Source organism: Bos indicus, chromosome 21 (genome assembly GCF_029378745.1).
Source record: "Bos indicus isolate NIAB-ARS_2022 breed Sahiwal x Tharparkar chromosome 21, NIAB-ARS_B.indTharparkar_mat_pri_1.0, whole genome shotgun sequence".
Taxonomy (NCBI): Eukaryota; Metazoa; Chordata; class Mammalia; order Artiodactyla; family Bovidae; genus Bos; species Bos indicus.
The window spans coordinates 35,625,470-35,769,648 of NC_091780.1; positions in this window are offsets into that span (position 1 = coordinate 35,625,470).

Here is a 144,179-nt window from a genome sequence, read left to right on the forward strand (position 1 = left end):
ATATGATATTTGAAAGAGGAATTAAGGAATCAATTCCATTACCATAGCAACAAAATTAATAAAATACCTAATAATAAGCCTACCTAAGGAGACAAAAGAGCTGTATACAGAAAACTAAAAGACTCTGATGAAAGAAGTCAAAGACAACATTAATAGATGTTCCTGCTTTGGAAGAATCAATATTGTGAAACTGACTATACTACCAAATGCAATCTACAGATTCAGTGCAATCCCTATCAAATTACCATTGCCTTTTTTCACAGAACTAGAACAAAAAAATTCACAGTTTGTGTGGGAACACAAAAGACCCCAAATAGCCAAAGCAAGCTTGAGAAAGATGAATGGAGCTGGAGGAATCAATCTTCCTGATTTCAGACTATACTACAAAACTATAGTCATCAAGACAGTATGGTACTGGCACAAAAACAAATATAAACCAATGGAATGAGATAGGAATCCCAGAGATAAACCCACACACCTTTGGGCAGCTTATCTCTGACAAAGGAGGCAAGAATATACAATGAAGCAAAGACAGTCTCTTCAATAAGTGGTGCTGGGAAAACTGGACAGCTATGTGTAAAAGAATGAACTTAGAATACTCGCTAACACTATACACAAAGATAAACTCAAAATGGATTTAAAATGTAAATGTAAGATCAGAAAATATAAACATTTTAGAGGAAAACATAGGCAGGGCACTCTGTGACTTAAATCACAGCAAGATCCTCTATGACCCACCTCCTAAAGTAATGGAAATAAAAATAAATGGGGCCTAATTAAACTGAAAAGCTTTTGCACAGCAAAGGGAACTATTAACAAGGTTTATAGTTTTATAGAAAAGACCACTCTCAGAATGGGAGAAAATAATAGCAAATGAAACAACTGACAAAGGATTAATTTCCAAAATACACAAGCAACTCATGCAACTCAATACCAGAAAAACAACCCAATCAAAAGGTGGGCAAAAAACCTACACTTTATAATTTTTTTTAATTTGCCTTATACACATGCCTTGTTCCACATGGAGAGGTTTTAGTATATTGGATCTATTTTTTGTAGTATATTGTGCTTGTTTTTGGATATACTGTCTCTTTATTAATATATCTAAAATGTATTTACAGTGGTGATACACAGAATTGAAAAAACTGTGGGGAGGAGGGTGTTATTACAAACAGAGGATAGAATGAGAATAAGGTGGGGGCATAACTAACTCTTTTTAAGAGTTTAGAGGTTTTGGTTCTGGTGTTGAATAGATACACTATATGCTTTTTATTTAGGCCCAACTCTAAAACATGGCCAATTATACTCTATTTTTTGTCTCATGGGAGATACATACTTGGTTTTTAGAAAGTATTGGAAAAAAAATCAGTGGATCAGTGAAAATTTTGTCAGACTAAAATTATTGTATGAGTAAATAGTTCTGTTTTAATAGACTTGGTGTAGGTACAGGGGTCATTATTTTAAAGACAGAGCATTGTTGCAGTTGTTCTGAGAATTACACTTTAATGCTTTTACAATGTATTACATGATACTTATAAATCTGGGGCCAAGATTTTCCTTTTTGGAGTCACGCCAAAATTACCTTTTGAGGAGGATCTCTAATTCACAACCAGTGGAAACAGTCTTTCGTAGCCTTCCCAATTGTCGCAAGAAGCTCTTAGCCTCCACCTCTCCTCACAGCTCTGCCAGTTGTTAAAGCATTTGGTGTCAATAATTATGAAGTATCTGTTTGAGATTTTATGCTATTTTTTTAGCCTGCCATAGTTTCGTAGGTGTTGGCAGAAGACATGAGACTTTTGTTAGAGACAAAGAACTTGATGACTCTCAGCACAGCAAGCACCACAAGCTTCATGTTTGTATGGGTTCCTTGGCCCATTAAGTTCTTTAGAGACAACGAAGAACAAGGAAGGCAGATGCTGTGCACACAGTAGACTGGTTAGAGACACTCTGAACCTAGGAAGCCCTTAATTGTATGAAAGAGCTGCTCACAAGTTGTCAAACCTGCACTCTGGAGGAAGTTATTATGTTTATTATCCTGCTCAGCAAACAAATATGCCCTTTGGCTTAGAGGGAGAAAAACCTCTGTCTTCCAAGGTTGTTTGCTTTGTAGACATCCTTAAAGAGACTGTCCATAACAAAGCTGTCAATGCCTTTTTCTTGGAAGACAGGGTGAAACACAAGAGACCAATCTAGTATGTCTGCCAGTACATCACTCTGCATGTCATATACAATTATCTAATCATCTACTTACCTTGGATACCTAGACTCTAATACTCATTCTATTTATTCACATAGTTACCCCATTTTTTTATTCAAGTATTTTGATGCTTATGATGTCCCAGGCACTGTGCCTGGTGCTATGCTAGATAAGAAATATAGCAGTGAGTAGAGAGGGGCAGTTCTTTACCTTATGAAGCTTACAGTCATTGGGGTAGAGAGATTTTCAAGAACTTAATTACACAAATAACGAATTATAATGTGACAAGTGCAAATAAAGTACTATGAAAGGGATTAATTGGAGCCTTCAAAGTTCTGATGGAGGAGAGTATAAAGCACTGAAACTTCTGAAGACCTGTGTACCTACAGTAGAGAGTGAGGAGGAGAGCAGCCGTGAAAAAGGTTGGGGAGAGTCAGGGTCCAGACAATGCAAGACCTGGCCTGCCGAGTTAAGCAGGGATTGGAATTTTATGCTGAGGGCACCAGGGGAATCCTGACAGGTTTTAAGCAGGAGAGTGATGCCATTGGAGTTGTCATTGGAAAGGTCACAGGGTCTCTGTAGGGACCATGAGTAGAAGGGTGTAAGATTAGACGCAGAAAATTCGGCAGTAGATGAAATATTGGCACATTGGTGTAGAAATTCGCCAATGGATGTAGATGGAGGGAATTGGTTGATTCTCAGATGTTTAGGAGGCAAATGACTACAACTTGTTCACTGATATGGTGGGAGCCACCAAGGAATGCCCTTGGATCTTGTTTGAACATGGAGTGGATGAGCAGAAGGCCCATGCTGAGAGAGAATGGAGTAAAGAGGGTGCAGGTTAAGTATTGACAGATCAACACTCAACATCCATTACAATTATGTTTGAGAAAAATGTTATTTATTGGTCCTTGCCTTAGGGATATATAGTCCATCTTTTCCTGTCTGTTCTCCAGATTCTATCCCTGTATTGAACTATGTGTCTGAAACATCTTGGTCCTCCAGAGAATGCCTTTTATTGAACTCCTCTTTGGTGTGGTGCCTCATTTTACATGGGGAGATGTTATCATGAACCATGTGACCCTGTAGCCTTTCTGTGATGCCCAGGGTTTTCCCTATGAGAATGTATGGGAGAAACTGTTCTCTGATCTTGGTACAGGCTTAATAATTTTCCAGGCAACTGGGCCTTAATTTACAGACACCAAACTATGAAACAGATTGAGACTCTTTCTCTGTATTATTGACTCTTAGAAAGCTTGGAACCCATTTTGTTGCCCGCTTCTAACCAAAATGTAAGACTTTATGGTGTACTGACCTCACTCTTACCTCCTCGTGCATGAGTACTCAGGCACGTCCAACTTAGACTCCATGGGATCCTGTCCACAGGATTTTACAGACAAGAATACTGGAGTGGGTTGCCATTTCCTTCTCCAGGGGATCTTCCCGACCCAGGGATCAGAGCTATGTCTCCCACATCTCCTGCATCGCAGATGAATTCTTTACTGCTGAGCAACTCGGAAAGTCCCTCTTACCTCCTCATTCCTCTTTAAGCTTATTTAATATTTATTTTCTCTTGTTGAACTGTATTCTTCTTCTTTTTTTTTTTTTGACTCAGCTGCCTTAAATATTTTCTGAAACAAGTTGGAGTGTGAATAAATAAATACAATGTTAAGATAAAGCCACTAGTGACTTTGGACAAATTAATCTTCTAGGCTTTGATACTTTGATACCTCTGTAAAATGAGAGGTTTGAACCAGATCAACTCTTAATATTGTTTTCGGTTCCCTCAGTTTCTCTTCCTACAGAAAACTGAGTGTTTTCAAGTTTGAGTCATCATAGATAATAGATAGTTCATTGACAGGCCGTTGTCTCTTGGCTCATGGAATTGATTACGCAGAACATCCTTATTCTTGAGAATGACCTGAGAGCTGCTGTTGTCAGATACATTATTTCTCAACATTCACTATAATACTCTATGCAGGGCTGTACTATAGTGAAGCCGGCAAACATCTCTTGCTTCCCTTTCTCACTCTTAACTGAAGTTTGGCTCATTGCGACAACTTCAAAGGAGTTTCCTTTTTGCTTAGTTAGTGTACATACACCTGCTGGTCTGGACTTGCCCCAAGAGCTACTCTTTGATAAGTGGGTCTGAACTGTGTCACTGCCTAGGGTCCTCAGAGAAGAAGCTGTTCCTCTGAGGGATGATCCAGGGTGCATGGTTGCATGGGAATAAAGCCAGAGGATCCTGCCCCAGGTGAGAGCAGAGGGTAATCTGAATTGGCCTGCCTGAAAACAGGCAAGGTACTCTATTGCCAGTTCTTACAGGCCCTACAGAATCCCTACTGTGGCCTGTTTGCTGGTTGGCATCACCACCTTCCATGACTCAAAGGCCTTTCTTTGACTCCCTTTCTCGGTCTGTTGTCAGATTGGATGGCAATCCATTTGATGCATGAGTAGTACAGTTACACCAATTTATAAACTGTCTCTGTTCATATTTTCTGCCTATGTGGTTTCATTGTACATGAAAATAGACAAATGTTTTAGGTGCATTCTTTAATCAGACACATTGCTTACCTTAGATGGGCCATGCTATATGCTCCATCAGTTTACAGAAGCAAATGAGCCAGCCCTACTGAGCATCTGATTGGTGTCTCTGTGGTGAGATAGGTGAGCAGGTACAAGGCAGGAGTGTAAAATGTTCATCAAGCTGCACATAAAGAGGGTTGGGATGTTATTCATGTCTTGGGGTAGAGGATAAAGCAGGAATGTTGCAGGATTATCTGGTAATTAGTTCCTGGAAGAAGACAAGAAAATAACCGTGGGTTCCTTTTAGACTCTATTGTCTTACCTATTGCAGCAAGAATCCACTGCAGTAGAAAGATGTGACAGATCATGGGAATTTTTTCTGGGACAAAAGTTTGCCTGTATTTGTGAGTCTGCTAAATCAACTCAGTGCTTCAGTGAAGGGTGGAAGGAGGACAAACCTGGAGGAGGATGAAACTCTTTGAGGAGCTGACCACACAGGATAGCAAACACATTGGCTTTGAGAGGCTGACTTTGATTGCTCTGGGTCAAAACCTGTAAAAAGTTATAGTTCTATATCATCTCACAAATATGTTACAAAGATCAAAACAGAAAAAAAGAGTAAATTCCCAAGGAGTGAAGGAGGTAAACCATCAGATAATTTCATGTGAAGTCAGCAAGGGTACAGAAGGTCTAAGGACAGTCCTGTTGGCTTGTCTAAAGCCCCAGATCCAAGGTACCTGTTCCTGGGTTGGTATTGATTTAGTTGGGTGTCTACCAAGGTCTGGGCTTCCCTGGTAGGAAGACAGCCCTGGTGGCTCAGACAGTCAAGAATCTGTCTGTAATGCAGGGAATCCGGGTTTGATCCATGGGTCAGGAAGATCCCTTGGAGAAAGGGATGGCTACCCACTCCAGTATTCTTGCCTGGAGAATCTGATGAAATGAGGAGCCTGGCAGGCAACAGTTCATGGGGTCACAAAGAGTCAGGCATGACTGAGCAACTAGCACTTTCACTTACCACCAAGGTCTAGGCATAATAGTGAGTATAAACCTGATATTTAATACTTAAAATTCTCATTCTGGAAAGTCCCAGGACAAGGGAAAGTCAGAGTCTACTTGAGATGCTGGACTTTATTTTCCCTAGGAACCAAGTGACTCCCTGGAAATGAGTAAAATGCTCAGATGATCTAAGGGAGTGATACTCAGGGAAGTGAATTAATTGGTGCAAGAGTGCACATATGTTAACCACAGCATACAGGGGGTCAAGGAATCTTTAGGAATATGAAAACTTGTGAGACTTTACTGCAGAGTAACAATAGCTGCCATCGTGGAGCACTTTCTGCGTGCCAGGCACATAGACGCTAATGTATTATTTGGTGTTTATTTTATGTATATCCTTAAAGATGAGGAAATCAAGGCTCTGAGATACTAAATAATTTTCCATAGAGTTAAGAGTGTTTAAGAAATGAATGTGAGCTAATCTCTGTTACAGTGTCAAATATAGAAGGCAGCAGGAAGCTAATGCTTATAGATCACTTATTTTGGGGGGGATCAAAAAGATTACTGGGAAGTAAATGTAATTATTTCCATTCAAGTGAGGAGGAAATTGATACTTAAAGAAGGGAATGACTTCCTATGTGCTGCTTAGCTAATTAAATGGTAGAGCTGGGATTCACACCAAGCCTTCCTTACTCCAAAGTCCATAGACTCTGTTTGCCACAATGAATTCAGGTGGAATTTGAGGACAGTTGGGTTTTGTCTTGATCATCTTCTCCTTGATCCCCTTCCTTCCACCCTGGGACTGTGTACAAATCCAGAGCCTAATTTGAACCTAATTCTTGTTCTCTGCTGTCCAGTTGTTACATAGTCTGTCAAGTATAAAATGATAATATGATGAAAAACAATTGTTAATGTGATGACGGGTATGCATGAAATTTAGAAGGGTATTTCTGATTTTGACAAGGAGAGGCTGGCTGCTTTGGGTATTGGAGAAAGGTCAGAAAAGACTCAATAATGGATTCTCCAAGTTTCTGGAGAGAGTCCTGAATTCTTCCCTCCAAGGGCAGGCCCTTGGGGGACAGTGGATGACTTTAAGTCTAACAAAGAAAAATATGCATTTGTCTCTCACTCTTGAAAGCTGGCTACCATGAGCTATTTAACGCTTTGTGATGTTTCAGGGTTTCTCAATCTTAATGTTTTGACATTGGGGCTGGATCATGCTTTGTTGTGGGAGGCTGCCCTCAGCATTCGTGGGGGCATCCTTGGCCTCCACCCACTAGAAGCCAGGGAGACCACCTCAGTTATGATCATGAAAATATCTCTTTGGGGGCAGAATTTTTCCTGACTGAGAACCACTGATTTGAAGCAACTTGAGTTTTTCTAATGACCACTTTTACAAGTTTGTTTTCTGTGTACAATTGTTATGCAGATTGTCCTGTATGAAATGAGAACTAAGCTAGAGAGACCTCCTTGTGCCCCTATAGTTAACATGGGTCTTCTCTCCTGCTTGGTAGAAACAGTTACAAGGAAATTTCTTTTTGAAAGAGATAAGTCAAGAAACTGAAAATACAGACAGGTAGAAAAATAGTCCTTTAATGAAAATCCAGACTGAAAAGACAGAATCTATAAATGATTCCTTTGGGGTTATTTTTAAGTTTCTTTGAATCATATGCATAAAATTGGTAGAGAATATTATTGGCTGAATTTTCATTTAGCAGTTGTGTTAAAGTCCCAATATAAATCACACTTTATTTTGTGCCTGCTTGAGTATTCAGAATTTTATTTCAAGGCCCCAGAAGAGCTACAATTGTTACCCACCACAGTTGGGGGCTGCCTGCCACACGGTAGCCTCCTTTAATTAACTGTCAGCTTCTGTATTCTTTCAGCCTCCTTTGCTGGGTCGTGTGGGGTTTTTCAAAACTGTCCTTGGTCATGTCCCCTAGACATTAAAGCTGAGAGAAGCACAGAGAGAGGACCAATTCCTTGTAACAGCTCAGTAAGTAGTCACATCCAGCAGCGCTCCTCAGAATGATGACAGCAGTTTTAAATACTGGGAATTCTCTTGTGAACAACTGCTTCTTTCAGACAGCTCAAGTTTTAAAAAGTTGACTCTCTTGCCTCTATTACAGAAAAACTATATGCTCATTGTGGGAGAGGTAGGAATAGTGTTACAAAAAAAAAAAATAATAGTTGACTGTAATTACATCATTAGGAGACACTTGCAATTAAATTTTTAGACCCTTTTCTTTTAGGATTTTTTTACTATGCATTTTACATTGATGATATCACACTATAAAACATAATTTAGGAGTCTGCTTGTTAAAACTTTAAAGCCTAGCTTTATATCATGGGCTCATTTCCCTGACATTTACAATCATTAAAACTTAGTTTTTAGAAAGCAGTGTTGAATTAATCATCACAGAAATTCTTCAGCTGTAGGTTAAGAAATTGAGCATGATTCCTTTTTACAGAAAGAGTTAAAGCACAGAAGTGATTTTTATCCCATCTTGTACCCATGCTGATTACTGATGCTAAGGATGGAATCTGAATCTAATCTAAATCTGGTTAGATTTGTGTTTCTGAAGAGTCATTCCGGCAGTGATGCAGAGTGGGGCCAGGCTGGACAGGGACACCAGTTGAGAAACTGGTACAAAAAACACAGATGGGAAAAGTCAAAGACCTGAAAAACTGTTTGGGGAAGAAAGAGAGATGAAGGATGAAGCGATATCCAGGGGTTACAAGTCGCATTCACATTGGGTTAGTGGTCTTTATGGCAACTGAGGAAAAGGGAGGAATCCAGGCCATCCTCAGGTGTTTAGTGTAAGCACTATTCATAGAGAACGTAGGAGGGGGAACTCTCAGGGAGGAGGTGATCAATTCCATTGTGGATGCAGTGAAATGGAGATTCCCATAGGACAAGCAGGTGGAAATAGCAGATAGAGGGACTGTCTGTGCATGGGCGACAGACTGGGGAGATCATCATAGGAGGTCACTGAAATGGATGGACTCGCCTGCAGAGAGCCTGCAGGGTAGGAGAAGTAAGCCTTAGATGGAGCCCTTCTCTGACTCTCGTAAACTTCCATTTTGAGGTTTCTCTTTTGGTTAATCTGTGATATTACTTGGTCTCATTTCTTCACTGAGATGGCTTTTTGCCACCAACCAGAGTTGTGTCTCCTGATCTCACTGGACCTTGCTGAGGCATTGGACATGGATAGTCATTTTCTCTGTCTCCCTGAATTTCCATTCTCTTTCCACATATTGCTGTTCCTCTCTCTCCCTGCGTTTGTGAGAGTTCCTTTGTTGTTCCACCCTATAGAAGCAGGTTAGCAGTCTCACACTAATCCCAGCAGACAAATGAGTTCTCAGCTTCCTCAGCTCCCTCCTCTCTTGCCACTTGTCTAACCTCTAAGCATCTCTCTGTGTTATCTTAATCTGGTTTCTCCTCTTCCCCAAATTCCAGCTGAATTGAGAAAACAAGTTGGCATTCCAAGAACTGTATTGTTGTTCATTGTTCACTTGCTCACTCATATCCGACTCTTTGTGACCCCATGGACTGCAGCACACCAGGCTTCCCTGTCCATCACCAACTCCTGGAGTTTACTCAAACCCATGTCCATTGAGTCGGTGATGCCATTCAACCATCTCATCCTCTGTTATCCCCTTCTCCTCCTGCATGTGATCTTTCCCAATATCAAGGTCTTTTCCAATGAGTTGGCTCTTCCTATCACATGGCCAAAGTATCGGAGCTTCAGCATCAGTCCTATGTTTAAGTATTTGTTCATCTATTTCATAGAGGGTGGAGTGAAACTTCTTTTCTATTAATACAAGTGTAGTATGCCTTTATATATTTATAATGAATTATTTAGCCTCTTTTCTTTTCAAATTCCCTTAAAATAAAAATATACTTGTTTAAGTGCATTAATGAGCAGTGTTGAATTTAATAAAAGTTCCATGAGAGAGATGAGGGAGAATGTTTGCATCTTGATGTGCATAACATTTCCAGAAATTCCCATGGGGTATCTTAGTTCTTTGGAGAAGGCAGTGGCACCCCACTCCAGTACTCTTGCCTGGAAAATCCCGTGGATGGAGGAGCCTGGTGGGCTGAGGTCCATGGGGTCGTTAAGAGTCAGACACGACTGAGCGACTTCACTTTCACTTTTCACTTTCATGCATTGGAGAAGGAAATGGCAACCCACTCCTGTATTCATTCTCTTCTCTACCCCACAGCTTTATATATTCTTCTTTCTCTTTCTCCTCACCTTTGGAAATTAGTAATTCTGATGTACTTTTTTCTAAATCCACCCCTGTCCCTTCTGTCTTTTTATTCAGACCATTTTTTTCTCTAGCGTCTATCTCCCAGCTTTTAAGCCACCATGCACAACTTAATACTGTCTTCAAGTCTAATGCCTTGATAGCCATTAAAAGAAAGATGAAGATTTTAATTGTTTTCTGGGAAAAAAAAAAAAGGGTCCTCTGCTACCCAATCCCATCCCCCTGTGAAGATTCCAGGAGATTGCATATAACAAATAGTGACCTGTGCTTACTCAGTCATGTCCAACTCTTTGTGACCCCATGGACTGGAGCCTGCTAGGCTCCTCTGTCCTTGGGATTCTCCAGGCAAGAATACTGGAGTGAGTTGTCACTCCTTCCTCCAGATAACAAATACTATTGAACTATTACTATTAAAATTAAAAATGCATGCATATTTGAATGCACATGTGAGTTAGAGCCATTTAGATTTTGCCAACTGAGTATAGAATTAAGTCCCAAGTTTTCCTAGACGTATTTCAGCCTTCAGAGTTCTTCGTCTGGTGCAGCTGAGCAGATGGTCTGCTGTGTAATCTGATCCTATTTTGCCTTCTTTTAATGAAGAGAGAAGGTGTAGCTGCTGCAGGGCTTGGGGGCTTGGGACTGAGGGGCATTAAAAGGGGTGGAGATACTTGGTGTACCTCATTTCCACGCAGCTTGTTATGTGATCACTTCATTGAACATTATTGCATTAATAACCACCCTGTGAGTTAAGTAGTATTATTCCCATTTTATTCATGAAGAAAGCAAGGATCAGAATGGCTAACTCTGTTGAGAAGAGGTGGCTGCGGCTTGCCAGGGCATGCTACTGCCAGCATGCCACACAACGTCTACCACAGAACACCACCAAACACTGGTTTAGCAAAGGGCCATTTGCTGTTTTTCAGCCTCAAAAAAAAATTGCCTTAGTGTTCTTTTTGAGTTGCTTATTTTAGACTGTCTTCACTGGGTATGTCAGGGGAAGCACACTGACAGACATGGCCCACCCTGGCCAGGTACCATAGTAACCATCTGCATGAGTTGTTTTACAAAAGGAGGTCCAGGTAAGGCGCATGGAACCAGTGAGCCACCACCAACCAGAAGAGTTCAGGAAAGGTCAAAAGGAGATACCACATGTCCGACCATCTCCCAGAATTATTCTCACTGGTATCCATCTTGGCTGAACAGGGCATGCCCCACCAGGAAGGACTCTGAGTCAGAATGATTGGTTAAAGACAACCCAGAAACTAATCCCATCACCATAAAACCTGAGACTATGAGCCACGCAGCAGAGCAGTTCTCCTGGGTTCCCTTACCTTGCTGCTCTCTACCCAGGTGCCCTTTCCCAATAAAATCTCTTGCTTTGTCAGCACATGTGTCTCCTCAGACAATTCATTTCCAAGTGTTAGACAAGAGCCCAGTTTCAGGCCCTGGAAGGGATCCCCCTTCCTGCAACAGGTAGGAGAATTAAATTTCCCATGTCAAGAGACTAAAGGTCTGCCTGAAATACAGGTAGCCAAATAGGGGTGAGGGTTCTAGGTGTGTTTGTACAGACTGGGAGTCTGCTTTAGTTGAGCACACAGTAGCTTCCCAGAACTGCCATTTGGGGAATTTGCCAAGGTGTGCTTATGCCATTTGGGACAAGCCTGTCTTATCCCTAACCTATCTTATCCCTAATATGTCAGTAGCTAACATATTTTTACCAGCAAGATGGTAGGCACTGGAGCTGTGGCTGTGCAGTGCTGGAGCGACTTTGAGGAGATACCCCATGTCCAAGGGCAAAGGAGAAGCTGGAGCAAGATGGTATGAGGGGCGAAATAGTATTTAGAATCAGACCCCATACCCACCAGAGGGCCATACAAATCTTATGCACACGTGAGGGCCCAGAGACCCCACAGAGACTAAGACAGAACTGTGTTTGAGTGTCTCCTGTGGAGGTATGGGTCAGCAGTGGATTGCCACAGGGGCGGGGGCTCTGGGTGCAGCAGACCTGGGTATGGCATACGCCCTCTTGGAGGAGGTCGCCATTAACCCCACCATAGAGCCACCAGAACTTACACACGACTGGGAAACAGACTCTTGGAGGGCACAAACAGAACCTTGTGCACCAGGACCCAGGAGAATGGAGCAGTGACCCCACAAGAGACTGACCCAGACTTGCCCGTGAGTGTCCAGAAGTCTCTGGTGGAGGCGTAGTTTGGTGGTGGCCTGCTGCAGGGTTGGGGGCACTGAGTGTAGCAGTGCATGCATGGGAACTTTTGAAGGAAGTCACCATTATCTTCATTACCTCCATCATAGTTTGCTACTGCTAAGTCACTTCAGTTGTGTCCGACCCCATGCAACCCCATAGACAGCAGCCCACCAGGCTCCGCCATCCCTGGGATTCTCCAGGAAAGAACACTGGAGTGGGTTGCCATTTCCTTCTCCAATGCATGAAAGTGAAAAGTGAAAGTGAAGTTGCTCAGTTGTGTCTGACTCTTAGCGACCCCATGGACTGCAGCCTACCAGGCTCTTCCACCCATGGGATTTTCCAGGCAAGAGTACTAAAGTGGGGTGCCATTGCCTTCTCCACCATAGTTTGGCCCCAGGTAAATAATAGAGGGAACACAGCCCCGCCCATCAACAAAATTGGATTAAAGATTTACTGAGCATGGCCCTGCCCATCAGAACAAGAGCCAGTTTCCCCCTCAGTCAGTCTCTCCCATCAGGAAGCTTCCATAAGCCTCTTATCCTTCTCCATTAGAGGGCAGACAGACTGAAAACCATAGTCACAGAAAACTAACCAATGTGATCACATGGACCACAGCCTTTTCTAACTCAATGAAACTATGAACCATGCCATGTAGGGCCACCCAAGATGGATGGGTTGTGGTGGAGAGTTCTGACAAAATGTGGTCCACTGGAGAAGGGAATGGAAAACCACTTCAGTGTTCTTGCCTTGAGAACCCCATGAGCAGTATGAAAAGGCAAAAAGATAGGACATTGAAAGATGAACTCCCCAGGTCGGTAGGTGCCTAATGTGCTACTGGAGATCAGTGAAGTAACTCCAGAAAGAATGAAGAGACAGAGACAAAGCAAAAACAACACCCAGTTGTGGATGTGACTGGTGATGGAAATGAAGTCTGATGCTATAAGGAACAATATTGCATAGGAACATGGAATGTCAGGTCCATGAATCAAGGCAAATTGGAAGTGGTAAAACGAGATGGCAAGAGTGACATCGACATTTTAGGAATCAGTGAACTAAAATGGACTGAAATGGGTGAATTTAACTCAGATGACCATTATATCTACTATTGTGGGCAAGAACCCCTTAGAAGAAATGGAGTGGCCATCATAGTCAGCAAGAGAGTCCGAAATGCAGTACTCAGATGCAATCTCAAAAACAACAGAATGGTCTCTGTTTCCAAGGCAAACCATTCAATATCATGGTAATCCAAGTCTATGCCTTGACCAGTAATGCTGAAGAATCTGAAGATGAACAGTTCTATGAAGACCTACAAGAACTCATTAGAACTAACACCCCCAAAAGATGTCCTTTTCATTATAGGGGACTGGAATGCAAAAGTAGGAAGTCAAGAAACACCTGGAGTAACAGGCAGTTTTGGCCATGGAATATGGAATGAAGCAGCGTAAAGACTGATAGAGTTTTGCCAAGAAAATGCACTGGTCATAGCAAACACCCTCTTCCAACAACATAAGAGAAGACTCTACACATGGATGTCACCAGATGGCCAATACTGAAATCAGATTGGTTATATTCTTTGCAGCCAAAGATGGAGAAGCTCTATAGAGTCAGCAAAAACAAGACCGGGAGCTGACTGTGGCTCAAATCATGAACTCCTTATTGCCAAATTCAGACTTAAATTGAAGAAAGTAGGGAAAATCACTAGACCATCCAGCTATGACCTAAATCAAATCCCTTAAGATTATACAGTGGAAGTGACAAATAGATTCAAGGGATTAGATCTGATAGACAGAGTGCCTGAACTATGGACGGAGGTTCATGACATTGTACAGGAGGCAGGGATCAAGACTATCCCCAAGAAATAGAAACACTAAAAGGCAAAATGGTTGTCTGACTGGGGGCCTTACAAATAGCTGTGAATAGAAGAGATCAGATCAGATCAGTCACTCAGTTGTGTCTGACTCTGTGCGACGCCATGAATTGCAGCACACTAGACCTCCCTGTCCATCACCAACTCCCGGAGTTCACTCAGACCCACGTCCATTGAGTCAGTGATGCCATCCAGCCATCTCATCCTCTGTCGTCCCCTTCTCCTCCTGCCCCCAATCCCTCCCAGCATCAGAGTCTTTTCCAATGAGTCAACTCCTCTCATGAGGTGGCCAAAATACTGGAGTTTCAGCTTTAGCATCATTCCTTCCTAAGAACACCCAGGACTGACCTCCTTTAGAATGGACTGGTTGGATCTCCTTGCAGTCCAAGGGACTCTCAAGAGTCTTCTCCAACACCACAGTTCAAATGCATCAATTCTTCAGCGCTCAGCTTTCTTCACAGTCCAACTCTCACATCCATACATGACCACTGGAAAAACCATAGCCTTGACTAGATGAACCTTTGTTGGCAAAATAACGTCTCTGCTTTTGAATATACTATCTAGGTTGGTCATAACTTTCCTTCCAAGGAGTAAGCATCTTTTAATTTCATGGCTGCAGTCACCATCTGTAGTGATTTTGGAGCCCAGAAAAATAAAGTCTGACACTGTTTCCACTGTTTTCCCATCTATTTCCCATGAAGTGGTGGGACCGGATGCCATGATCTTCGTTTTCTGAATGTTGAGCTTTAAGCCAACTTTTTCACTCTCCACTTTCACTTTCATCAAGAGGCTTTTGAGTTCCTCTTCACTTTCTGCCATAAGGGTAGTGTCATCTACATATCTGAGGTTATTGATATTTCTCCCGGCAATCTTGATTCCAGCTTGTGTTTCTTCCAGTCCAGCGTTTCTCATGATGTACTCTGCATATAAGTTAAATAAGCAGGGTGACAATATACAGCCTTGATGAACTCCTTTTCCTATTTGGAACCAGTCTGTTGTTCCATGTCCAGTTCTAACTGTTGCCTCCTGACCTGCATACAAATTTCTCAAGAGGCAGATCAGGTGTTCTGGTATTCCCATCTCTTTCAGAATTTTCCACAGTTTATTGTGATCCACACAGTCAAAGGCTTTGGCATAGTTAATAAAGCAGAAATAGATGTTTTTCTGGAACTCTTGCTTTTTCTATGATCCAATGGATGTTGGCAATTTGATCTCTGGTTCCTCTGCCTTTTCTAAAACCAGCTTGAACATCAGGAAGTTCACGGTTCACATATTGCTGAAGCCTGGCTTGGAGAATTTTGAGCATTACTTTACTAGCGTGTGAGATGAGTGCAATTGTGCGGTAGTTTGAGCATTCTTTGGCATTGCCTTTCTTTGGGATTGGAATGAAAATTGACCTTTTCCAGTCCTGTGTCCACTGCTGAGTATTCCAAATTTGCTGGCATATCGAGTGCAGCACTTTCACAGCACATCTTTCAGGATTTGGAATAGCTCCACTGGAATTCCATCACCTCCACTAGCTTTGTTCGTAGTGATGCTTTCTAAGGCCCACTTCACATTCCAGGATGTCTGGCTCTAGGTGAGTGATCACACCATTGTGATTATCTGGGTCGTGAAGATCTTTTTTGTACAATTCTTCTGTGTATTCTTGTCATCTCTTCTTAATATCTTCTGCTTCTGTTAGGTCCATACCATTTCTGTCCTTTATCGAGCTCATCTGTGCATGAAATGTTCCTTTGGTATCTCTGATTTTCTTGAAAAGATCCCTAGTCTTTCCCATTCTGTTGTTTTCCTCTGTTTTTTTTGCATTGATCACTGAAGAAGGCTTTCTTATCTCTTCTTGCTATTCTTTGGAACTCTGCATTCAGATGTTTGTATCTTTCATTTTCACCTGTGCTTTTCACTTCTCTTCTTTTCAAAGCTATTTGTAAGGCCTCCCCAGACAGCCATTTTGCTTTTTTTGCATTTCTTTTCTATGGGGATGGTCTTGATCCCTGTCTCCTGTACAGTGTCACAAACCTCATTCCATAGCTCATCAGGCACTCTATCTATCAGATCTAGGCCCTTAAATCTATTTCTCACTTCCACTGTATAATCATAAGGGATTTGATTTAGGTCATACCTGAATGGTCTTGTGGTTTTCCCTACTTTCTTCAATTTAAGTCTGAATTTGGCAATAAGGAGTTCATGATTTGAGCCACAGTCAGCTCCCGGTCTTGTTTTTGCTGACTCTATAGAGCTTCTCCATCTTTGGCTGCAAAGAATATAATCAATCTGATTTCAGTGTAGACCATCTGGTGATATCCATGTGTAGAGTCTTCTCTTGTGTTGTTGGAAGAGGGTGTTTGCTATGACCAGTGCATTTTCTTGGCAAAACTCTATCAGTCTTTGCGCTGCTTCATTCCGTATTCCATGGCCAAAATTGCCTGTTACTCCAGGTGTTTCTTGACTTCCTACTTTTGCATTCCAGTCCCCTATAATGAAAAGGACATCTTTTGGGGGTGTTAGTTCTAAAAGGTCTTGTAGGTCTTCATAGAACCGTTCAACTTCAGCTTCTTCAGCGTTACTGGTTGGGGCATAGACTTGGATTACTGTGATATTGAATGGTTTGCCTTGGAAATGAACAGAGATCATTCTGTCATTTTTGAGATTGCATCCAAGTACTGCATTTTGGACTCTTTTGTTGACCATGATGGCCACTCCATTTCTTCTGAGGGATTCCTGCCCACAGTAGTAGATATAATGGTCATCTGAGTTAAATTCACCCATTCCAGTCCATTTCAGTTCGCTGATTCCTAGAATGTCAACATTCACTCTTGCCATCTCCTGTTTGACCACTTCCAATTTGCTTTGATTCATGGACCTGACATTCCAGGTTCCTATGCAATATTGCTCTTTACAGCATTGGACCTTGCTTCTATCACCAGTCACATCCACAGCTGGGTATTCTTTTTGCTTTGGCTCCATCCCTTCGTTCTTTCTGGAGTTATTTCTCCACTGATCTCCAGTAGCATACTGGGCACCTACTGACCTGGGGAGTTTCTCTTTCAGTATCCTATCATTTTGCCTTTTCATACTGTTCATGGTGTTCTCAAGGCAAGAATACTGAAGTGGTTTGCCATCCCCTTCTCCAGTGGACCACACTCTGTCAGATCTCTCCACCATGACCCGCCCATCTTGGGTTGCCCCACGGGCATGGCTTAAGTTTCATTGAGTTAGACAAGGCTGTGGTCCTAGTGTGATTAGATTGACTAGTTTTCTGTGAGTATGGTGTCAGTGTGTCTGCCCTCTGATGCCCTCTTGCAACACCTACCGTCTTACTTGGGTTTCTCTTACCTTGGACGTGGGGTATCTCTTCACGGCTGCTCCAGCAAAGCGCAGCCATTGCTCCTTACCTTGGACGAGGGTTATCTCCTCACCGCCACCCTTCCTGATCTTCAACATGGGATAGCTCCTCTAGGCCCTCCTGCGCCCGTGCAGCCACGGCTCCTTGGAGGTAGGGTTGGTCTTCCCGGCCGCCGCCCTTGGCCTTGGGCTTAGGGGCATGGGGTAGCTCCTCCTGCCCGCTGCCCCTGGCCTTGGGCTTGGGGCATGGGGTATCTCCTCCCGGCCGCCAGCCCTGACCTTGGACGTGGGGTAACTCCTCTTGGCCGTTCCTGCACCATCGCAGTCTGGTACTCTTGGCTGCTGCCCCTGACCTCAGACATGGGGTAACTCCTCTTGGCCGCCACCCTTCGGGCATGGGGTCCTCACAGCTTCTGCCCCTGACCTCGGACATGGGGTGGCTCCTCTCAGCTGCACTTGGCGCGCCCATTGCGGCCGCCTGAATAGAAGAGAAGTGAAAGGCAAAGGAGAAAAGGAAAGATATAAGCATCTGAATGTAGAGTTCCAAAGAATAGCAAGGAGAAATAAGAAAGCCGTCCTCAGTGATCAATGCAAAGAAATAGAGGAAAACAATAGAATGGGAAAGACTAGAGGTCTCTTCAAGAAAATTAGAGATAGTAAGGGAACATTTCATGCAAAGATGGGCTCGATAAAGGACAGAAATGGTATGGACCTAACAGAAGCAGAAGATATTAAGAAGAGGTGGCAAGAATACACAGAAGAACGATACAGAAAAGAGCTTCATGACCCAGATAATCATAATGGTGTGATCACTCACCTAGAGCCAGACATCCTGGAATGTGAAGTCAAGTGGGCCTTAGGAAGCATCACTATGAACAAAGCTAGTGGAGGTGATGGAATTCCAGTTGAGCTATTTCAAATCCTGAAAGATGTGCTGTGAAAGTGCTGCACTCAATATGCCAGCAAATTTGGAAAACTCAGCAGTGGCTACAGGACTGGAAAAGGTCAATTTTCATTCTAATCCCAAAGAAAGGCAAAGCCAAAGAATCTTCAAACTACCGCACAATTGCAGTCATCTCACACACTAGTAAAGTAATGCTCAAAATTCACCAAGCCAGGCTTCAACAATATGTGAACTGTGAACTTCCAGCTGTTCAAGCTGGATTTAGATAAGGCAGAGGAAGCAGAGATCAAATTGCCAACATCCACTGGATCATGGAAAAAGCAAGAGAGTTCCAGAAAAACATCTATTTCTGCTTTATTGACTATGCCAAAGCCTTTGACTATGTGGATTACAATAAACTATGGAAAATTCTGAAAGAGATGGGAATATCAGACCACCTGACCTGCCTCTTGAGAAGTCTGTATGCAGGTCAGGAAGCAACAGTTAGAACTGGACATGGAACAGACTGGATCCATATAGGGAAAGGAGTATGTCAAGGCTGTATATTGTCACCTTGCTTATTTAGCTTATGTGCAGAGTACATCATGAGAAACTCTGGGCTGGATGAAGCAGAAGCTGGAATTAAGATTGCTGGGAGAAATATCAATAACCTCAGATATGCAGATGACACCACCTTTAATGGCAGAAAGCAAAGAAGAACTAAATTGCCTCTTGATGAAAGTGAAAGAGGAGAGTGAAGAAGTTGGCTTAAAGCTCAACATTGAGAAAACTAAGATCATGGCATCTGGTCCCATCACTTCATGGGAAATAGATGGGGAAACAGTGGAAATAGTGACAGACTATTTTCTTGGGCTCCAAAATCACTGACTGCAGCCATGAAATTAAAAGATGCTTGTGCCTTGGAAGAAAAGTTGTGACCAACCAAGACAGTGTATTAAAAAGCAGAGACATTACTTTGCCAACAAAGTTCTGTCTAGTTAAAGCTATGGTTTTTCCAGTAGTCATGTATGAATGTGAGAGTTGGACTACAAAGAAATCTGAGTGCCAAAAAAATGATGCTTTTGAACTGTGGTGTTGGAGAAAACTCTTGAGTCCCTTGGACAGCAAGGAGGTCCAACCAGTCCATCCTAAAGGAAACCAGTTCTGAATATTCATTGTAAGGACTGGTGTGAAGCTGAAACTCCAATACTTTGGCCACCTAATGCGAAGAATTGACTGATTGGAAAAGACCCTGATGCTGGGAAAGATTGAAGGTGGGAGGAAAAGGGTATGACAGAGGATGAGATGTTGGATGGCATTACTGACTCAGTGGACATGAATTTGAGTAAACTCTGCATGTTGGTGATGGACAGGGAGGCCTGGCATCCTGCAGTTATGGAGTCTCAAAGAGTTGGACACGACTGAGTGAACTGAAGTGAACTGAACATATTTTTTTTTGGCCTCAGGCTTTTCAGGAGAAGGCCTGTGTATAGTTCTGTGGAGACATCTCAAACAGCCACCCTGCAAGGACATGAACATCTCAGACGTGTTTGCAACATTCTGTCTGAGAGGCTGTAATCGCTGTCCTCAAGTGAACTTTGGAGACTACTGCATTATCCTCATAACTCAGAGCACATCCAGCTGCTTCTCTATGTAAGGAGGTCAATTTCTATTTCCATTCTGTATTATTTTGTCTTTTAAGCTGGGCCCTCTTCACTACTCCATGGATGCTTTCTGATTCCTAATGTTGGTATCCATGAAGCACCTCATGTGGCAAAACTTTGGCAATCACAAAAGTGAAGGAATAGAATACAAAATAGCAAAATGCTAATGAATAAGTATATTTTCCTGTTTTTAGCTAAGGATAATATCTCCATATTGTTGCCAGCCAAAATTTTGGCCTTCTCCGCCCACCGAAGCTGAATGAAAAAGACGGAGACAGAGTTGGAAGGAAATAGAAAGGTCGCTTTTATTCTCAGCTGGTGGAGAGGGGAACACAGAAGGCTCATGCCTCAGACTGTGCCCCCCTCGTCCATGAGGAGTCTAGGGGCTTATATAGAGCAAGGGTTTCTAGTCAGGAGTTGGTGATGAGCAACAGAAGTGATAGGATCTTGATTTCTTCCTCTTGCATTTTTTCAAAGACTAGACTGGCATCAGTAACTCAGTAATTGAGTCCTGCAGTTTGGTGGCTCTGCTGGATTCTCTCTTATTCATAACTGTAGGGGAAGCATCTAGTAAGGGTAAATGCTAGATAGGGGATGTATTTAGCATGGAATCAAAGGAGAAAATGTGAACTGTAGCTCCTGCAGAGTTAGGGGGCAGAAAAGCAAACTTAGTTACAGACATGCAGAGTTAGGAAGGAGCAGTTAAAGTAAAAAAAAAAAACAAAAAAAAAAACTAGGAATGTTCAGGCTGCGCAGTGTTCTGTTTATCTTCTTTGTTCTCAGGAAAGGAAACGAGAAAAGCTCATTCCTCTTTTTTCCTTTTCACTGCAACGATATTAAGGTGCCTAAGGCAGGAGTATTTTTTGCTTTCAGCTTTTTTCTCTCCTCTTTGGTACTTGGCAGTGGGTATGTTTCTGGTCAAATCAGGTCTGACACTCAAAAGATGCAAACTTTTGGAGACGATGTAGCCAGAGGCACCTTATGCTGGATGCTGAGGTAGTTGGTCCTTTCTTTTTTCCCAGAGGACTCATCGTTCAAGTCATTCGATGATGGTGACTCCCTTTTCACTTCAATTCCTTTAATAGTTTTAAAGCTGGGGATATAAAGGATGCAGACTGAATATCACATTTCCCTTAATTTTTAGGGTTTTGTAATCTAGAGAGAGTGATAATGCAGGTAACTGTAAGATAAGACTTCAATAAGGAAAGGTCCATTGATACTGTGACATAGCCCGTTTGGGAAATAAGGGGAGGAACCATCAGTGCCCCCTCTGGAAGCTCTGGGGGTGGAGAAGATGAAATCTGAGTCAGTCTTTCAAGTATGCATAAGACTTCTCGGTGTGTGGAATAGAGGAGGGAGAGGGAAACATATAGGCCAGATTCAATCAGATGATCAAAGTCAAGGGAGTGAGAATTGTACAGTCTGCAATTGTATAGTTGAAGATAAGTTAGGATAGAAATCTAGGATTTTTAAAAGAATTGCATAAACAAAAGATACTAGATTGCCATGAGACAGTTTTCAGAGTTGTATTTTCTGATTTTTGAGAATCTGGGTATTAACTTTTTACAATGGCAACCCACTCCAGTATACTCTTGCCTGGAAAATTTCATGGACAGAGGAGCCTGGCAAGCTGCAGTCTGTGGGGTGGCAAAGAGAGCACACGACTGAACACAGACACACGCACGCAGTTCTTTCAGTAGTTCTTTAGTAACCAATTTTACATCCTAACACATATCTTTTGCTTCTATTATTTTTCTACATTTGCCCTTAATTTATGCTCAGCTGAGCACTATCAGCTCCCACTTTCCCTTTTGAAATACATTGTAAGTGACTTCCTGGCTTTCATTCTTGCCCTCTTGCCTATTTTCCATACAGTAGCTTCACAGATCACTTAAAAATGTACCAGATTGTCCTTCACCACCTGCAAGACCTCTCAGAGGCTTAGCTTTCTCATCTATAAAATAGGAGTAACAATACAAACACCATATAGAACCTGCAAAAAATCAAATAGTATGTTCAGGAGAGCTTTTTCAAAATCATAAAAAATATATAAATTAAATGCAAACCAGAGCCTTCTACTCTTTGGTTTGGAACCGTTCAGTGGATCCCCAGTACTCTACCTAAAAAATAGTTTAATGAACATCTTGAATTTAAGTAGAAAATAAGCCATTTGTGATATGTAAGGAAAAAGAGTCATGGAAGCTATGAAAAAAACTTTCTTTGGACAGAGGACAGAAGAGCAAGGCTTTCTGTCAAGGGTTCAGACATATAATATGTAATAATAGCTCACTGCTCTCAGGCACTGTTCCAGTGCACATGCACACACTTAATCTTTACAACTATTATGAGCTGCTGCTGCTGCTAAGTTGCTTTAGTTGTGTCCAACTCTGTGCGACCCCATAGATGGCAGCCCACCACGCTCCCTCGTCCCTGGGATTCTCCAGGCAAGAACACTGGAGTGGGTTGCCATTTCCTTCTCCAATGCATGAAAGTGAAAAGTGAAAGTGAAGTGGCTCAGTTGTGTCCTACTCTTAGCGACCTCATGGACTGCAGCCCACCAGGCTCCTCTATCCATGGGATTTTCCAGGCAAGAGTACTGGAGTGGGGTACCATCACCTTCTCCGACTATTATGTGCAGAAGATAACAATTATCATCTCTGTATTATAGATGCGAGAACAAAGACACAGAGAATTTGTCTTTAAAAGCTCAACGCAACAAACCTCAATCATCATCTGATTTGATGGTCCTTAAATATGGGAGTGCAGATCAGTGGTGTCTGCAACACATTTTCCACCAGTCATTGTTGCTTCTTATTCTTTTCTACTAGATGCTCTTTTGTTTTTATTTAAATCTATTCACAGTGAGGATCAGTGGTTGGTAACCTTCTATGTCTAAACATGTCTTTATTTTGTCGATGTTTCTGAATGATGGTTTAATAGATTATGGAGTTCTAGACCGAGATATTTGCTTTTAGCACATTGAAATGTTACTCATTTGGATGCTAGCTTCTATGATCGCAGTTGAAAAAACCGATTGCCATTCTAATTGGTTTCCCTGTTTTTCCTCTGTTTGATTTATTTAAATTTTTTATCAATGTATAAAATCTGTAGTTAACTGTGCAAGTCATAAATACACAGCTTAGTTGCTCTTTATATAAATCTACACTCATTTAACAATCATCCAGATCAAAATTGAAAACCTTTCCTGCATCCAGAATGTTCCTGCATGCCACTTGTAAGTCAGTATTCACTCTTTTGCTCACAGGCACCTGGGACTCTCCCTTTATTCTTCCTGAGTTCAGTTTTGCATTTAGTTTTTGAAAACAAAATTGCCATTTTATCCAGTGTTTCTAGGTGTCTGTAGCTGGAAATTTTTTGTTTATCCTACTTTACACATGGCCTTAATTGGAAGTCATGGGAAAAGGTTATTCTGCAATCATACATAAAATAAAATTCAGACTCTCTAAAACTGGTCTGCATCCCTCTGTAGGAACTGGCTCTGGTATACCTTTGAACCTCGCCTGCCTCCCTCTCCAGTGGACTCCAGGCTGTTCCTCTGCTTGGAATTTTCTTTTTCTGTTGTTCTTTGTGTGGCTGGTTTATCCTTCCAGTCACAGCTCCAATGTCAGCTCCTCAGACCCCTCCTCAGAGTGGCTTCTCTGCTATTTCTCATCACTCTGTATATATTATTTCAGAGCACTTACCACAGTCATTAGATGATCTTCATTTTAAAGTTGTTTTGTTTTGCATTTTTGTTGTTATTCCTGACTAGCCTCTCCAACTCAGATGTCAGCTCTTTGAAGTCAGGAACCTTCGTTGTCTGATTTGTCACCATCGTATGCTTGAGGATTAGTGGAGTGGGTGTTTGACTAATGTTTATTAAGTAAATGAATGAAATAACTCCTGTAGCTTTGGAAATCTTTAACTCCAAAGAGCATGCGTGTCACATACCCTTGGTCAGAAGAGCTCTTTAAAAGTCTTCCATCTTCAAACCATGAGCCAGACTCTCTGGTGCTTAAAGCACTTCTCACTGGGTGAGTGAGACACACTCTGAAATCTAGGCTAGTTCTTGCAAGTTAATAATAAATCAGTTATACACTAACAAAATGACATCTCAAGAGACCTCAGAATGACAATACTTCTGTGTTGTTTCGTAGAGTCTAAGCCCCACTGATGGGTCTCAGTGACACTTCTCTCCTTGTTGTCTCATCCCCAACCTGTCTTGTCCTAAATGAAGCTCCATTTCCTCTGATCTCTCTTTTCCTCATATAAGCAACCAGCCTTTCCATTCCATATAGTCAAAGCTATGTGAGAGTTGGACCATTAAGAAGGCTGAGTGCCAGAAGATTGATGCTTTCAAACTATGCTGCTGGAGAAGACTCTTGAGAGTCCCTTGAACAGAAAGGGGATCAAACTAGTCAATCCTAAAGGATATCAACCTTGAATATTCATTGGACAGACTGATGCTGAAGCTTCAAAACTTTGGCTACCTGGTGCGAAGAACTGACTTATTGAAAAAGACGCTGATGCTGGGAAAGATTAAAGGCAGAAGGAGAAGAGAATGACAGAGGATGAGATGGTTGGATGGCATCACTGACTCAATGGGCATGAGTTTGAGTGAACTTCGAGAGAGAGTGAAGGACAGGGAAGCCTGGTGTGCTGCAGTCCATGGGGTCACAAAGAGTCGGTCCTGACTTAGTGACTTAACAACAACAACCATTTCATGATATCAAGTTTTTAAACTATTTGATTATATTCTTTGCAGCCAAAGATGGAGAAGTTCTATACAGTCAGCAAAAACAATACCGGGAGCTGAATGTGGCTCAGATCATGAATTCCTTATTGCCAAATTCAGACTAAAAGTGAAAAAGTAGGGAAAACCACTAGACCATTCAGGTATGCCCTAAATTAAATCCCTTATGGTTATACAGTGGAAGTGAGAAACAGATTCAAGGGATTGGATCTGATAGAGTGCCTGAAGAACTATGGACAAAGGTTTGTGACATTGTACAGGAGGCAGGGAACAAGACCATCCTCCAAAAAAGAAATGCAAAAAGGCAAAATGGTTGTCTGAGGAGGCCTTACAAACAGCTGTGAAAAGAAGAGAAGCGAAGGGAAAGGAGAAAAGGAAAGATATACCCATTTGAATGCAGAGTTCCAAAAAATATCAAGGAGAAATAAGAAAGCCTTCCTCAGTGATCAATGCAAAGAAATAGAGAAAAGCAATAGAATGGGAAAGACTAGAGATCTCTTCAAGAAAATGAGAGATACCAAGGGAACATTTCAAGCAAAAATGGGCTTGATAAAGGACAGAAATGGTATGGACCTAACAGAAGCAGAAGATATTAAGAAGAGCTGGCAAGAAAACACAGAAAACCATACGAAAAAGATTATCACAGCCCAGATACAATGGTGTGATCACTCACTTAGAGCCAGACATCCTGGAATGCAAAGTCAAGTGGGCCTTAGGAAGCATCACTATGAACAAAGCTAGTGAGGTGATAGAATTCCAGTTGAGCTATTTCAAATCCTGAAAGATGATGCTGTGAAAGTGCTGCACCCAGTATACCAGCAAATTTGGAAAACTCAGTAGTGGCCACAGGACTGGAAAAGGTCAGTTTTCATTCCAATCCCAAAGAAAGGCAATGCCAAAGAATGCTCAAACTACTGAACAATTGCAGTCATCTCACACACTAGCAAAGTAATGCTCAAAATTCTCCAAGCCAGGGTTCAACAGTACATGAGCCATGAACTTCCAGATGTTCAAGCTGGATTTAGAAAAGGCAGAGGAACCAGAGATCAAATTGCCAACATCTGATGGGTCATTGAAAAAGCAAGAGAGTTCCAGAAAAACATCTATTTCTGCTTTATTGACTATGCCAAAGCCTTTGACTGTGTAGATCAAAACAAACTCTGGAAAATTCTGAAAGAGATGGGAATACCAGACCACCTGACCTGCCTTTTGAGAAATCTGTATGCAGGTCAGGAAGCAACAGTTAGAACCAGACATGGAACAAAAGACTGGTTCCAAATAGGAAAAGGAATACGTCAAGGCTGTATATTGTCACCCTGCTTATTTAACTTATATGCAGAGTACATCATGAGAAATGCTGGGCTGGATGAAGGACTGGAATCAAGATTGCCAGGAGAAATGTCAATAACCTCAGATATGCAGATGACACCACCCTTATGCAGAAAGAGAAGAACTAAAAAGCCTCTTGATGAAAGTGAAAGAAGAGAGTGAAAAAGTTGGCTTAAAGCTCAACATTCAGAAAACGAAGATCATGGCATCCGGTCCCACCACTTCATGGGAAAAAGATGGGGAAACAGTGGAAACAGTGTCAGACTTTATTTTTGGGGGCTCCAAAATCACAACAGATGGTGACTGCAGCCATGAAATTAAAAGACGCTTACTCCTTGGAAAGAAAGTTATGACCAACCTAGATAGCATATTCAAAAGCAGAGACATTAGTTTGCCAATAAAGGTCCATCTAGTGAAAACTATGGTTTTTCCAGTAGTCATGTATGGATGTGAGAGTTGGACTATAAAAAAAGCTGAGCACCAAAGAATTGATGCTTTTGAACTGTGGTGTTGGAGAAGACTCTTGAGAGTCCCTTGGACTGCAAGGAGATCCAACCAGTCCATCCTAAAGGAAATCAGTCCTGAATATTCATTGGAAGGACTAGTGTGAAGCTGTAACTCCAATACTTTGGCCACCTGATGCAAAGAACTGACTCATTTGAAAAGACCTTGATGCTGGGAAAGAGTGAAGGTGAGAGGAGAAGGGGACTTAGAGGATCAAATGGTTGGATGGCATCATTGACTCAATGGACACAAGTTTGAGTAAACTCTGGGAGTTGGTGATGGACAGGGAGGCCTGGTGTGGTGCAGTCCATGGGGTCACAAAGAGTCGGACATGACTGAGTACTGAAATGAACTGAAACTATTTCTGCATTTCAGTTAGAGTCCCCCAAATTCCTTCTATAAATCAGAAGGGTTATTTGCCATTTGATAAGTAGCTGATTTATGAGAATAGGTTGTATAAATGTTCCAGACCCTTAGACAGCATATTGTATGTTAAAGGTTATATTTTATTGCTTATGATTAAAAGCAAAATCACAAATTCCAACAACATGCTGAAGTGGCTACACTGAGTGTATATATTTTCACTGTTCAGTCTCACTGTGGCAAAGCCATTTGTGAAAGCAAAAATACTATGAAAAGCTCTTGATAAATGTCTCTCCAGTGAACAGATGAATATCAAACACTATATTTTAATCCAGGTGATTTTCTTTCTTTTTTTTTCCTCTTCTCTCATATCTCTCTAGTGGGATCAGTGATTAATTGGTCAATATTTTTAATATATATTGCAGTTTTCCCTGTGTTTATCCCTCAGTTCAGTTGCTCAGTCATGTCCGACTCTTTGCGACCCCATGAACCACAGCACGCCAGGCCTCCCTGTCCATCACCATCTCCCGGAGTTCACTCAGACTCATGTCCATCGATTCGGTGATGCCATCCAGCCATCTCATCCTCTGTCATACCCTTCTCCTCCTGCCCCCAATCCCTCCCAGCATCAGAGTCTTTTTCAATGAGTCAGCTCTTCACATGAGGTGGCCAAAGTACTGGAGTTTCAGCTTCAGCATCAGGTGTTCCAAAGAAATCCCAGGGCTGATCTCCTTTAGAATGGACTGGTTGGATCTCCTTGCAGTCCAAGGGACCCTCAAGAGTCTTCTCCAACACCACAGTTCAAAAGCATCAATTCTTTAGCTCTCAGCTTTCTTCACAGTCCAACTCTCACATCCATACATGACCACTGGAAAAAACATAGCCCTAGGATAGGTCTATTCTGAGTATGGAGAAGGCAGTAGAGTTACTTAGCAGATAGAGACAAACTTTAAGACAGTTATTCTTGTTATGTAGTCAGTAAGTTTTGTCTGATACTTTCACAGCCCCATGGACTGTAGCCTGCCAGGCTCCTCTGTCTATGGGATTTTCCAGTCAAGAATACCACAGTGAGTAGCCATTTCCTTCTCCAGGGGGTCTTCCCGATCCATGGATTGAACCTCCTGCATTGCAGGCAGATTGTTTACTGCTGAGCCACCAGGGAAGCACCTTAAGACAGTGTATTAGTACATACAGATTAGGGGAAAGATAGTGGTCATTTAACAAATACTTAGTAAGCACCTATTATTTATCAGTTGCTATTTTCAATATTGACAATAAATCCTCATTTTGCATTTCCAGTACAATTTTATATTCTACTGGAACTAAGCATTAAACAAAACACATCATAAACTAGATGGTATATTAGAAATATTATGAACTAAAATAAAGGAGGGGAGTAGTAGGATGTTCAAGGGTGGAGGCCTTTAAATGGGTCTGGGAAGAGGGATGGTATGGGGAGGGAGGTAGGAGGGGGGTTCAGGATGGGGAACACGTGTACACCCGTGGCGGATGCATGTTGATGTATGGCAAAACCAATATAATATTGTAAAAAATAATATAAAAAATAAAATGGGTCTGGGAAAACTACCCTGAGAAGACCATATTAAAAAAAAGTATTGAAATATAGTTGATTTACAATGTTGTATTAGTTTTAGGTGTATAGCACAGTGATTCAGTTATTCATACATATATATATATTCTTTTTTAGATTCTTTTTCATTAGAGATTATTATAAGATATTAAATATAGTTCCCTGTGGTATGCAGTAGTACCTTATTTATCTGTTGTGTATATAGTAGTGTGTATATATTAATACTAAATTCCTGATTTATCCCTTCCCCTGCCTTTGGTAATCAGTCTATTTCTGTTTGGTAAATCAGTTCATTTGTATCACATTTTAGGTTTCACATGTAAGCAATCTCGCATGATATTTGTCCTTCTGACATACCTGAAGTTTGACAGTCTCTAGGTCCATCCATGTTGCTGCAAATGGCATTATTTTATTTTTTATGGATGAGTAATAGTCCACTGTGTGTATATACCACATCTTCTTTATCCAGAAAAGATCGTATTTGAGCAAAGGCTTTGAAAGAATATGCAAGTGATGGTAGCTATCACAAGAGTTTATGGTTTAAGGAAAAATGTAAGATTAAACATATTATTTATTTTAGATTCTAAACTCTAAATTCATTTCAAGATGAGCATGTATCATTTTAAATGAATATCCAGTCTTAAAATCGCCATCAGTATTCTAAAATCACCTGCTTAATACCACATGGGTCTGCTCTGCTTGGCTCTCCCCATCCTGTTCTCACATCCAGTTGAGGTGAATGTCTGGCTGAGCAGGCATTAATAAGCTTGAGATCTGTTTTGCCACTTGAATGCTTATCATCTAGGCAGTGTTAGATGTATCACAGGTGAGTCATGGACTGGACGAGGTCAAAGGCGCTTGTCTTTCATAATACTTGCATTAGACAGTGTCTTATGCATACATATGGAAGAGCAGAAAGTCATTGCAGGTAGCTGGGAGGAAACTAAATATCCAGAGAATTTCCACTGGTAATCTTTTCTTATGGCAGAAAACATGAAGGCTGAACACCTGTATCTCTTCCTTCTGTCTAAAGAGAATCCCCAGAGTTATACAACCTAAGAAACATGTTTGAGAAGTAAATACTTCAAACACATTTCCTTACAGAAGAAATTTTTTGTGCTTTTTGACTGGTTCAGGTGACTGTGACTTTAAAGATTTTACTGCATTCTGCTCTTCTCCTCTGTACAGAAAAAGCAGGCCTTCTTGATTGTGGGATTAGGGTACAGTTTTGTTGACTGCTACCCAAAGGTGCTCTGTCCTTCAGTACGTGGAATGTATTGTCAAGTTACAATTGGCCATCTCTTGGCCAACAAGCATGTGAAAAGATGGTCAACATCACTAATTATTAGAGAAATGCAAATCAGAACTTCAATGAAGTATCACCTCACACCAATCAGAATTGGCCGTCATCAAAAAATCTACAAACAACAAATGCTGGAGAGAGTGTTCAGAAAAGGGAACCCTCAGGCACTGTTGGTGGGAGTGTTAATTGATACAGTCACTATGGAGATTCCTTAAAAGAATTTAAAAAATAGAACTACCATATGACCCAGCAATCCCACTGCTGGGCATATACCCAGACAAAACTATAATTCAAAAAGATACATGCACTCCAGTGCTCACAGAAACACTATTTACAATAGCCAGGACATGGAAGCAACCTGAATGTCCATCAACAAATAATGGGTAAAGGTGTGGTACATATATACAATGGTATATTCCTCAGCCATAAAAAGGAATGGATTTGGGTCATTCTTAGAGACATGGACGGACCTAGAGAGTGTCATACAGGCTGAAGTAAGTCAGAAAGAGAGAAACAATTATACTGATGCTTATGTGTGGAATCCAGAAAAATAATATAGATGATCCTATTTGCAAAGCAGAAAATAAGAGACACAGATATAGAAAACAAATGTGTAGATACCAAGGGGGAAAGTAGGGGTGGGGTGGGAGGAATTGGGAGATTGGGATTGATACATTTACTGTACTGATTCTATGCATAAGATAGATAACTAATGAGAACATAAGATATAACGCAGTGAACTCTACCTAATGCACCACGGTGACCTGAGTTTGGAAGGAAGTCCAGAATGGAGGGGATACATGTACATGTATATGTATGTATACATACATATATATGTATCATATATACATATATATGATTCATTTTTCTGTACAGTAGAAACTAACAAGAATTGGAAAGCAACTATACTCCAATACAAAGTAACTTAAAAAATGGCCCTCTCTGAAGACAGGACTAAGGAAGAAAGTTAGCATTCTAAGGAGTTAGCTTTAGTGTTTTTTATTCCTGCTACATGTGTGTGATTAATGAATGAAAACATGCTCCAAATTAGTCATAAGATCCAGTGAGTCTCAATTGAGGTAGCTTGAAGTTAAGTTTCTTTCCATAAAATGTTAGGAAAGAGTGTTTTGTGACGTCTAATTAGAAACCCTTTGCCAGATGAATATATGACTTCTATGTCATTACTTGTGACTGAAATTATAGTAAGCTATCAAAAAGGATGGAGGAGAAATCAACATTTGTTGAACACCTTTTTGTACTGAGTGTTTCACACATATGGTCATTTATTTAAATTTTCTAAAAGCCTCACGAGGAAGGTGTTATTCCCAGTTGAATGTTAAGGAGTTTAAGAAATTTGCTCAAGGTTGCTCACCAAGAAAGTAGTGGAGCCTGAACTGACTCCAGGTCTGCCTGACTCAAACCTCTTTCCACCACATTATTCCCCCTCTGTGTGGATGGTGATTCCTGACTTTTGCATTCATACCATTAGTTACTTGTTTCACATATTTTGTTGTCTCTTTAGCAGACAGTAAATATTAAGTGCAATCGATTAAAACAATATAGTATAAAAAAACGTTATTAACTTGCTGTACTAGTTATCTATTGGTTTGTAAAAGTGATCCCCAAACTTAATTACCCCAAAATGTAGGACATGAAGACAATAAATATTTATCTCACACAGCTTCTATATAGAGTTGGGAATCTGAAAGTGACTTAGCTGGGTGATTCGGCTCAGGATGTCTCAGGAAGCTGGCAGTCAAGCTGTTGACTGGGGCTGCAGTCGTCTGAGGGCTTGTCTGGGGTGGGATGATGTCTCCATGATGGCTGTTAACCATCCCCAGTTCCCCACCCCCTTTTTTTTTTCTTTTAATCCATTCATCTGTTGATGGACACTTAGGTTGCCTCCATATCTTGGTTGTTGTAAGTATTTATTTCTTTAGCTGTGCTGGGTCTTAGTTGCTGCATGCAGGATCTTTGATCTTTAGTTATGGCATGTGAAATCTAGTTCCCTGACCAAGGATCGAACCTGAGCCCCCTGCATTTGGAACACAGAATCTGAGCCCCTGGGCCACCAGGGAAGTCCCCCCAGTTCCTTTTCTTAAAAGCTTCTCTCTAGGGTTTCTGATGAGATGGCAACTGACTTCTTCCAGACTGTGTGTGGGATACAAGAAAGAGAGTGAGCAAGCAGGAAGCTGTGATAACTTTTACAATCTAATGTTGGACGTGATGTGCCATCACTTCTATCTTCTGTTGGTTGATGTAGGAGGGGACTGTACAACCAGGTGAATACCAGGAGGCTGTCTGGGAGCCATCCTGGAGGCTGGCTTTCATACTTTCCACAACTTTAGGGTTTGTTTTTTGACTGAGAATTGGAAAAAGTCTTCCATGAATTGATTTGTTGATGGTGTTTACCCACTTTTTTAATGATAATATTTAAAGGTTGTATAGTTCGGCCATTCTTTCTTTAGCTTTCTATCAGACACATGTGCTGGGAAGAAATGTGATCATTACTTTTGTATAGCTATTCGGAGCTGTGTACTTATTCTCTTTATAGAAAGAGGAACAGAATTCTCAATCCTGTATCTTAAATTTAACCTGACTGCCAGTCTCAAACCTTGGCATTGTTCAGCAATGGTCTCAATAATAGCTAAAAGAATCCAATAATAGTTGATAAAATCCAGAGCCACCTTTTTAAAGTATCTTTTGTACTATTCTCTGAATATCATAATTTTTCTTTTATTTCCAAAACTGAGAAGGGAAGAGTTCATATTCCTCTCCTGTGCAAATATTTCTACTGTATGCATTTGGTTTTACGTAAATTATCAGTGAACAAACACTTGAATTTACAGTCTCTGAATTAGAGCTCTGTTTTCCCCGGGCACCCAGGGCCCAAAGGGCCATCTGTTTCATTTTGGCAGATGCTGTAGCTTATCCCTTCCCACCTGTTCAGGTTTGTACATTTCAGTTCTTTCCTTCTCAGGGTGACCCTGAAGGTGACTGTTAGCTCTCTAAGACTAAAGAACTTAATCAGGGAGTTCTGTTTTCAGCTTTTGAAAAAGTTCCCTGGTCTCTCATTCAAAGTAACCTCCTGAAGCCACATGACCAACTTTTTAGCCTATTATTATTTCTCAAAGTCCAATAGAGTTTTTGGATGGAAATACTTGTTTGAAATGCCTATTTCTGGACCCTTTGCAGATAACCTGAATCAGAAACTGGAATTGGGGCCCAAACAGTTTTTAAACTGTTTACTTTAAATGGCATATTTATTAAACAGTAATCCTCATAACATAAAATTCACCCGTTTAAAGCACACAGTTCGGTGGTTTTCAGTATGTTCACAGCGGTGGGCAACCACCACCAGTAAGTAATTCAGAACCTTTATATCACTCCCAAAGGAAACTCTGAACCCTTTAGTGGTCATTCTGCATACCTGCCTCTGTCCAGATCCTGGAAACCACTGATCCACTTTCTGTTTCTACGGCTTTGTCTATTCTGGGATAATTCATATAAATGGAATAATATGTGGCCTATTGTGACTGGCTTCTTTTACTTTCAAGGTTTATCCATGTTGTAGCATAAATCAGCACTTTATTTCTTTTTAGTGCCCTTTAATAATCCATTGTATGGCTACACTGTGCTCTACCCATTTGTCAGTTGGGGGACATTTGATTTGTGTCCTCTCTTGGCTGCTGTGGATAATGCTGCTATGAACCTTCATGTATAAGTTTTGCGTAGATATATGTTCTATCCTGATTTGTGTCCACCATATTCATATGTTGAGGTCCTAACCCTCAGAACAGTACTTCAGAATGTGACTGTATTTGTAGATCAGGCCTTTAAAAAGGTGATTAAGTTTAAATGAGGCCTTTAGGTTGGGCCCTAATCCAATCTAAGCAGTGTCCTTATAAGAAAAGGAGTTAGAACATGCAGGAGGGGTGTGTGTGCACGGAGGGACAGCCATGTGAAGGGGCAGCAAGAGGGCAGTCACCTGCAGGCTGATGACAGAGGGCTCAGGACAGTCCAGCCCTGCTGGCACCTTGGTCTTGAACTTCCAGAACTGTAAGTTAAGTTTCTGTTCTTTATGCCACCCAGTCTGAGCTTTTTGTTATGGCCCACACAGACATGTAGCTAAGAATGGACCTGCTTGGTCATATGGTACGTCTGTATTTAACATTTTGGGAAACTGCCATACCATTTTCCAATGTGGCTGCATCATTTTACAATCCAGTTTCTCTGCGTGCTTGTCAACACTTGTCCATTGTTTTGATTTTAGCCATCCTGGTGAGGATGAAGTATCTCACTTAGGCTTTGATTTGCATTTGCCTAATGCTTCTTGATGCTGAGCACTTTTTCTTGCACCCTTGAGCCTTAAAAACAATATTTGTAAGTAATGTCCATTCATACTAAAGTTTGAGAAGGGCTGTAGACATATTATAACTCAAAGCTGTTACTTAGCTTAAACCCTTGTTCTGGAACCTGTTATCCACATTAAACTTTGAAAGTGAAGTGAAGGCGCTCAGTCATGTCCGACTCTGTGCGATCTTAGGGACTGTAGCCTACCAGGCTTCTCAGTCTATCTTATTTTCCAGGCAAGAGTACTTGAGTGGGTTGCCATTTCCTTCTCCAGGGTATCTTCCCAACCCTCATTACAGGCAGACGCTTTACCGTCTGAGCCACCAGGGAAGCCCACATTAAACTCTAGCCTCTGCCAAAATATAAGAAAATAGCTTATGATTAGGTCAACAGTCTTTACAAGTATATATGACCTCAGAAACTCCCACTGGCTAATGATTTCCTTGCCTGTGAGCCTGATACATTCAACCACTGAAAGTGGCAAAGATGGCTTTGTCTTGGGAGCTAGTAGGTGAAAAGAGAAACCTTTCATCTCCTGGATGTGCCCCTCAGAATCACTAGATTTGGCCTGTTGCTCTGCTGCCCCCTCCTGGATTAGCTGAGGGATAGCTCCACCTCTGGGGAGAAGGTGAGCAGCCTCTGGTTTGGACTTAACTCTCTTATCTCAGGTCCTTCTTTATGACCTCACTCGCCCTCTGAATTTGCCTTCCTTTGGATCCATTCCTGAGAAATGTGGCAGTTTTCAGACTCACAGTTGCCAAGTATAACTGAGTGTTGACCTCATCTGGCCCTGAATCTGTCAGACAGTTGATGGAAAGTTCAGCAATCTCTGAGGACATGTTGGGAGTGAGGTTTTGTCTGTGGTTCTATAATAAAATTAGAAGTGGTCAAGAACATGCTGTTAAACACCCCATAAGGAAAGGGGCTGAGATCTGTCACATCACTTCTTAACCATTGCTGGACGCGTTAGTGCTTATCTGCATACTGGAGATTTGAAATGCTGAGAAAAGAGATCATTGTACTTCTCTCCCTGAGCTTCTGGTCAGGAGCCTGCCAGTGTTAGTGGCTGCAGTCTTAACCCCTGAGGGCGCATGATGATTGGTTGTTTGAAATTTCAAGATGCAGTTTTAGAGAGACTTAGCAAACATTGGCGATTTCTACACACTTGTGTTATTTTTCGTTCCTGCTTCTGGCAATAGATGAGGGTAGTTAGTAAAAGGAGAATGTGAAATCTTTGCAATCTTGGCTCAGCCAAGTTGGTGAAGCTTTGCAAAAGCATGGGAGGGAGGCCAGTCTGGCAGCTTTTAGCAGAACATCCCCCTTTTAGGATACAGACTTTGGTGATTACTTACAATTTCACTGTAAAGGAGTTCCTGGTGTCACCTGAAAATAGTTGAGTTTTACTTCTAGTTTGCAGCAATGAAAATAAAATCGAAAGTAGAGATCTGGTACATGGTGGAGTGGTTAAATTGCCATTTCTCACCCTCCTTTTCTCTTTGTGGGGGATTCTGTAGTCTCCCACCATTCTTTCTCTAAAGAAGCTGCAGGGGTCAATTCTACCTTCTCTCCACATCCTAGCATCCAGGATAAGCTAGGTGGTAAGACTCCATCACTACCCACCCTCCCCAGGAGCTGGCCCACAATATTTGGATCTGATAGATTTGAGTTGCTTAAAGGAACTTCAAGAGGGAGATGTCCAGCAGGTAGCTGGACATGTGGACAACACATATTTTGCAAAGTTGGACAATGAAAACAATCTACCTCCAATTCTATTTTAGTAGAAAACTATTTGTAAGCATTATGTTGTAAAATAGGATATGGAAGGAAACTTATTGCTAATTTGCACATAATGTCCTAGGAACATCTAAAGAAAGTGGTAATATCAATCCAAATTATGGAATTAGTATAATGGCTTGGTTGTATGGCAAAACTCTGTTAACATTTCATTGGTCACTACTGATGATATCTTATTAGATTTATGTTTAACAATGATTAAGTGCTGTGATGTGCTGGCAGCAGAATGGAATAAGGGCTCAGAAATTGTTTCCCCCCAGTGATCTTAGAATCTTGCCCTATGCACATGAATTTTCTTCTTTATTTCTTTAGTATAAACTGAGAAGAGTTTGCATTATTATTGCTCATAAATTCTTCCCAGATGAGATTAGTTTTATAGATGTAGGATCAATAATACTTGAACACATTTGTAGCTGTGTACTGCCCGATACTGCTCATTAATGAGTTTAAAAGAATCAGTGCATTTTGCTAGAAGCAAAGATAATGAGCCATTGATTATTCCTGCACAGCACAATTTACAGCCTATTTTATTTTTAATGCAACGTTAAATTAATTTGTAAAAGATCAGAAGCATTGCTTTATTTCCAAGCTGTGATTAAACAGTTATTGAACTTTTCATAGAGCGCATTAATCAATTCTCATCTCTTCTGATCTCCCAGAGTGCTTTGGAAATAAAGACAAATAGCTGTGATCACCTGCACTGCTTGTGAGCTAGCCGACCCAGAGGAGAAAACACCCTTATGGGACTCAGCTCTGTGAGATGGCTATGTCAGGAAGTGTCCTCATCCATGGACACGTTTCTCAAGATCAGATTGTGGATATATTCTGGATCATTGAGTAGGGATGGAAATTTTACTAGGTTGTTATTGGGAAGTACCTTGAAGAGAATAAAGATACATAGAATATAAGGTAATACCCGATTTATCTGGTTTTGCTTTTGGATGGGCATGGCATTTAATGATACCTGGCCCTATACTTTTGAACAACTTTTTGGATAAATCTTAAGATGACTTTTAAAAAATATATATTAATTTATTTTGGCTGCTCTGGGTCATTGTTGCCATGCACAGGGTTTCTCTACTTACGGCCAGTAGGGGTTACGCTCTAGTTGCAGTGCATGGGTGTCTCATTGTGATGGCTTCTCTTGTTGCGGAGCACAGACTCTAGGGCTGGTGGGCTTCAGTAGTTGTGGCACACAGGCTCCAGAGCTTGGGCTCAGTAGTTATGGCACATGGGCTTAGTTACCCTGTGGTGTGTGGCATCTTCCTGGGCCAGGGATCAAACTGGTGTCCCTTGCATTGCAAGGTAAATTCTTAACCATTGGACTGCCAGGGAAGCTCCTAAGATCACTTTTAAAAAATGAACAAATATTATCTTTACATACTTCTTCTTTACCAGTTCCTAGCACTCTATCCGGAGAAGGCAATGGCACCCGACTCCAGTACTCTTGCCTGGAAAATCCCATGGACGGAGGAACCTGGTAGGGGTGCAGTCCATGGGGTCGCTAAGAGTTGGACAGGACTGAGCGACTTCACTTTCACTTTTCATTTTCATGCATTGGAGAAGGCAATGGCAGCCCACTCCAGTGTTCTTGCCTGGAGAATCCCAGGGACGGGGGAGCCTGGTGGGCTGCCGTCTATGGGGTCGCACAGAGTTGGACACGACTGAGGCGACTTAGCAGCAGCAGCACTCTATCATTGACCAAGGCTGACTGAATTGGATATGAATTGTCCATAAGGATTAACACCATTATGACCAAGTGCCCAGGCCATTATTATAATCTTCAGACTTGCTTCAGAAAAAAGGACTGATTTCTATTCTCAGTATAGTATCCATAGTAGAGCACCTGGAAGGTCATTGGAAAATGAGATGGATGGAGTGGAGAAGATGTTATGTCATGAGCTTTGATTAGATGGTAGTGAACCCTGGTAAAGAAGATGAGACTATTCTGTCTGGAACTAGCAGGGTGTAGCGCTTCCTTAACTACAGTGAGACTGACAGATTTGCAGGGATCAAAACCACAAGCAGATTTTACCTATTAGGTGAAGGGCAAGTTCTGGAATGATTGGGGTAGGAAAAAACTACCCTGTTGGTGTTAGAAGGTCCAAACAGAACTTAGTACCCAAAGGGTAGTGCAAAGCAGGCAAACAGTTGCATTAGGGGGCTCAGAAAAGTCCAGGGGGTCCAAACAGCTGGGAAAAGTCCAAGAATTGAGACTCCAAGGGTAAGTCACTCTCGGAAATTCAGCAGGACAGTTAGGCATGGGTTGGAATCTCAAGCTCATGCTTTCTCCCCATCAGGACTTAGTAGCAGTCCTGTTTAGAGTTAGAGTGAATGTGGCAGTGACGTTCTCTGGGCATCAGATATTTTCTACACATGCCTCTGAAAGTCTGACTTGTTGAGTTAGATAACAGGGACATGGAAGGAACTAAGGACCTAGAAGTGGGCTCTGGATGATGAATGCCTTCAAATAATGCTGACAGGGAGCATTGATGTGAGTTTGCTGAGGCTGGTCCAGTAAGGAGGTGGATTGGCAGTTATCTGGAGATGTGGTTTGATAACTGATTGAAGGCTCGTGCATGCTAAGTCACTTCAGTTGTATTTGACTCTTTGAGACCCTATGGACTGTAGCCCACCAGGCTCTTCTGTCCATGGGATTCTCAAGGCAAGAATACTGGAGTGGGTTGCCAGGCCTTCCTCCAGGGGATCTTCCGCACCCAGGGATCAAACCCATGTCTCTTACCCCTCCTGCACTGGCAGGTGATTTTTTTACCACTAGTGCCTTGGTTCCAAAATGGCTTCTGATTGACCTTTGTTGTCTTGATGGGTATTATCAGACCTGTTTTTTCTTTTCTTTTTTCCCTCCCTAAGGGGTTATTTACTGCTTAGATGATTGTCTATAAACTTACAGATATTTTGCTTGGATGAAAAGTCTTAATCATTTGATGTTGACAGGTTTAGGTTGATTAGAGCCAAAGGCATAGAGGGACTAGGACACAGAACAGAAATGCTCTTTTGTAGACTAGGATGAAGACGAGGAGAGGGGACTCAGATTGATACCTTCAGGTTGCAGGCCTGGATTAAGAGCCATGACAGTGCCGACAGCTGGGGGATTGTAAAGGCTGTTTGCGCTTTGAGGGAGTGGGAAAAACTCAAATAAGGGAAAGAAGCGTTTTGAGAAAAGCCAAAACAACTGTCTCAAAACATTGCCCAAGACCAGTTCTGTGTAATAGTGATCCATCAGGTGAATGGATGACCCTCTGTTGATGTGCATGCAGGTGTGGGGTTATGGTAGATGGAAAATGCATAAATGATGAAATTAGACTGAAATCTACAAATGGCAAGGCATAAAGAATGGTGAGATGACCTAAGGGGACATGAGGACTGTTTGGGTGGGGGCATTGTGAGTCATACATTTGCAGAGTCTTACAGAAAGCAAAGGCATAGACACAAAAGGAGAAATGAGGGAATTGTAACAGGATTCATATGATAAAGGGAAGTAATGAGGTGTTCATAGCAGGTGTTCGGTTAAGTGTTACAGGCCTGCTCCACACGTGCCCCAGCTGTCCATTTTGCCCAGGAGTATACAGCAGAGCTGTCTTAAGGGCAAGTTCATTTCTGCAACTATATATCCTTTCTGAAAATATAGTTCACTTCTTTTTAACATATGTCATTCATCTAAATATTTCTGAGGGCTGTAAAGGATTCATAAAATTCTTGATGCTGACATACTTCCAGCTATCATTTTGAATCAGATTATTGTTTGAATTACTGCAGAGCTTTGCATAGGAATTTGATTTATTTGTCTTCTACCTAAACTGAAATAAACTTGATATTAGACTTCTGCTTAAGTTAGTCGACTTAATTCTTCTTTAATTCAAGTTCATCTCTGCAGTGGAAAATGACAGGCATTATTGAGTTCTATTACACATTTAATAAGGAATGTATACTTCTCATCCTTGCGGGAGCAATTTAATACACTGCAGAGCCTGTCAAAATTCAATTCAAGGTTGAATGACTAATGCATGAAAGTCAATTCTGAACCCTATCAGAGATAAAGCCAGTTATTTCTTTTTATCAAGTAGATGGGGCTGCTATTTGGATCTCTGGTTGCAAAGGCTTGAAACTTCAGGGTTTGCAAAGTTAGAGATGTGAGTGGGTGGAAAACTTGGGCGTTTGAGGGATGGAGTTTGCCTTCAGTGAGTCAACAGAGGGAGAGTTCGGTCGTTTTGTCTTCTGTGCAGGTAAAATTTCCATAGCCTTTGAAGTCAGGAGCAAACAGTGCAAAACCAAGAGCGGGAGGGAAATATGGAGGTCTTTTGAAGGCTCTTATCCTTCCATCAGTGCTTCTGTAATCCCAAGTTATATGTGTGCTTGACTATGGGTGTGTGTATGTGGGTATGTGCCGGGAGGGATTGGGGGCAGGAGGAGAAGGGGACGCCAGAGGATGAGATGGCTGGATGGCATCACTGACTCGATGGACGTGAGTCTGAGTGAACTCTGGGAGTTGGTGATGGACAGGGAGGCCTGGCATGCTGCGATTCATGGGGTCGCAAAGAGTTGGACACGACTGAGCAACTGAACCGAATCGAATGTGGGTATATATACATGAATGTGTATGCAAATACACAACCATAGTCATAGGTCCTGACACCACAGATACCATCTATTCAACTACTTTTTGAGTATCCATCAGACACTGTTCCTGATGCTGAAGGTACAGGAGTGAAGAAAACACACACAAAAATCTCTGCTCTCTGGAGCTTACATTTTAGTGGAGGAAAGCAGTAAATAATAAAAATAGTGAATGTTATGTTGCAATTCAGATGTTAGTAGGTGCTATATGGAAAAATAGGGACAGGGGATGAGGAATACTGGGGGAGGTACAACTTCATTAAATAGAACGAGCAGAGAAGGTCAGAGTCACCCAGGTTGAAGTGAGTAATTTGGGAGAAGAGCATTTTAAGCAGAGGGAACAGCGATGACAGCAGCCTGGAGTCTGGGCATACGGGTTGTGCTGGCAGAACACCCAGAGGGTCGAGGGGGTTGGAGCAGAGTGAGTGAGGGGGAGTGGTCAGAGATGAGATTAGAGAAATGACAGGGGTCCGGCTCCTGTAAGAACTAGGAGGTGATTATAAGGACTTTGTCTTGTGTCCTTACAAGTGAGAGGGAGCCATTGGGAGGTTCTGAGCAGGAATGAAGAGATCTAACTTGCATTTTGTTCCTTGGCTGCTGTGTTCACAATAGACTATAAGGGAGCAAAGGGGGTAGTGATGACAGTGCCGAGGAGTGGACTTTGGAGTGAGTGCCAGAGGCAGGTGGAGGACCAGAGAACTGGAGGAGAGGAAGCCAAGTTATCAGCAGGATTATCTCCGCGTCTGAGGCTAAGTGTTACCTACTGAGGTGACCAGCTGTGCGAGACCTGAGGTTATCCTCCTGCTGACATAGAATGCCTGCTGCTGTTGTGCCCACAGAAACCATCGAGGGCACTGGAGAAAAAGCCTAGAGCAATCTGATTGGCATTTCACCTTCTTTATCGACTTGTGCCTGCAGTCCTTCTGGTTAGCCATTTAGCCAGGTAATACCTACAGTGAAAATATTAATACAATGCCAATACATTTATTATGAGCAGTCCTCTTCCATCAATATTCTCCATCAGTGGTCTTGAGCATTCCACTCAGTAACTACATTTCTGCTTCTCTTGACACTGTGTTCTTATTTCTTTTGGTGGAAAATGGATTGTTTTAAGAGAAAGTGAGCCTTAAGTAGGCATATTTTATGTCATTTATCCAACCATGTGCCTTTTACAGTTTTTGCATTATACCAAATGTTCTTACATGATAAATATATCAACATTTCTTTCATTAGTAAGTCAAAGCATTTAATTAATTTCTCCTGTGTGGGCAGCGGCACTATTAATATGTAGAATCTCAGGAAAAGGTATAAAGGGAACAGAATATATAATTGTTTTTTCTTTATGAAACTTACAGAATGTCCTAGCACATACAGATAAATCAGTGGAACAATAATTTTCAAAGCAGCCCCCTAAACAGTCCTCTAGCTTACTTCCCAGCAGAAGTGTGAACAGAATTATCCAGGCTTACACATGGAAGCCATTGTAGAAAGATGGGCATTGATTGAGCCAGATATTTTTTAACAGTTGGGCTTTCAAAATGATTTTAGAGGTAATTTAAAGAGAGGAAGTTCCAGAAGGAGAGAATGACATGAGGTTTCCTGCAGGACATGGTAAAGCCAGTGTCCTTGGAATGGAAGGTGAATGAAAGAGAAAGTTTAGAAATTAACTGAGTTTTTATTGTACCATTGATACGGGAAATTGATATAGGGAACTAAGTTGATAGGGAGAACCAAGTCCTTGGATCAACAGTGCGATATAATGAGAACTGATGTTGCCACCTGGGTATGGACTAAGCAGGCGAGGTCTAGCACAGTGTTTGAGGAATGGGAAGGGTGTGAAATGAAGTGTGACGCTGAGGATAAAAAAAGCTATGGTGTGGACACAGATGGGGTGGGACAGGGCATGGTAGCATCGATGGGGAGGATGGGGGGGCGGGTTCACAACATGTGGTGAATGAACAAAACAAGGATTAGAGAGGACAAGTTTCAAAAGGCAGAGTAAGACTGAAAACCTCGCCCTCACCACTGGCTCCTCCCTTTCTGTTGAACCTCACATCCGTCCACTTATAAGTCATATAGAATCTATGCTCAAATCATTTAGGAACTAACCACTGCTCATAGCCTCCACCAGCTTGTTCAAGCCATACTTTGTGATCTCGTTTACATCTTTTGATCTTTTTTTTTTTTTGCCTCTTGGTCTCTCCTCTGCCTGCCCTCTGATCTGCTTAAAGTCCTGCACAGCTTTTCTCAACCTGGGCACGGATTAACATTTGGGGTCATATCAGTCTTTGTTGCAGGGAGTCGTAGGATGCTTGGCAGCATCTTTATTCACTAGTTGTCGGTAGCACACACCTCCCTCCTCCAAGTCATGCCATCAGTAATGCCCCCAGACGTTGCCAAAGTGGTGGTGGTGGGGAATTGCTCCCATTTGGGAACTGCTGAGCAGGAGTGATTCTTAAAAAATTTAGGTCATGTCAAGTTGCCTCATGGCTCAGACTTTCAATGTCTTCTCAACTAACCTAGCAAAAAAGCCCAAGGCCCTGTGATGACTTAAAAGGCCTTACCTAGCGTGGGCTTACTTCATCCAGCCAAGTATCTTTTCTCACCTCATCTGGCTGCTTCCTTACTGTTCCCCAGGTTTCCCAGCACACACTCATGGAAGGGCTTGTTGTCATCTTGTTTGCATCACCTGGAACCTCCTTCCTCTCACTTATCTTCAGGCTTGCTCCATCACCTCCTTCAGATCTTCTCTTGGAGATCACCTTTTCAGGGAGGACTTTCTTGACCATAAAACTGAACCCCTTCCCTTGTTCTATGTTCTTCACGTATTTATCACCATCAAACATGGTTTAAATGAACAATTTTTTAATTTCTTATTTTATCCATTATTTTAGTAGGGTGTCAGCTCCAGGAGGCAGGCTTTACATTGGTTTTAGTCTTTTCTAGTACCCAGAACATTATCTGCTCACAGTGTGGGCTCCCGGAACACCTGATGGATGGATGAATGGGTAGCAATGGCAGACCACCAAGGGGAAGAGAGTTAACCCATAGGTCTGGTCCGCAGCCGAACCCCTCTGAGCTTCTCAGAATCTGGGGCCTTCTCTCACCCATCTTCTGATACTGCTCTCCACCATAGAGCACACATACGCTATTGAAGGGATCAAGCAGTGCCAGTCAGCAAACACCCATGCCGGGGCACTTGCCAAACGCAGCAAATGCTATTTAGAAACAAAAGAGCCTCTAATGGAGACATCAGCCATTTGTTAAACAAACCATTAGTTTGGTGGCAGAAGCTGCACATGTGATGAATCTACTAATTTACAAATCATTATTGGACATTAGTTAATTGCCAGATGTCCTAGGAAACACTGGGGAAGACGATTCCAAAAGAGACTGGATATCACAGCCCTTAATAATTATGGAGAGTGAATGACTGAGTCCTACATCTTCCTAGTGTTCTGTTACTACTTCCAGAATTATTTCTGAGTTTTCATTTTTAAATAAAAATTAAACACACATGCTGGATGTTTAAATGGAACATAAATATAAAAAAATTAGGCTTATTGTCTCTCCCTAAAGTCACCTTCCAGATGCATTTTCAGGCATTATTTAAAAATATGACCTAATGGATATTCCAGCTATATATAGTAACCATATGTAAATATGGTCATATCTATGTATCTACTATTGATATAGACAGTGTATCTATTCATATAGTATACAGTGTGTGTATATACACTATAGATTATATTCCAACTATAATATTATGTATTATGTACAGAGTATATATACTACATAATATAGTATGTATCTGTAGTTTGTCTGGGTTTTATTTATTTTAGGTATTATACAGATAACAAGATGAATATGCCTATAAATATACCATGACATAGTTTTGTGAGTTTATCTGTAAGGCAGATTCCTAATAGAGACACATCTGGAAAAAAGAATATTAGTATCTAAAACTATGAAGCTGCCAAATTTACATTCTGAACAGAAGGGTATGAGAGTGCCTAGTTCCCTTCATTTTTCTAACCTTTTACACTTTAAAACTTTTTGATCTGTGCCAGGCTGAAGGTTAAAGAAATTATGTCTAATTTTTTTAATTTGCATTTTTAAAATTCTGAGTGAGGTTGAACATATTTTTTTCCCATATACCAGTTGGTCTTGTATTTGTGCATGTGTGTGAAGGGGAGGTTAACTTGTCATTCAAAATCTGTGCCTTTTTAAAGACTATGTTTAAATTTCCCAATAGTTATATATCTTTCGGTAGGACCTACTGCTTTCCATCCTTTTTATTCATTACCTTATGACTCCAAAATGAAAGGCCTATTCAGTATGTATCTTACTATTCCTATTATTTATCCCACAGTTTGGTAGATGGTTTTTCTTAGTTATATGGGTATTGCGAAAGCAAGTGGTGTAGTCAGGACCTGGGACAGTAAAGCTAATAGACAAAGCTAAAGTGGCAAAATATTGGATATAATAATTAAAATTTGGATAGGAAAATTATGAAGGAAATTAAGAAGCTTTAAGGATATTTGGAGCTGGTTAAAATAGGCAATTTGCTGAAAACTCAATGCAGATAAAGAATCATATTTGTATATTTTTGGATGCTGCACTGACTTTCATTTGTGACATTTATGGTAAAATAATGAAAGTTTTTTTTAAAGTAGAAAGTCAAGAAATACCTGGAACTACTCATCTCACACTCTAGTAAAGTAATGCTCAAAATTCTTCAAGCCAGGCTTCAACAGTACATGAATCATGAACTTCCAGATGTTCAAGCTGGATTTAGAAAAGGCAGGGGAAACAGAGATCAAATTGCCAACATCCATTGGATCATAGAAAAAGCAAGAGAGTTCCAGAAAAACATCTACTTCGGCTTTATTGACTATGCCAAAGCCTTTGACTGTGTGGATCACAAGAAACTGTGGAAAATTCTGAAAGAGATGGGAATACCAGACCACCTGACCTGCCTTTTGAGAAATCTGTATGCAGGTCAGGAAGCAACAGTTAGAACCAGACATGGAACAAAAGACCAGTTCCAAATTGGGGGAAAAAGGAATATGTCAAGGCTGTATATTGTCACCCTGCTTATTTAACTTCTCTGCAGAGTACATCATGAAAAACGCTGGGCTGGGTGAAGGACAAGCTGGAATCAAGATTGCTGGGAGAAATATCAATAACCTCAGATATGCAGATGACACCACCTTTAATGGCAGAAAGCAAAGAAGAACTAAATTGCCTCTTGATGAAAGTGAAAGAGCAGAGTGAAAAAGTTGGCTTAGAAGTCAACATTCAGAAAACTAAGATCATGGCATCTGGTCCCATCACTTCATGGGAAATAGATGGGGAAACAATGGAAACAGTGACAGACTATTTTACTGGAAGAAAACTTATGACCAACCTAGATAGCATATTAAAAAGTTGAGACATTACTTTGCCAACAAAGGTCCATCTAGTCAAAACTGTGGTTTTTCCAGTAGTCATGTATGGATGTGAGAGTTGGACTGTGAAGAAAGCTGAGCAGTGAAGAATTAATGCTTTTGAACTGTGGTGTTGGAGAAGGCTCTTGAGGGTCCCTTGGACAGCAAGTAGATCCAATCAAATGAATTTCCAAAGGAAATCAGTCCTGAATACTCATTGGAAGGACTGATGCTGAGGCTGAAACTTCAAAACTTTGGCCACCTGATGCGAAGAACTGACTCATTGGAAAAGACCCTGATGCTAGGAAAGATTGAAGGTGGGAGGAGAAGGGGATGACAGAGGATGAGATGGTTGGATGGCATCACCGACTCAATGGACATGAGTCTAAGAAAACTCAGGGAGTTGGTGATGGACAGGGATGCTTGGTGTGCTGCAGTCCATAGGGTCGCAAAGAGTCAGACATGACTGAGGAACTGAATTGAACTGAATGAATGTTTTTAATACCTGTTATTCATTAAAATCTGTTATTATTCTGCTTATTACTCTACCAATGTTGATATTTTCTTTGTAAAGAGTTAGCTCAAGTGTAATTTTAGAAAAATATTATGGAGCCTATTAGTTTTTTCCTCCCTTGGAGCAAATATTTTATGAAGCCATCAGAAAAATAGAAATTATATAGAAAACAGAAAAATAGAAATTATATTCTATACTTCCACTTAATTTTCTGGGGAAATATATATTTTTATATATATGATATTATACATGTTTTCATGCCATTCTCCCAAACCATCCCCCCTCACTGGGGAAATATTTTTTAAATATACAGTGACACAGTGCTTATATTGAATAAACTTAATACTTAGGATAATTTTTAAGGTCAAATATTCCTTGCAATTGAGTATATCATACATATCAGATATTAAAGTCTGCTTTTCAAGCAATGAAAACCTTTAAGCATTGCTGATATCTTTTAAATGAATATGTGTATTTCATCTTTATTTCCATCTTAAAAGTAACTGAAGAACTGTTAGGCTCCATGACCAATTGTTGTAAAATCATCATTACCCCCATTTTTGTTTGTAGTTTTAAAGTATAAATCTGTAAAGATGTTTTAATATAAAGATGACCTGTTTACAACCTACAGTTCTTAAAGGAATATACTAGAATATGAGAGAAAAAATAGTATAATGTTGAATTCTTATCTAAAGTGTTGGAGGAGAAAGTGAACTTAGGAATACGGTAATATGATATCGAAGTGTGAGGTAGGAAAAAAAAAATTAAGCATTGGGCCAAGAGAATAGATCAGAGCAGTTTCCATTATTTCCTGGCAACAATTTTTTAATTAAGGGGAAAAAAATGAAAACAGCAAACCGTGGAAGCATAGCTGCTTTAGATTGAAGGTGAAAGTTAGAGGACAGAAGCAGAATGTGCTTAGCAGACAGGCCATTGACTTGTCTCTAGTAAATCTAATTTTAAACTTCATATTCTTTCCTGAATTGATAAAATATCTTTGTATTATGAGCTAGAAAAACAAAGTGACTTTTCTTTAATAATTCAAAACATTTTATTTCTTATCTGGTATATGAAAAGTTTAACCAAAAAGATGGAAAGCTTAAAAGCCTTAGAACATTTATCTAGTGCACACCTGATTGTTAGACATAAATGCGCTTTTCTAGTCATATGGTAAGTAGTTTTATGTAGAGATTTTATTCATTTCTCGGCTCTCAGTCTAGTATCCTTTGTCCATGGTTTTGTTAGTTAATAGATCACTTCTTGCCTGAGGCTCCAGACTCTCCAGACCCCTGGGACCCCTTTCCCACATCTTTATGCCCCTCCCCTGGCCAGTCCCTGATGATTCTCTTGCCTGTACATTGGCTACTGAAAACTGCCCACAGCATCTGTGCTGATGTGTGTGTTAGGGAACGGACATACGCATACACACACACACAGCTGAAAGCACTGGGAAGTTTGTATCCTCCAGGGCAGCGCCTAGGTCATGACTGAGGGCTCTGCGAGTCCAGCTCCCTTGCCTGTAGCTGAGACAAACTCTGAGCTGTAATTCACACCCCAGAGCTTTCCTGGGGGTCAGGCTAAAAGCAAGCACTTTATCTTTCTCCTCTTTTCTGTCCTGCTTCCTGGTCTCTTCCTGGTTTCCTCTAGGAGAAGTTCCTTAGTATACCACCAGCGTGAAAATCTCATGGTTTACTTGCAAGCAACCTGATTTAAGAGATTTAGTTGAGTCAGACTTTTTCTTCCTGCTTTCCCTTTTTGGACTCCCTCAGTTAATAAACAGTGGTACCTTACCCATGAATGACTGAACTACAATGTCAGATTTTCTTGTTGGTAATTTCATTTGGAGAATTATGCAATCGATCAAAGGGGCCAGCCAGTTACCCACCCTGCTCACAGGTGGGAAACAGTGGGCCAAGTGACTTGCTCAAGCTCATGGAGCAAACAGGACTGGAATGCCCGTTTTCTGATGTTTCATTTTGTGCTCTCTCCACCATTTGGTGTCTCTAGAACTACTGTGGCCCAGACTCCTGTAGGCACAAAATAAAACAAGTTCCCCTTTTGCTTTTAGACTTGCATTGGCCAATGTTGTTGTTTAGTCTCTCAGTCATGTCCCACTCTTTGTGACCCCATACACTGCAGCACGCCAGGCCTCTGTGTCCCTCACCGTCTCCCGGAGTTTGCTCAAGTTCATGTCCATTGCACTGGTGATGCCATCCAGCCATCTCATCCTCTGACACCCTCTTCTCCTTCTGCCCTTAATTTTTCCCAGCATCAGGGACTTTTCCAGTAAGTCAGCTGTTCACATCAGACGACCAAAATACTGGAATTTCAGCTTCAGCATCAGTCCTTCCAGTGAGTATTCAGGAATGATTTCTCTTAAGATTGACTGGTTTAATCTCATTGCTGTCCAAGGGACTTTCAGGAATCTTCTCCAGCACCACAGTTTGAAGGCATCAATTCTTCTTCTCTCTGCCTTCTTTATGGCAGCTCACAACCGTATGTGACCCCTGGGAAAACCATAGCCTTGACTATATGGACCTTTGTCGGCAGAGTAATTTCAACCTTTGTTGGCAGAGTAATTTCAACACACTGTCTAGATTTGCTATAGCTTTCCTGCCAAGAGGCAATTGAGTTCTGATTTCATGGCTGCAGTCACCATCTGCAGTGATTTTAGAGCCCAAGAAGAGGATATCTGTCACTACTTCTACCTTTTCCCCCTCTATTTGCCATGAAGTAATGGGGCTGGATGCCACAGTCTTAGTTTTTTTAATATCTAGTTTTAAGTGGGCTCTTTTACTCTCCTCCTTCACTCTCATCAAGAGGCTCTTTAGTTCCTCTTGGCTTTCTTCTACTAGAGTGCTATCATCTGCGTATCTGAGGTTGTTGATATTTTCCCCACCTGTCTTGATCCAGCTTGTAACTCATCCAGCCTGGCATTTGATGTGCTCAGTGTATAGATTAAACAAACAGAGTGACAGCAGATGCCCTGTTGTACTCCTTTCTCAATCCTGAACCAATCAGTTGTTCTATACAGGGTTATAACTGTTACTTCTGGACCCACATACAGGTTTCCCAAAAGACAGGTAAGATGGTCAGGTATTCTGATCTCTTTAGGAGCTCTCCACAGTTTATTATGAACCACACAGTCAAAGTCTAAGAGATAGATGTTTTTTCTGAAATTCTCTAGCTTTCTCCATGATCAAGCAAATGTTGGCAATTTGATCTCTGATTCCTCTTCCTTTTCTAAACCCAGCTTGGACATCTGGAAGTTCTTGGTTCGCATAATGATGAAGTCTAGCATGCAAGATTTTAAGCATAACTTTACTAGCATGGGAGATGAGTGAATTGTCTGATGATTAGCATATTCTTTAGTATTGGCCAATATAGCAGCCCATATCCACATGAAAGTGAAAACGTTAGTTGCTTGGTCATGTCTGACTCTTTGTGACCCCATGAACAATAGCCTGCCAGTCTCCTCTGTCCATGGGATTCTCCATGCAAGAATACTGGAATGAGTTGCCATTCCCTTCTCCAGGGGATCTTCCTGACCCAGCGATCGAACCCGGGTCTCCTGCATTGCAGGTGGATTCTTTACCATCAGAGCCACAAGGGAAGATCCCATATTCAATGAGGCTATTTAAATTTAATTTTAAATTAATTAAAATTGAAATAAATATTCAGTTCCTCAGTTGGACTAACCACATTTCAAATACTAAATACCGCACATCATCATAGAAGGTTCTATTGGACAGCAGGACAAGATAGTTCTGGACACTTTACACATAAAAAGTTGAAAGAATTTTGCTCTTTATGTGATTGATTTATGTTCTTTCTCCATCTTCTTTGCCTTTCCTTCTCCTCTTCACTTTGCTCTGCTTGCACATACAGGCTGACATAGGATGGTTTTCTCTGTGTAAACAATCTTGGGATTGATGCCAGGGTGAATTGCTACTTTTGTATTTACCATTACTAGCATCTGAATTTTCATAAAATACGTCATGATGGTTCTTTTCATCTGTCAATTTGACTGGGCTAAGGGGATACCCTGCTAGTTGGTAAAATATTATTTCTGGGTGTGTCTGTTGAGGGTGCTTCCAGGAGAAACCAGCGTTTGAATTAGTAGATAGAGTAAAGCAGATGGCCCTCGCCAGTGCTTATGGATGTCACCCATCCCCTTGAGGGCCTGAAGAGAACAAAAAGGCATAGGAAAGAAAGGCTTGAGCTGCCTGCCGGAGCTGCAACACCCCTCTCCCCCTACTCCCAAACATCAGCGCTTCTGGTTCTCAGGCCATTGTATTTCACTAGGTCTTGGATCATTGGCTCCCATGGCCCTCCAAGCCTTGGGATTTGGAAAGGAACTACACTGCTTGCTTCCTTGGGCCTCCAAATTACAGACCTCAGATCATAGGACTTCTCAGCCTTCAGAACTGCACACACCAATCCCTAAGAATAAGTCTCTTTCCGTGTTTCAATATACATCTTGCTGGTTCTGTTTCTCTATAGAAACATGACTGTTACACACAAACTAGATGGGTTTTTAGTGACCACAAATCACATGTGATTAGAAAAGAAACTTCCCCAAGGACCTAATTTTTCTTTGTCTGGAATACTTGGGAAATAATTCCTGCTTTTTTGCCTTCCACCTAGATGTAGAATTTGAGTGAAATTACGGAAATTTCATGATTATATTCTTTGCAGACAAAGATGTAGAAGCTCTATACAGTCAGCAAAAACAAGGCTGGGAGCTGACTGTGGCTCAGATCATGAACTCATTGCCAAATTCAGACTTAAATTGAAAGAAAGTAGGGAAAACCACTAGACCATTCAGTTATGACCTAAATCAAATCCCTTAAAATTATACAGTGGAAGTGGCAAATAGATTCAAGGGATCAGATCTGATACAGTGCCTGAAGAACTATGGACGGAGGTTTGTGACATTGTACAGGAGGCAGTGATCAAGACCATCCCCAAGAAAAACAAATGCAAAAAGGCAAAATGGTTGTCTGAGGAGGCCTTACAAATAGCTGTGAATAGAAGAGAAGCTAAAGGCAAAGGAGAAAAGGAAAGATATACCCATTTTCAAGAACAACAAGGAGAGATAAGAAAGCCTTCCTCAGTATTCAATGCAAAGAAATAGAGGAAAACAATAGAATGGGAAAGACTAGAGATCTCTTCAAGAAAATTAGAGATACCAAGGGAACATTTCATGCACAGATGGGCACAATAAAGGACAGAAATGGTAGGGATGTAACAGAAGCAGAAGATATTAAGAGGTGGCAAGAATACACAGAAGAACTGTACAAAAAAGAGCTTCATGACCCAGATAACCATGATGATGTGATCCCTACCTAGAGCCAGATATTCTGGAATGTGAAGTCAAGTGGGTCTTAGGAAGTATCACTATGAACAAAGCTAGTGAGGTAATGGAATTCCAGTTGAGCTATTTCAAATCCTAAAAGATAATGCTGTGAAAGTGCTGCACCCAATATGCCAGCAAATTTCGAAAGCTCAGCAGTGGCCACAGGACTGGAAAATGTCAGTTTTCATTTCAATCCCAAAGAAGGGCAATGTCAAAGAATGTTCAGACTACCACACAATTGTACTCATCTCATATGCTAGCAAAGTAATGCTCAAAATTCTCCAAGCCAGGCTTCAACAGTACATGAACTATGAACTTTCAGATGTTCAAGCTGGATTTAGAAAAAGCAGAGGAACCAGAGGTCAAATTGCCAACATCTGTTGGATCATTGAAAAAGCAGAATTCCAGAAAAGCACATCTACTTCTGCTTTATTGACTATGCCAAAGCCTTTGACTCTGCTGATCACAAGAAACTGTGGAAAATTCTTCAAGAGATAGAAATACCAGACCACCTGACCTCCCTCTTGAGAAATCTGTATCAGGTTAAGAAGCAACAGTTAGAACTGGATATGGAACAAAAGACTGGTTCCAAATAGGGAAAGGAGTACGTCAAGGCTGTATATTGTCACCCTGATTATTTAACTTATATGCAGAGTACATCAAGCAAAATGCCGGGCTGGATGAAGCACAATCTGGAATCAAAATTGCTGGGAGAAATATCAATACCCTCAGATATGCAGATGACACCACCCTTACGGCAGAAAGTAAAGAGGAACTAAAGAGCCTCTTGATGAAAGTGAAAGAGGAGAGTGAAAAAGCTGGCTTAAAACTCAATTAAAATAACTAAGATCATGGCATCTGGCCGTATTGCTTCATGGCAAGTAGATGGGGGAAAGAATGGAAACAGTGAGAGACTTTATTATTTTTGGGCTCCAAAATCACTCAGATAGTGACTGCAGCCATGAAATTAAAAGACACTTGCTCCTTGGAAGAAAAGCTATGACCAACCTAGGCAGCGTATTAAAATGCAGAGACGTTTGCGGACAAAGGTCCATCTAGTCTTATCTATGGTTTTTCCAATAGTAATGTATGGATGTGAGAGTTGGACCATAAAGAAAGCTGAGCACCAGAGAATTGATGCTTTTGAACTGTGGTGTTGGAGAAGACTCTTGAGAGTCCCTTGGACTGCAAGGAGATCCAACCAGTCCATCCTAAAGGAAATCAGTCCTGACTCTTCATTGGAAGGACTGATACTGAAGCTGAAACTCCAATACTTTGGCCACCTGATGCAAAGAACTGACTCATTGGAAAAGACCGAGATGCTGGGAAAGATTGAAGGCAGGAGGAAAAGGGAACGATAGAGGATGAGATGGTTGGATGGCATCACCGACTCAATGCACTTGAGTCTGAGCAAAGTCTAGGAGTTGGTGATGGATAGGGAAGCCTGGCATGCTGCAGTCCATGGATTTGCAAAGAGTTGAACACAACTGAGCAACTGAACTGAACTTGTGGAAATTAATGAAAGCATGGAGACTGAATGTAAACAGTTCTAAAATGTGTCTTTGAGTTTGTTTTTTCACACACAGTATAAGCCCATGGAATCATTTTTTGATTTTAATGATATGTTGTCATTTAACAAACAGAAAACTGTCATTTCTTACAAAATCAAGAACACATTTTTTTTTCCTGAAAAAACTGAGATTTAGAAAAAATGACAAACATTTTGGTGTTAACTTTTCCATATGCATTATCAACTAAGACAGTCAATTTTTCTTTCTCTGAAGTAGAGTGAAACAAAGAGCAGCGTCAAACACGGGTGGAGTGACAGAGATCCCAAATGAAGAGGGAGGAGGGGATACTTGTTCATGAGAATTTGGAGGCTGCCTTAGAAGGCCACAGTCTTCCCATGAGGTGCAGCATTAAAGAACCTGCCTGCCAATTAAAGGATACGCAAGAGACGCAGAATTGATGCCTGTGTCAGGAAGATCCCCTGGAGAAGGAAGTACAACCCACTCCAGTATTCTTGCCTGGAGAATTCCATGGACAGAGGAGCCTTGTGGGCTAGAGTCCATGGGGTTGCAAAGAGTCACACATGACTGAGCACACACGCATAAACCCTCAGGCCCTCAGGGCTGGAAAGGTTTCAGGAGAAGGTGGGAGAATAAGAAGTTGAAAGTTGTCTCCATCTCTGCTGCTGCTAAGTCGCTTCAGTCGTGTCCGACTCTGTGCCACCCCATAGACAGCCTCCCACCAGGCTCCCCCGTCCCTGGGATTCTCAAGGCAAGAACACTGGAGTGGGTTGCCATTTCCTTCTTCAATGCATGAAAGTGAAAAGTGAAAGTGAAGTCGCTCAGTTGTGTCCGACTCTTAGTGACCCCATGGACTGCAGCCCACCAGGCTCCTCCGTCCATGGGATTTTCCAGGCAAGAGTACTGGAGTGGGGTGCCATTGCCTTCTCTGTATTTTTTGATACTGGAAGTAAATCTAGGTACTAGTTGTTGTTCAGTCACTAAGTCATAGGTACTAGTAGCTTAAAAAATTTAACGCTAAAATGAAAATGAATTGTTTGTAGTCAATTTAGATCTAAGTTCACCCTCTTCTCTCTACAAGCACTTTTAAAGTGAGATGCAGTTGAATATAGCATACAGCAATGGAGCCAACAGAAAACGTTATGTGTCTTAGAAAAAATGAAGATTTATTTATTTTTAGAAATCCTACAACACCCAGAAAAGTTACAAGTAGTTTCAACTACTGTGGTTAGAGACCTATTATTAGGATAAAATAATTTATCTTAAGGCTTGGTAAATATAACACAATAAGTTACAGAATGCTAAAATGAATAAGGGTAACTGAAATCACATTTCTCTGTTGAGAATAATGCTGCATAATGAGGACAAAGAAAAATACATTAAAAGAAAATTATTTTTCATATTTGTTTACTTTTTAGTTTAATGAGATGACTCACTTGCTTGTTTACTTTTAATTTGGTTTAATGAGATGGCTGTAAGAGCAGTCCTTACTCCACCTAAGTAAATTTGGGACTTGAAAGTGCTAGTGAGATCATTTCCAAGTCTTAATTGAAGATATTAAGAAGTAACACCTCTGTATGCAAAAGGAAAATAAACTAATGGGGAGATCACTTGATCTTATTAAGGAGAAAGGGTACTATTTCGTGTGTGTGTGTGTTTAATGTGGACCATTTTTAAAGTCTTTACTGAACTTGTTACAATACTGCTTCTGTTTTATATTTTAGTTTTTTGACTGTGAGGCATGTGGGATCTTAGTTCCCCAACCAGGGATCAAACCCTCATTCCCTGCATTATAAGGCAAAATCTTAAAACACTAGACCACCAGGGAAGTCCCAGGTACTATTTTTAAGAGAAAGGACAGCTGTATCTGCTAAGAGGGATGAGAAAGCAGGGAAAACTACATTGTTTTGAATAAAAAAGGTAGAGTTGGAGGGATGGGGTCAGGAGGAGGAGTGGTATTGCTTCTGAGAGTTCAAGAGGCAGAAAAAGGTGTTCAGGAGTCATGTGGGGAAAAGGTGCAAAGGGGGAAGGCGGTGGTAGTCAGAGGAGTTGGAGGTGGGAATGTCATGTCTTTGTTATCTAATGTTGCGTACAAACCACTCACATGTAGTATAGTGACATAATCACTTATTAGGCTCCCAGATTCTGAGAGTCAGGTTTGGTTGGACAGTTGCCACTCTGGTCTGTGTGGTTGTGGTCATCTGTAGGCTGGGGCTGTGTTCACCTGGAAGCCTGACTGTGCTGGAGGACGTGCGAGCATAGTCAGTATATCAGTGCTGGCTGTTGGCTGGAGGCCTCGTTCGCCACATGGGCCACTCTGTGGAGCTGCTTGAGTGTTTGTATGACATGAAAGTGAAAAGTGAAAGTGAAGTCGCTCAGTCGTGTCTGACTCTTTGTGACCCCATGGACGGTAGCCTACCAGGCTCCGCCAACCATGGAATTTTCCGGGCAAGACTACTGGAGTGGGCTGCCATTTCCTTCTCCAGGGGATCTTCCCAAACTAGGGATCGAACCCGGGTCTCTTGCATTGCAGACAGACGCTTTACCGTCTGAGCTACATGACATAGTAGCTGGTTTTTCCCAGGACAAGCAATCCTAGAGGCCATGGTGGAGCTAAAACGGCTTTTATGACTTAGCCTCAGAAGCAGCACACCAGTACTTTTACTACAGATAGCTCAGAAGCAGCTCCAATTCAGTGTGGGAAGGGAATACACAAGGACGGAGGTGTGCCCAGAAATATGGATCCTTGCAGGAGGCCACAGGAGGCTGTCTACCACGGGAGGGAACCACAGAGATACTTCATAGGCATTTAGAAGTCAGTTGTACCTGTAGTACCATGTAGCTGTTTCCCAGACTTCTCACCCAATTTTCAGTAAATCTAAAACACTCACGGATGGCTCATGAAGCTGGGTTTGCTTTTGAGGCTGGCTTTAAGTGGGCTGGAGACGAGAAGTGAGACTGCCCACAGTTTTGGCCACATCTCAGTTACATATATATTTTGACATTTTTCCTTACATGAAGTGGTGAGTCTGAATTATATTTGTAGAAACGCTTATAAAAGTGGTGGGAGTATCTGATTTCTTTCTTGTCCTCTTCTAAGTCACAGATCACTTTTGCTGTGTTGCCTGAAATTACAGTGAGAGCATCTAGTTGTTTTCTTTGTCCTGGGCCATGTTCACCTGAAGGTGAAGACATTTTCCTCTATATTTGACCTTTTATATTGAAATCATAAAAGCAGTCGGGGAAAATTCTCTCCAACCCCATTTTGGCCATATTGACATCCTCGGAGAGCCTCTTCTTCCATGAACACTTCCCCTCCCACATCCTTTCGCTGACATGAGGCGGAGGAGAATTAAGAGACTTGAGGAATCAGAACAAGAGATCTGAAGAGCAAAGGAGGCCGTGTCTTACTGGACAGTGCTCTGTATGGGTGGAACCTCTTTCTCCAGTTCATGTTCGTCCGCTGTTTCATGGGCAGATGATTAATTCTGGAGAATGAGCTGCTAACAAAAATAAAACTAAATAAAGGTAAACGAAGGGGAAACAAGTTTGATGCCATTGTGGAAAGGGCTGGGTGTCTGCCATGACTGTTCCAGGTTTAGTCGAGGATGATTTGTGCAGTTACGGGGCTTTGTAACTGCGCTTGGTGGCACAAAGCTCCGTGAATAGTTTCTCCCCAAACTATTATTGTGAACTGATGAAATGCTTAATAGCGTTTCCCTTTGGAATTTGTTTTAACAGAGCTATTATTGTGATGAGGAGAATGTAGTAAACACATAGTCTAATATCCGTTTGATTTTCTGCTGAGGAGAATTACTGCAAAGGTACCAGAGCAGTTTGATCATCACAGGGAGACTTATTTTCAGCTTTGTCAAGCTGTGTATTGAGTTGCTTTGCCTTCATTTAAACATTAAGTTCTGAAGTTAATTTCCAGTACATCCAGGGAAAAGACTCCTTGGTGTAAAGCAAAAAGCTACAAAAATGTGGTAAATTTAGTTCCCTCAAAGACTTTGAATTAAATTTAAATTCAATTAACACATTGACTGTCTGCAGGGAGCATGGCACTGTACTAGGTACTAGAATTTGAACTAATGCAGAGGTTCAAGAGGGTTTCCAAGTTAATGTGATGAGTTTGGATAGAGAAAAATCAATCATTTAGACTGCAATCTTTTTGGAATCTACATTTCCTTGGGTAAATTCTCAAAATACTGTTCAATTTGGGCACTCCCTGGGAATGGCGTGAGGAGAGCAGAAACCATTCTTTCTTGGGCCTTAAATTTAGAATGAAGGAATATTTCGTATTGCTTTAATAAATGGTTTAAATAATAAAAACTTGAGCAAATGATAGCATTACTTTCAGAAAGACACAAGGAGGACTCCTAGTATACACAGAAGTTAACATTTCAGATTTAGAGCATATTTACGCTTTAAAATATTATTCTAAAAAATAAGCTGAATAAAGGGTATTTCTTTTAGCATCAGGACCCAGGAATGCTTTAGGAGAAGAGCACAGAGAGTCTTAGAACTACTAAAATTTACCAAGAAACGTGCCAAATTTTAGCAAAATAGGTCCACCTAAATGCCTTCAGAGCCCTCCTTACCTGAAAATGTTTTAAACACCTGCAGGTCATTTTTTCCCTGCCAAAAATCAGACAGGCTTAAAAAGAAAGCAGATGTGATGAGTCCCTTTCTTGGGATGAAAGCCCATACTTTGCTGCTGACACCAGCATCTGTCCATAGCCGGTCCCCAGACACTACGCACTGTTTCTTTGTCTCTGTTACGTTCTCTGTCCTGTTGATCCCGTGGGATTCTTTCAAAAGGTTTTAACTTAAGTCAGTATCATTTATTGAAAAGAACTTGCTTTCCCACTATACTCTAGAGGGGCTTTTGTTGTAGATTAGCGGACTATATGTTGGGTTGGCCAAAAGTTCATTTGGGTTTTTCCATAACATCTTAATGGAAAGACCTGAACAAACTTTTTAGTCAACTCAGAGTTTGTGGGTCTGTGGTCTGTATTCTGTTTTGTTTCATTTTCTTGTTAGTCTATTCCTGCATCCATCCTATACCACCTTAATTACTGTGACTTCATTTTAATCCTTGCTACCTGAGAGACCTCTAACAATTTTTCTCAAGGTGGTTTTGAGTATTCTTAGGCCTTTTTAGGTCGATGCAAATTTTACAGCTTATCAGTCTCATCAATGACAATAAAACCCTGGTGGGATTTTAGTTGGAATTGCATTTAATCTATAGAGCAAGTAGAGGAAATCTGAAACTTAACAATAATATCTTCCAATCCACAAACAGGGTACATATTATCATTTACTTAAATAGTTTTCATTTCTCTCATAAATACTTTCTAGATAGAAGTCTTGTATAACTTAGATATATTCCTGGTATTTTGTTTTTTTTTTCCATGCTACTGTGAAGGGTAGAATTTAAAAACTTATTTTCCAGTTCTTGCTCAGAAATGGCAATGCAAAATTTTGTGTATTGACTTTTTGTCTAGAGACTTTTCTAAATTCATTTAATTTTAATATTTTGCATCTACACCCTTTTGGATTTTTCTATGTACAAAACTATGTTGCCTGCAGATAATGGCAATAAATGCTTTCACCTTCTGATCTTGATACCTTTTATTTCTTTTCCTTGCATTTTCCTTCCTGTACCAGCTAGGATCTCCAATTCAAAATTGAGCAAGTGAGGTGGTTGCAAATATGTCCTGCTACTGATTTCAAGGACAATGATTTTAATATATTGTTGTTTTAATGTATTGTTGTTGTTGACATCACTAAGTCATGTCTGACTCTCTTGGGACCCCATGGACTGTAGACCACCAGGCTCCTCTGTCCTTGGGATTTCCCAGGCAAGAATACTGGAGTGGTTTGCCATTTCCTTCTCCACGGGATCTTCCCAACCTGTGTCTCCTGCATTGCCAGATAGATTCTTTACCACTGAGCCACCAGGGAAGCCCCAGGACAATGATTTTAATATTTTACTGTAAAGTATGCTGTTTATTCTAACTTTTGTAGATAAGGGGTAATTTTTATGGTATTTATTTCAATTATAGTATCGTCATTTTTTTTCTGCAGGTAATTTTTTTTTTCTTTAGCCTATTTTTCTTCAGTGAAACACTGGGTCCTCCCACACCCTATAACAATCTTATAAAATGCTTCTCAATACAGTTTTTCACATGGTCAAATCTGTCAGTTAATTAGCTCAATCTTTTTTTTTTTTTTTTTAATCTTCCTGAGGACTGTGTTCCTGCTGGTTACTTCTGGTCCTTCCTTTTACCATCATTCTGGGGATTCTCATGCTTTCTCCTGATTTTCAGATAATGCGTCTGGTTCACTGGCTCTCTTTTTTCTTGGCTTCCTCCCTGGTTTCTGTGTAGAATAATTTTAGCAGTTGCCTCTGGGAACCCATGCTCACCAGATAGCCAGTGCCAGGGCAGGTCTGTGGGAGCCTTGCTGGAGAAAGCTGAGTTTACTCTGAGCCAAGGGGCTTTAAGACAGAAAGTGTGGGTGGTGGCGGGAGGTGGAGGGGAATCAGGAAGACACCAAAGAAAAGTGGAAGCTGCCATGCTCAAATTCATGACAGTTCTGAGGCTGTTTTGATTTGTACAAAATCTCATCAATACCATATTTGACTTTGTATTTTGTATACCATTTTCCAAAATGGCATAAGCATATTTTAAAAATGAAATTCAAGCAAAGCATTTGTGAAGTTTCTGAAAATCACTATGCTTCTTGAAAGTTTGTAAATAATGAGTTTTCATTCAACAAATAGCTAGCCAGTCTTTTGTGTGCCAGGCATCAATGAAAAACCTGGACATAAATCTCTGTCTTCATGAAGCAAGACTGACAATAAACATGATAAATTAGTTCTATAGAATGACAGATGGTACGTGAGTGATTAGGAGTTCTGGACAGGATACAAATGCAAAGTGCAATTTAAAATAAGGTGGTGAGGGTGAGCTTCACTAAGGAGGTGATATTTGAGCAGGGATTTGAAGGTGGCAGGTGAGTTAGATATGGATGTATCGTATCTATGGATGGAGAGGAGCACTGCAAGCAGGGGAAGCATGTCTGGCATGTTTGGAAACAGAGGAAGCCAGTGTGGCTGAAACTGAGTGGGCAAGAGCATGCAGTTGTCCAGGTTCCAGAACCATCCACAGATGCTCAAGTCCCTTATATAAAATGGGGTAGTACAGTCAGCCCTCTGCATCAGTGGGTTCTGCATGCAAGAGATGAGGTCAGAGAGGTGATGGGCGGTGACCCCTGTTGAGTCTCACAGGATATCATAAGTACCTGGGCTTTCATTCTGAGTCAAACAGGAACTCTTGGTAGATTTGAAGCAGAGGAATAACATGATCTGACTTGTGTTTTTGGAGGAGGAGATTTCATTTTTTAAAAGTGAAGTATAGTTAATTTACAATGTTGTGTTTTGGGTATACAGCAAAGTGATTCATATATATATATATATATATATATACACACACACACATACATACACACAAATTTATACAGATACAAATATATACAGATTCATATATATACAGATATATATATCCACAAACATACATATAGAAACACAGAGACATATGTGTGTGTGTGTGTATATATATATAATTCTCTTTCAGATTCCTGTATTTTATAGGTTATTGCAAATAGTAGTGTGTATTGTTAATCCCAAATTCCTAATTGATCCCTCCTCTCTTTTTGGGAACCATAAGTTCGTGTTCTATGTCTGTGACTCTACTTTTGTTTTGTAAATAATTTCATTTGTATCATTCTTTTTAGATTCCATGTGTGTGATATCATGATATTTGTTTTTCTCTTTCTGATTTACTTCACTCACTATGATAATCTTTAGGTTGGGTCTACTTATGTTGCTACAAATGGCAATATTTCATTCTTTTTATGGCTGAGTAATATTCCACTGTGTGTGTGTGTGTGTGTGTATAATCTTATTTATCCATTCATCTGTTCTATTGATGGACATCTGGTTTGCTTCCATGTCTTGGCTGTTGTAAATAGTGCTGCTAAGAACATAGGGGTGTGTGTGTGTATCTTTTGGGATTCCTGGATCATATGGCTACTATTTTTTGAAGCGATCACTTTGGATGCTGTGTGGATAAAAGCCAATAGGGGTCAAGGGCCAAAAGGTAGATAGGGCTGGTAAGAAGCTACTGAAATAATTCTGATTGGTGGCTCCAATAAAAATGTGTGGCAAAATCTACCACAATATTGTAAAGTAATTAGCCTCCAATGAAAATAAATTAATTTTAAAAAATGGCAGCAGTGCAGGTGATGAGAAGTGGCTGGGTCACCCCCCCAAACTTGGTGGCTTATCATTATCCTTTTCCCTGTGGGTTGGCCAGCTGGTTCCTCTGATAGTTTCTTCTGGACTTGCTCATGCGGGTGCATTCACTAGAAGACTGAGTGGTTTAAAGGTCCAAGACAGTCTTCTTCACTTGTTAAGGATCCTTGATTTTCCTCCACCCGGTTAGTTGCTCATCCTCCAGTACTAAACCAGTCCTCTTATGCAGTGAGGTGGGGGGTTTCAGGGCAGTGTTCCAGAAGAGAGAATGCGGTGCTGCAAAGTCCTCACCTAAAAAGTCTCATAATATCATTTCTGCCACATCCTGTTTTTCCAAACAAGTCCCGAGAGCAATCTGGTTATAATGGGTAGGGAAATAGATCCGTCTCTAGATGAGAAGGGCAGCAAAGTCACATTGAAAAGGGACCTGCATAGCAGGATAGAAAGAATTTGTATCCATATTTCAGTCTGCCAAAATGCATTTAGTATTTTTGAGTATAGAGGCTGGGTATGTGATGTAAGAGTAAGAAACACGAAGTGTGGCTCTAAAATTTGGGGTTTAAGCAACAGGCAAAAAGGAGTTGTCACAATGAAGATGGGGGAAGACGGGGTAGATGAAATTTGTGAGAACAGCAGGATCCAGGCAGGGAAACTGGGGGACAGGCTATGTGCATCAGCACTCAGTGTGCAGTTCCATATGAAGCCAGATTCTGTCTGAGGCAGGATCTCCTGCCCTAGGCAAGGACTAGCTTTCGAGATGGGGAGTCTGAGCAGGAAGATCATTCGTGGGTAGCGTTAGCTCAGTGAAAAGAGGGCAAGAAAAGACCTCTGCATGGAAAGTGAACCCTGATGTAGAGATGGTTTCCTGAGTGTGGACAGGAAGAAGCAAATAGGCCACAGGCAGGTTCCAGGAGGGAGTTTCGCAAGACAGCCTACGGGCCCAGTGCTGCAGAAGTGGACAGAACAGCCTTGAGGGAAAATTGAGAGGAGTGCTCAGATAACCACTCCTTGGAAATAAGAATCAATACTTGTCATGTTCACCCCACACTATTGTTCCCCTGTGGATCCAGAGTTCTTAATGAAAAGATAGAGACGAGAGTGTGATTCTTGTTGTTCAGTTGCTCAGTTGTGTCTGACTTTTAGCGACCCCATGAACTGCAGCACGCCAGGCTTCCCTGTCCTTCACCATCTCCTGGAGCTTGCTCACTGCCAAGCTAAGGTCTACAACAAAGCTGCTCTTGAATCTTTTAAATGTGGAATATGATCCACAATTTAAAGCCAACTTCTTTCTCTTTGTTTGAGTGGGGAGAAGTCTCATAGAAGAACATCCGATTCTGTCCTAGGCATAAAAGGACTATCAATTGTACCCAAGAAAGAATTTTGAGAAGATGTGCACTCTATCCGGGCTTCCTTATGAAACTTTATGGCAAACCTCTGTGTGTGTGAGGGGTGTGTAAGTTGTGCCTGTATGTATCTGTAAGTATGTTTATATATTTCGTATTGGCAACAGTTATTAGATCAATGACTCAGATGGTGAAGAGAGAGAAATGTGCTGATCCCCAGGCTGGTGCACATTTGGCTACATTTTACAGCATTCCATGCTGTAAAGCATTCCTGCTTCTCAGGTGGCGTTGGTGGTAAAGAAACGGCTTGCCAATGCAGGAGACATAAGAGACGCAGGTTCAATCCCTGGGTTGGTAAGGTCCCCTGGAGGAGGGCATGGTGACACACTCCAGTATTCTTGGTGGGAGAATCCCATGGACAGAGGAGCCTGGTAGGCTACAGTCCATGGGGTCACACAGAGTCGGCCACTACTGAAGCGACTTAGCACCCACGCACGCACGCATTCTATAAAAGATGGACTGCATCTCTAGCTTGCTTTACAGTCCACCCAAGAGTAGGGGGACAAATTCTATGACCTTTGAAAGTCAATTTTCATCCCAAGATTTTACATTCCAATTACGTCTGATAGACTATTTAAATAAATGATGGTTTTTCTATTAGAAAAGAAAATTGACTGGAATTCATTCTGTTTGAGCTGCAAAAATTCGAAAATAGGTCAACTCTTAATTATCCAGGGTAATAGGGAACATCTTGAATGGATTATCCTAAACCACAGGTAATTAACAAAATGTGCAAATTAGGCACTGATTCATAGCATTCATTAAAATTCCCATTTAAGCTACTACTTTAAGCAGCATATATTTGTAGATGAGCAAATCAACATGGTAAAAATAATTTTAAGATAGAAACAGGCTTTTTATTTTTTAAGGTAGAGTTGAAAATATATCCTGACAGACTGGATGATCTGAAATGTTTTGTCTTTTGAGATTCAAAACGTTTATCTAGAGTTCCAGAGGCCGTTTGGCAGGTTTTATGATCTCATATTTGTAAAAGTTGGGGAGAGATTGATATTTTGCAACTCCTGGAAAATCTGCCTGGTGGCCCAGTGCCCTGAAACCACACTCTGCATGTTGGTGATCAGGCCTGTGAGGCCATCTCTTCTCCTCCCCCAACACGTCCATGGATGAGCTAATAGCAGAACAAAGGCTGGAACAAGTGGGGAAATGAGGAGAAACTAGAGACATGCATACTAATAGCAGGGGTCCTCAGCCTCCAGGATCTAATGCCTGATGATCTGAGGTGGAGCTGATGTAATAATAATAGAAATAAAGTGCTCAATAAACATAATGCACTTGAATCATCCTGAAACCACCTCCCCTACCCCCAGTCCTGTAGTAGTCTTCATTTTAAACAAAACAAAACAAAAAAGCCCATCTGGTCTAGAAAGATCTGTAATTCTGCCAAATTAAATCTCTTAAATTACTGTTAAATCTCTTTAAGTACTTTTTGTTATTCTAACATTATTTACTGATCTAATCCATGATATTAGTGGTTTTGTTGATGCGGATGATAATTTATTGAAACCTAGACTGTGCCCAGTATGACACAGGGCCCCTTGCTGACGTTATCTCCTCCCTTACTTACAACAGCCCCGTGCAGTGAGATTTACTCTCATTGTACAGCTGATTGGTGGAAATGTTCATGATAGCATGTAGGAGATCTGGGCTTTAAACCAGGGCCTGACGGTCTGATGCTGAAGCCCATGCTCCTCCCATTGGGCCCGTGGATTTCAAAGCATGCTCCTCTGTCTTGGCCCCTCTCCCCTCATCTTTCAGCCCCCATTTTCCCCTGACCATCCAAGTGTGCATCTCCTGGGAACTTGTTGAAAATTTAAATTTGTAGGCCTAACCCTAGACTTTGTGAATCATAAGCTCTGTGGTGGGGGCCCAGCAATCTGTTTCATGAGTCGTCGTTCACAGGATGTTTTGAAGCCTGCTCAAATTTGAGAACCACTGTACTATGCCATGTGTCCTTATTATGAGACCTTTATTATTTTTAACTAGAGAGGTGGAATTAATTGCAACTGTTGTTAGATGAAGAGGGAGATCAACAGTCTAATTAAATTGGACGTTTTAACTGGACTTTGTTTCCAATTTCTTCCACTGTCAAGTTTTCTTACTTAAAGCAGCCGAGAAAATCTTCCAAGTCAAAATCATTCAAGGAGAATCTTGCATAGTCTAAATCCGTGGTCTTCAAAGAGGACCACATGCAATCCCAGGGGTGGGCAAGACTGTTCACTGGGCTGTAGGAAGAAACTACTAGGATTTGTATTTATATTAATTTTTCCCTAAAAATAAGAGCAAAATAAAATATACTAATATTTACTAGGGATTTTCCAGGTGGCTTAAGTAGTAAAGAATCCATCTGTCAGTGTAAGAGATGCAAGTTCAATCCTTGGTTTGGGAAAATTCCCTAGGAAAGGAGATGGCAACCCACTCCAGTATTCTTGCCTGGGAAATCCCACGGACAGATGAGCCTGGTGGGCTGCAGTCCACGGTCACAAAAGGTTGGACATGACTGAGCATGCACTCAAATACTTTCTATGGGTCCAGAGTAACACATGAATTTCTGTATGTGTGCATGTACACACAGGCCCCCTGCCTTGTGTCCTGGCTGTCACACTTTGGCTCACCTTTGTACTCTAGCTGCTGTGTGGCAACCAGCTGTGTACAGGCATCACCTGTCAACCCCATGCTTCAGTGGTATCCCTCTCTCACCTAGAGCTCTGGGCATTTTCTACCTCTGTCCAGCCATCCTGATGCATGCACAGATCTGGAAGTGTAAGCTAACTGACTCATTGTAAGCCAGGAGCCAGTGGATAAATGCTTGCCTTTTCCATGTCCCAGATGAACCATCCTGAAGTACATTTTGCGTGACTTCTCATGGAATCCCTGTGTGGCCATCCTCACTGATGTTCAATACTAACCAGCCTAGTTGTGCTTCTTTGCCTCTGATTCCTCCATCTCTTCCTTTATTTGGCTCTCACTCCTGTTCCCTTTGGTGGGATCATTTCTGGAAACAAACTCCCTACATTGTCTTACAGATGATTTTCGAGAAGAAACCATGCTAAGTAGGGTGCACGGTAAAACACCGTGATGAAGAATATAAGAAACATTTTGGAGATGACTGGTTTAAAGCTTTAATTCTCAACAACTTCTTTTCTTATTTGTAAATAAATGAGCCTGTCAGTTGATATTCTAATGCTTGTATATGTGCTACATCTTGATGCATGTTTGCTGTTTTCATGGGCATATTACCTATCATATAACTCTACCTCATCTTTTTGTACTCTAGGAAACATATTAGATAGAAATCAGTAAGGGTATATTTATTATGTAATATTCTTAATTTACTCCAGTTAATAGATAGAGCCAATCATGTGTAGGCTTTAGTACTTTGTCATTAATATCAAATTTTTTTAACACCTCAATGACTGCTTGTAATGCACAGATGTCCTGCAATCTTTTGGTTGAAATCCCTGTTGAAGGCCAAAAGACCTGGGTTTAGAACCTTTAACTTTATTCCTAAAAGTAATTTTGTATGTTTATGTAATTTAAGTCATTTATTTGTAAACTGTTACATCTTTATGCTAGAGGATAAGGTAAGACCTTTTTACCATTTTATTTCTTGCTCAAAAATAGCTCAGGGATGTTATGAGAAGGGCACCTCATTTCTTTTTTTTTCCTACAAAACTCATAACCTTAGTCTAGTCATAAAAAAAAAATCAGACAAAACATCAGACAACCCAAACTAGGGACACTCTACAAAATACCTGTCTGGTACTCTTCAAATTGTCAAGATCGTGAGCAAGAAGAGACCAAGTAATTGTCTAAATGCACTGTGGTATACTGGATTGGGTCCTAGAACAGACAAAGAATTCCAGTGGAAAAATTAGGGAAATAAAGTCTATACTTAATAGCATTCTGCCAATATTAATTTCTTAATTTTCACAAATACACCTTGGTTTTGTAAGATAACATTAGAGGGAGCTGGATGAAGGGTATATGGGAATACTCTGTACTATCTTTGTAACTTCTCTGTCAATCAAAAATTTAAAAAAAAATTCAAATTTTTATACACTTTTTAAAAGTTTCTCTGCATTTACAGCTCTTACAAAATATTCGCTATATTCCCTGTGTTGTACGGTATATCCTTGAGCCTACAGTACACACGATACTTTGTGCCTCCCACTACCCTGCCTCTGTTTTGCCCCTCCCCCTACTGATAACCACTGGTTTGTTCTCCATATCTGCTTTTTTGTTATAGTCACTAATTTATATTTTTTGGATTCCACATATAAGGATATCATACAGTATTTGTCTTTCTATGTCTGACTTACTTCACTTAACATAATGCCCTTCAAGTCCATCCATGTTGCTGAGAATGGCAAAATTTCATTCTTTTTTATCGCTAAGTGCTATTTCATTGTGTGTACGTGTGTGTGTGTGTGTGTGTGTGTACTCACACACCATGTCTTCTTTATCCATCCATGTGTTGTTGGACATTTAGATTGTTTCTTAAAGTTTATTTAAAGTAAATAGAGAAACAAAGGAGAGGGCAATGGCACCCCACTCCAGTACTCCTGCCTGGAAAATCCCACGGATGGAGGAGCCTGGTAGGCTGCAGTCCATGGGGTCAATGAGGGTCAGACTCGACTGAGCGACTTCACTTTCACTTTTCACTTTCACTCTGGTGTTCACACCACTCTGGTGTTCTTGCCTGGAGAATCCCGGGGACGGGGGAGCCTGGTGGGCTGCCGTCTATGGGGTCGCACAGAGTCGGACACGACTGAAGCGACTTAGCAGCAGCAGCAGCAGAGAAACTGGCTCATGTGGGCAGAATCTTGCCTCCAGGTCACAGTGAGGGAATCCTTAAGGAAACATGATCTGTGAAAGTGAAAGTGTTTGCACAGAGAAGTGATATCTACCCAGGCAAATGGAAGTGTTCCATAATTTGTGCTATTAAGGCCCCAAACCTCCTTTCTCCCCTCATTTAGAGACATTTTGATACCGAATTACTGAATTACATTCAAGATGCCACTTGGCATTGCCAACGAATCTAGTCCTGTTTCTTCAGGGCATTAAATGGTGGGGTGATTGTCTTTTTAATTATCTTTCTATTAGTAACTCTCAGTAAGTATACTTCTGCTGTTGCCTTTGGGGTGCCAAGCATTGGAGAAATGTAGCCCTAACTCTAAAAAAGGAAGCCCTATTTTTGGATCAAGCATTTAATAAGTAAGAATTCAGCAAAGCTGCAGAATCTGCCCTTGAGAACCCCTGACAACTAAATATTCTGTTTTCAACTGATAATCATGCTGTCAGTTAAGCATTTTGCATTTTAAAAACAGCTGGATGTATTTTTTTTCCTCTATGAGAGTTGGATTCAGAAACTTTTTAAAAGTTGGCTTGCCACATACCAGGAGGCATGAACAGTCACCAAACTGTTGTTTGGTAACTACCTCTTCTGCCTGAATTAAAGGGTATATGTATCTCATGTGAATCATTGCACCTCTCATGAGCTCTGCCAGCTGTATTTTTTGACTCATTTCATATTAAATCCAAATATAGGCTTAAAACCCTTTTGGGGTCATACTTAATAATCACAAAAGCAACATTTCTGACTCATGAAATTAGGTTAAATGGGAGATCAAACCTGGTTCAAATGAAAGGTGTTTTCCTTTTTAATCCTTCTTTTAGAAACCTGGCTGTGATGAATGCCAAGCAAGTCTTTGCCAGTTCACAGCAGTAAGAGCACAGAGGTGCCATGTTAGTATAATGTGATCATTATGTCATGGGACTAGAGGTATATAAATAAATCTCAGAGGTATGTAAATAAATCTGTCAAAATTTATCCATCCTTAGGTGACAAAATTTGGTGCCAGCTGATTTGTTTTCCCTTCTCTATCACAAAATTGATAGCAAAGTTTGAATGGAACTTGATTGTGGTCAGTTTTTTAAAGATAGAATTATGGAGAAGAAATATCTTTTAAATCAGAATTCTGATTTCTTTCAGATAGAACCGAAACTGAACTAGGAAAAAAAAGCTATGAAATCTTGCCAATGATAACTTGTCTTTTTATTTTATTTTTATTTATTTTTATTTTGGAGTGTATTTGATCCACATTGCTGTGTTAGTTTCAGATATACAGCAAAGTGATTTACTTATACATACATCTATTCTTTTTCAGATTCTTCTCCCATATAGGTTATTACAGAGTATTGAGTAGAGGTCCCTGCATTGTACAATATGTCCTTGTTGATATAAATTTTATTTTTAATATCGGGTTGGCCAAAAAGTTCATTTACAACAGCTTACAGAAAAACCTGAATGAACTTTTTGGCCAACCCAATATTCAGTGAATCTTTGAAAATAGCACAATGATGTTTGAGGTTTTGACTTATGGAAATCAAGAGTGGAGCTGCTCTGTTGCAGGATGAGATGAAAATGGCTACTGGAAATTGCCCCACACAGCCCATCATGCTAAAGCCTGTGTCTCTCACATCTCATCACTGCTGAGAGACAGATTGGAGTCATGGGTGCAGCGGTGGATGAGTGAGACTCCTTGCTCACCATCCAGGAAGCACATCTCAGATGACTTGTCATATGTATAGACACACTCAGGAAGTGATTGGACAAGTAGATATAAAAAGGAATCCAGTTGCTGGTACTAGTGATGGAAAAGCAAGTTTAGAAGTTGGAGGAAAACAACTGTGAATATGAGTAGGTGTGACGATCTCAAGTTTCAACCCTGACAAATGGTAAGAACTTCCTCTTCAGAACATGAAATGGTAGAATAGGATTTCCTTTGTTATCTGAGAAGACTACCAGTTGATTAGTAAGCATATATGGAACTGCTCATGATGGTTTTAGCAGACTCTAGATGCCAAGGAGCAAGGGAGAGAATGACCAGAGATGATACCCATCATTAAAGGTCTTTAGGCCTCTTGGGGGAGACAATTAATCTAGAGGAAATAATTCAGGTCCAGTAACTGGGCTATTGGAAGAGGCCAGCCAGGAAGATGCACTGGATTAGGGGTCAGAAGAGGTGAGTGCCACCTCTTACAATCATCCCTCTTCAGTACTTCAAGAGGTGAAAGGGCTCCAACAACATGGGCCCCAGTTTAAACACAAGCCCCTCACATATCGAGTGATGATGATGTATTGGTTAGACAAGGATACCTCTCAGAGTGATAGGGGGTTTCATGAATAATTATTCCAAGACAACTAGAATAATGGGGACTGTCCTGGGCAAACCAGGAGGCAAAGTCATCCTGATTCCAATACTTCTGGGCCCCTGGTTGATCCTTTCCATAGATTTTTTTTCCCAGTGAAAATTTTTTGTCCTTGTAGCACATGTATGGTTCTGTTTGGAATACACGAGTATACATATCCTCATGTTGAGGATGAAGGATTCTCATGTATTAAAAATAGACAATCGGGTTGCCCTGCCCTCACCCCCTTACCACATGTGTGTGCATGCACACCCACACACACTCTTCATGTAAAACCTATCTACTTTCCTGGACCAGATGGAATTCAAGTTCTCTCTCTCCTTTTCCAAGTCTTGTGGTTCTTCTTTTCTCTCACAAGCATTTAGCATATGTTACTCCATGTTACTCTTTTTTAAAGTTTCATATCTTCACTGCTCATATATAAACTATGTGCAATATAGTTTATATTCAAATATACATGAATATAGTCCTTGCTTATATGTAAGAAAATAAAGCTGAAAAGAAAACCCAGCAATCCCCAGAAAGATACTTTGATCCAAGCAAAGTCTTCTGGTTACTTTCAAATGCTCCTGCCTTCACAGCATCTGGGCAGCCCATTTTAAATAATCACTGGTGTAGATTCAAATAAAATAAATCCAAGGAACTCACTTTTTAGCTTTTATGTTGATGACAGTATCCTTATCTGTAAATACCAGTGTGCTTACTCGGCACATAGATATGTGCAGAATATGCATACAGCATTCTGTGTACAATGTGCACATAGCTTATGTATGAGCAATGAAGATATGAAACTTTAAAAAAGAGTAACGTGGAGTAGCATATGCTAAATACTTATTGGAGAAAACAAGAACCACAGGACCTGGAAAAGGAGAGAGAGCTTGCATTTCATCTGGTCCAGGAAAGCAGATAGGGTTTACATGGAGTGAGTGTGTGTGGGCTTGCACGTGTGGCAGGGGGTTGAGGGCAGGGCAACCAGGTTGTCTATTTTTCAGTTAATACATGAGGACAAGAAAAATTTTGTTCTCTAATTTTGACTTGCCAAGTTCTATAAAACTTGAATCATCTTTTCTGCTTGTATTACCTCAGAATGTGAAGGTTCAATCTGTAAGACAGATGTGATTAAAACTCCATTCACTTCAGGGGTGTGTCACTCATATAAGTAAGTGTGCTTGAAGACAGTTGAGGGGAAATGCCTTTGTCTAAATGGTGCTCGGGCATAGCACAGGGGTCTTGCTGAAGCACTTTATTTCAAGGTAAATTTGTAGAAAAGCTTCATTTGTGAATGTGTTTTGTAGTAAATCCACAGCCAACTGCAGATTTATGGGCATCATTATCCTGCTGTAAAGATAGCTCCGCCGTTGAATTTAATGAGCTGAAATAGGTGAACAGTTCATTCTAATCTGCTGGTGCCTGGGACTCCTGTAGTCCCTGGAATCGTAGAACATATGTCCTTCTCTTGTTTCAAAAACCAAAGGTGTCTTTCTGATAAACAAGTCTCTCTTGAGGGTAATAACATAAGAAGTCATTTTGAAGACGTTTCCTTTGGTGCGTGGATTGGATGCTAACCTGAAGCAGCTACCTGTTGCGAACCTGAGAGGTGATTTGTCAAACCCAAGATCCATGGCAGATTTGCTTTAAGTGATTCTTGTTCCTTTGCATGAGTTTATTACCTTGAATACCTTAGATTCTCTCATCCACATTTCCTTTACCTTTAGGAACAAACATCGGCAAGAAAATTCTGTAGTCCTAATGTGATAGCTCTGAGCTGATTCAGTTGTGTCTATTCATAATTAGATAAAATGCTCATGAAAGACATTTCTAAAACCTAACTGGAAGTTCCACCATATTTTTAAACTGCTAATAAGTGAATTCAGGTAAAGAAGTATAGAGAATAAAACTATTAAGGGCTCTATTAGAAGCTCTGAAATTGCACAAGGCTGTGTTTATACATAGAAAGCATATTAGTAAAGTAAAATAATTGGTATATTTCAACATTGGTGTTCCTGGCATTTTGACAGGGATATTGTGTATATACGTACACATACACACACCTGTCTAGCTATTGCAAGACTTTTTGAATCACTGAACTCCACATCATAGATGCCAGGAATATACCCCAATTGTTGCAGTCAGCCAAACCATCCGAACACAGTTCTCCAAATGACTCTTAAAGTATTAATCACTGTAGATGGGAAAAGAGTAAACACTAACTCACTCAGTCATGTCCGACTGCATCCCAGACTGTAGCCTGCCGGGCTCCTCTGTCCCTGGGATTTTTCAGGCAATGATACTAGGTGGATTGCCATTGGATCTTCCTGACCGAGGGATCGAACCTGCATCTTCTGCCTTGGCAGGCAGATTCTTTACCACTGAGTGACCTGGGAAGCCCCCCAAACACTGCCTACATATAACAAATTTCCTATTTGAAAAGTTTGTTTTCAAAGGTGATCTTGGTGGGTTAAAATGTGGAACCCACTTTTCTCTAATTTATGTAGAATTCTAATTATAACTCTATAGTTTATGTAATGAAAGATATAAATGATGACTATGTCCCTAGGCGGCTAATAACTTGCCTGGCTTCCTGGACTTGTATCCACAACTCCTACCCCCAAGGTCTTGGACTAAAGCCACTTAATTCCAACATTTAGATCTTTTCTTAAATTATATTCTAAAATTAGATGTTTCTTAAAGTCTCTTTGAACAAGGAAACTCTAAGGAGTTATATATTTCAGGAGTCTATTAAATTAGAACTAGATTTTGGTCTGATCAAAACTTGTTACGGGCTCCAGGGAGCTGGTTCTTCTTTCCTGCCAGTTGCTGACATGATCCCTGTCTGGCGCTTGGGTGCTTTCTCTCCTGTCTCGCTGCCCTATTTGTTGCCAGTGCTGGAAGCATGGGTTCTAGTTCCCACTGGCAGATGCGGCCATTTGTTTGCTATCAAACATCACCTGGACATCTGGTTATTCCTACTTCTAGGCTGAAGATACCACATCCACAGGCTTAATATTTCTTCCTAAAGATTGTTTGAGTGCTTCCACTTTCCTCTATTATTCTGAGAGGTCTCAGCCCCTGCCTATTCTAGGATAGGCTTGCCTGAGCACTGGGCTCCCCAGCTGTCTCATTCTACAGTTGATGTGATGCAGCCAGAATTGGGGACCAGGCTGTAAGAAACAGGGAAGCAAGGCTGTTGCTGTGCAGTAATTAAACCAAACTAAAAACAAATTGAATAAGAAATACTTGCTTAATATTTAAAGCTGGTGCTTAAAGTGAAGTAGTTTTTTTTTTTTTTTCAAAGTAATCTTGATGAAAGGAAAAGAGGACATACATGGAAATTATTTAAAAATTTTGAATTATCTGAGCCTTTAAGGCAAGTTCTTCAGAAATGATGGCAATGACTGTTATGGTTAATTTCCCTTCAGAACTTTGGAATTTACTCTTCCTTGATATGGAAATATCATTAACACTACAGTTAGGCTGATCAACTGTAATTAAGATAATTCTTTGCCTTACAAATGAAAAGATTTCCCCCGCTCTAGGATAATTTGGCAAAAAAAGAGTAGTGAATAGAATGAAGAAAAGCATTAAAAATAAATGTGTATGCATGAGTAAGCAAAACCGTAAGGACCTGATGGGAATAGCAGATCATGCACTTAAATGTTTATTATTTGGGAAGAGGAAACATTTTGTTTACTTAATATATGCTTGCATTACAGAAATCAAAATCAAAAGACAAAACATAAATAACTAAACAATTAGAAGTGACTCCTTTACGCCTATTTACTCCTGCTGAGCCAGTTGTCTTCCCCAGAACAGCAAATGTTAGACTTCTTGTATATCTTTACAGATAAATTGTATGCATATACTAGCATTTGTAGGCATGCATGAATTAACACATATACATATATAATCTATGAATTAAATATGTACATAATTTGTGCTCAATGGGTATTGATGTTGGCCTGCATGAATTAACATATACATATATAATCTATGAATTAAATATGTGGATAAATTTGTGTTTAATAGGTATTGATGTCTCTAAGGACTGGAAGGCTTTTGTCAAGATAGTAAAAGTAATGGGGTTAGGCTTAATTGTAAACCTTGTTAGACACCTTTCTTTACAGTCCATCTTTCAGTCCCATGCTATCATTATTGTAGACAACGTCAATAAAGGGATGATTCTGTTGACATTATCTATGTCTGCCTCTTCCCTCTGGAGAGACAGCTGCCTACTGATATAGAGCCTTTGCTGTCCTTGGCCACACGTTTCCTGATCAGCTTGATTTTTTTTTTTAAATTTTTTTTGCTGCACTGGGTCTTCGTTGCACCATGCGGTCTCTTTGTTGCAGTGTGTGGGGTTTCTCTAGTTGCGATGCAGGGGCTTAGTCATTCTGAAACATACAGGATCTTAATTCCCCAACTGAGGATCAAACCCACATCCCTTGCATTGGAAGGCAGATTCTTAACCACTGGACCACCAGGGAAGTTCCTTAAGAGTCTGATTTAAACCAGTTTTCCTCTGTGATTTCAGTACAGCAGTTATCCTGTGATTTCTCCTCCCCATCCCCCTCAAAATTCTCTCCACTGTTCTCTTGGGTTGGACGTATTATTTCCTATATTTGTATATTCCTCTTACTTTACTTCCTCATTTTGGTGCAATACACTGACCAGTGACTTCCCAAGAAGGGATGTGTGCCAGATGATTTTGGTAGATTTGACATCTTCTATCTCTGCATATGTCTTTAGTTTACTTTTCCACCTAACTTGTGTGAATCTGTGTTGGAAGTTATTTCCTTCAGAATTTTGAAGATGTTCTATTATCTTCTATCTTCTAGTATTTCTGATGAGTCCCTTTTTAACTCCAGGAAGCTTTTAGGATCTTCTGTATTCTTGGTGTTTTGAAAGGAAGACAGTGATGTGCCTTACTGTGGGTATTTTTCCATCTATTGTGTTGAACATTTGATGACTCCCTTCAACCTAGAAACTCAAGTCTATTAGTCCTAGGGAATTTTCATGAATGATTTCATTTATGATACCCTCCCCTATTTTTTCCTCTCTGGAACTCTTACTCAGACTATGCTAATATTTGGCTATTACATTAGCTATATTTGTTTAATATTTTTCCTCTCTCCTATTTCCATCTCTTTACTTTTCTACTCTTCCTTTGTGATTTTCTCCAGTGTGTCTTCTAATTATCCTATTGATTTAAATTTTTTTTGTTACTTTTTAATTTCCAAGAGCAGGATACTTCATGGATGTAATATCTGCTTATGGTTCTGAGGCTATTAACCATAGATTGTTATTAACTTTTTTTCTCTCTGAAAAAAATCTCTCTATTTTTTTCCAATTTGTGTTTGTCTCTCTCTTCCTTGTTAACTGATTTTTATCAAATGTTCACTGATCCTTGGTTGTCTACTCAGGATTAAAACTGAGCCTACAGCTCTTGAACAAATGGGACCTTGAGTTTCAATGTAGGCTGCTGCTGTTGCTGCTGCTAAGTCACTTCAGTCATGTCCGACTCTGTGCGACCCCATAGACGGCAGCCCACCAGGCTCCCCCGTCCCTGGGATTCTCCAGGCAAGATTTGACACTTATTTCCTCGCTATCTTGTTCTCTGATGTTACCCAGAGAAGTTGGCCCTGCTTGCCGCCTGCTTGGGGACTAGAGGTTTGGCCCCCAAAGTTGTGGGAAAGTAAAGCCTGGGGGTGAAGTTCTCAGCACCTAGGACAAAGAATTCTGTATGCTTTGGTACCTTCAGTTCAGTTTAGTTCGGTTTAGTCGCTCAGTCGTGTCCCACTCTTTGCGACCCCATGAATCACACAGCACGCCAGGCCTCCCTGTCCATCACCAACTCCTGGAGTTCACTCAGACTCACATCCATCAGGTCAGTGATGCCATCCAGCCATCTCATCCTCTGTCGTCCCCTTCTCCTCCTGCCCCCAATCCCTCCCAGCATCAGAGGCTTTTCCAATGAGGCAACTCTTCGCATGAGGTGGCCAAAGTACTGGAGTTTCAGCTTTAGCATCATTCCTTCCAAAGAAATCCCAGGGCTGATCTCCTTTAGACTGGACTGGTTGGATCTCCTTGCAGTCCAAGGGACTCTCAAGAGTCTTCTCCAACACCACAGTTCAAAAGCATCAATTCTTCGGCACTCAGCTTTCTTCACAGTCCAACTCTCACATCCATACATGACCACTGGAAAAACCAAAGCCTTGACTAGATGGACCTTTGTTATACTTTTTATATGGTTCCTAATGCCTCAACTGTGCTCCAGTCGGTCCAAGGTTCAGAAACCCCGTTTTACTCTCTTGAAGATGAAACTTGAGGATTCTTCTGGTATTAGGAAGAGATAGTTATCTGTCAGCATGCTGTGGAAAAAGGGTCTAATTGCCACTCAAACAGCTGTAATAAAATTTTCCTCATTTTAGCCTGTGTCTCCATCACTCACAGTTTGAGCTGTAGCTGGAATTTACAATGCATATTATGTTATTTATCAGCTTTCCCTACTGTTGACTTCAGATTCTCCTGCCTTGGGCCTGTAAGTTTTGTCTCATGATCTGTGTTTCATCTTCTCAAATTATGTTACTGTTTTCTACAGTACTTCCCATCCTTGTGGATTTATGTCTTTAAAAAAAAAAATCCCTTTACTGTAGTTAAATGGGGTTGGATGAGGAATTGGAATTGTATGTATGTATTAAACCTTCCATTGTATGTATGTATTAAACCTTCCATCTTCCAGGGAAGCCCATCATCAGTCGTTATTTGGGATGCTGGGTTTGTGTTAGAATTCACTTTAATTTGCATATTTTATATTCTGAAACTTCTATACTTGTTAATGTTTTAGCTTAGTATAAAACAAAACACAATACAATTAATAATTATTTTGAATATTAGAAATTTTTTCTACTCCCTAAGATAGAAATTAGGTAAAATAAACAGAGTTACATGTAATGAAAGAGTGGAATATGATCTGAGGAAGAAATGAGATAACTTGGGGGTGTGTTTGTAGCAACCACTAGATGGCGCCATTGACCAAAGTCAGCTTGGTTGTTTAGGTTTGGGTGGTGGGGGGTGGTGTCTGGGAGGGTAGAGGGAAACCAGGTATCAACAATCTTTCTGTGTATGGCCCTTATTTTTTTATTTACTTTTGTTATGTTTGGTCTGTCCATTCTTGGATATACAATGAGTTTTGGCGGGATTTCTGTTGTTGCTTGTATCAGCTACTCTGGAATTTTTGCCTTGAAGGTAAATAATAGATTTACCTTCTTAAATAATAGATTCAGGGGAACACTCTTAAATGTGGTCAGAGAGCTTTTTTTTTTTTTTTTTGATTAATCATGGTAATAGTAAATGCAGGAGAAAAAGCTGGTATAAATCTACCCACAATTCTTAAATTCTCATTGGCTAAAATCTGGTGTTTTCTTTCTTTATTTTATTTCTGCTGGGGATACCAGATAGTTCTTGAATTGCACAATAATGAAAAATACAGCAGGTATAGAGAAAAAAGGCAGTTCTAGCTGGTGCTAAATATAATCTGAGACTTATGTCCTTAAAGTGAGATGAGCACTCCAGGTTTGGGAGCCCAACTGCTCACTATCTTTTTACAGGTATCTTTTTGTTTTGTTTTGTTAAGAGCTTCTTTTTGTTAAAAAATTAAGATAGCTCCTGATGTCTGTCTATCTTTAATTCATTTTCACTTGGTTAAATGCTGGTTTAATTAAATGTAATTAATGTTAAGTTTATATAAATCCACACAGGGTCATGAAAAGGGTTCAATACCTGTATAAAAAGGCCATGACTGAGGCTGACCATTTCAGGCTCAGTTTTTATAGAAACTGATAGCAACATGCTCCACAGAATTCTCTGAATCTCAACAATTTATAGATTTCCCTTGTGATTTGTTCCCCCATCCTATTTTTTTATGGGAGAATGAGCTAATGTAGCTAGTGAGAAACAAATTAACTAAAAGGGGTGAAAAGCAGGTTGTGAGAGTGCAGGTCATACTCAGGTGCATAGAGGACAAAATGCATCTGGGATTACACAGACCAAATAACAACTGAAAGATGAAGAACTGAAACATTTGAACACAAATTGTGCAGTTTATGTTGTTTATTGAAACTGTTGTTTTATGTTATGCTTTTCCTTGCTCACCTTCTCTTTTACATTTATAATGGAAATTATATGCAAATGAAATATTGGTCTGAGGTTGCCTGAAATGAATTAAATTGAAAGGATAAGAAAGATATAGTTCCTATGTATTTCCTGATTAAAACTTAAAGGAAGTGGGAACCGAGGAGAGGAATGGGACAATATATTTGGCCTGTTCTGTTACATGAAGCTTATTTGAGATGATTGTGGTTTGAGGTACAAAATTTTATCCCCCCAAAATCACTATTTCCTTTTCTTATGTTGTCCATTTTTTAATTTTATTCTACTTTCTGGGACAATATTTAAAATCTATTTTTCAACCAGCCTATGGAAATTTTTGTTTCGGCTATCATATTTTTAATTCTTAAAAGCAGTTCCTTGACCCCTCCCACCCTCAATAACATACTCTACCTACCTCATCTGAGGATATTAAGGGTTTTTTTTTTGTAGAATTTTCTTTGGATCCCTACATTCTCTCTTTTCCACCTAAATTCCCTATGTGTGTATTGGGGGGGTGGGGGCACGATTTTATCTTTTCTCACTCGACTGATGATTCTGAATACTTTGAGTCCAGAGTCATCTTTACAACAACCTTATGAAATAGAAATCTTACCACTCTATTTAATAGACAAGAACAGAGAGCTGAAGAAAGGCTAATTAACCCGTCTGCAGTCACACACTTAGTAAACGTTGGAGTCAGGGTGTGAGACCAGGCCCGTGATCTCAAACATCTTGAGATTTGTCTGCCCATGTGTATCTAAGTATGAAGTGCCAAGACATGTGAAAACTGCATAGCTGGGCCTCTCAGCCGCTGGGCTTCTGTTGGAGTGAAGGGCAGGAACAAGATAATTTGCTGAAGGGTCCTTTCTTGGCATCTATAGCTGGATGGCGTCACCAACTTGATGGACATGGGTTTGGGTAGACTCTGGGAGTTGGAGATGGACAGGGAGGCCTGGTGTGCTGCAATTCATGGGATCGCAAAGACTGAGAGACTGAACTGAACTGAACTGGATAGCAGTCTCCTTGGAGAGAAACCTTTTGGTTGCTTGTGTTGTGGAGTTCTGAATTTAGGGAAGAGACTGGTGTCTCCACTGTTCAGGATGTAGATGGCTTTCAGACTTGTGGCCTAACCCTTCCCTGCACTGAGCCTCGTTTTCCCAAATTTGGAGCCTTCCTTGTCTTATTTTTCTGAAACATAAAATGTTGTGTTTCTGTGGTGTTGGGATGGGTTGTCATCTGGTTACACAGGGTGACAGAGGAGAACCGGTAGTACACGTCTTCCATGGACTTTCAATTAGCCCCATTTTCTGCCATATCTCACCCTATCTTTAGAGGTGTGTGCTGCTCCTAATTCCTGAGTCTACCCTAAGTTAAGAGGAGTGAATTGGTGTATTAGTTTTCTATCGCTGCTATAATGTGTGTTACTCACTCAGTCGTGTCTGACTCTTTGCAATCCCATAGTCTGTCCATGGAGTTCTCTAGGCAAGAATAGTGGAGTGAGTTGCCATTCCCTTCTCCAGGGGATCTTCCAGACCCAGGGATCGAACCAAGATCTTCTGCATTGCAGGCAGATTCTTTACCATCTGACCTACCGTAAGTAACCACAAACCAGTTCAGTTCAGTCGTGTCCAACTCTTTGTGAGCTCATGGACGGCAGTCTGCCAGGCTTCTCTGTCCATCACCAACTCCCAGAGCTTGCTCAAACTCATGTCCATTGAGTCAGTGATGCCATCCAACCCTCTCATCCTCTGTCATCCCCTTCTTCTCCTGCCTTCAATCTTTCCCAGCATCACAGTCTTTTCCAGTGAATCAGTTCTTCCCATCAGGTGGCCAAAGTATTGGAGTTTCAGCTTCAGCATCAGTCCTTCCAATGAATATTGAGGACTGATTTCCTTTAGGATGGACTGGTTGGATTTCCTTGCAGTCCAAGGACTCTCAAGAGCCTTCAACACCACAGTTCAAAAGTGTCAATTCTTTGGTGCTCAGCTTTCTTTATAGTCCAACTCTCAGATCCATACATGACTACTGGAAAAACCATAGCTTTGACTAGATGGACCTTTGTCGTCAAAGTAATGTCTCTGCTTTTTAATGTCTAGGTTGGTCATAGCTTTTCTTCCAAGGAGCAAGTGTCTTTTAATTTCATGGCTGCAGTCACCATCTGCAGTGATTTTCAGTTCAGTTCAGTCGCTCAGTCGTGTCCTACTCTTTGCGACCCCGTGAATCGCATCACGCCAGGCCTCCCTGTCCATCACCAACTCCCGGAGTTCACTCAAACTCACGTCCATTGAGTCAGTGATGCCATCCAGCCATCTCATCCTCTGTCATCCCCTTTTCCTCCTTCCCCCAATCCCTCCCAGCATCAGAGTCTTTTCCAATGAGTCAACTCTTTGCATGAGGTGGCCAAAGTAATGGAGTTTCAGCTTTAGCATCATTCCTTCCAAAGAACACCGAGGGCTGATCTCCTTTAGAATGGACTGGTTAGATCTCCTTACAGTCCAAGGGACTCTCAGGAGTCTTCTCCAACACCACAGTTCAAAAGCATCAATTCTTCAGCGCTCAGCTTTCTTCACAGTCCAACTCTCACATCCATACATGACTACTGGAGAAACCATAGCCTTGACTAGACGGACCTTTGTTGGCAAAGTAATGTCTCTGCTTTTCAATATGCTATCTAGGTTGGTCATAATTTTTCGTCCAAGGATTTTAGAGCCCCCCAAAGGAAGTCTCTCACTGTTTCCATTGTTTTCCCATCTATTTGTCATGAAGTGATGGGACTGGATACCATGATCTTAGTTTTCTGAAGTTGAGTTTTAAGCCAACTTTTTCACTCTCCTCTTTCACTTTCATCAAGAGGCTCTTTAGTTCTTCTTTACTTTTTGCCAAATTGCTGACATCCATTGGATCATCGAAAAAGCAAGATAGCTCCAGAAAAACATCTACTTCTGCTTTATTGACTATGCCAAAGCCTTTGACTGTGTGGGTAACAACAAAATGTGGAAAATTCTTAAAGGGATGGGAATACCAGACCACCTTACCTGCTTCCTGAGGAATCTATATGTAGATCAAGAAGGAACAGTTAGAACCAGACGTGGAACAACAGACTGATTTCAAATTAGGAAAGGAGTATGTCAAGGCTGTATAATGTCACCCTGCTTGTTTAACTTCTATGCAGAGTACATCCTGTGAAATGCTGGGCTGGATGAAGCACTAGCTGGAGTCAAGATTGCTGGGAGAAATACCAATAACCTCAGATATGCAGATGATACCACCCTTATGGCAGAAAGTGAAGAAGAACCCCAAATTTAGTGGCTTAAAAATGCACAAATTTATTATCTTACAGTTTTGGAGGACAGGAGTCCTACATGAGCTTTAATGGAACTGAAATCAAGGTGTTCGCAGGGCTGAATTCCTTCTGAGGGCTCCAGGGCAGAGCTCATCTCCTTGCCTTCTCTGGCATGTAGAGGCTACTTGCGTTCCTTGGCTTATGGCCCCTGGTCACTCCAACTTCTGCTTCCCTCATCACATCTTGCTCTGCCTCTCCTGTCTCCACTGGGCCCACCTGGATAATACAGGCTACTATCTCCATCTCAAGATCCTTAATTGCATCTGAAAAGTTCCTTTTGCCATGTAAGGTAACATGTTACGCTTCTGGACGTTAGAGTGTAGATGAGGGAGGGGGAATTTAGTTTCCCACAATCCACTGGTTTCTCACTGACTTTCTCCTCTGCGGTCAAGTTGGTTGCAGTTTTGCTTGCCTGCCATCAGTTACTGCTCTTTCTGCTTTTCATCCTCTGCAGTGTTGTTGACATGTCCTGTCTTCTGTCATCTCCTCCTCCATACTTTTTTTTAAAAAAAAGTTTCTTACATTTTATAGCTTCTACTATCATTTTCCATGGGTGTCACATTTCCATTTTTAATTGGAAATCCTTACTCACTTTACTGATAAGAAAGTTCAGATGCAGAGACATTACATGACTTGCCTGAAGTCATACAGATAATTAGTGGCAGAAATAAACCTTTGTGTAAGAACAGAAACAATTCCAGTAATACAAAGAACATGGGACTTCAAAGCTGAAATAGCTCGCTGGAAAGAAACCACATTAGTTCCTATTGATAGATTTATGGTGTTATATTCCTAATCAAGAGATTTTCAGAGCTGACTTTTTTGTTATCATTTCAAAGACAGGAATGTGGCCCATGTCTCACAGAACTGTTGAGAGTTAATGATAACAGTTTCTTTGAAAGACTTAGAGTGCTTCCATATGAATATAAGCAAGTACATTGCTATTTAGTGAAAGCTAGCAATATCTTTCCAATGTTTATCTGAAAAATAAATCAGACAAATGTGAGTTATATATGGGCAAGAAAAAAACTTGGAATTCAATTTAATTAATTCATAGGACATTATTCAGAGGACTGTGGTAGACATTTTCAAGCCTAGAATTGACCAATTTCTCTGTTCTATAATTCAGTAAATAAACTAAGTCTTCACTTGAGAGAAAGAAATCTGTAAATTGGAGGAAGAAGACAACAAAAAGTATTTCTAGGCATCTGTTCCCTTTGCTGTGTTGTAAAATAGAATTTCCAGGCAGATAATGCAATTATAATTAGTAATGGCATGTAGAACCTTATACTGAAACAAAAATACTAATTAGCTTTCTCCCCTGTCCAAGTGCCTTTCAGTCTTGCTAGTGAGAAAAATGAAAGACTTATGTCTCTATCTGCCTAGGGACTTGTGAAGAAGGGGAGATAAAGCCACACACAGAAGTAGTTCTCATATCTCAGGGGAGAGAGAAAGTGTAAGTGGGAAGAGGTGGAGTGGTAGCTATTGAAAGTATTTCTGTGAATGGAAAAGAGTTCATTAATTTGATCTTAAACTTTGCTTTTGAAAGTCTATAGCACTGTCTTAATAAATGATAATATTTTCTCCACAAAAGGTTCCTTCACTTTGTTTCCCTTCTCAGATGATGTTGTCACTTTCTATAGCCTGTGTTTGAGCAGCAGGAGGCCACAGTTCAGAGCACAGCTAGTCCCTCATTGTGGGGAAGGAGAAAGCCCGGGAGTCCTGGGGTGAAGCAGCGGTGACTTTGTACTTGACTTTCGTGTCTTGCTAAGCACATATTCCATGGCTCTTAGGTTATGGCTGTAGGTTACTACTAGTCACCCTACTCCTATCATATTCCAGAAGGGATTAGTACTAAAAATGACCCTAGGACTCAAACTTATTTTTAAGTTGAGACTTGACTCTGCTTCTGTTTAACTGTAGCCTACGTTTCTTGCACTAAACTAACAGATGAGGAAAAGAAAAAAGCAGCATGCTGGGAGAGGAAGGAAAATAAGTTCACCAAAATCTCCTTGTTTTTATTCCAAGTCCGTATGGCGCTCGTGGTAAAGAATCTGCCTGCCAGTGCAGGAGACATAAGAGACGCAGGTTCGATCCCTGGGTTGAGAAGAGCCCTTGGAGGCAGGCATGGCAACCCACTCCAGTATTCCTGCCTGGAAAATCCCATGGACAGAGGAGCCTGGCAGGCTATGGTCCCTAGTGTCACAAAGAGTTGGACATAATTGAAAGACTTGGCAGGCACACATGTACAGAGGAAGGTGGAAACCAGGGCTGGTTTGGGTTTCTTTGTGGAAACAGAGGTAAGTAGTGGACTGTGCTCAGCTAACTAGTGTGTGATGCAGTTGAAGACTCCCTACCCCCAAAATGTGGCACCTTGGCATATGGAATATTTTATGCTGAAGGAGTTTGAGGAAATGGCAGAAGCAGGAAGGTTACCTTGCCCTTCTCATCCTTCTCCCTTGAGACATAAAACCCTCGCGTGAGAGGCGCCCTCCCTGGAGGAAAGGAACTTCCTTTTCTAGAGAAAAGGACACTGAGAAGAATCTGAACAAATAGGCCTTTGCTAAATTCTCCCCCCACCCCCGTTTGCTACATTTCCCTCACGCTATTTGACTGATCAAGTTTCTATACAACTGTACACTCTATTGCCTAGTATACATATTCTCAGGTTTAACTGTTCCTTTAGATCTTTGTTTCTTCACAAGGACTCCCTGCCATTAAAACATAGGGAATAAATTTGTATGCTTTTCTCCTGTTAATCTATCTTTGTCAGTTTAATTTTCAGACCCAGCCAGGGATCCTAACAGGGTTAAGGAAAGCCTTTTCTGTCTCTGTAGGTGAATCTTTGAGTTGGGACACACTTGGGATTTTTGAAGAGGCAAATGCTTCTGGCTAAGGAAGAAAGCAAATAAATAAACACACATAAAGTAATTCCCAACTTTAAACACTTTGCTATGAAACTAGCTCTTTTTTGATTTGCCCTGTTGCATTAATAGAATGAGCAAGTACAATGAGTTTTTTTGCTTACAGTTGAACAGAATTATCAGAGGAGCTGTTTTATCTTATGTTTTAAGAACTTGAATGCAAGAATATCAGGTTATTTAATGGTTAGTCTTTAACTTCTGCTCTTCCACCCCTTTGTAATTTATTCCACAGGCTTTCTGTGTAATAAATTACAGAAACAGTTTGATGAAGCTGGGAGAAAAGATTAGAAAAATTTCTTTATGGTCTTCCATGTCTGCAGAGTCCCTAGATAAGAGGGATAATAACCAATAACACTGATGTTTCTCATGGGCCATGGAATCTTCTAAAGTCTCTGTTTCTTGTAACAACACTATTAAATACGTGTCCATATAATCCTCAATTTGCAGAGAAGAAATGGAGGCAAGGAAAGTACATTTGCATGCCGCAGGTCACACAGCAAGGACTTGGCAGAGAACAGATTTAGATCCAAGCATTCTGGCTCCAAGAGCTATACTTTTGAGCAGTATCCATACAGCCTTGTTGAGAGCAGGAAGAAGTAAGCAGCGTTCTTCAATAGACCTGATGCTTTAGTCATTAGCCTGAGGCTCACAGGGACTGCTCAGTTGCCCTAACTGGATTAGATGTTCTTTCTGTACACATCATATAATTTCTCAGCTCTGTATCTTTACTCATGTTTTCCTCTGTTCAAAATGCCTTTCCAAATATATTCACCCCCTCCCCCCCAGCTCAAACAATATCCAGTTTAAGAGCTTTTCTAAATCCCTTAATAGGAATTAATCTCTTATGGACTTCTAGGGCATTTTATATTTCACTTTTTTCAAAAAAATATTTTTAATTAAAGGGAAATTACAATATTGTGTTGGTTTCTGCCATACGTCAACATGGATCAGCCATAGATATACATATGTATACATATATTTTCCTCTTTAGTAGTAGTATTAATAGTAGTCTCTATTTTTTGTTTGCTTGATCCTCCCCATAAAATTGTAAATTATTTGAAAACAGAGCCACTTACTTTTGCATCCCTTTATGTTCCTGGCATAGGCTGTGCCCATGGTAGACGCTTATGAGTTTCTTTGATGTGACCAGTAAACATTTCCAAACTGTGCATAATTTGCTTTAGGGAAAATTGAAACCACAGGCAATGATTCACAAACACTCCTGTGTGTGTCTAGACATGATTGCTTCCTGTGTAGTTGTCAGTGATGTGATTTTTCAGAAGGATGTCTATGGGTGTACAGTTATAGGCCTGAAATTTACTTAATGGCCAAAAATAGATTTTCAGAGATGGTTATATAAGGCAAAAAATAGCACAAGGATTAGGGATTCCCAGTTTCCCAGTCTTCTAAAATTTCCTACAGGCAATGGCTCTTTCACAGAGCATAGAAGAGGTAATAGAGGAGGCTTGTAGGGACTCAATTGCTGTCTTTGTAGAGTGTTGCCAGTTAAAGCAAGGAAACAAATATTAGACAAATGATGAAACTCTAATAAAACAGAACCCTAGCCTCCTCAATTGTTGGCTTCATTTCATGCAACCCGTTTTTAACTGAGTAATTATTCTTTTTTGGTTTGTATTCCCTTTTCAGTTCTATTCCTCTTTATCCCGTTTCTTATACAAATTTTTATTTTCATTCTAATGACCTTTCCTCCACATCCATTGTGTTTATTCAGAGGTCTGCTGCTCTTAGGACTATTCCATCATGCCAGCATCTTGGGGATATTCTTCCTCTCTGGTTTTTCTCCTGCTTCAGTTCGTCTTCTGTTGCTCCCATTTCTTTTAGTTTATTTATTTTTAAAGATTAGAGCTTGAGTCGATAGTGGAGTAGTAGAAACATTCTCTTCTTTGCAACTTTCCTGGTTCCTTCAGAAAAATATCTCCCGGTTTGAATATGACCAAGGTCTGCAAAGAAAAGCCTGCAACTTCAAAACATTCAGGAAATGAGTAGGGGAGAGCTAGTTGGTGATCAGGAAGGCAAGTAAACAATATTCTGAAAAACCTTCAGTAATCATAGAGCAAGTGCCTATTTTGTGACAAATGACACTGGAGGGAGGAGGAGAGAGGGTACTTAAGTCTTAAAATATTGCCTTGATTCCATGCCATCAAAATAAAAAAAGACTATATATCTGGTCTATGGAAAAGAGATGATTTTGTTGCACAATGCAATATATTTTTGTCGAGTGCTCTAAACTTCTGTGGTTTTAAAATGAATTGCTGTGTTCAGGAAATTTCTTTTGAATGGTCATACTAAGAAAAGAATTCATATAATCAGTTTCTTATTTTTTAAATTTTTATTTTATATAGTAGTTAGTGGATTTGTAATGTGTTACTTTCAAGTATATAGCAAAGTGATTCACTTATGTAGATACCATATGATGTCACTTACATGTAATCAGATGATACAAATGAACTTATTTACACAACAGAAACAGACTTAGAAAACAAATTTAAGATTAACCAGTTTCTTCTTTAATCAGGTCACTTTTCTACCATGACTAAAGTAAGTTTCACCTTAGGGCAAGCATACTTCATTTTCCACTATAGTAGAATTCTTTATGACTTGATTTGGTACATGAAATTGGCTACAGTTTAGTTCAAACCACCTGCCTAAAATGAGTCCATCACAAATAATAAAAGGTTGATGTGATATAACTGACTTTTCATTATGTTTTGTATAGGTTGGTGCAAAAGTGTTTGCGGTTTAACATTGTTGAACTTCTCTGATATTGGAATAGATTCTTAAATGTGGTTGTGTTATATATCATTTAATGCATGTTTCTTGCTTTATGGTTTTTACTTAAATGACTTATTTGGTCATTTTACTTAATGACTTATTACTTGCTGTTTATTTTATATTTATATTTTAGAGTATATTATATTTATATTTTAGAGTATAGCAATGATGTTAGACAAAAAGCAAATTCAAGCGGTTTTCTTATTTGAGTTCAAAATGGGTTATAAAGCAGTGGAGAAAACTTTCAACATCAACAGCACATTTGGCCCAGAACTGATAAAGAACATAGATAGGGTGCATTGGTGGGTCAAGAAGTTTTGGAAAGGAGACGAGCCTTGACGATGAGGTGCACAGTGGCCAACCACTGGAAGTTAACAACAACCGAGACCATCTCGAAGCTGATCCTCTTACCTGAGAAGCTGCCGAAGAACTCAATCTCATCCATTCTATGGTCATTTGGCATTGGAAAGCCAACCACTGGGGTAAGCCTGGCATGAAAAAAGGAAAAGAAGCCCAACTGAGGCTGATGAAGGAAACAGGCTGTGCAGAGTTTTTAACTTCCAGGTGTCTGGCTGATTTTATAATAGAGAGCGAGAGGCTTTCAGCAAATTCTGGATTAACTAGATTTCCATAAGGCTGGCTGGAATCTTTACCAGGGTCCAGGAATTGATTGAACTCCTTTGTAATGAAAGATGTTGACAAGTTTCTTATCATTTTAATGGAAGTCAGAGATCACTTAGTGGGATACAACTCTAATGGACAAAAACACACTTAAAAAGTACTTTTAGTGAATATCTCTTATTTTTAAGGGCTTCCCTTGTGGCTCAGCTGGTAAGAATCCACCTGCAATTCAGGAGACCTGGTTCAATCCCTGGGCTGGGAAGATTCCCTGGAGAAGGGACAGGCTACCCATTCCAGTACTCTGGCCTGGAGAATTCCATTGACTATACAGTCCACGGGGTTTCAAAGAGTTGGACACAACTGAGCAACTTTAACTTTTCTTATTTAAAAAAAAATGTCCATTTTCAGGATTTTACTTTATCATGAACATTATAGAGTTTGGAGAATTTCATCATCCAGATATTTAAAATATATTCTTTCTAGTATTTGAAATTTTTTTGTGTGTGTTTATACATATGTAGGTATTATATATTTAATCAATTATTCTTTAAATTCTACTATATATAGAAATTTAGGTTGATTTTTGACTTTACTAAGCACAAGTATTAAAATACGGTGGCATGAGCAACTTTGCATAAAGCTTTGTCTTTAAAATTATTTCTTTAGGCAGGATAACTATAAATAGAAGCACTGCTCTAAAGACTAAAAGCAATTTATGGCCCTTGATGCATATAGCTGTTTTTTCTTTCCCAGAAAGGGTAAATTAATTTACACTTCTATCAGTCAAAGAGAATTGCCCACTCCACTGTTTCCTTATCAGCAGCGGGCATTATCTTCTTTTTAAATTGGTGCTAATTTGGTTATTATCCTTTTAATTTGCATCTTATGTTCTTACTTAGATTGAATATTTTCCTATGTTTATTGTCCCCTTAAATTTCTTTTTTGAAAAATTTTACTCCCTGATGAAATGTGGGAAAATTGTCCTGATAGATTTCATCTGCTCATTAAGAGTTCTTAGATTTTTTTTTTTTTTTTAAGAATAGGAAGACTAGTTCTTACAATGATTCTGCAAATCTGAAAATAGAGGGGATTTTAGCTTAATTCTGATTGATATTACCTTAACTCTCATGACAATTTAAATCTATCTCTAGGATGATCAAATGCCTGCCTTCACATGATGTTGTGTTAGGGGCAAAGTAAAAGCAGTTGATCCAGCCATGTGCCCTGCCAACTCTCAAGCTTGGGCCTTGTTGAACTAATAGCTGGTGAATTATCGCATTCATTTTGAAAATGAGTTTTTCAGAGCCCAATATCTGAAGATATTAATGAGTGCTTTGGTGACCTTGAGAGTCAAGTGACTTTACATTCTTCTCCTATCTTTCCCCCACTTTCCAGTTTTGTCACAGAACATTCTTTGTGACCTGATGGGCAGGTAGAGACTGAAAGCCATCACCAGACATCCACAATTTCCTGTCAGTCACCTTCCCACCTAAAGACATGTTACTCACCACCCAGAATGAATCAGGAACAAGAACTTTAAATAAAACAATTCTTTGTTTCAGGTTTGACAGTATTTCCCACTTAAACATTCCTCAATATCCACAGGGATGAATAAGTTTCTGGATTATGAGAACTCTAAGTTCCAGCCCCTTGACTTTGGGCTGCAAGCTTCTTCAACCTTGAACTGAAAACTTCCTCTGGGTTGTTGGCTACTGGCTGTCTTTCCAAAGCCATCCAAGCAGTGCTGCCACATGGGAGCTATTTTAAGATCTCTCACGGAGCCCAAGATGTATTTCTGTGCTCTAGCAGACACTCTCAGAACCTCTGTGTTTGTGGCCAGACAGGTCACCCTGTGCCTGGGATCCCATGTTGTTAATATAGCAAACAAAGATGCTGACTGCTCTGGAGCGTGCTTGCTGGGGCTGCTGGCCTGAGCAGGAACCCACTGAGCCAGATCACTGGGTACCCTGACCCCTGCGACTACAAGACTTCAGCCATGTTGCTTAACCTTACTTTTCTTATCTGCAAAGCAATGGAAACAGAAGCAGATGGAGCAAAGCTTTCTCCCATCTGTACAGATGAATGAATCTGACTCTCCTAGCCTTTGTAAACTTAGTTTTTTTTTTTTACTTCTAATCCTTTTACTTCAGAACATTAATCATTTTAATAAACAGTATGGACTCCCTAGTGTGTACCAACCATAAGCATCAATTAGGAATTTACTCTTTCTTCTCCAGGGGCAAATAAAATTCCCTCAAAATATAAAGAATCAAAGAGGCTCAGCAATCACATGGTGAAAGTCATCATTTTCAGCTTTGGGCTGTGAGCCTGGATGAAGCCATAGCAGTAGATACATCCAGAGAACGTTAAGGTGTTGTCACTGAAATTCAGCCTCTCTACACGGGTGCCGAATTGAATCTTTGAGACAGGAGTTTTGGGTGAAGTAGAAAAGAAAAGCTTTACTGCTTTGCCAGGCAAAGGGGGCTACTGGGCTAATGCCCTCAAAATTGTGTGTCCTGACCTGGAGAGGGTAGTGAGGAGTTTTATAGCAATGGTTCAAAGAGGAGGACATGATCAGCTTGTGGACATTCTTCTGATTGGCTGGTTTTGAGGTAGTTGGGAGTTACCATCATTCGCCTCCTGATTCCAACTGTCTTGGATCTCTGCTTGTGGGCAGTATCCAGTTAGCTTCTCCCATTTGATGGGGATGTCAGGGTCTGCAAAACAACTCAAAGATATTGCTATGTGTATCCCCGAGGGGGAACCAGGACTCTGCCCCAGGGTAGCACTGTCGTTTCTTGACTCTTCTTCCCTTGTCTCTGTATCCCTTCCCTTCCCTTCCCTAACTAGCAGCTGTTTCAACCTGCTCTGTTGGAACTCAGGAAATGTCTTGGGGGCCGAATGAAGCCTATATCCTGCCAGAAAGAAGTGGGGGACACAGAAAGGCTTTTGTGCCCAGGAGCCCCACAAAGCCCTGCTTGATTTCGGTATGAAGGTACCACAGAGCTCATAGACAAAGTGTTGGAGGAGGGCATCAAGAGGATGTTACTGCTGGTTCGCTCTTGAGTTGAGCCCAGGGAGTTAGAGACTCCTCACTCCTACCCCTGCCCTTACACTTGCATTGTACTTTCTGCCCACCAGACCCACACATGGAGCTGTGTCCTTGAGAGACTTGTTGAGATTTGTTGTTGAGACCATCTGGCTGAATGTATGACTGAACCCAGTTAAGGTCTCTATGTAAACCTTTAAGATTCTGGTGGGCGGGGATAGAGATCTACATGTCTTGTGGTCACACAAATCAAGCCTCATATGTAAGTTCCCTTATTTATTAAAACTACCACTTCCAGTCTGGAGTGGTCTGCCTCTTTCTTTGGTTTCTCCCCCCCACCCCCCGCCTCTGTTCTTGGGCACTAGTTTACAAACCAACTGTAAACCAAGTGTAAACAGGGAGGGTTTCCCTCATAGCTCAGCTGGTAAGGAATCTGCCTGCAATGCAGGAGACCCTGGTTTGATTCCTGAGTCAGGAAGATCTGCTGGAGAAGGAATAGGCTACCCACTCCATATTCTTGGGCTTCTTTGGTGGCTCAGCTGGTAAGGAATCCACCTGCAATGCGGTGTTGGGAAGATCCCCTGGAGAAGGGAAAGGCTACCCGCTCCAGTATTCTGACCTGGAGAATTCCATGGATTGTATAGTCCATGGGATTGCAAAGAGTTGGAAACAACTGAGCCACTTTCACTTTGCAAAACCAATAGCAGTTCTGTTTTTTCTCATTAAGACAAGGCAGTTTTGTATTATGAGAGGTGTTTTGCTGAAGTAAAAGACTGGCAGCCTTCCTCCCCAAAGCTATGGAGAAGGCAGACCTAGGGGTACAGATGACACACTGGAACTAGAACAGCACTGGGAAACATAGCTGAGCCCTGCTGCCAGAACTCTGCAGTTTATTCTGAATGAAGCAGGAAATGATTTGAAATGTTTGGGTGGGTAACGAATTCGTCACTAGTAGATCTAAGTTGTGGTTTGGTTTCTTTGTTTATAAACTGCCAATGATAGAGTTCTGTTTAAATACAGCTGGAGCTGAGAAATGCAAACTTAGGTAGAACCAAGCCTTTGTCTGATTTGTACTAAGTTCCAGTGGTGACCAACGGACAGTGGACATCTTGGACACTAATGTCATCCAAACCAGAGACCCTCCTTAAACTGGCATCTGCCAAGATGGTCCCATGAGTCTGTCTGAATGCACACTCTCCAGCTTTATCTTGTCAAGACAATATTTGGAAAATTAGTCAACTATGAAGAGAAATCCAAAGTGTAAATATCTGGTAGATAAGCAAATGTTTCTCTTCTCTGTACTTCTTATATATCTGTTGTTAAGATAGTGAACTAGCATGGACTGCAGTCTCTTCACATTAAAATCAACCCCTAGGAATCTATAGATGTGAAAGAAATGGAGAGTTCAGGAACTGAGAAATGAAAACAAATGTGAGAAACCCGTAGAGAGGCTGAAGTCTGTATGGAGCTGGTACAAGTGGAAAGGGTGTCTGAGGATGGAGGGCTGCAAGGGGCAGGGAGAGCGTGAGAGAGGAAGCTTTTTCAGTGCAACTTTGACTTTTCCCTGCTTTTGAGACTAGGGCTACTTCACAGAAGCCAGTGGCTGCAGTTGGACGCTGATATCCTGTGCCCCTGGTATAGTGTCCAGGCAGGCATCAGCTCTGCTCATGGAGCAGTTGCTGAGAGCAGATGCTGGGAGCTTGAATCATCTAAAGACTCATTCACTCTCACATATGATGGTTGATGCTGGCTGTCAGCTTGGACTGTTGGCTGGAATGCCAGCATGTAGCCTGAATCTTCCTCATAATATGGTGACTGAGTTCCAGTAGAGAAATCCAGGCAGAAAGTTCATTACAGTTTATGGAAGTCAGATCTTCTGCTCCATTCTGTTTGCTGAGACAGTCACAAAGTTCTGCTTAGGCTCAACAGGTTGGGAAATAGGTTGCACCTCTTGATGTTAGAGTGGCAAAATTCTAAGAGAGTATGTAGAACTGAAAATATTATTGCAGACATTTTGGGAAGATAAACCTGCCACATTCAATCACTTCTAAATAAGAATCAAAAACTAGCTAACAGTGTCACCTATGTCAGGGGGTTAGAACCAATAGAAGAATTTAAATTTAAATTCAGGGGAAGGAGCCCACCAGAAGTCTATTATAAAGATGAGGAATACAGACATCTCCTAGAAAAAGAACTCATTCCAAGGGGAGAATATCAGGCAGACAAACAACTCAGGAATACACTACTCCCCACGGTGATTAGAAACTGATTTTGAATGCAGTTTCATGGATTGTTCTTGTTGAGGGTGACTCAGGGATAAGTATCCAGAAAAAGAGTTTACTTGTTAAGATTACAAGAAAGAGCAGGCTTTAAAAGGACCAGCTCACACACTTAAAAATACAGTGAGTATTTAAAGAAAAAAATTCCCCACAAGATTATCAAAGTGACTATGTTTATGAATCAGCTCTTGTCAATATGCTGTGTACAAAGTTCTACCAGTCCCAGTGGCTTAAACCCTGTGTACGAGACAGCAAAAGAGACACTGATGTATAGAACTGTCTTTTGGACTCTGTGGGAGAGGGAGAGGGTGGGAAGATTTGGGAGAATGGCATTGAAACATGTAAAATATCATGTATGAAACGAGATGCCAGTCCAGGTTCAATGCACAATACTGGATGCTTGGGGCTAGTGCACTGGGATGACCCAGAGGGATGGTATGGGGAGGGAGGAGGGAGGAGGGTTCAAGATGGGGAGCACATGTATACCTGTGATGGATTCATTTTGATATTTGGCAAAACTAATACAATTATGTAAAGTTTAAAAAAAAAAAAAAAGAAGCATACAAGCTGGTCAGTTGGGGCTAGTTAGCGTTGGTTTGGGTCTGACTGTTGGCTCCAAGTTTTAATATGGGCTCAAGTCCCTTCCAGTTGTCTCCCATCCTGTCCTCCTTGGTCCAGTGGGCTAGCCAGACACGTTCTTCTCAGGTGATGCCAGAAGCTCGTGGGTGAGTGGATAACGGTGATGTGTCTCAAGGACTGGGATCTAAATTGGCCAACTGTCACTGGCATCTCAGTGGTCAAAACAAGCTATGTGGCCATTCCCAACATCAACAGTGCAAGAGACTGTACTCGCCTTCAGATGGTGAAACTCCAAAACCACTCACTGGTCAGAAAGCAAGGATGGAGGGAAGGATGAAGACCTGAAGACAGTAGTGTGTTCTACCACATTGACCGTTCATGGTGGAAAACAATTTTTCTGGCTTTATTACCAGACCCACAAACATTGTGGTGTGTGCAGACACATACAACATACAATTTCCAGACATCGGTATTGCAAAAGTAAGAAATAACCTTGTTTCAGTTAGTGAGTCAGCATCTTACGGACAAGACTCGAGGTTTTACTTATTTTGGAGTCTAGAACTAAACAAGGCAACCCCTTAAAATGTTTTCTTTCTGATTTATTTTGGAATCTATTACTTTTTTTTTTTCTTTTTTCTGACCACAAGATGTGATGGTCATGCTTCTTCATAAAGGTGGTAGGTACCTTCTGTTCCATGCAAAGAATGCCTGTCTAAACCTGACAAGGGAGCTAGGGGCAGTATAACATAAAAAGTCTGGAAAAAAAGGTTGGCTGGAATCAGGTTGTGATTTATATGTGTATCAGGTTAAGGAGGTCGACTTAACCTTCTGAGAAGGCATCAGAAAGCTTTAACTACATCAGACTGAGTATATGAAGTTTAAATTTTAGAAACCTGACCCTAGTGGCAATTGAAGAAAGACCAAATGTTGCTTGATACATGGTAAAATATGATTATTGTTCTCTAGAAGAGAAATATAGCAATGGGAGATCCGATAGTGATCAATCCCAACTGAGAGATTTGGGGAAGACCAGTAAATAAAACAGGAATCAGAGGACTTTGATCAATTGAGGATAAGTGATGGGAGAGGGAAGGCAAGCAAGGGAGAAGGTAGAACATTCATTTATTCAAAGTTTCTATTGAGTGCTACTACATTCTGGGTACTGTGTTAGGTATTGGGGAAAAAGGTAATGTTATATAAAACCAAAAATATTTTTTTACCATTAAGGAGTTTTACATCTAGTGGAGAGTTAGACATAAACCAGACATTAACACAAATAAATTTGAAACTGCAACTGTGACAAGCCCTGTGATGACAGATACACAGGGCTAAAGGATTCCTGACAAGGAGTTTGTCCTGGTAAGGTTGGGGAGATCAGGGGATTCTTTCCTTAGGAAGCAACACAGAAGCCAAGATCTGAAGGCTTAGTAGAGGTTAGCTAGGTGAAGAGAGAAGGGATGGCATCTGATAATATTGAAGGCTCACTATGTGCCAGATAGTTCCTAAATGCTTTAAGTGTATCAGATCTTGTCACTTTCAGGGTACCTCTGATATAGACTGTTATTTGTCCCCATATTACAGATTCTGAAACTGCGGTTCCCAGAGAGTTTAAGATCAAACAGCTAGTAAAATTGTGCACCTGGCATCCGAACCCCAATTGCTGTTGCAATACTCCGGCTCTCGTTGTTCTCATTATACCATCTCCTTAAATAAGAGAATCCAGGCAGAAGAAATGACATGCTTAAGGCCCCAAAAGAGGCATGCCTGTCTGGAGTGAGGGGCTGACACTAGACGATGCAATACAAGCAAAGGTAGCAAAGTACGGAGTGAGCTAGAAGAGCTGGATAAAATCCAGGGCTTTCGAGTGCATGCGAAGGACTTTTGTTTTATGAGCACTTGTGAAATATTGAAGCATTTTAAGCAGTGAAGTCATATTTTGGGTGTTAGTTTTTAAAATATTGCGAGAAGAGGTTGGAACAGAGTAGATCTACATGGACCAATTTGGTGGCTGCTGTTTGTCGAGTAGGATGTGATGGTAGTTTAGAAAAAGCTCCTGTTGCAAAAGATGGGCAGCTGTGGCTGGCTATTAGCATTTTAGCAGGTAGAATTGCTTGGGCTCTGAATGGACTATCAGAGGGATCAGGGAAGAGGAAGAAAAGTATTAAAAATGACTTCTTGTTTCTAGCTTGTGCAGCTGGACCCCTGACTCCAGTGAGTACAGGCTTGCTTGATGGATTATTTGGGGGGTGGGGTGAGGTCAGTGCTGGCATGTGTGGGCTGGGATTGGGGAAATGAGAATCAGTCTAGGATGACAATAGTGGGGAGTGCCCTGCTGTCTATGGCTTTTCCTCTTAACTGCTGCGGATTGGCAATCAACAGTTGCCACAAAATTATGGAAGCAACTAAAAATAGGAAAAGAAATTGCCTTCTTGTCCATCAAAGTAGATATAGAGACAAGAATCACTTTGTTAAGCTTAGATTTATTCCTAGATACATTAGCTTGTCTGGTCTTGGCAACATAATCCAAATAGTAGAAAAATCATAAAGCTGAATAATGTCAAGTAATTTTGATTCAAATGTGAGTTGTATGTTTTCGTTGTCTAGAGTTTGATGAAATATAGGGGTCTAGGATTAGATGGTATCCCAAAGGATTAAACATTCTTCTTTTTCTCCAAGTTTAAATGCCTTCATATTGCCACAGACTATCTTAATTTTTCCCTTAAAAATAGCCATGGGAAACTATCATTTATTTATAGGCAAATAGTATTTGCTTTCCAAAATTGAGAAAGTAAATTTTGCAGGCTCTTTATTTTTGTATTAAAATCATATTGATTGGAAGAAATATCTTGCCTTAAAGGGCAGACCTGCTGTTGCAAAAATTTAATTAAGCTTAAAGGTGCCATGAAATGCAATTGAACATTTCAAGCAAGTAGATTGGAAGAGAAGCTTCAGGTAATAAACAGGATGCTAAATGTATTTCAAGGTGAAACTCAGATATAAAAGAAACTGTTCTACTAGAAACTACTTTTAATTAGACTTTACTTTTGACTCACAAACGAGTTAATAAAGGTATTTAAACCCATACATTTAATTTTGTAATGGGTAACAAGGCCCTAAAGTGCCACCTTTTTTTTTTTTAAAACTTTGGGTACAGTTAAAAAAAAAGGCACAGGCTTCCCTGTGGCTCAGCTGATAAAGAATCTGCCTGCAATGTGGGGGGCCTGGGTTCGATCCCTGGATTGGGAAGATCCCCTGCAGAAGGGAAAGGCTTCCTACTGCAGTGTTCTGGCCTGGAGAATTCCATGGATTGTATACTCCATGGGGTTGCAAAGAGTCGGACAGGACTGAGTGACTTTCACTTGGGTGCGGTGGGTCCTCGCTGCAGCAAGTGATGTGCCCTGTTCTTGAGGCAGAAAATGATCATGAACTGTAAACACAGGGAAGCTTATTTTCTAACTCTTGATTGTCTTCACAGAATTTTACAGCTCTGTCAAAAATAGGGTCTGAGCAGTTTTTTTATGAATTTGGGTCACACAGACAGATAACCAAGATGATTTAGGCCCTTGGTTCTCAGAAATACCTTTATGGTTTTTTGTTTTTTTTTAATTTGAGGAAGCATTTTAGGTTGTTGCAATGACTATGGGACCTTACTGATGTTTGGTGGGTGGGGCTGAGATGTGCCCTATCCTGCCAAATATGGGACAGTTTGATAAACACATGATCCCCTCATGCATAGACTGTACTACCACTGAAGAGTCTATTGGTAGTTCACGTAAGGGTGAACCTCCTTTGTAATTACCTGTGCCTAGAATGTAACTCTGGAGAAGGACATGGCACCCCACTCCAGTACTCTTGCCTGGAAAATCCCATGAGCAGGAGGGGCCTGGCGGGCTACAGTCCATGGGGTCGTGAAGAGTCGGACACAACTGAGTGACTTCACTTTCACTTTTCACTTTCATACATTGGAGCAGGAAATGGCAACCCACTCCAGTGTTCTTGCCTGGAGAATCCCAGGGACGGGGGAGCCTGGTGGGCTGCCGTCTACAGGGTCTCACAGAGTCGGACACGACTGAAGTGACTTAGCAGCAGCAGCAGAATGTAACCGTTTCCTGTATTAACACAAAGTTTGATTTTTTTCTTTTCAGAGCTTTAATATAAACTGAAGTTTCCAGAAATGCTATTGTAATATATGTTAAAGAAAAATTGTATGCTGTCTTAATTTAATAAAGATATGATTTCTGCTTTGATAAATCATGTCATTGTGGGAATGTCTGCTGCTTGTAGTAGCTATATGAGCAACACACTTTTAACTCATCAGTATGCACTTACTACTGCTCCCATTCTTGGTGATTCTGTGTGCAGGAGCAAGAACCTGACTTCTTCATTATGTCTTCCAGGGTGGTTGCGATATTGCAGTGTAGTTGTGCCTGAGAACTTATATTTTGAAATTTGTTTTTGTTTAGTTGCTAAGACATGTCTGACTCTTTTGCAGCCCCATGGACTGTAGCTCACCAGGCTCCTCTTTCCATGGGATTTCCCAGCAAGAACACCCAAAAGAGTCAGACACAACTTAGCAATTAAACAGCAACAACAACAATATTTTCAAATACCAGTTAGTTTATTGTATGTTGTTTGGTGTGCGTGTGTATATAAAATTTGAAAATGATGGGCATATTATATTTTATTATCTATGAGAGTGTTCATAACAAAATTATGTTATATAACTTGCATATGCTCATCATTATCAAATTTTATATACACACACACACACACACACACACACACACAAGTCCCATAGGGTTCATTGAGTTTGAATATCATACAAGTATATTTGTGAATTATATTATTTTTTAAAGACCAAGAAGAGACATTTGAATTCATACTCGTCAGATATTAGGTTATAAACAAAAGGCTGAGATTTGAATATGATATTTGGTTGAAATAGCATATTCAAGTAAAAATTAGCAATGCTTTACATTACACCGTAAGTATATATTAATACATCAGAAGATTTTACAGGTGAGAATATATTTGGCAAATCATACATAAATCTTCAAGTACTCAAATTTGGACCATTAAGTAGTAGACACTACGTAAATTTGGTTTGTACACTTTGGGTTATTTTTAAAGCGGTTTATCTAAAGTTGAAATGAAACTGATTATAAAAAGTTTAGTGTTTGAAATATAATAAAAATATTAAAAATGTACATATTTACTTGAAAAATATTGAGCACAGGAAGCATTTTAATTATTATAAATATCACACTACACCAAAGACTTTGAAAGACTGGACTTTTTAGCCAAATTATCCAAGTTAAGTCCTGACTTCATGACTTAGATGTTTAATATATATTATGTGTTATATAATAATATATTTTAGGTTAGACAGTAGATTTGGAATATTTAAGACAAAATCTCCCTTCCTTGTGCCAGATTTTTCTTTATTAAATGAACCTCACTAGTAATCTCAATGTACACTTTGCTTGCCTAAAAGATTCAGGTACTGAACAACTGGGTAAGACAAATGGGCTCTGAAATTTAAGATCTGAATTACATGAAATTCTAAAACAATACTGTTATAATTATTTAAGAAAATATGTAGTTCTTAGCTCTCATATATTCAACATTCGTGTAGTCAATGTTGATATAATCTACACCCCTACACTTGCTTTCCTACACTAAATTCACATTTTCAATATGGCAGCTGAACATTCAGTTTTTCTAAATATTGCCCAGGGGTGACCGGTAATCATGCCATCTTTATAAATCGTTCATCTGCTTACTAGCTCTGAAATCATATGCAATTTACTGTACTCTTAAGCTTTGGTTTCAAATTGGATAATTATAGCATCTTACAGTATTATAGTATTAAATGGATTAATGCATACAAAGATGTTTTATTCAGTCCTAACATAAAATAAGTGTTCATAAAAATATAATATTCTAAATATTAATTATTAGCAACAGCAAATGTCACATTACTTGGAAATTTTATTTTTACCCTTTTTGAAAAACAGGAATAACAAAAATTAAAATGTTCATATTCTTACTAAAATGCTTAGTCTCTCAAACTGAAATCAGATAAAGCTGGAAATTGTTATCTGAAGGCTTAAAATGTTGGATATTTAGGCTAAAGCTCACATGCTTTGAACCCAAGCTCAAATCCACAGACACTGAATTAATATGTGATGGAAAATGACAAAATTACAGCTCATATATAAAATACTGAGGTTTATTTTTAAAATATTATTTTTGAAAGATAATATTTACCTTGTGATTTTATAAAACTTTTTAACTCTTAGAATGAAAATTTCTCCTTATAATATCACATTTTTAAACAGATTTTTCATATTTTTAAGGAATGTATAATATAAAAAAACCAGGAACAGCTTATAAACTAATTATTAATTTTCCTTTTCATTTTTAACTCATGACTGTTCCAACAATCAAATTCTGTTGCTATTAGATTTGAGATCACAAATGGACAGAGGAGCCTGGCAGGCTACAGTCCATAGGGTTACAGAGAGTTGAACATGACCTAAGGGATTTAATATACACACAAAAAGAACCAAGATAATATACATGAACAAACAAGTTCTTCATTGTAAAAATTTTTAAAACCAACTATTTATGTGACTCTCTTATTTATAGGCTTTCCATCTAGATGATGCTACATAGGAGAACCTATTTCTCATAATCCTGCAATATATTATTCCAAAATTATATTTTACATAATGTGAAGCTTTCAAAAGCCTTAAAAAATGTGATTAGCTATTTCTCAATCTGCTTTTATCTTCCTGAGGGATGAAAATGGAATTATCCTTATAATTCAAAGCAGTACATTTTCCCCTATGAATTTGTTTCTGCGTGGTTTACAGTGTGCCAGATTTTGCTTTGTATTTGCATGCACTAAGAGAGTCTATTGAAAATCTATTGAACACTCTTCCTATTATTGAAAATCTAGTGGAAACTCTTCCAGACACTGGAGATATTCTGATTCTTCAAGTCAGAATTCTTACATGGCGGTTTAAAAAATTGCTGAGAGGGATAATAAGCAATTATGTATTATCCGCTCATTCTTTAAGTAAAAGGACACAATTAATGTGACTTATGGTCCTGTTGGAAATAATGTAGTTTGACAGAGAAAGTAAACGGTCAAGGTTTAATCAGTGAACCTATTTCTAAAGGCTACAAGCAAGTAGACTGACTTAAAATATGAGAAATCTAGCAGAGATAGAACAGCAGAAGTCAGAGATGTTAGCTGTCCTTGGGGGATGAACAGCAGAGATTATACTGAAGCTGTCATTGATGATGGAGTGATCAAATGCTGGCAGATTTTCAGTGCATAGAAATGGGAAGAATCTACTTCATTGGCTCTGGTGTCAGGGAGTAATTCCTGTTTCATATTTTAAAGCATAAGTGATTGAGGCAGTGCTATAAGCATACTATTTGAAAACTTGATATTTTGGTAAGAACTAAATTTTCTTAAATAAGATCCATTCCAACTTTTATGTATTTTTCCTCCATCCCTATGTGTATAGATATTGGAAGCCAATGTGAAAATTCTGCCAAGAGCTAGACATGTCTACTTCAGTTGCATTTTTAGGAACTGGGGATAAATCATAGGTTCATCCATGGACCAATTGGGCCTATTGCAAGAAGAACTTGAGGCAAAACTCCATATATCACTGGCCAGTGTTAGCCCCAACTTCAACTGGTGGTCTAGCATGGTGCTTACTGCTGCTGCTGCTGCTAAGTTGCTTCAGTCATGTCCGACTCTGTGCAACCCCATAGACGGCAGCCCACCAGGCTCCCCCATCCCTGGGATTCTCCAGGCAAGAACACTAGAGTGGGTTGCCATTTCCTTCTCCAGTGCATGAAAGTGAAAAGTGAAAGTGAAGTCGCTCAGTTGTCCGACTCCTAGCGACCCCATGGACTGCAGCCTACCAGGCTCCTCCGTCCATGGGATTTTCCAGGCAAGAGTACTGGAGTGGGGTGCCATTGCCAAAATCCTAGAAAACAGTGTTGATTCAGAGCCTGTCTGTGTCTAAAACCCCTGAAAGGACTTGGTATTTCACTTTCTCCCAAATGTGGTCACTTTAGTAAACGGCCTGCAGTCACTCTAGGGAGAGACTTGAAGAAAGACTTCAGTACGTATCTGTGCAGCGTTGCATGGTCCTTCCTCAAGGAGACCTATAAAATTTTTTTCTCATTCAAGAGGCTTCAAGTCCATAAACTAGCTTTATTGTAGTCTGTGGACCTTCAAGTCTAGTTTCTGGTCTGAGTTTTTCTTTATACAGATCAGGTAATATTTTAGAGGTGAATTGCCCATTTGTTTTGTTCCTAGGGAAACCGAAATCAGTGAGCCACTGTTGCATCCATTAGGGTCAAAACATTCAGACTCCTGCATTATCTGCTTTCTGCTGCCCGTGACGGAGGATATATCCTTGCTTTGGTTAGTTAACCACTGCCACTTGGTCTTTGCTTCTCCAAGATCCCTCATCTCATGTAAAATCACGGAGGACATTTCAGCAGTGGCATATTCCACCTTCATCCTGACATACACAGACAAGCCCCACAGAGCTTCTAAAAGATATTCGTACTCTTGTCAGTGATGTATTTCTCGATGTCTTAATGAAGGAAGTATCTTTTGATCTTTCCAGAAAGATATAGTGGTTTGGGGACCTATTCAAGTCTCTCAAGATAAATTTACTGCACCCTCCCTATAGTTTTAACTTTTGGTTTCCTTCTTTTAACATTCTGCTGAAGAAGTTCCAGTCTCTCAACCCCAGTAAGCAAACTGCTACAGGTACTGCTAGCTACTAGAACTAGCACATAAAATCCAGAAATGTTTGGCATGTGGTAAACTCCACCTGATCCAGTGTTAAATTCCATCCTCCTGGGTTTAATACTTAGAATCCATTCACTTCTATATCCTATACCAGGTTCTTGCTGGTATAAATTGGCATAGCTTTGTAATTCCTGATCTGACTCTACTTATTCATCTAGTGGCCATGAAGAATGTTGTGAGCCTTGAGAAGAAAAGGCCTCCTTTTTTAAGGATAGGGCTGGAAAGCAAGGATCAAGACCCCATATAGAAGAAGAGCTGTTGTCTTATCCTGGAAGCCTTTTCCTTACTCTGGGCGGAGACCCTGAGCTCATTGAGGTAACTCTGGACTTTAGAAAGGGAGTCTTAGAGTCTTGAGGTTTCAGAGGATCACCTAGGTTAATAGTAACAAAAATCTCTTGAAGCAAAATCTAAAAGGCTGACTCTACTGGCATTGTCAAAGACGATTTGTTCTTACCTGCAAATAATTGGCTTTTAAATAGCTGTTGTATGTTAAATTCACAGCTCTATTACATATTCAAGATGTGCTGAATCAAGAAACTTTTAAATAATAACAATTTAAAGGATGTCATTATAGAAAGATAATATAATTATCATCAACTAATGTTCATGGCGCCCTGGGAGTTTAAAACACTGAGGCAGATTTGAAGGAATACATCAAAGTTTCCTGGCTTAAACACTGATTGTGTGTGACTTTGGGCTACTCACCTAATACAAATCTCAAGTTCCCTCTTTTTTCATGTCTGATGGATAAAATAGCACCACCTGACTACCCACAAGGCTGTTATAAAGAGAAAATAAGTAGGAAGTTTGCTTGAATGGTACACAACACCAGGGAAGAGTTTAAGGATGAAAAATGTGAACATCTACAGAGAAGACCTGTTCTTGTATTTGTTATTTTCTGGTGCAAGAGGAGAATGAGTTCATAGATGATTGCTGTAGTCATGTATGGATTTTATTTTATTGTGAAAAATATAGCTGCTTGTTGAAGCATATGGGATTTTGTTAGAATACTCTGTAGTTTAGTCTTTGTATGAGTTTTTCATGATAAAATGTTAATAATTAAAAAATAAAGATTCCTAATTTAGAAAAATTTGTATTTAGAATAGTGCTAAGGAAGAAGCCTTTTGTTACAGAGTTAGAATTATTAGAAACAAAAAAAATAAAGAAGGAAGGGGTAAAGAATGATCAAAAAGTAAGAGTTGTACTTAACGCTGGAAAGGAGTTGAGAAGAGGCATGAGAAAAGCTAGCAAATGAAATATTTTTGCTTAAGAAATAAAGGTAGAAAGTAGTGATGAGAGGGAAATAGAAGACAGGCAATGGAGAGTGGATTCACTAATTTAGTAGAAGGACAAGAAGAGATTCCTCATTCATGCCAAGACTCCTGCTACTTTCTGCATATGGATGCCTTCAAATCTATGTGACAGTAGCTTTGTGGTGTGATGTTCCAGGCCCACGTGCCCAGTGGCCTGCTTAACATGTCCTCTTGGATTCCTGCAGCCCTTCACACTCAGCATGCCCACAGCAGCAGTAATTTTCCATTCCTTTCTGCCCCCAAGCATGCACCCTTGCCTCTTCCCAAGCACTTACTTTCTTATAACTATTATTCTCCCTCTCCTGGTTAATGTCACCCAAACAGCCACCCAAGTCACACACTTCTTTCTTCTTCATCCCTCCCTACATCCAACTGGTTGCTATGTCTTTCTTTTTATTCCTTCTGAACATCGCAGCATATCCTTAATTTGTATTCTTGCCAAGAGTATTACAGACTTCTCTTGATTTTTCCACTTTTGGTATTTCCCAGCCTAAACCATGCATAGTTCTGCTGCCAGAGATTCTTCTAAAGCCCAGATCTGATAGTGCTACACCACTGCTTAAAACTTAAATAGCTTTGCTTTGCAGACTAGACCTTCTGTGATCCAGCCGTTGCCTACCTATTTGGTCTTACAGGGTGATCCCCACTTGCCACCTTTCCACTCATATCAGGCTGATTGCAGCTTCACAGAAGCAGCATGCATGTTTATGCTTCTTTGCCTTTGCACTTGTTCTTCCTTCTGCTTGGAGCATCTTTCTATCCACTTAATGGACTTTTTTGCTTATATTTTAAGAACAGATTTAAGAACCCCCTCCTCTGGGCTTCCCTGGTGGCTTAGATGGTAGAGTCTGCCTACAGTGCGGGAGGCCCTGGTTCGATCCCTGGCTTGGGAAGATCCCCTGGAGAAGGAAACCGCAACCGTCTGCAGTATTCTTGCCTGGAAAATCCCATGGATAGAGGAGCCTGGCAGGCTACAGTTCATGGGGTCATAAAGAGTCGGACACGACTGAGTGACCTCACTTTCGCTTTCCTCTGGAAAGCCTTGCTGACCCACACCCTGTGACAACATAAACATAGCATAGTTAATATCCCCTCTCAACCCACCTTTGTCCTTGTACCTGTCATTATGATCCCTGATATGATTTGTTTGCATGTGCGTCTCATCCATTAGATTGTGGACTTGCCCGGGTCAGTGATCACGTTTCATGCGCTTCTGTGTCTTCAGGAGTCAGCTCAATACTTGGCAGATAGAAGGCATTGCTGCAGGTATTTTACTGCAAGGAATGAGAGAGGACACACCTGAATATCTGGTTACAGGAGCTTGACGTTAGCAGATCCATTGGTGTTTCTATGTCCTGAACATAGTGTCATCTATGAGTCCAGTATGTTGTCTTGATGCTGAGTTCATCTGCTTCCATCACTGGCAATCCTTGGCTGCAGTTTATTCCATGGACAAAATAACATGCATGGTTTGGATAGCGAAAGTCTCACATCGAAAGCCCTCAAAGCTAAAACCCTTTCACTGCTCATCCTGCCCATCTCGATGTTCATTGATGGGTGACTGTTTCAAGTTACTTCCAGTTATGAATCTCTTGTCACTCTCATTCAGGGATTTATTGTTTTATGATTTATTGTTGATCCGGATTTTTGCTGAGATAGGGAGAACCCTCATATTTAGTTAGAGAAAAATGCAGGTTCTATAGATAGCCAAAGAGAGTTCCGGACCTAACAGTTAACACTACCCGCTTTCCAACCCTTCACTCAAAGCTGACCTCAGTTGTGGTGAAATGTTTCGCTGCGTTTCCCTAGCCCCGCTGGAAATGTTAATCTAATCATTAAACACCAGTGAGGTCGGTGTGGTAGCTCCTTTTGCCTTGGCAAACGTGCTTTTCATGTTAAGTTCTGGAATACCTTTTCAAAGGAGATGTAAAGAAACTATGAAAAGGGTTTTGTTTAGCAAGTTGGCTCTACTGCTTCCCTGTATTTCTTCTGATTTGAGCCAATCTGACTTCACAAGCAAAAGTTAGCATGCAACAGCACTTCCCTCTGTGACCTAGAATATCTGTTTTATGAGATATTCATTCAGTGAGGGTATGGTTTAAACTGAACTGTTTTCCTTCAATGGCTCTAGTGTATATGCTCATTAAAGATATTTCCCCATTGGATCAATAAACTAATGCCACCTGGTGTGGATAATCACTCTCTGTGGACAAGTTGTATGATACCCTTAGCAAGCACAGTTAGGAGAAGCTAGAGTTTTTTTTTTTTTTTTTTTAAGGAATTTGTTTTCTAGATAACTAGTTTTCAAAGCAGTTATTTGTTTAACCAAAGACTTTCTCAATAAAAACAAGACTATGGAACTTGTAGTACATGCTAATATTTCATTTCATGTATTGCTTCTTGGAAGCACCTAGCTAAAATTTACCGTGGAAAGTAATCTTGTCAAAGATTCTGAGTTGGAAAATACAAAAATGTTTGAAAGTATGTAGAGTACAAGATACTCTCTAGTCAAGACTTTAAGATCCATGAACTAAGGTGGCCTTGTATATAGACTTTCAGTTTATTTAAAGACCTTTTTAGTATTCAGTGCTTTGAGGAAGCAGAGGAAAAATGTGGAAGAAGAATTTGTTAGAAAATCTTTTCAAAAGGATGACAGTATTAATAAGAGAATGCAAAGAGGATACTACTTATGAATCTGATCCAAAGAGAAAGGCAAGAATTCACAGTGCATTGTCAGGGGATGTTCAGTGTTTTCCAAGGAGGACATCTTGACTCAGTCCTACAGAAGTTTTAATAAAAGCTCAGTTGTATTAAAATTGGTGGTGTTGAGGATGCCGTGTTGTAGTATTTATGGTCTCACATCCCTTTCCGGAGAAATAAGAGAGCAGAACACTAGCACTAAATTGAGTCAGTATGGGCTTGAATGGCTTTAAAGATGCACAGCAAGAACAGATGCCAGGGTGAAGCCTAAAGAGAAAGCACCATAGGAAGTGTATCCCAGATACTGGCCCTCGGGAATTAGGCTAATAGGAAGCCAAAGTTTGAAGTCTCTGGCAGAGGCCAGGGATTTTGGAATATAAGATAGGAATCCATTGAGAGTCCCTCAGCCCTGTGAGTAAAGTTGACAGTGATTTTTATAAGGAGTCATTGGATTTGGGTGGTATATGGTGATGTATGAGTGAAAGATCCATAGGCACTAAAGGTATTAATATTGTAGTATAGTGAGGTTCAACTGAAAATTAAATAATTGGGAGGAGAAGCGGGTGTCAGAGGATGAGATGGTTGGATGGCATCACTGACTCAATGGACATGAGTTTGTTCAAACGCTGAGACATAGTGAAAGAGAGGGAAGCCTGGCGTGCTGCAGTCCATGGGGTTGCAGAGTTGGACATGACTGAGCGACTGAACAACAGCAAATATTTCACAATGTGACATCTCACAGTGAAAAGTGTAGACTCTTAAGAATAACAGTAATAGCAGCTGGCACACGTAGATGTGGCCTCTGTGAGGTGAGAGTTGGATGTGTGTAAATCCTTCAGTCTTCATCAGGTGTACTGGTAGTAGCCCCTGTTGACAGCTGTAGCACAGATAGGTCATAAGGTCTTCAGAGGTGACAGAGAAGGGATTGAGATCCAGGCTTTAGAACCTATGCTTTCAAACATTCAATACATCACTAAATACAGAATTTCAAATCCATGACTATTATTCCAATGACTGCCAATACTGACATATATCCAGTTCCCAAGTTATTTCCCAATTATCCCTCTCCCTTTTCTCATCACACCTGAAAATATGGTTTTTAATAGTTAGTAATTATAAAATTTTATGCTTAGTCTTAGGCTTAGAGACACCCCCTGAAACCTCAGCCCCATTTCAACAGATGCTTGAAAACATACCCAGGATAGAGTTACCAATAGACTGGGAGAGTTAGCCCCAATTATAGAGAGAGATGAATGGTGGCTTCAGAACTAGATGGAATCCTCCAGAAAGTTAGAAGCAAATTCTAGCAGAGAGGTTATTCAAAGTCCCAGGATCTAATCTTACATTACTTACTAGAGTGTTCACTTCAAAAAGCTACTAAACCTCTTATCCAGTATTTCTTAAGACAGTACATTGTGGTTTGATCATACATTCAGCAAATAGTTTTTAAGCACCTGTGATGTACAGTAAACAGATCACGTCTGTGCCCTCCTTCAGCTAATTGTCTAATTGGAGGAAGACAGAAAATAAATGTCAGCAAATAAATAATTTTAGAACAAGAAATACTCTGAAAGATATAGAGCAGTGGGGTGAAGTGATAATGGAGGAAATCAGGGGTGGCTTCCTAGTTAAGTGAAACATAAATGATGTGAAGGAGCCAGGAGAAGACTAGGCAAGCAGAAGGAAGAGCCAGAAAAAAGGCACCAAGGTGAGGATGAGCTTGACACGCTCAAAGCACAAAAATAAAGCAAGTTGTCTCAGATGAAGTGAAGCAGATGGAGGCTGGAGTTGGGTGAGGTTGAAGACAAATCCAGAGGCCAGATCATATCAGGCTGGTTCAGGAGTTCTTATTTGGGTCAGTGGAAATCACTGAAGGTATTTAGTCAGAACTTAGGGTAATATATCAGAGAAGGCAATGGAAACCCATTCCAGTACTCTTGCCTGGAGAATCCCATGGATGGAGGAGCCTGGTGGGCTGCAGTCCATGGGGTCTCGAAGAGTTGGACGCGACTGAGCAACTTCACTTTCACTTTTCACTTTCATGCATTGGAGAAGGAAATGGCAACCCACTCCAGGGGAGTTGCCTGGAGTTCTTGCCTGGAGAATCCCAGGGATGGCGGAGCCTGGTGGGCTGACGTCTATGGGGTCGCACAGAGTCGGACACAACTGAAGTGACTTAGCAGCAGCAGCACGGTAATATATACTGTGAAATCATGGTATTCTTCAGGACACAGAACATGGCACATTTCTTAACAACTTTATACAAAATTTGGGCTGGAGTGTTGGAGTGAGTGCGGGGTTGCACAACCTTGCTTGTGTGTTGGGATCCTTTGCGTAACATCAGAGGTTCTTTCATCTACAGACCACATGTCTCTGCCTTTGAGCATTTATTGTTGCTGCGGCCTATACCATTATATTTATTTTGCATGGTTCCTGCTACAGTGCTTCACAAAATTCATATAATTTTAATACTGATGGGGGGAAAAAAAAAAAAAACTTTAAAGGTCAGCTAGGCTGATTTCTTTTACTTTACAGTTACGGAAAAAGAGACCCAAAAGAGAAACTTTCCAGCATTGTTTAGGCTACCTGTGCAGCTTCTTACTAGTGTGCTCAGCAGATTTTAAAGGAGTTCTGTTCTTCTGTTTATGATCTTTTTAGTCCTTCCCTGGCATTTCCATATCCCCTGGGACAAGCACGCTGAAGACTGATTCTTTCAGGTACTTTGCAAACTCAATTCCCTTTTTAAAATGGGATTACTAGAGCACTTGCTCCCTGAACAATTTACTTCCTTCTATTGCAGCTGCTTTTGCTGCAATTCAGCCAAGCCTCTTGTGATTGGTAAATTTGCAGGGCCTCAAGGCTGCCCCTTCCTTCCCCACTCTCCTCCACGATATGGCCACTAAGTGAAGGCAGAGCTCATTTTTGTAGAGGTCTGTGAGATTTATCAGCTTTCTGTAGGAAAATTTGTATTCACTTTACTTTTCCTGTCTGAGGGGTGAGCTATAAATTATTGTAAATATTTGAAGTCTCTGGCTCAGGAAGTGAAAAATAAAGCATCTCTTCGTATCTGCTCAGTCTGACTCTGGCTGTTTGCCAATTCTGAGTGAAATGTTGCTTAGCGTGTTTCTTGTTTTTGTTTGTTTACTTACTTTTGTTTTTGGCATTGCCTGAAAGGCACAGTCCAGGCGAGCTGTATTCCAGTACAGCTTTTTCCTTGGTTCCATTGTGTTGAAGGCAAGTTGACACTGACTCCAGCATAAACGGCCTGCATGTGGAACTCTTGTTTGGAAGCTATTTAGTGTCGTTGCTGGACTCATTCCACCCGATGAACTTCTCTAAACTGTGTGCTTTAGGCTTGATCCTCATGCTTGTCAAGCAGTGAGAGTACTGTTCAAATAACTCAAAAGCTGTTCCGAATGTTCAAATGTTCAAAAGCTGGTTCTGAATCCAGCTTTCAGGGATTTCTTACAAATAAGGACTAAAGACCTTGATTGTTACTTGATGTCTAGTACCCTAAATTTATCAGAAGTGAATTCTTATACAAAACTTGCAAGAAAATTGAATGACTTTGAGTAGGGGAAATAAGATGTGCCCATATAGGAAAAAAAACCTGATTTGGCTGGTCCTTCTCACATTGTATTTCAATTTCCCTTTGTTTCTTGTCTCTACATCTTTTATTTTAGTGCTCATAGGAGTTAAACAAGAAATGTTTAAATAAGGATTGAAATTTTAATTTGTCAGATAATCTTTCTTCTTTTATTTAAGTTTTGCCTGTTCTGCAAGGCCTGTGAAAAGGTCTTCTGTAGTTCTGTAGGGCTTTTCGTAACTGCTGTGGTGCATCTCCATGGTTACTGAAGTTTTTTTTTGTTTAATGCACAAGCCTTCCTCTCTAACTAAAATATAAGTTTCTGTGGGGCCCATACAGAAAGGGATCAAACTTTATGCCTTAGATGTATGAGGGCCTGTTTCAGTTGGTGCTCAGTAATGCCTGTTTTGGGCTTCCCTGGTGGCTCAGATGGTAAAGAGCCTGCCTGCAATGTGGGATACTGGGGTTCTATCCCTGGATTTGGAAGATCCCCTGGAGAAGGAAATGGCAACCCACTCCAGTATTCTTGCCTGGAGAATTCCATGGCCAGAGGAGCCTGGTGGTCTCTGGTGCATGGGGTAGCAAAGAGTTGGACATGACTGAGTGACTAACACTAGGTCATATAATGCCTATTTATGATTAAAATAAGCAAACACACTAAAAATTGTACCAAGCAAACTCTTTGGATAAAAAGGATTTGGGGACAAACATTGGGTGTCAGTGGAGTGTACTGTTACGGAAAAATTCAATTAGAAAAGGGGATGAAGAGGACTTGGACCAACTTAATCATAGTTGTGTGGGCTCTTCTACTAGGTAAAAGTGGTGAGTACTAAGATACTATAGGAATTTGGGAGCCTTAGATGTTCCCTGTGCTGGTTATTCTGTTCAAAGTATACTTACTTAGGAATGAAATCGGATGCAGTGACTCATCCTTTAAACTTCTCAGTTGTCAGTTATTTGACAGATAAACCTACCTCTATAATTTTTTTCCCTATGGGAAGTTCAGGTGTGACTTTATTTCATTTTCTTAAATTTTTAAAACAATTCTTAAAGTTTATTTTCCATTTACAGTTAATATAAGACATTGTCTTTCCCATGTTGTAGGATGTATCCTTGAGCCTATCTTACACCCAATAGTGCATACTTCCCTCTCTGTGATATTTTATATTGCACCTCTCCCCCAACTACTAGTTTGTTCTCTGTATCTGTGAGTTTTCTTCTTTTTTTTTTGGTTATATTCACTTGTTTGTTGTATTTTTTAGATTCCACAAATAAGTGATATCATACAGTATTTTTCTTTATCTAACTTATTTAATTTATCATAATACTCTCCAAGTCCATCCATGTTGTTGCAAATAGCAAAATCCCTTCTTTTTAATGGCTGAGTAGTATTCCATTGCATTTATATACAGTACTACATTCTTCTGAAGTCTGTCATGTCATGATCATCTGATATGACTTAATTTGTATTATCTAATTTATTTCAGTAGATATTATATTGCCATTTGGATGCTTTCCTTCTCCTTCCTTCTGAATATAAGACACTAAAGACAAAGGATATGGTCTGACATTGGACATGGTTGAGAGCATATAATATGAAGTTAGACAGAACTGAGTTTGAATACAGCTTCATTATCATTTACTGGTATGTTACCTAAGCAAGTTACTTAAGTTATTTGCCACCTAGTTTTCTCTTAAAATTTTTTGGGGAATTAATAACTTTATATATGTGCATATATGTAGAGAGAGTCTGTACTAAAGATGTTCAATAAAGTATTTCAAAAATATACTTTCCATTTGGTAGATGCTTAGTTGCGATTTGGCAGATGAGTCGAGCTGACTTTGTTCTGGGAGAATGTATGTCACGCATTGTGTGTATTTTTGCTGTTAGAGAGAACATGCCAGACATGAACTAGTTTTTACAAAATCAAATATAATACCAAATTGCTAAACAACTAAGACGTTTCCCTGGGCTTTAATTATCTATACCTTTCAAACTCTGAAATATTCCGTTTAGATTTATTCAAGAGAAATCAAATCTTCTCTTCCAAATCAATGAAAGGAACACAGTCAATAGATGCCTTTCTCAGGTCACCAGATCTCAAATCTATTTCCATTTGAGGAAGAAGAGAGAATGGTAATAAAGGTTAGGTGTTTGTTATTTTTTAACTTTATCCTAAGTTTATTCTCCTAACTAAAAACCTTTATTTGGAGCCTTGTTCTATTCATCTCCTTTGTTTAGCTAGGGCATCTGTTTATCTTGGTTATGATAGACTGATATTCTATTCCTGTGTTCTCTGAATTACAGAAAAACTTTGAACATGTTGCTCTCACGGACTTTTCTGTGACTCTATTTTTCTCACTCCTAAAATTCTCAAATACTTACTCTCATTCTTACCCAAAATGACTTCTATAAAAATTTTGATCAGTAAGTTTAGCAGCTATATAATGAATATCCATTGAGTATGTACTTAGTACAAGTCTTTCACTTGTAGCATATAATAGTACCATTAAACATTATAACCTGGAGGAAGTTAAAAAGCACCCTGTAAGTCACACTGATATCTCAGACATTTCTTGCAAATTCTAACAATAATTTTCTCGTGTGTGTGTGTGTTAGTCACACAGTCATGCCTGACTCTTTGCGACCCCATGGATGTAGCCCACCAGGCTCCTCTGACCATGGGATTTCCCAGGCAAGAATATTGGAGTAGGTTGCCATTTCCTCCTACAGGTGATCTTCCCAGCCCAGGGATTGAACCCAGGTCTCCTGCATTGCAGGCAGATTCCTTACTGTCTGAACCACCAGGGAAGTATTCCTCTTATGTTACAGAAATACAGTGAGGGATGTTTTTGATGTGTAATTTATACTCTGATTCCAAAATTAAGGGGGAAGGGAAACCTGGCACTCATTGATAAATTTTATTGATGTCAACAGACACTTTTAATCATTTGAAAGCTCAAAAAAATACGTCCTCTCTTGGGCTGATTTAGCTGACTGAATGATGGAAAAAAACATACTTGTTACTCATTAGAAAGCTCAACTGAGATAATCTCTAATAAAGGGTTTTGTGGCCCTCAAATTGAGTTGTTTAGAATATCACTGACGTAACTGGTAAGAGCAGTTTCCTCCTCACCTAATCCACCTTCAGAAGTGTTCCTGGAAAAGCCAAGCGGGGGGTGGAGAGGGTGCTGATACTGCTGGTGACAGCTTTGCTTTTGTCTTTTCCCCCTCGTGTTTTGGGAATATGTGTGGTCCCACTTCCAGAAAGAAGATGCAAAAGGTGAATTTTTGTCTTATATGAGTATTTCTCTTTTGTTTGTATTTTTCCAGTGGTCATGTATGGATGTGAGAGTTGGACTGTGAAGAAAGCTGAGTGCCGAAGAATTGATGCTTTTGAACCGTGGTGTTGGAGAAGACTCTTGAGAGTCCCTTGGACTGCAAGGAGATCATCCCTGGGTGTTCTTTGGAAGGAATGATGCTAAAGCTGAAACTCCAGTACTTTGGCCACCTCATGCGAAGAGGTGACTCATTGGAAAATACTCTGATGCTGGGAGGGATTGGGGGAAGGAGGAAAAGGGGACGACAGAGGATGAGAGGGCTGGATGGCATCATTGACTCGATTGATGTGAGTCTGAGTGAACTCCAGGGGTTGGTGATGGACAGGGAGGCCTGGCATGCTGTGATTCATGGGGTCACAAAGAATTGGACACGACTGAGTGACTGAACTGAACAGCTACGTGTGGCTTAATAGAGAGATACAGAGTTTGCATACTTACAAGAGACACATTTGTGTGTGCTTGTGTATTTATACACTAGACACTCATTCAAATGCTCTGTGTGTGTTCTATTATTTCCTTTCTACCAGCCATATAAAGTAGATGTTACTATATATATTGTAAAGATAAGGAAACTAAAGGATCAGTTCAGTTCAGTTGCTCAGTCATATCTGACTCTTTGCAATCCCATGGACTGCAGTACGCCAGGCTTCCCTGTACATCACCAACTCCTGGAGGTTGCTCAAACTCATGTCCATCAAGTCAGTGATGCCATCCAAGCATCTCATCCTCTGTTGTCCCCTTCTCCTCCTGCCTTCAGTCTTTCACAGCATCAGGGTATTTTCCAGTCATGTTTCTTCAGTTCTTCGAATCAGGTGGCCAGAGTTTCGGAGTTTCAGCTTCAGCATCAGTCCTTCCAAATGAGTGTCAAGAGTCTTCTCCAACACCACGGTTCAAAAGCATCAATTCTTCAGTGCTCAGCTTTCTTTATAGTCCAACTCTCACATCCATACATGACCACTGGAAAAACCATAGCTTTGACTATATGGACCTATGCCAGCAAAGTAATGTCTCTGCTTTTTAATATGCCATATAGGTTGGTCATAGCTTTTCTTCCAAGGAGCAAGCATCTTTTAATTTCATGGCTGCAGTCACCATCTGTAGTGATTTTGGAGCCCAAGAAAATAAAGTCTGTCCCTGTTTCCATTGTTTTTCCATCTATTTGCCATGAAGTGATGGAACCGCATGCCATGATGTTAGTTTTTTGAATGTTGAACTTTAAGCCAGCTTTTTCACTCTCCTCTTTCACTTTCATCAAGAGGGTCTTTAGTTCTTCTTTGCTTTCTGCCATAAGGGTGGTGTCATCTGCATATCTGAGGTTATTGATATATCTCTCGGCAATCTTGATTCCAGCTTGTGCATCATCAAGCCTGGCATTTCACATGATGTACTCTGCATGTAAGTTAAGTGAGCAGGGTGACAATATGCAGCCTTGATATACTTGTTTCCCAATTTGAAACCAGTCCATAGTTCTATGTCCAGTTCTAGCTGTTGTTTCTTGACCTGCATACAGATTTCTCAGGAGGCAGGTAAGGTGGGCTGGTATTCCCATCACTTAAAGAATTTTCCATGTTTTGTTGTGATCCACACAGTGAAAGGCTTTGCCATAGTCAATAAAGCAGAAGTAGATGTTTTTATGGAACTCTGTTGCTTTTTCAATGATCCAGCGGATGTTAACAATTTGATCTCTGGTTCCTCTGGCTTTTCTAAATCCACCTTGATCACCTGGAAGTTCATGGTTCATGTACTGTTGAAGCCTAGCTTGGAGAATTTTGAGCATTACTTTGCTAGCATGTGAGATCAGTGCAATTGTGTGGTAGTTTGAACATTCTTTGGCATTGCCTTTCTTTGTGATTGGAATGAAAACTGACCTTTTCCGGTACTGTAGCACAGCTGAGTTTTCCAAATTTGCTGGCATATTGAGTGCAGCACTTGAACAGCATCATCCTTGAGGACTTGTAATAGCTCAGCTGGAATTCTATCACCTCCACTATCTTTGTTTGTAGTGATGCTTCCTAGGCCCACTTGACTTCACATTCCAGGATGTCTGGCTCTAGGTGAGTAATCACACCATCATGGTTATCTGGGTCATGAAGCTCTTTTTTGTATAGTTCTTCTGTGTATTCTTGCCACCTCTTCTTAATCTCTTCTGCCTCTGTTAGGTCCATACTGTTTCTGTTTCCTTGATAACTCTAATTTTCTCAAAGACATCTCTAGTCTTTTCGATTCTGTTGTTTTCCTCTATTTCTTTGCATTGTTCACTGAGGAAGGCTTTCTTATCTCTCCTTGCTCTTTTTTGGAACTCTGAATTCAAATTGGTATATCTTTCCTTTTCTCCTTTGCGTTTTGCTTCTCTTCTTTTCTCAGCTATTTGAAAGGCCTCCTCAGACAACCATTTTACCTTTTTGCATTTCTTTTTCTTGGGGATGGTCTTGATCACTGCCTTCTGTACAATATCACGAACCTCTGTCCATAGTTCTTCAGTACTCTGTCTGAAGCATGGATTGATTAAATAGCTTTCCTGAGATTACATATCTCAGGTTGGCTGGGTAGCTTTAATGCCTGTGCTCTGAATTTTAGATGCTTTTCCGGACTCTAATGTTTGTTATCTTAAATGCCTGTTAGGCTGCTCATATGCAGATTAAGAGTTCTACCTGATCTCCATATCTCACCTTTGTGCCAGCCATTTACCTGTTCACACAATTTTGGTATAAATTTGACCTTAATGTCATTCTAAGATCAGAGGTAGAATTGGAATCACTTCTTTCCCATAAGGGAATCTGAAGCAAGAAAATTAGTGTATTTCAGACATGTCCATTGTTCTGTCTGTCTTAGGCAACATGTCTGAAGCTGGAGTTGTTTTCTTTTGCTGAAGAATTTACCTTTCTAGTATTTGCTCATCACTGAGCTGACTGACATACCCAGCTACAGTGACAAACTCAAAACCCACTACATGCATTTGACAAATGTCAGTGGACTTCATTGTCTCTTCTAGGGTTAGGAAAATGTAACATATTTAAGTATTTAAGAATTTTTATTGCAACTTCAAAAATTCTGAGCCACAACAGTAGACCTGGGTAGCTGCCAGAGAAAGCTGCTCTGTCTTATCAAATTTCTTCATTTATCTGAAATTTAGCAGCATATTGCTACATCAGGTTCAAGCTAGGATCAGAGGTTATAATTGAAAACAATATGCCTAACATTTCTGAAATTGAAATTCCATATAAGACAACCTGATTTATCAATAGTTTATTATTTACTAAGACAGCCCTACCATCAATCTCATCTAAGAGTTTATGGAACCAATTTACTTGTCAGAGATTGTCACTTGTTTTTTTTTTAAAACTGTGTGTTTTGCAGTAACATTTGGGTGAGAATAACTTGTAAGTCAATATAAATGTAGTAGCATGGGTAAATTAGGGAAAGTTTAGCAATAATGTGAGAAAACATAGTCTAAGATAAAGGGCTGCAATATAAAATTTAAAGAAAGGTTCACCAAATGAGTAACGTATAGAATAAGGTATAGAAATATCTAGAAAATTATGAATATAGGAAGGTAGGGATCAAACAGGAAATCTTTGGAAAAATATAGAGTCATAGAAATAAGAAAGCAATCAAAGAATAAGAAAATAAATTAGTGTATTGCAACCCTGGCTACATGTTAGTATCACTTGAGAAGCTTTAAAAAATAATAATTAATCTGAGGTGAGCTCTGAGCACAGTCTTTGAAATCTCCCAGATGATTCAAATGTTCATCTAGGGTCAAAAAATAAACAATGCTTTGACGGCTATTTATAGATATATTTTGAAGATATGGGCTATATCAGATATGGGCTATAAACAGATATTTATATTAAATTATATCTTAGTAATGTGTCAAAATCTTTGTTTTTTGTGGAAGATGTCAAAATCTTTCTTTCCTTAAGAAATCTAACTTATAATAATATGAACCTCCCAGTGGTTCATATTTGGCTAATACGTTCAGATACTTCAATATTTTTATTGGGGTGATATGTAAAATTCTTGATGAACCTTACTTATAGTAGCTATGAGAGATTAAAGAAAAATATCATTTTTATTTTAAGAAGAACTCTTAAAAGGCTGTAGTTATATTTCAACATGTTAATTTAAATTACAGCTGCCTTGCCTTTTATTTTCCTTTGTAAAGGAGTAAAAAAAAAAAAATCCTCTTTAGTATTTATATGATATGAAAACATCTATTTTGTGTAGATAAAAATCACTTCCATTTTTTTCCCTCGGGAATATTTCAATCTGCCACAGATGCCAGGTGAAAAAATAATCAACCTTAGGAAATTTTACTTTTGATGTCTCTGAGGTCAGAACACACTAGCATCCTTCCATGACCCTGGAACATAGGCTGGCAGATCTGTAGTTGATCTCTTCTTATCCCCTGTCTGAGCTCGTCTCACTTTTGTCCAATGTGTGGAGCTCTCAATGTGTCCTCTGCCCTTGTACACTTACAACTCTTGGCACCCCACTCCAGTATTCTTGCCTGGAAAATCCCATGGACAGAGGAGCCTGAAGGCTGCAGTCCATGGGGTCGCTGAGGGTCGGACACGACTGAGCGACTTCACTTTCACTTTCATGCATTGGAAAAGGAAATGGCAACCCACTCCAGTGTTCTTGCCTGGAGAATCCCAGGGATGGGGGAGCCTTGTGGGCTGCCGTCTCTGGGGTCTCACAGAGTCGGACACGACTGAAGTGACTTAGCAGTAGCAGCAGGGAAGCTATATTTCATACGTGCTTATCTTTCAATGTTTCCTATTGTTCACTTCAGTTCAGTTGCTCAGTAGTGTCAGATTCTTTGTGACCCCATGGACTGCAGCACACCAGGCTTCCCTGTACATCACCAACTCCCAGAGCTTGCTCAAACTCATGTCCATCAAGTCGGTGATGCCATCCAACCATCTCATCCTCTGTCATCCCCTTCTCCTCCTGTCTTCAGTATTTCCCAGCATCAGGGTCTTTTCAAATGAATCAGTTCTTCCCATCAGGTGGCCAAAGTATTGGAGTTTCAGCTTCAGCATCAGTCCTTCCAATGAATATTCAGGACTGATTTCCTTTAGGACGGACTGGTTAGATGTCCTTGCAGTCCAAGGGACTCTCAAGAGTCTTCTCCAACACCACAGTTCAAAAGCATCAATTCTTTAGCACTCAGCTTTCTTTATAGTCCATCTCTCACATCCATACATGACCACTGGAAAAACCATAGCTTTGACTATACAAACCTTTGTCAGCAAAGTAATGTCTCTGCTTTTTAATATGCCATCTAGGTTTTCATAGCTTTTCTTCCAAGGAGCAAGCATCTTTTAATTTCATGGCTGCAGTCACCATCTGCAGTGATTTTGGAGCCCAGAAAAATAAAGTCAGCCACTGTTTCCACTCTTTCCCCATCTATTTGCCATGAAGTGATGGGACCAGTTGCCATGATCTTAGTTTTTTGAATGTTGAGCTTTAAACCAGCTTTTTCACTGTCCTCTTTCACTTTAATCAAGAGGCTATTTAGTTCCTCTTCATTTTCTGCCGTAAGGGTGGTATCATCTGCATATCTGAGGTTATTGATATATCTCTCAGCAGTCTTGATTCCAGCTTGTGCTTCATCAAGCCTGGCATTTCACATGATTTACTCATGATAACATATAAGTTAAGTGAGCAGGGTGACAATATGCAGCCTTGCTGTACTTGTTTCCCAATTTGGAACCAGTCTGTACTTCCATGTCTGGTTCTAACTGTTGTGTCTTTGACCTGCGTACAGATTTCTCAGGAGGCAGGTAAGGTGGGCTGGTATTCCCATCACTTTAAGAATTTTGCTTGGTTTGTTGTGATCACACAGTCACAGGCTTTGGTGTAGTCAATAAAGCAGAAGTAGAAGTTTTTCGGGAACGCTCTCGCTTTTTCGATGATCCAACAGATATTGGCAATTTGATCTCTGGTTCCTCTGGCTTTCCTAAATCCAGCTTGATCATCTGGAAGTTCACAGTTCACATACTATAAAGCCTGGCTTGGGGAATTTTGAGGATTACTTTGCTAGTATTGTAGTAATGGAATAAATATCTGTTATATTAATTAACCTTCCCACCGTGTCCCCCCACCTTTTTTTTAAATGAAAGGGTTGTATGTGTGATAGCCAACATTCTATGGAAGATCCCAGAGTTTAAGAAAAAGAATATATCCATTTTAGAGTAGTGATTGATAGAATTTAGTGCACATTCAAAGGAGCCAGCCAGTCATAGGAGCTGCTGCTTGGCCAGTTGGGGTCAGTCCATTGCTTGTATAATGTAACCAATGCAATTAATTGAAATGAGGTTGACTCTCAACAGAAGTCCTGAGAGAACTAAATACAATGAGGCAATGGCCACTGAGCCTCAGGCTTCTGAAGCATCATCTGGAAAAGTATGAACCCAAGGAAATTGAGTGACTTTAGACCTAGAACTTTTCTGCAGTATTAATAAGAGCCTGACCCGTGGTTTCAGAAGATCTATTTCCAGTTCGTCAGAGACGTGTGGGTGGACTGAGTCATTCTAATCCGCTTCCAGTGCACTCCTCAGTTCCAACCTCCTCCAGCACCCATGAGCAATCTGCTACTTTGTGCCCTGCAGAGTACTTCTGAAGACAAAGTTGAAAATCGAACCAGGCATATGAATTCACCTCAAATGAGATTTTGTTAATTTGCCTAAAGTTTGAGTCTGTTAACTCTGCTTTCTTTTACTACTTTAAGCTGGAATATCTAGGAAGGTTTAGACATAGCAATAACAATAACGCTGGGCTATTTTTTAGGGTTAAATTCTGCTGTAAGGTAAGGAGAATGAATAATGAAACAGATCATCCTCGGTGCTGGCTGCTCCTTTTTTATCGGCGCTGATGGTGTTCCCTTTTGTGTTATTAGGAATGGGATGTAATTCTGAAAGAAAATCTGACAGTCTGTACATCTGCAATTCATACTGCCTTCGCAACCCAGAAAGCCCCAGGGTCCTTCCAAAAATACTTGTAGGATGCCCCCAGGAAATTCTCTAGATTGATAAGGCCATGGTTAGGGACCACACTTTGCCATCACCATTCTGCCTTCTCTGCATCTGGAAGTTAGGCTTCTTGGGTAGTCTTTGTGTCAATTAATTAGATATTAACCCACTCCAGTATTCTTGCCTGGAGAATCCCCATGAACAGAGAAGCCTGGCAGGTTACAGTCCTGACGGGTCGCAGAATGTACACGCCACTCTCTGCTACTGCCTCTTGGCTTTCCACCAGGTTGCTGAAGGTCAGGGAGGGAGATGAGCTGCTGATACACATGTGTGACAACCTCCAGGAGAGGGGAAGCGCACCATACTTCCAATCTGGGGTCTTGCTGCTTGTTCGCAACTCCTCCTACTCTGCTGTGTCAGATGAAGGCCTCCTCCTGACCCTGCCTCTCATCATTTTTGTCCTTGAAAGTTTTCCAAGAATAGCTCATTGAATTAGAGCATGGCTTCCCACAGGCCTGCCTCTTATGACCTCCTTGAAGATAAATGTTTAGGGAAAACCAGAAAGAAGGCCATTAAGACCTTGTTTGCAGGTATCGTGCTGAGGAAGCTACAGCCTTCATATGTGACAGACAGATGGACAATGAATCCATACTCCATTCCTGTGTCTCTCTTGTACCTGCGTGTCAGGTATGGTACCTTGAATGCTGTATCCTAGGCAGTTTTGAAGTGGAGGGCTTTTTAGAAAGACCTAAATGCCACTTCTCATTTGTTCCCTTGGCAATCCCAATCCTGCTTATCTTGAAGTCCAATTACAGTCAGACCAATCACTGTTCGCTTCCTGTGTTGTACCTTGCCTCTTTCCAAAGGACAAATTCTCAGGATGAGACCCTGTAGGAGAAAAGAGCTTCTTTATCAAATATTAAGATACTAAGTCAACTACTCATAGAGATCCAGAATTCTCCCTTTCATCACAAAAATACAATGGCACCCCACTCCGGTACTCTTGCCTGGAAAATCCCATGGATGGAGGAGCCTGGTAGGCTGCAGTCCATGCTAAGGGTCAGACATGACTGATCAACTTCACTTTCACTTTTCAGTTTCATGCATTGGAGAAGGAAATGGCAACCCACTCCAGTGTTCTTGCTTGGAGAATCCCAGGGACGTGGGAGCCTGGTGAGCTGCCGTCTATGGGGTCTCGCAGAGTCGGACACGACTGAAGTGACTTAGCAGCAGCAGCAGCAGTATCTTTGCCTTGAACAAAAGCTGCCTCAGCCTGTTCTGGGTGGTACAGGGACCAGAGCCCAGGTCAGGAGCAGTGTTGGCTGCTTCTGTTTCTGCACTGCCTTCATATTGGGCAAGTCAGTTTTGAGCTCAGTCTTATGACTGAGTAGATAACTGGGTTGGACCAGATGACGTCTCAAGTCCCTTCTAGCTTGGCTATCTTTGTGAACCTTCCACAGTGCAAAAGGCACTCAAAACCTCATTGTCCAGGAAAGAAACCTCTGTTTAAAGAACTAAAATAACTTGTAAGGCTTTAGCTTCTTGAGTTACTTTGTACATTCTCAATAACTGTTCACTGTTTTTGTTATATGGCAGGTTCTTTTTTTATTGAATGAAAGATTCTTTAACTTCTATAATGCTTTATAATTTTCAGAAGTTTCACACAGGTGATTTCATATAATTCTATAATGACCTTTTTTTCTCTTCCTCTGTATTGCCCCTCCATCATTCCCTCTCCCCACTGGTAACCACTGGTTTATTCTCTATATCTGTGAATTTGCTTCTTTTGTTTTATCCACTAGTTTGTTATATTTTGGGGCTTCCCTGGTGGCTCAGATGGTAAAGAATCTGGCTGCAGTGTGGGAGACCCAGGTTCGATTCCTGAGTTGTGAAGATCCCCTGGAGAAGGAAATGGCAACTCAATCCAGTATCCTTGCCTGGAAAATTCCATGGACTGAGGAGCCTGGCAGGCTACAGTGCATGGGGTTGCAAAGAGTTGGACATGACTAAGTGACTTAACTTTGTTCTGTTTTGGGATTCCACATATGAGTGATATTTGTCTTTGTCTGACTTATTTCACATAGCATGATCTAGTAGTTTCAGTCCTGGTATATATTTGAAAAGAACCCCACCGATTTGAAAAGATTTATGTACTACAATGTTCATAGATGTTCATAGCAATGCTGTTTATAATAGCCAAGACATGGAAGCAACCTAAATGTCCATTGACAGGTGAATGGATAGAGAAGATGTGATATATATATACACACACACATACATACATATATATGTATGTATAATAGTAGTCATCTGTTACTACTCAGCCATAAAAGAAAACGAAAGTTTGCCATTTGCTGCAGCATGGATGAACCTTGAGAGTGTTTTGCTGTGGCAGGTTCTAGGAAAGATCTAGTCCTATCTCTGTTCTAGAAGACCTGATCTGTTCATAAAATGATGGTGAACGACATGGTCATGGCCCATGATCAATCCTACATTTATACAGAGATAGTTTTGTAAAGTGTTGTCACATTTGTTATTTCAAATAGCCTGCTCAGGACACTTTATAGAAGAAGAAACTGAGGCTCAGAAAATTAAGATGCTTGTTCAAGGCCTTGAGACTACTAAATGATTGATCTGAGACCAGAACTCGCTCTTTTCTTACCTGAAATCTGGTGGTGGTCCATCTCACTAGAGTAAAACAGTACCAAAACAGTACAAGCCAGAATGCATCATCCAAATGGTGTAGACTATGCTCCATTGTGTTTTCTGTAAAGGAAGTAGCTAGTAAGTAGGGAAGGTTACATTTTTCTTTCTCTTAAAAGATATGAGAAAAGTCAGTATTATTGACATGGTGAGGATTTCTCCAAGTTATATCTATTCTTAAAGTATCACAGTGAATAAAACATTTGTACCTTTGTTTTCATAAACTAGAATTCATGGTAGATTGTTTTCCCATTTTGAGCTTTTTCCCCTACCACTGATCACCATTTGCATACCATTTCATTCCTTTGGTGCTTGAAATAAATGACTAGTAACCTTGATGGGAAATGTTGCTATCTGGAAAAGCCACAAATAGACTTTAAAATTGTTTTAATTTATTTTTTAACTGGAAGAAAATTGCTTTACAATGTTGTGTTGGTTTTTGCCATACAACACCGCAAATAAGCCATAATTATGCATATATCACCTCCCCACAAACTGACTTCTCTCCCCGTATTTTCAGGTTATCCCTGTAAGAAATCTTATCTATAGTATTTTTTTCGGTACCAGAAAACGAACCCTAGGTAAGATATGAAATCAGATTGGCTAGATTGCATTTTAAGTTTCATCAAAGACCAAAGGTAGAGTCTCTTCAATTAACTAAGATTACAAGCTACTAGAGGGCAGGGATCAATGAGAAATTTATAGTTCTATTGTTTTTCTTGTTAGGATCAACTCCTAATATGATATATTCTGTGTCTGTTTTGTAAATTTAATTGAATTAAATTTCACCAAATGAAGGGCAGTAGCATTCGTGGTCTATGGAATTGCTTAATACGTTGGGGGTGGGAAAGGAGAGAAACGAACAATAGAAAGTCCAATTAATTTCTTCCTAGTTGAACTCCTTGTGAACCTTCGATAGTTAGGAGACCAAATTGCACTCAAAACCTCATTGTCTGGGAAAGAAGTCTTTGTTTAAAGAACTAAAGTAAATTTCAAGGCTTCAGCTCTTGAATTTAGTTCAGTGGCTTGTGGCCAAGAATTTAATGAGGGCTGAAACGACTGATATCTCCCACCATTCAACTCTACCACTGGGACTACAGTTGATGAGAGGAAGAGTTGTCTTTAAGTTCAAAAAAGAGTTAATATATTCTGTCCATTTGCAACTTTCATCAAAATGAAGTCACCTTCATAATAATGACTTATAGCAGGATTTTGTCCTCATTTGCCATTTTTAACTGGAATTTGAGAGAAAATAAGGGAAAATAAATCACTTTGTCCTTTTCTTTCTCTTTTTACCTTACAGTCTGAAAGCCCTTCTAAACTCCAGAGTAACAAGAATGAGAGCAAAGGAGGGAAAGTCTTTTTAGGAGTTTGTGAAGTTAGAGTGGTTTGCTTTGCGGATGCTTGAAGGATAAACTCAGCATCCTTAGTCCCACTGAATATTAATGAATAATTCTGAGTGAGCCAAGCCAAGGAAAAGGATGAAAAAGGAGAAGGCGAGGGCCACATAGTTCTTCCTTGGAGGTCTCTTTCTCGCTCCTGTAAACAATAGACTGCTTTCAGTTTGTTGAGTATCAGAAGATGAAGACATTACTATGGTATGCCTGGGGTCTCTGAAAGAAAAATACATGACTCTTACTTTCCATATGAAACAGAGATACATCTATATAAGGAGAAATAGGTTATCCTAGCTGCTGTGTGTGTGCATATGTATGCGCCTCTGTGTATGTTTGGGTATGTGTATATGTATGTATATTTCTTCTGGAATCTTGAGAAATAGCTTGGAGATTACAAATTCTTACACTTCTCTCACGATCAAAAATGAGTTGAAGTGGAACTTCCCCGGTGGTCCAGGGGTTAAAAATCTGCCTTGCAATCCAGGAGATGTGGGTTCCTGGTCAGGGAACTAAGATCTCATATGGCACAGAGCGACTAAGCCCACACACCGCAACTAAGAGCCTGTGTGCTGCCCCTACTGAAGCCCGTGGGCCACAATTAGAGAGCCTGTGCACTGCAGCGAAACATCTCTTACGACTCAGTGAAGATCCCGCATGTTGCGATAGAGACCCAGCGCAGCCAAATGAAAATGAATAGAACTCTCAGCCGTCAACATTATGGAATTTTTCTTTCCTTCTTTCTTTTGTTTTGAAAGCATAAGAGCAAGCAGGATGCTGCTTTCGTTGCTCAGTGTCTTAGAGTCTGGATAGAATAAAACACTGGGCACCAGAAAACAACTCTGAAATAAACCTGGACCAGCATGTTGTTTGGAATCTTCTAACTTTTGCCTAGAGATGCATTTTTCATGCCTAGCACACAGCACAAACTCTAGGCAAATGAATACCAGCTTTTAATCTAAGTTGAGCTTCTAGAGATGATGGCTCTGTTATTCACATATCTTGTACCTGAACCTGCTGCTTTACAAACAACATAGTTCAGCTGAAATAGACATTTACTGTATATTATCAGGCAGGTGAATTTAATCTGAATCCCATTTCCATAATTAGGGCTATTGAGAGTGTCACCGTAATTATGGTTATTTAGAAAAAAAAAGTTCCTTTCTAATTATCTTCTGAGGGGTGAGCTCTCAGTGGATTAATGATAGCATTACCCATTGCTGAACCAGACTCAGGACTAAATAGACGAAACATCTGCCCCTGTGACATCTACCCAGTGTACTTTCTGGTGATATATTAGGTCACCATATACTGAATTTATCTTTAAAAAGCTATGCTTGACTCAGTTGGTTAAAAAGTTTTAGTACAAGTTGACTTAAAGTCTGAGTCAGTGGGAAAAGTCAATTTCCCACTTTATTTTGCAAGTAGAAATGGAATTCCTGTGTGTGGCACAAGGTAAATGCTAAATGTTAACTTGTATGGATTTTATTTTAACTTCAGGCATTTTTTTTTTTCTTTAACATTTTAAAGCAAAATTGGCTAGGATGGAGAATAGATTTTTAAGCTTCTGAATTTTCTTTGTGGAAAAATATGAACTGATCTACTGGAAATAGGAGTTCCTTGTGGGAAGGAGGGGGCTTTTTTGTCTTTAAATCATAGACTAAGGCTGTGAAGAAGTGAGGTGAATTATCTTAGTGCTCATAGATGTTGTGGGTCATATTGATCAGAATGGTACATTTTTATGGGATGGATCTGAGTTGCACAGGATCATTAAATTAATTCTTTGTTAGTATACAGATCTATTTTAGTTAGGTAATAAAAAGCTATAAAATATTTACTATTTATTTTTAAATTATTTCAGGAATGATTATGCTTTTGCCAGAAAGGCAAGCTTAGACTGGAAAGAGCTGAACTTGATAAAGAAACTAGTCAATTGCCATGAGAATTTCTACCGTGTGTGTACATGTGTGTATGTATGGATGGATATGGTAGAAATATATATGTATCCAATATATAAGCATATATTATTTTAATGTGTATAAATGCATATATTTAATATGACTAGCTCTAATATTCTACTGGATATGTTCCAGTTTATGGCAAAGTAATGAGCCTGTAGAACCCTTATGGGATTTTAGGTGTTGGAAAAGTTGTTTTAGTTTTCAGTCTAACATGTAAGAAGCTTCGTTATTCCATTCTAAAAACAAAAAAGTGAAACTGAAAAATCTACAGCTCTTCCTTTTTACTTTTTAAAATTAATATATAGTTGGTATAAAATATAAGTTATAAGGATCAGATCAGATCAGATCAGTCGCTCAGATGTGTCCGACTCTTTGCGACCCCATGAACCGCAGCACGCCAGGCCTCCCTGTCCATCACCAACTCCTGGAGTTCACTCAGACTCACGTCCATCGAGTCAGTGATGCCATCCAGCCATCTCATCCTCTGTCGTCCCCTTCTCCTCCTGCCCCCAATCCCTCCCAGCATCAGAGTCTTTTCCAATGAGTCAACTCTTCGCATGAGGTGGCCAAAGTACTGGAGTTTCAGCTTGAGCATCATTCCTTCCAAAGAAATCCCAGGGCTGATCTCCTTCAGAATGGACTGGTTGGATCTCCTTGCAGTCCAAGGGACTCTCAAGAGTCTTCTCCAACACCACAGTTCAAAACATAGTAATTCACAATTTTTGAAGGTTATACTCCATTTATGGTTACTATGGAATATTGGCTATTTTCCGTGTGTTGTACAATATGTCCTTGTAGCTTATTTATTTTATACATAATAGTTTGTACCTCCTAACTTTCTAGCTCTATATCACCCCTCCCTCTTTCCCTCTCCCCACAGGTAACCATTAGTTTGTTCTCTATATCTGAGTCTACTTCCTTTTTGTTATATTCACTAGTTGTAGACTCCATGTATAAGTGAGAATATACAGTATTTGCCTTTCTTTGACTTACTTCACTTAGCATAATACCCTCTAAGTCCATCCGTGCTGTTGCAAATGGCAAAGTTTCCTTCTTTGTTTATTTCTGAGTAGTATTCCATTGCATATATATATACACACCCACATCTTTTTTATCCATTCATCTGTTGAGGAACACTTAGGTTGCTTGCCTATCTTCCCTGTTTTAGATAATGCTGCTATGAATATTGGGGTGCATGTATCTTTCAAATTAGTGTTTTCATATTTTTTCAATATATACCCAGCACTGGACATGCTGGATCATATGATAATTCTATTTTTAGCTTTTTGAGGAATCTTCATACTGTTTTCTACAGGAGCTGCATCGGTTTATACTCCCACTAGCAGAGTACAAGGGTTCTCTTTTCTCCACATCCTCCCCAACATTTATCATTTGTAGAGTTTTGATGATGGCCATTCTGACATATGTGAGGTGGTATCTCATTGTGATTTTGATTTGCATGATTAGTGATGTTGAGCATCTTTTCATGTGTCTGTTGGCCATCTGCATTTCCTCTTTGGAAAAATGTCTATTCAGTTCTTCTGCCCATTTTTAAAATCAGGTATTTGTTTTTTTGATGTTGAGTTGTATGCGTTATTTACATATATTGCATATTAATCCCATACCAGTAATATCATTTGCAAATATTTTCTTTCATTAAGTAGGTTGTCTTTTCATTTTGTTGATGGTCTCCTTTGCTGTGCAAGAGCTTTTAAGTAGATCCTATTCATTAATTTTTGCTTTTATATCCTTTCCTTTAGAATATATGTCCAAAAAAATTACTTCATGTCCGTGTTCTTCTTATGTTTTCCTTTAGGATTTTTATAGTATCTGGTTTGCCATTTAGTTTTTTAAATTCATGTTGAATTTATTTTTGTGTATGGTATTAGAGAATGTTCTAATTTTATTCTTTTTTATAATTTTATTAGTTTTGGCTGTGCTGGGTCTTTGCTGCTGCATGGTCCTCTTCTCTAGTTGTGATGAGCAGGCGCTCCTCTAGTTGCAGTACACGGGCTTCTCATCTGGGTGGTTTGTGGAGCACGGGCTCTAGGGCACGCATGCTTCTATAGTTGCAGCACGTGGGCTCAGCAGCTGTGGCTCCTAGGTTCTAGAGCATAGGCTGACTAGTTGTGGCACACAGGTTTAGTTGCTCCCCAGCATGACCTTCCAGGATCAGGGATTGAAACCATGTCTCCTGTGTTGGCAGGCAGATTCTTTACCACTGAGCCAGCAAGGAAGACCTAATTTTATTCTTTTACTTATAGCTTTTCAGTTTTCCCAGCACCATTTATTGAAGAGAGTCTCTTTTCTCCATTCTTGTCATAGATTAATTGACAATACATTCATGGACTTACTTCCAGGCTCTCTGTTCTCTTCCATTGTCTTCTCTTCTGTTTATCTTTTATGTTATTTATTTTTAATTGGGGGGTAATTGCACCACAATATTGTATTGGTCTCTGCTATATATCAACATAAGTCAGCCATAGGTATACATGTGTCCTGTCCCCTCCCACCCTTCATCCCATCCCAACACTCTAGGTTGTCATAGAGCACCTGATTTGAGCTCCCGGCATCACACAGCACATTTCCACTGGCTGGCTGTTTTACATACGGTGATTATACGCTCCATGCTACTCCCTCAGTTCATCCTACCCCGTCCCTCCCTCCCCTGCGCCCGTGTCCAGTCTGTTCTCTACGTCTGTGTCTCTGTGTCTGTGTTTGCTGCCCTGCAAGCAGGTTCAGCAGTGCTGTCTTTCTACATTGCATATATATATATATATATATAATATACAATATTTGTTTTTCTCTTTCTGACTTCACTCTGTATAACAACCTCAAGGTTCATCCATCTCACTAGGACTGACTCAAATGTGTTCTTTTTTATGGCTGGGAATATGTGTCTTTTTTGGTTACTGTAGCTTTGTAGTATAATCCAAAGTCAGGGTGTGCGACTCTTCCAGTTGTAGTCTTTCTCTAGATTGTTTTGGCTATCTGAGGTCTTCTGTGTTTTCATATAAATTTTAACACATTATTGATTATGGATTGGGGGATTTTTGCAGAAACTACTGCCTGTGGCTGGCAATTTGTTATGTGAATGAATATTGAAACACCTACCTTTGAATAAATATCAGTAACTTTTCTTGCACATAATGTGTTTATTTGAAACTTTTTACATGTCTTACTGAAGCATTCTAATATTTCATTAGAGTGTGATAGACATTATAGCAGGCACATCTGCTTAAGGGAACAGAACATGTATATAATGTCTATCACACTGTGTATGTTATAAGTGCAAGTTTATTACTGTAAAATTTTCACAAATGACACATTGTGAAATTTCTCATTTCTAAAAGAGCCCACCACAAGAGCTCACCACAATAAGATCTGCCTTGACTATCAGGTAAAGTAAAAGAACACATGCTAGAAGAAATAATACCCACAAGAGTTTAAAAAAAATGGTGCCAGACAGTATGTGCCAGAGGAAAACACAGTGAAACAGAGCTTTCTTTATAGTCCAACTCTCACATCCATATGGTCCAACTAGCCCATCCAAATCCATTTGGCTCCTTAAAATGAAAGTGAAGTCGCTCAGTCATGTCTGACTCTTTGCGGCTCCATGGACTGTAGCCTACCAGGCTCCTCTGTCCATGGGATTTTCCAGGCAAGAATACTGGAGTGGGTTGCCATTTCCTATTATTTTCTTAATTTATCTTTCTGGTATTTTGTCAGTGTATAGAAATGCAACAGATTTCTATATATTAATTTTGTATCCTGCAACTTTACCAAATTTGTTAATGAGTTCTGGTGGCATCTTTAGGAATTTTTACGTGTAGTATCATGTCATCTGCAAACAGTGAGTTTTATTTCTTCCTTTCTAATTTGAATTCCTTTTCTTTCTTCTTTGATTGGCACAGTTCTTTTTTATACTTACAGCCCAACCCTTTCCAGAATTCATGTCTGTTGCCCATACAATTTTTGTACCTTTCCTATCTATCTATGCACATTACATTTCTTAACATAAGCATGCAAGTGCATGCAACTTTGGCCTCATGTTGGCATCTTGGGAGTCTTTAAATATTTATATGTGTGTCTCACCACAGATTCTGTTTACTTCGCCTGGGGTATAGTGGTAGCATGAGAAGTGATTTTAAATCACTCCAGTTGGTGTTAACTGTAACTAAGGATGAGGAGTACTGATCTGTCGCATATTTTGATGAAAGATGACTGGTGTGACTGGATTCCTTATAACTTACAGATGCTGAAGTTCTCAAAGGGACATAAGCTCACAAGAGGAAGGATTTGAAAAAGCTCACCCTGGCAGCAGACAGTGTTTCCCCCCAATATTTGTGACATTTCTTGGCAGATATTCGCCTTCTACACCATGTAGCTGGTCACCTGTGTTATTGTCGCCTTGTTCCAAACTCACTCTTCTGTATGTCGTTTCAGCAAGTAGTAGCTCTTTCATCTCTCTTGTAACAATATCTTTAGGTCTTTACTTCAAAACCATACTTCTCTGTCAGTTGTCTTGACCCTCTGTCTTTGCCTGGCCTGTGTCCAGTAAGCGGGTATCCACCTCTCCTTTAAAGATTTTGCACATAGATTTTGAGGCAGTGACCTGGGGCTCTCTGAAAATCTGTCCAGTAACTAGTTTGATTCACTCAGCCTTTTGCCACTAAACTAAATCATTGAGTAGCTTCACTGACCAGGACCTCAATACTGGAGAAGAGAATGCCACGGATAGAGCCATACAACCAATAAGGAGAGATACTGCCCATTCAAATTCATTACATTAGGATTTTGATTCCCTGGTTATGATGAAATGAAATAAAGTGCATTGAGTCGGAACTGTTCTGGAACATGAAGAGGGTGTATGTCTGTTTCTGAAAACCTAGGTAATGCAAAACCCCTGGGAATTTGTCAAGATGATTATGATGGTTAATTTTATGGTAATTGACCATGGTACCCAGATATTTGGTCAAACATTATCCTGGATATTTCCATGAAAAAGATATTTCTTGTTTTTCCTCTGCTGAGATTAATATTTAAATCAGTGGTCTTTGAGTAAAGCAGACTATCCTTCATATGTGGGTAAGCACTTTTTTACTATGGTAAGAAAACAATAAGTGGTGATATTATTAAAAAAAAACCACTTTATCCAATTAATTAAAGACCTTAATAGAACAAAGACTCATCTCCCCTGAACAAGAAGGAATCCTGTCAGCAGACTATCTTTGTACTCAAGCTGCAACTCTTCTGAGTTTCCAGACTTAGGGCCTATTGTGGACTTACCACACCTCTACAGCTGTTTGAGCCAATTCCTAAAAATCTCCCTTTCTCTCAAAAGCCAAAGCCAAAACAAATATAAACAAAAGAAGTCTTTTGGGGGAACCTTCACAGGAAGAAATGAAAAACTATTAAAAACAAAGTATTGGAAGGAAAAATGAATACCCCACTTTTGATGAAATCTGTAACATCTTCTCTGTGAAATGCAAAGTACAGCCCATGTGCAACAAAGCTAACCCACTTGCCTGGTCTCCCTTTGAATGAGGGTGGCCCATTGTACTCAGTAAGCCCACAAACCAGGGTTACCTTTCTGGCTCTGGTCTCCAAAACAAGTAAAACTGAGGGCGTTTCCTTTAAGTTACTGACTTCCCAATGAAGTCCACTTTATCCTTGACTTTTACAGTGTTTATACGTGACAACCCTTTCTGATATGACTGATAATCAGGTGAGAAAACTTCCTCATCATGAAGAGACTATCTTTGATCTTGTAAACTTGATAACTTTATAAATTTTTCCCCTTTAAATGCCCATTTATTTACTTGAATCTGGTCAGCTAGTTTTTCTAATGCTTGGATCACTGTAAACATTTTTGTACCAGTAAGCTTATTTTCTTTTCTCGGTGTTCTTCATCTGAGTGTTTCTTTCATGTTCATTACTGAACTTGATTTCTATTTCTGAAAAATCACCACCCTGTTTTATGTTAAACTGGTTAAAATGAGACAAACATGTAATTTTATTTATTTTATTTTTTTTAAATTTTATTTTTATTTATTTATTTTTTAAAATTTTATTTTATTTTTAAACTTTACAATATTGTATTAGTTTTGCCAAATATCGAAATGAATCCACCACAGGTATACCCGCATTCCCCATCCTGAACCCTCCTCCCTCCTCCCTCCCCTACCCTCCCTCTGGGTCGTCCCTGTGCACCAGCCCCAAGCATCCAGTACCGTGCATCGAACCTAGACTGGTGACTCGTTTCATACATGATATTATACATGTTTCAATGCTATTCTCCCAAATCTCCCCACCCTCTCCCTCTCCCACAGAGTCCATAAGATTGATCTATACATCGGTGTCTCTTTTGCTGTCTCGTACACAGGGTTATTGTTACCATCTTTCTAAATTCCATATATATATGTGTTAGTATACTGTATTGGTGTTTTTCTTTCTGGCTTACTTCACTCTGTATAATAGGTTCCAGCTTTATCCATCTCATTAGAACTGATTCAAATGTTTTCTTTTTAATGGCCGAGTAATACTCCATTGTGTATATGTACCATAGCTTTCTTATCCATTCATCTGCTGATGGGCATCTAGGTTGCTTCCATGTCCTGGCTATTATAAACAGTGCTGCGATGAACATTGGGGTACATGTGTCTCTTTCCCTTCTGGTTTCCTCAGTGTGTATGCCCAGCAGTGGGATTGCTGGATCATAAGGCAGTTCTATTTCCAGTTTTTTAAGGACTCTCCACACTGTTCTCCATAGTGGCTGTACTAGTTTGCATTCCCACCAACAGTGTAAGAGAGTTCCCTTTTCTCCACACCCTCTCCAGCATTTATTGCTTATAGACTTTTGGATTGCAGCCATTCTGACTGGTGTGAAATGGTACCTCATAGTGGTTTTGATTTGCATTTCTCTGATAATGAGTGATGTTGAGCATCTTTTCATGTGTTTGTTAGCCATCTGTATGTCTTTGGAGAAATGTCTATTTAGATCTTTGGCCCATTTTTTGATTGGGTCATTTATTTTTCTGGAGTTGAGCTGTAGGAGTTGCTTGTATATTTTTGAGATTAGTTGTTTGTCTGTTGCTTCATTTGCTATTATTTTCTCCCATTCTGACCTAATTAAACTTAAAAGCTTCTGCACAACAAAGGAAACTATTAGCAAGGTGAAAACATGTAATTTTAGATCTCATAAAATACTAAAAGATATCTTACTACTTTGTTAGCTGATGAAGTGATGATAAAGCCCTTTCTGGTCTCAAGAAAAAGGGAGCTATATTTTTTATTGCTAATGATTTGCTTTAAAGGTATATTGGACCATTGGAAGAACAAGGAAAGAACAAAGTAAGAAGGATTATATTAGAGGAGAAATACAGGAGGAAAAGTGAAAGAGGAGAGTGAAAAAGTTGGCTTAAAGCTCAACATTCAGAAAACGAAGATCATGGCATCTGGTCCCATCACTTCATGGGAAATACATGGGGAAACAGTGTCAGACTTTATTTTTTGGGGCTCCAAAATCACAACAGATGGTGACTGCAGCCATGAAATTAAAAGATGCTTGTTCCTTGGAAGAAAAGTTATGACCAATCTAGACAGCATATTAAAAAGCAGAGACATTACCTTGCCAACAAAGTAATAGTTTTGTTGTCCATCTAGTCAAAACTGGTTTTTCCAGTAGTCGTGTACGGATTTGAGAGTTGGACTATAAAGAAAGCTGAGCGCCAAAGAACTGATGCTTTTGAACTGTGGTGTTGGAGAAGACTCATGAGAGTCCCTTGGACTGCAAGGAGATCTAATCAGTCTATCCTAAAGGAAATCAGTCCTGAATATTCATTGGAAGGACTGATGCTGAAGCTGAAACTCCAATACTCTGGCCACCTGATGGGAAGAACTGACTCATTTGAAAAGACCCTGATGCTGGGAAAGGTTGAAGGCAGGAGGAGAAAGGGACAACAGAGGATGAGATGGTTGGATGGCATCATTGACTCAATGGACATGAATTTGAGTAAACTCCGGGAGTTGGTAATGGACAGGGAGGCCTGGCATGCTGGAATCCATGGGGTTGCAAAGAGTCAGACACGACTAAGCAACTGAACTGAACTGACAAGAGGAAATGGGCTTTCCTGGTAGCTGAGCTGGTAAAGAATCTTCCTGTAATGCAGGAGACCCCAGTTTGATGCCTGGGTCAGGAAGATCCCCTAGAGAAGGGATAGGTTACCCACTCTAGTTTTCTTGGGCTTCCCTGGTGGTTCAGACAGAAAAGAATCTGCCCACAGTGTGGGAGACGTGGGTTCAATCCCTGGGTTGGGAAGATCCCCTGGAGGAGGGCATGGCAACCCTCTCTGGTATTCTTGCCTGGAGAATCCCATGAACAGAGGAGCCTGGTGGGCTGCAGTCCATGGGGTCACAAAGAGTCAGACACAACTGAGCGACTAAGCATAGCCCAGCACAAGGGGAAACAGAGCTTATGGAGGAGATAAGGGGAGGAAATTTAAAATGTATTCTGAAGCAAAGAGAAGAGCAGGAGAAACATTTTTGCCTTTGGGAAAGAAGAAAGTTGATTACAAAACAAGAATCCTAGTGGCCTGAGAGCTGATATTCACAAGTTGGCTTGAAAAGCATCTTAAGGTTGAAAGTGAAGTTGCTCAGTCATGTCCGACTCTTTGCTACCCCATGGGCTGTAGCCTACCAGGCTTCTCCGTCCATGGGATTTCCCAGGCAAGAATACTGGAGTGGGTTATCATTTCCTTCTCCAGGGGATCTTCCCGACCCAGGGATCAAATCCAGGTCTCCTGCATTGGAGGCAGGTGCTTTAACCTCTGAGCCACCAGGGAAGCCCAATCTTAAGGTTAGGTCTTCTAAAAGCAGAACCTGAGAAGGGGATTCTTGCACAAATGATATTAATGAGGGAGACCTTGCACGTGAAGCATGTAAGGAAGTGAGGGAAGCAGAACAGGGGAGAGGAAGCCAAGCAAGTATGTGGGTTTAGATGAAATATAGCCTCAGATGATAGAAATGAACCTTGGAGTTTGTTGTGGCCAGAAATACCACATCCACCTCTGGCTGTGAGCTATTGAGGGTGCTCTGTTTCCTCCCAGACAGCTCTATTAGCATCCAGCAGCCACAGCCCAGACCTAGGAAAGGGATCTCTTTGCGACACCAGCAGAATCGGTTATAAGAGGAGAGAGAGCTTGCTCGTGGGGAAGCATCAAATGGGTGAACCTGGACAGACCTGCAGTGAGAGACATCAGACAAGTGTGTAGGACTGCACGGAAGCTAGGTCTTCATTTGCAGGCCACTCGGCTTTTACCTGATGTACCTCCTGTTCTCTGCATCAAGGACCTCTTTCAGTTGTTGCTCCCATACTGTCTGGTAGGACTGCATTCAGTTGCATTTAGAGCTTTGCCTGTTGGTGAACCAGCAGGACACATAATCTCTCCCATAAGAGTAGGCTCAGTTCTCACCACGTTGCCCAGTTGTTGATTTTCTTTAATGTCTAAGAGAAATGGGCAATTGATAACTTATGCTTGTAAGTGGGAGAAGGGGTGCTGAATTAAAGGAGCTCAGATGACCTTGACATTGGAGAATGATTGACATCTACCTTCGGTTATTAACAGCTGGTCACACAGCTCACTCTTCTAGAAATGCAGTGCCTCTAGTAAACAGAGTGGGAGAACACGGCTTATGCTTGAGGCCCTAGGAGGTCTCATTTTCTCACATTTAATTTAAATCCTAGAGCCCACACACTGGGATTTATTGCTTAGAATGTCAGATACTTAAAACTAGGTTGAAGAAGAGATGCTAATAAGTTTGCTAAGCAGCTTCAGGCTGCTAACAGCAGGCCTGTCTCACCACCCCTCACAGATGGAATAGGAGAAGATATCTATCTTCCACCACTGCTGAGAAGGGAGACGGGCTTAGATGAAGCTTTCTCCTCCCAGTGGACCAATACACAAATGGGAGGAGAGGGAGACAAAGTCATTTCCTACTCTGGTCATGGGATAATGTAACAAATACAACTCAATGACATGCTGATGGTAATTAGGTTTCTCTTTTTCTAGGATGTTAGTAAAGATGGCAAGACAATCTTGGAAATAGAGTTCACACAGACTGATTGGTAGGAAATCTATTTTCTGGTCTTGGTTTTGTCTTCACGTGACTTTAAGGAAGTCACTAAACTTGTTCATGCTTCTGCTGCTCCATCATATCTTTGTGACCATTTGCTCATGTCTTTCTAAAGAAGGTATCAGATATAACTATTTTACAGTTCAATTGTTTTGCCAATGAGAAATGAGCTTGGGGTAGGTTCAGAACAAACCATTCTGAAGGCACCAGTCAAGATATTGTCATAATATAAAGCTGCCATTAGAAACAGTGAGACAGAAGCTTTGTCAAACTGCTTAATTGGTCAATCTTGTAAAATAGTTTATTGGGAAATGAAAATAATTACCTAAGTTACTATTATGGGGCTTCCCACGTGGCTTGGTGGTAAAGAACCCACCTGCAATGTGGGAGACATGGATTTGATACCTGAGTCAGGAAGATCCTCTGGAAAAGGAAATGGCAACCCATTCCAGTATTCTTGCCTGGAGACTTTTATGGACAGAGAAGCCTGGTGGGCTACAGTCCATGGGGTCACAAAAGAGTCAGACACAATGTAATGATTAAATAGCAAGAAGTTACTATCATATAGACAAGTATGTCTCAAAATTATTTAACTAGTTTTTAAATTTTTTTTACTAATTTTGTTTGCATCAAGTAAACTTTTTAGAAAATATTTCAAAATGTATTTTTATAATTTAATTTTTATCTCTTCATTTTAGAAGTAGTCAAATATCTAAAGAAATTGTATATGTGCTTCATATATGGGTCTGGAAGATCCCCTGGAAAGGGGATAGGCTGTCTACTCTAGTATTTTTGGGCTACCCTGGTGGCTCAGTTGGTAAATAATCTGTTTGCAATGCAGGAGACCTGGGTTTGATCCTTGGGAAGATCCCCTGGAGAAGTGCATGACAACCCACTTGAGTATTCTTGCCTGGAAAATCCCCATGGACAGTGGAGCCTCCCAGGCTGCATTCCATGGGGTCACAGAGTCAGACACAACTGAGCAACTAAGCACAGCACATACTTAATAATAGCAATTATAAAACTATGAACTTCCAAATTGCATTATTATTTAATTTATTCTCAGAACTTCACTGTGTAAAAGATCATGTAGGCAGGTAGGTATGTGCTTTCAGAGACATGAAATGATAAAGCCCCAGGGATATTTGCTCTCAAATTGTCTCAGTACTTAATATAAATTGCATAAACTGTACTTTGCCTTTTTTTGGTTCTTTTCATTAATCTACCACCTTTCTAGAAATATCAAGGGAATATGAACATGAGAAAAAATAAGCAAAGTCTCCGATTCATTCACCAGTTGTTTGGATTTAGTTATTAATTTTTTTTTCTTAGATTATTTTTATTTTTCTTCTTAACATTCTTGAGTTTTCCTCTTTGGTTTTGTCTTTTGTCTTCAAACAGTCTTAGGAGGTAGATTAGGGAAGATGCTCTCAATGCCATACTCATCTCAATGCCATGTATAGCTGTGAAGCATTTCTCAGATTACCAATTTATATTTAAGAGCTGACCCACAAGGGACGTCCAAGAATACTGGAGTGGGTAGCCTGTCCCTTCTCCAGTGGATCTTCCCGACCCAGGGATCGAACCGGGGTCTTCTGCATTGCAGGTGGACCTTTACCAACTGAGCTATCAGGGAAGCCCCAGTTTGTATTTAAGATCTCATTTAATCTTCCAGGAAATCTGTGAATTTGGTTTGTTGTTGTTCAGTCACTAAGTCATGTCTGACTCTTTATGACCCCATGGATTGCAGCACCCCACGCTTGTCTGTCCTTCACCATCTCCCAGAGGTTGCTCACATTCATGTCCATTGAGTCGGTGATTCCATCCAACCATCTCACACTCTGTTACCCCCTTTTCCTTCTGCACTCAATCTTTCCCAGCATCAGTCTTTCCAGTGTGTCGGCTCTTCACATCACGTGGCCAAAGTATTGGAGCTTCAGCTTCAGCATCAATCCTTTCAGCGAATATTCAGAGTTGATTTCTTTTAGGATTGACTGGTATGATCTCCTTGCCATCCAAGAGACTCTCAAGAGTCTGCTCCAGCACCATGATTCAAAAGCATCAATTCTTTGGCACTCAGCCTTCTTTATGGTCCATCTCCCACATCTGAGAGATGGCTTCCCTGGTGGCTTAGACGGTAAAGCGTCTGCCTACAATGCAGAGACCTGGGTTTGATCCCTGGGTCGGGAAGATCTCCTGGAGAAGGAAATGGCAACCCACTCCAGTACTCTTGCCTGGAAAATTCCATGTACGGAGGAGTCTGGTAAGCTACAGTCCATGGGGTCGCAAAGAGTCAGACACAACTGAGTGACTTCAATGTCAATGTCTCACATCTGTACATGGCTACTGGAAAAACCATTGCTTTGACTATGCGAACCTTTGTCGGCAAAGTGATGTCTGCTTTTAAATATGCTGTGTAGGTTTGTCATAGCTTTCCTTCCAAGGAGCAAGCGTCTTTTAATTTCATGACTGCAGTTACCGTCCACCGTAGTTTTAGTGTGAAAGTGAAGTCACTCAGTGGTGTCCAACTCTTTGCAATCCCATGGACTATGGCCTACCAGGCTCCTCTGTCCATGGGATTCTCCAGGCAAGAATGCTGGAGTGGGTTGCCATTTCCTTCTCCAGGGGATCTTCCCGACTCAGGGATTGAACCTGGGTCTCCTGCATTGCAGGCAAACGTTTTACCCTCGCAGCTACCAGTATTTTTGGTAGCATAAAAATTTATTATTCTATATCTAAATACAGAAGACAAAGTACAGTATTGACTATTCCATAGAGATCAACTCATAGAGATAACTTTAGAGAGTAACACATGACGAATGCCTACTAATGCCTACAAATTACTCGAGAGTCCATTTTGCCAGTTTGCTCTGCTTTTTTTCCCCATTTTTGAGTTACTTTCCCATTTATTTAAAGTTTTTTTCTTTATTAGGTGATACTTGGTACTTATAAAGCAGCAGTATGAAATATACATGATTATGATGCATAATAAAGTGAACACCATGAACTCAGCTGCTGTATAAGCCCTAGAACAACAACAGATGGAGTTTTTCTATTTATGTGGTACTCTTAGCCTCTGCACCCCACCCGCCTCCCATCTAGAGATAATGATTATTTTAGATTTTTTGGTATTTCTCTTTTTAGTTTAAAATCACCTGTGTAGGTATTCCTCCGTAATACATTGTTTAGTTTTCCTTCACAAAAATGATAACACAGATTATAATCTTATATGATTTGTTCTTTTCATTAAGCTTTATGTTTAAAGATGCATTCCTTTGAAGTTTCATTTGATATAGTTTATTAATTTTTTTTTAGCACAATGAGGCTACTACACACAGGTTTAAACAGACAGGAATGTGGATTCACAGCAAAACAAAACAGGAAAGGTGGGTGTGGGGGTATCAGAACTGAAGAGGGGAGAGTGAGAGCAAGGAAACGGAAGGATTTTTTCTTTCTTCTTCCTATTTCTTTAAAATACCAGCAAAAGAAAACACACAACCAGTGTTTGTTCCCAGGTAGAAACATAAATAGGGCAGAACCGAATACCCTGTTCTCTCTTCCAAAGACACTTTAGACATTTCTGTGAATTTTCTTAATCATTTGTTTATCCATATCCTTGTCAGTGAGCTCTTGGAATAGTGAACATTTTTCATGTGTATAAACAAAGATGTTCATACACATGAAAGATAAAATTATGCTTGCCTGCAAGGGCTTCTCTGTAATTTTTCTAAGAGCACTATCATGTAATATGCATATATTCACCTTAGCAGGTCATGGCATAGTACTTCCCAAAGCAGTTGTTACAATTCGCACTCCTACCAGAAGTGTCAAAGAGTTGATCGACATCACTGCCACCTTTTGATATCACCATACTTTAACCACCCCCCCCCTTTTCATTTTCTGTCTTGTGGGTTTATATGGTATGTTGTCTTGTGGTTTAAGTCTTCTCTTTAATAGAAATAGGTTTCATTTCATTTGAGTATCCCTGGTGGCTCAGACGGTAAAGTGTCTGTCTACAATGAGGGAGACCTGGGTTCGATCCCTGGGTTGGGAAGATCCCCTGGAGAAGGAAATGGCATTTCTTTTGAAGTCCTTGCTCCCAGCCTGAAGTTGCCAGCTCTCCCAGTTTTGTTAGGTAATTGGAGTCTGGTTCACCATGAGAACTCTGGAAGTTGCTGCCTTACAAGGGGAAACCTGGAGCTGTCCCAGATTCCTCATGAATCTGAGGCCTTCTCTGTGCACAGGGAGAGGACGTGACTCCTCAGTCTCAGGACTCTCTCTGTTCTCTGAATGCAGAGGGCCCTGCCTACCTAGATAGTACCAACAAGAGGATAAGTGATATAGATTCAGTTTTTCTCCTTTTTGATCTACAGGAAACTTGCCTGCTCTGCTAAGGATATTACTGCTTGAAGCTGCATAGTTGCATATATTGAGGGAAAGAGTCAGGAATTCAGAGGAGGTGGAGCACAAATGATGGATCTTCTGTACAGGGTTAAATCTGCTGCTCATCACAGGGGGCCTCCTTAAGAGGTGGAGACAAGAAATTTGAGCTTGGAGTGAGGAAGCATGTGATAGAAATGTGGGTATCTTCAAAGGAATGTGAAAAGTTAAGGATTATTCAGGGTGTATGTGGAGATTTCCCTGGTGGTCCAGTGGTTAAGAATTCACCTTGCAATGCAGGGGACTCAGGTTCGATTCCTAGGGCTGCTTAGCCTGTGGGGCAACTAGAGAGTCTCTACACCACTGATGCACTGAAGATCCTGTGTGCCACAACTAACAGCGACACAGCTGAAGTAAAAAATCAATCAATTTCAAAAGAAGGTGTATACGAACTCCATTCTGATGTCTGCCTTTTCAGTAGCAATATTTTCCTAGACACAAACAAGACCTGTGCGTTTCCAGTAGATATTCTCAGCCCTAGTGAATATCAGTAGATCTTAGGCCTTGATAGATGAGTGGCTTGCTCAGGATCACCCAGAAACTTATCAGCAGACCTGGCCTAGAGTCCCAGGATGCCCCAGCACTCATCCCACGGACACTCTTTCCCAATACAAATGGTATTGCTTCTTCCACTCTGCTCTCCAGTTTTCTTTCAGCTGGTAAAATTGATACCTTATAGTATGCAAATTTCCAAGAAAGAAAATATGTCTTATTTTCTCTTAGAAAAAAATGTCAAAATTTATATTGAACCTCTTACAACCAAGGGAAAAAAGTTGGCCTCTGCTTTCTCAGAGGAAAACTGTAACATAGAGATTTCTGTGAATGTGGTTTACGAGGCTGTTGGTGTGCTAAGTCACTTCAGTCGTGTCTGACTCTTTGAGACCCCATGGACTATAGCCTGCTAGGCTCCTCGGAATTTTCCAGGCAAGAATACTGAGAGGGTTGCCATGCCCTCTTGCAAAGAATCTTCATGACCCAGAGATTGAACTTGCATCTCTTACATCTCTCCATTGGCAGGCAGGTTCTTAACCTCTAGTGCAACCTGGGAAGCACGGTTTATTAGGATAGGCTCCCAGAAAAAGCCTGACTACAGGCACGGGGAAAGTGTCAGGGAAAGAAGGAAGGCCCTCCACAAGGCCCTCGGAGAATGACTGGTCCAGCATCCTGGGGGATTTTGAAGACAGTGGAGGTCGCAGCTCAGCATTGTCTCCGGGTGGGAGAAAGGCTGCTGGAGCATTTATCTACACTTACATGTCAGTCTTTGGTTTAGAGCTATCTCTAGAGGGGAGGGAAGTGAATCCCCAGGTGCTTTGAGCTTTTCTTACATACAAAGCAAGGCAGATTTCAGCAGCCTGAAGGAAGCCCAGCAAAAATTCAGAGCTGGCTACTAGAATTGAAAAGCACATAAGTAGCTGGTTACATGAACTTGGTAAAAAGATCCAAGGAGATATGACAGAGCACTGACAACTGCTGCCACTGCTTTTAAGCTAGGTCTACCCTGTAATGAGATTCTCTGGAGCAGGGATGGGGTAGTGAAACTCTACTACATAAAGAATAAATTTCCTAGGGCTGTCTCACACATGGCAGATAGAAAACTAATTCATGTGATTCTTCAGAGGATGATTTGTCAATATTTCTCATCTTAAACATAGAACTTTTCCAATAGAAATAATAGGTATTACCTATTAAGTGCTTCTCACATTGCAGATTTGTTGCTATGTACTTGACTTGGATTATCTCATCTAAACCTCCCAACAATCTAACAGGATATACTGTGACTATACCCATTTTATAGATGAGGAAACTGAGGTCTATTGAGTTACCCAAGTGGTGTAAGTGGTGTAACTAGAATTGGAACCAGATCTGCTTGACTACAGATATTGCACTTGATTCCAGCACCATGAATGTGAAATGGTTAAAGACAGGTGCGAATTTCATCCACACTAATGCCTTTACAATGTTGTTTTTAGTTTTTTAAATTGGAAACAATATGCATGTTCAAAAATTGAGATCTGGTTTGAAGAAATTGTGTTAGGATGATTTTTGAATATTAGAATATTATCCTAGGATATCATTAGGACAATAATGATGGGATAATTGTTAACATTTAAAAGTAATGTTGAAAATCCATATATATTTGAAATGGAAAGATGTTCGATGCTGCTGCTGCTGCTAAGTCGCTTCAGTCGTGTCTGACTCTGTGCGACCCCATAGATGGCAGCCCACCAGGCTCCTCTGTCCCTGGGATTCTCCAGGCAAGAACACTGGAGTGGGTTGCCATTTCCTTCTCCAATGCACAAAAGTGAAAAGTGAAAGTGAAGTCACTCAGTTGTGTCCGATTCTTAGCGACCCCATGGACTGGAGCCTACGAGGCTCCTCCGTCCATGGGATTTTCCAGGCAAGAGTACTGGAGTGGGGTGCCATTGCCTTCTCCGGTTCAATACATAACATTAAATTTTTAAAATCAGGTTCAAAACAGCTGTAGAGTATGTTTCCATTTTTGTAAAAACAAAACAAAACAAAACCCCCCCAAATCTCATAAACAAAAACCCCAAAACCACATATGAGCAGTCAGTAGGCTAGACCCAGCCCTGGACGATATTGCTGCCTGTCCTTTGAAAGGTCTATGAAACCCACTCATCTCTTATTCATGTTGGAGGTGTCCCCTCAAAAT